Consider the following 144,179-nt stretch of genomic DNA (forward strand, 5'->3'; position numbering starts at 1 on the left):
TTGTTTGCTTTTTCTCATGTTTTTTTTTCCCCTTTGGGTCTGATTTTTCCTGTACAACATGACAAATGTGGAAATATGTTTAAAAGGATTGCACATAATCTATCTAAAACTATTAGCACACATCATATGTAATGGGGAGAAACTAGAAATATTCCCAATAAGATCAGGAGTGCAACAAGGTTGCCCACTATCACCATTACTATTCAATGTCATTTTAGAAATGTTAGCTTTAGTAATAAGAGAAGATAAAGAAATTGAAGAAAATAGAGTAGGTAATAAGGAAACCAGATTATCACTCGAATTCTAAAGAATTGACTAAAATATTACTAGAAATTATTAACAACTTTAGCAAAGTTACAGAATATAAAATCAATCCACATAAATCATAGGCATTTCTATATGTTATGAACAAAGTTCAGCAGTAAGCCATAAAAAGAGAAATCCCATTTAAAATAACTTTAGATAATATAAAATAGAGAGTCTTTGCCAAGACAGAATCAGGAACTATATGAACATAATTACAAAACACTTTTCACATAGTTAAAATTAGATCTAGACAATCAGAAGACTATCAAGTGTTCAAGGTCAAGCTAACATAATAATATAATAAATATCTACTATAATAAAAATGACAATTCTATCTAAATTAATCTACTTATTCATTAGCATGTCAATCAAACTGCCAAGAAATTACTTTATAGAGCTAGAAGAAAAACTTCATCTGGAAGAACAAAAGGTCAAGAATTTTAGGGAATTAATGAAAAAATACAAATGAGGGTAGCCTTGCTGTACCAGATCTAAAACTATATTATAAAGCAGCGGTCAACAAAACCATTTGATACTGGCTAAGGAATAGAGTAGTAGATCAGTAGAATGGGTTAAGTTCACAAGACATGATAGCTAATGACTATAGTGATCTTGTGTTTCATAAATCCTATTTGACAAAAAATTCTGGGAAAATTGGAAAATGGTATGGCTGAAACTAGGCACTGACCCACATCTAACACCTTATACCAACATAAGATTGAAATGGATTCATGATTTAGACATAAAGGGTAATATTATAAGTAAATTAGGAGAACAAGGAATTGTCTACCTCTCAGATTTGTGGAGAAGGAAGGAATTTATAGGCAAAGAGCTAGAGAACATTATGAAATGCAAAATGGATAATTCTGATAATATTAGATTAAAAAGTTTTTTTACAAGCAAAATCAATGTAGCCAAGGTTAGAAGGGAAGCAAAAATCTTCCCTTGAAGAAAAATCCCTTGAGATTGACTAAAATTCATAAGAATATAAGCCATTCTCCAATTGATAAATGGTCAAAGGATATGAATAATTTCCAGATGAAGAAACTAAAGCCATTTTTAATCATATAAAAGATGCTCTAAATCACTATTAATTAGAAAAGTGTAAATTAAGATAATTCTGAAGTACCATTTCACACCTCTCAGATTGACTAAAATGACAGGAAAAAATAATGATAAATATTAGAAGGGATGTGAAAAAAACTGGGACACTAATGCATTGTTAGTAAAGATATGAACTGATCCAATCAGTTTGGAGATCAATTTGAAATTATGTCCAAAAGGCCATAAAACTATGCAAATCTTTTGATCAAGCAGTGTCACTATGGAGTCTGTATCCCAAAGAAACCACAAAAGAGGGAAAAGGACCCCCATGTATAAAAATGTTTGTAGTAGCTCTTTTTTGTAGTGGCAAAGAACTAAAAACTGAGTGGATTCCCATCAGTTGGGGAATAGCTGAATAATTTATGGATATGAATATAATGAAATTTTCATTGTTCTATAAAAAAAAAAATAGCAAGATGATTTCAGAAAGTCCTGGAGAGACTTTCATAAACTAATTCTAAGTGAAGTGAGTAGAACATTGTACACAGCAACAAGAGGATTATGTAATGATCAACTGGGGTGGACTTGGCTCTTTTCAATAATGAGATGATTCATTCCAATTCCATTAGATTTGTGATGAAGAGAACCATCTGCATACAGAGAGAGGACTATGGGGACTGAGTGTGGCCCACAACATAGTATTTTCTTCCTTTTTTAGTTGTTATTTGATTGCTTTTTTCTCTTTCTTTCTCATTTTTTCTTTTGATCTTATTTTTCTTGTGTAGCATGATATGTAGAAATATGTATAGAAAAATTGCAAAAAAAAAAAAAAGGATTGCACATATCTAAACTATCAAACTGCTTGCTAATTTGGGGAGAGGGAGGTAAGGGAGGGAGGAAATATGAAATCTTACAAAAATGAATGTTGAAAACTATTTTTACATAGATTTGGGAAAATACAATTGAGAAAAGAAAATAAAAGAATTTTGAAGGCATAGATTGGAACCAGATTGTGGAAAATCTTGAATTCCAGAATAAGAAGTTAGGATTTGGTCCAGTAGGCAATAAGGAAACATTGAAAGATAAGTTTTGACCAGGGAAGTAGAATGAGCACAAATGTGCTTTAGGAAGATTAATCTCACAGCAAATTGGGTCAGATAGGGAAGAAATTGATTAAGATGCTATTATAATGGTATAGATATAAGTTGGCAAATGCCTGAATCAGAGTGGTCCAATCCTCCTTTTAAAAAACCAGCAAGGATAATGAAGCTCAGGGAGATAATAATTTACCTAAGGTTACATTGTTGTTGTTGTCCTTCATTTCTGAAGATGTCACTATGTTAGAATTGAGTTAGAGTGTGTCCAACTGTTGCTGATCAAACTAATATGAACTTGGAATGCTCTGCCACAGGTCAAACACAAATAGTCCATATGAACATTTGGGTTACCTTTTCTAATTTTGTGTATTTCATGTTTCTTTTTGGCTAATTCGATTCTGTTTTGCTCATAAAGCATAACACCTTCTCTGGTGAGGGCACACTGTGCTGTGCAGTCTTTTGCCAATGTCTCCCATGTCATACAGTTGATTCCAAAGTTAAGAGAAACCTTAAGAGTATTCTTGCATTATTTTTTTCTGACCACCTTATGAGCACTTGTCCTGTATGAATTCTCCATAAAATAATTTCTTTTGGCAAGCATACATTTGGCATTTGAACAATGTGGTCAGTCCAAAGGAGTTATGCTCTCTGCAATAGAGCTGGAATACTTGGCAGTTGAGTTTTGAGGAAGAACCTCAGTGTCTGATATCTTATCTTGCCAGGTGATCTTCACAATCTTCCCAAGACAATTCAAATGGAAGTGATTCAGTTTCCTCTCTTGGCATTAGTATATTGCCCAAGTTTACAAGCATACAACAATGAGATCACTATGATGGCTCTGTAGACCTTCAGTTTGGTAATCAGTCCAATACTTCTCTCCTACACTTTCCTTCAGAGCCTTGCAAACACTAAGCTAGCTCTGGAATGCCTGTGTCAATCTCATTATCAATATGGACATCCCTGGAAAGTATATTGCCAAAGTACATCAACTTATCTACAGCATTCAAAACTTCACTATTTACTGTAACTGATGATTCTACAAATAGATGGCATGGTGGTGGCTGATGGAAGACCTGTGTTTTCTTGATGCAAATTGTTAGGCCAAAATTAGCAAAAGCAGCAGAGAATTGATCCATACGTTGTTGCATCTCTGCTTCAGAAGCTGCATTGAGTACACAATCATCTGTAAATAAAAAATCCTGCCCAGCCTTCTTTCCACTTTGTTTTTGGCTTGTAACCTTTTCAAGTTGATGAATTTACCATCAGTATGGTAACTTGACTTTAATTCCATGTTTGTCCTCATTGAAAGCATTTGACAACATAACTGAAATATATTAATAGGCATTAGAGCAAGCACACCACCTTGTTTCACTCCATTGGTGACTGGGAAAGCTCAAGAAAATTGCCCGTTGTCCAGAACCCGAGCAAGCATGCCATCATGACATTGACGCACTATAATGACGAACTTCTCCTAGCAATTGAATTTTGACATTATTTTCTATAAATTTTCGTGACTCTCAGCCTTGATCAGATATACAAATGTTGTTTAAACTTCTGTTTTGCTCCTGGAATTGTTCCTAGTGTTGTCGGGCAGTAAATACCATATTGACTGATCCTTGGCTCCTTCTGAAGCCATCCTGGCTCTCAGATAGATGATCTTTTTTTAGGTGTAGGATCAGCCTGTTAAAGAGGAGTCTGACACAAATTTTGCCAGCAATGACTAAGAATGAAACGCTCCTGAGATTGTTACAGGATAATCTATTCTCTTTACCTTTATAAAGGTACTAAAAATTAGAGGAAAAATTAGAAACAAATGTTCCTGACTTCAATGTTCTTTCCACCACACTATGATAAACCCTTCTATATGACCGATGTATGAGCAAAGTACAATGGGGTTGGGTGGGGAGTGAGTATTAAGTCAGGGCACTAGAAAGACACCCTTAAATAAAGCTGCAAAGGGGTAAGGCAGGAGGAAACAAGCAGGCTCAGGGATTATACTGTAGGTTCTCTGTCTCTCTGTTTCTATCTTCATATATATGTATATGTATATATACACATATATAGCATATATAATACATATATATAGTGTGTGTGTATGTATGTCTATACATGTACATAAATACATTATATTCATATATATACCTATATATGGATAACATACATATTTTACAGGAATAGAAGCTAAATTTTTACCATCCAAATTATAACTGACAAAATTTTTTTTGAGATTTTGAGTCTAGCTTATAGATAATGGTAAGACCATTGATAGAAATAGGGAAGCTTAAAAATAATGGATATTTTTAGAAATTGTGGTTAGATAGCAATCAATAGATAGCACCTCTAACTTACCAGGTAATAGAAGCATTAGCTTTAAAAAAGAAACCTTAAAAAAAATTTTTTTTTTGGCAAGTGAACACTGTCATCACTTGATCTACCAATCATGTCTAAAGTGACCCCTTCCCCCAGGACAGGAAGAATAGACCACCCTATTGAGTCATCCATAGGAAGTTATAGAAAATCACTTCCATCAATTTCATCAAAACTGCTAAAATAAAACTTTAAAATTGTTATAGGACAATGAAAAAATATATTTGTACTGCCTATGTTTTCCCTCAGATTTTGTACTCCTAGAGCAGTCCTATGTGGATATTAAAAATGGAGCAAAGAAATAGGTGATTTAATATTTACCATATATTTCTTTATGATGGTTTATTTTCTGAATCCCTAGATATTAAAATTCAAAACCTCTCAGGATTCATCCATAAGGAGTCTCACCAACATAGATGCAGCCATAAATAAGAACTCATTATGAAGAATTTAATTTCTCATAATGGATTTTTTCCCAGCAAAGATCTCCCAGAAAATTAACTGAGAACACATGACTTACTGTTTGTTGGTCCCTGAATGATTAAACATGTGTACTAATTTTATGGCTCATTGATTCCTCCTTGCCCATTAGAATTTGTCAAGCAAAAAATATCTTTAAAAAAAAAACTCTCTAGACAAATGGCAGCATCTTTGATTTCTCAGGAGGATTAAATTACTGCAAAGGACTATTATCCCAGTTGTTTTGTTGTTTTAAAAAATACATTGAAACAAACACCAGATAATTTGCAGCATTGGGAAAAAATATACCACTTTATCCCTAATTGGTTTCATTTTTTAATAACCATGAGCTATTGTTTTACATACTGTTTTAAGTAATTCATTATATTTGCCCAAAATGACAACAGATGACATCAATTATTTGTTGAAACTTTTAGAACATATAGATATGTGTACATTCATACACATACACCCAGTGACTATCTCTAGGATCAAATGTAAAATCCTCTGGTATTCAAAGATCTTTATAAACTATCCACTCTGATCCATCATTCTAGTCTTCTCAATCTTAAATCTCCCCACTCCCTATATACACGCATAATGTTCCATCCAGTAACACTGGCCTTTTTGCTTTTCTTCAAACAAGACCCTCCTGGAAGTCTTCCCTTTTTTATCTCCACTTCCTGGCTTCATTGGCTTCCTTCAAGTTCCAGTCAAAATCTCACCTTCTACAGAAAATTTTTTCTCATTCTCCTTAATTCTAATGCTTTCCCTCTATTATTATTTTAAATTTATCCTAGAAATTTGTTTTACATACTTGTTGGCATATCATTTTTCCCATTAAACTGTGGACTTCTCCTTCAGAGTGGGAACTCTTTTTTTATCCTTATTTGTATTCCCATTTGTATTGCCACTTGTATTGTATTGTCATTTCCTGGCACACAGTAGGCACTTAATAAATGCTTATTGGCTGATACACATTTATACAAGATGACCCAAAAGCTTCAGGGCAATTCTAAACTTTAATAGCTTTACTAGTATAAAAGACACTAGAACTCATGTGTGTATATACATATGTAAAATAATAATAATAACTACCATTATATGTGCAAGGCAGATGGGTGACATAGTGGATAGAACCCTGGATTTGGAGTCAGGAAGAATACTCTTCCTGCATTAAAATCTGATTTCAGAATCTTAGTAGCTATATGATCCTGTGCAAGTCACTCAACTCTGTTTACCTCAAATATAAATTGAGGTAGAAAAGGAAATATCAAGCCACTCAAGTATCTTTCACACACACACACACACACACACACACACACACACACACACACACACTGGAGTCACAGAGAGTTGAACATGCCAGAAATGACTAAAAAATAATATACTCTGTGCTAAGCATACAATTTTTAGTCATTTGAATTTCATATCAGAAGAGGAAACTGAGGCAGAGTTTAAATGATAGGTGGTAAGTGTGTGTGGTGGAATTTGAACTGAGGTTTTCTTCATTTTAGACCCAGAACTCTATCCATTGCACTATTTAGGTAACAATAAATCATGAACTGACAGCCTTACTAGGTAAATCTGGGGGAGGCATTGTATGTCTACTGATCCTGGGCTCACTGAGATCTCCAAACAAGACAAAGGTGGTGACTATACATCATTGTCATAAAGGATCAATGACCCAGAAAGACAGAAAGCAATAATCATTTTACTGTGCTTCCTAACTTCTATACTGATCTCTCTGATTTGAAACCTCTGCTTTGATCTCCTGGCATTTTAGTTCCTTGTACACTGGCATTGCCAAGGATTTCTGGTTTTTGACCTGGCTTGGTTTCTGCTTTACACTCACTTGAACCCTGCTTTGTATTGTTAATACTTTTTTCCAAAGGAGGGAATTGTTTGAGGGACTTAGGGAACACAAGCAATGGGAAGAAAAGGAATGTGTGGATCCCAGAAATTTAGGGATTTAGGAAGTTGTTCCTAAATTGAGTTTTCAAAGAAATTAGGGATTCAAAAGAAATGGAAGTGAGGAGAGAGAGAGAGCATTCCAGGCATGGAGGGAAAAAAGGCAAAAAGAGAATCAGGTACCGGGAACAAGAAGACAATAAGATTAATTAAAGTATTGTCTCAACAGCAGTTTAGGTTCAATTGAAGTTATATGACATGAGGATTCAGTCGACACAGTTTTATATGTTCTTGAATCATTCAGAAGGACTGAAATACCTTCAAAGAAGGACTGTGGTGGGAGTAGATATTTCTAGTAAATGGGAATTAACAGAGCTAGGACTTATGGAGCAAAAGACAAGGGATTCCAGAGGGAAGAAAGAAAAAAAGATTTAAATTTGTCTAAGGTACTAAGAAGGGAAACAGAAGGAGTATGAATGTGAAAAAAGAATCATGAGGAAGTCAAAGAACAAGCTTAGCCAGAGTAAGGAACTAGATGAGGTTGAAGAAAATGGCATTTCACTAAATACAGATTTTCCAAATTCAAGATTTCAAAGATAGAACAGCTCTGAGTAATAGATAAATGTATGGAATGCCTGCTCTGGTAGATGAATGAATTTACAAGAGTAGAAATTTGGGGTGAGATAAAGCATGAATACAGATAACTAGGTAGAAATAAGGGGCACCCCACTCTTATGTGCTTCCAGAATAGATATCTTAGATTCCTGGCACTTTGAAAGTGCACATCCATTCAAAAGCAGAAATGTAAGAGCCTCTACTACTGTTTTCTTTTTTCTAGTCAGTCACAGGAGAATAATTAGTTCAAAGCAAAGACATTTAATAGGATCATCAATGGATATTCAGAGTATCTCTAGATCCCTTGAGATGGCACCTCATCACATGGAGACTATAAAGACGTTACTCCTTCCACAAGAATCATAATGATGTATAAAGCAACAGCTTTGGAGAAACAGACTGTGGAACATTTTAAAACTGGTTTTAGTCCGTTAACCACATGACTGAAGCACTTTGCCTAGCTGAAGAGGTATTTAAAAGTTCCTGTCAAGTTGAATTAATATATTTTTGCCTCAGCACTAGTAGGGGAGACTGTCAATTAGGAAAAGGAATGGAGCCTGACTTGGTGAGTTCAAAAGGTCCAGAGAACTCCTGAGTATTGTGCTATTCAAGATTTGATTTACAGCTATTGCTATATAATTGTGCCAAGGTAAAAAGGGAGTAGAGCCTCCTTCAGCATCCTGGAATTCAGAGCCAGTGAAGCATTGATGCCATAAGGAACAAGGAAATGATTTTTAGAACCCCAATCCAGAGGTAGCTGAGAGGCAGACTCATTGTCAGTCATGCCATATCTGGTCATGAAATCAGTGGGATTAATGCTTTGATTGATGCCCTTCATTATGGAAGAGAACCAAAATGACACCATTATATTAGAGTCGTTACAATGTGTCCATCTACAGTTGATCAGGCCACAGCTTGTGCACAGTCAACATGAGCATTTGGGGTGGTTCTCTAAATTTGTGTATCATTTCTGATGGATGTGACTCTTTCCAACAATGAGATTGTTGAGGCCAGTTACAATGATCTTGTAATGAAGAGAGCCATCCACACCCAGACAGAAGACTGGGGACTGAGTGTGGATCACAACATAGCATTTTCCCTTTTTTTATTGCTATTTGCTTGCATTTTGTTTTCTTTCTCATTATTTTTCCTTTTTGATCTGATTTTTCTTGTAAGGCAAGATTATTATATAAATATGTATGCATATATTGGATTTAACATATATTTTAACATGTTTAATATATTTTGGATTACTTGCTATCTAGGGGAGAGAGCGGAGAGAAGGAGGGGAAAATTTGGAACACAAGGTTTTGTAAGGGTCAATGTTGAAAAATTATCCATGCATATATTTTGAAAATAAAAGGCTTTACAGGACCAGGAGATCATCATATACTTTAACAACAATACTATGTGATAATCAATTCTGATAGACATGGCCATCTTCAGCAATGAGATGAGTCAAATCAGTTTCTATAGAGCAGTAATGAATTGAACCAGCTACTCCCAGAGAAAGAACTCTGGGAGATGACTATGAACCACTACATAGAATTCCCAATCCCTCTATTTTTGTCCACCTACATTTTTGATTTCCTTCACAGGCTAATAGTACACTATTTCAAAGTCTGATTCTTTTTGTACAGCAAAATAACTGTTTGGACATGTATACTTATATTGTATTTAATTTATACTTTAACATATTTAACATGTATTGGTCAACCTGCCATCTTGGGGAGAGGGTGAGGGGAAAGAGGGGAAAAGGTTTGGCAATTGTCAGTGCTGTAAAGTTACCCATGCATATAACTTGTAAATAAAAAGTTATAATAAATATAAAAAAAGAAAATATTCAGTCTATGATTATATCAAAATCTTTAAAAAATAAAATAAAATAAAAGGCTTTAACAAATAACATAAATTTGTGTATCATGTGATTCTTTTGAGCCACATCAATTCTGCTTTACTCCTAGAACACGTGCCATCTTTGATGAGAACATGCCATGCTGGACAGTCCTGTGCCAGCATCTCGCATGTCTCACAATCAGTACTAAAGTTCTCTAAAGACATCTTGACAGTGATGTTGTATCTCTTTTTCTGATCACCATGTGAGAGCTTACCCTATGTGAGTTCTTCATAAAACAGCCTTTTAAGAAAACATATGTTTGACATTCAAATAACATGGCCAGCTTTTGGAATTGCTCTCTGCCTTGGTGTTTAGACTAATACTATGTAGAAACGAACTGTTGAACCTACTCCTTTAGAGGTCAAGATAGTAATAGGAAGGATATGCCTAAAAGATTTGGGGGCAAAAAAAAAATAGATAAATAGATAGCTATATATATATATATATATTCTTACTGTGTGGGACAATAGTGACCACTAAACAATTAAGAGACTCTCGAGGTAAGAAAAAGCAGAAAGGGATTTCTTAAGATCTCGAGAGAAAGGGCAACTCCCAACAGATAAGGTCTCAGTAGAGGAGTGCAAAGAACAAACTGCAAAACACAAGATGGAACAAACCCTGAATGCATTAAGTCCCCACCACCCCACCCCAGCCTTTTCATCTATTGCTTGGGGGGAGACCAGGCTTACATTCTAAATGTGGAAATCTATCCCAGAAACAAAAGAATGTTAATAAATAAAAACTCATTAATTTTCCCTAGAGAACTCTTATACAAGCAGATATTCTTGGATGAGAGAATTCTGTTACCTGAATTCCCAAAATCATTATAGCTTTTAAAAGAAGCACTTAAATGATAATTAGGAGGGGATGAGAAACAGGAGGGAAAATGTTCATCCAATACAATCGAACAGCTGCAGTTTTTTAGCTATAGCACAACTTGTTATTACAAAGTTTCATGTCACAATTAGGGCATAGTTTAAAGCCACATTCCCATGAGAAGTCTTCATTCAGTTTATTCTATACATTGCTATATCTTTGAAGGAAATATCTTTTTATAAAAGCTAAATAATATTAAGTGGTAAAATGGAACTGGTGTACCTGTCATTTTTTCCTAAAATGGTAGAATCTTAAGCAATAGCAAAAGAGACACTCACAAGCCCTTCAGGATACCCTTAAACTTTAAGGGAGTAGATGAATCTTGCCAAGTTCTCATAAGAAGACACTCAAACAGGATAATAGATCTGGAAGTAGAAAGGACTTCAGGGGAGACATTTAACCTAACCCTATTATTTTACAAATGATCAAATCAGGGCTTTAGGAAGGATGTATGACTTGCTTAAAATTACACAACATGTCAATAAAAGTTGTGTCCCTCAAAAAACTAAGACATATTTTCCCACAAATGCAAGAGGATTCCAAAGTTCTTCGTCACCTCTAGTGGGAAGAATAGGCAAGCACAGTAATTGTGCATGAGGGACACACACATATATAACGGGGCATTCCACATTTTTGATTCAGTAGGACCACTGATGTCTTCGAATGATGTCATCACTCTGGCCTAATTGAATCTGCTCCTAACAGAACATGTAATCTCCTCGGTATATTACTCCCTTGGTTGCTTAGAGAGATCTAGGCATAAAGTTTTAAATGAATGTGACTTCTTTTGTCTTATGGGGTCTCCACTAGTAGGTCGTTCTGCTGGTGCCTCTGATCCAAAGAAGCCTTAGCAAAAGATTGAAATCTATGTTCCCCACACCTATCTTCTGACGCTTTGATGCTACCACTGATCATTTCAATTTGAGTTGGCCAGAGCAGAAAGACCAGAATTTCTATTTGATAAGAACAAACTGTCAGCTCTTTAGTAACAACTACAACTTCCATCTAACAAAAGTCAGCACCCCCAGGCTAGGATTAAATCTTTTCTTTGAAAATCAAAAGTCTTCCTAACAGATAGTTATTTAATTTAGGATTAAGCACTCTCAAGATCCTCTCTAAATGATCAAAAGTAAACTAAGGAGGCTAAGTCTTTGCTCTATACTCGCCCACATTTCTTCTTTTAGAATGCAAATTTGTCAATAGGAAACCAAGCCAGCCAGAGCTTTGGTCTCCTTATTTTCGTTGGTATAAAAATCTCTACTCTCCCTTTAATTAAAATTCAAGTCAGAAAGTGTTGAAATGCAAAGAAAAGTTCTTAACTTCTCAGAAAAGTTAGAAAAGCACTTCTAATAGGGAGATAACAAAAGGCTTCACAGAATAAGTGGTACCCTAATTGGACCATTAAAGGAAGGAAGAGATTTCAATTGGCTGTTATAAAAGGGGAGATAATTCCAAATACTAAAATAAGTCAGTGGGGGAGAAGAAGTGGGAGAATAGAAGGGAAGACAGGAAAATAGGAAGAAATAGGTGAGAGCTATGTAGTATAACCTAGTTGAAATTTAAAGCTATAAAGAGCAAATAGTATTAGAAAAGGTTGAAAAGGTAGGTTGGAATCAAATAATATAATATCGTGGATGCTAGGGCAAGCAATTTGTAACTTATTTAACTGACAAGCTATTGATACAAGAAACTATCAGGACAGCAGTAAGGTGCTAGACTTTACATCTTAATCCTCACTTATCCTTCTCCCAGAATTGTCTGTTCACTTGTTTAGGTCAGTTTTTGTCATTTTGACACTGGGGTTTATTTTGAGAATGGTATCCCTTAAGGGGGAAATGTTTGATTTCCTCTAAGACCTGAGTCCTAGTCAACTTTTTATGTTGATAGGACTTAGAGTATTATGATGGCCCAGTTAATCAGCACTTTAAATCCTCTAGTTCTTCCTCTCTACCCTATCTCAACTATCCATAAAGGTGATCATATCCTAGAATGGGACATCACTCCGTAACTATATCAGGTTTGAAACTTTGAACACTAAAATCCCCTGATCATAATAGTTTAGTGGAAAGAGTCCTAACTATGAAAGCAGGGAGGACTTGGAATTGCTTGACTCTACTTAACAGGAAATATTTTTTCTTTAACAAAAACACATATTTAACCTATATTGGATTACTTGCTGTTTGAGGGAGAGGGAAAAGAGGGAGAAAAATTTGGAACACAAGTTTTCGCAAAGGTGAATATTGAAAACTAACTTTACATGTGTTTGGGAAAATGAGATGCTATTTAAAAAACAAAAACAAAAAGAAGTGAAAACTAGAGGACAGCTTGATGGCATAGTGAATAGGGCATCTGACCTGGAGTCAGGAAGATTCATCTGGCCTCAGACACTTACTATCTATTTGAATCCTGGACAATCCACTTTACCCTGTTTGCCTCAGTTTCCTCACATGTAAAATGAGCTGAAAAGGAAATGGGCAACCATTTCAGTATCGTTGCCAAGAAAACTCCAAATGAGGTTTCACAGAGGTGAATGTGACTGAAATGACTGAACAACAAGCAATAAATATGATTCTATGTATCTCGGCAGCTTGGTAGGTTTGATACAGTATGTTTTGCAAGGGCAACCTTGAGAGTGGAAGCAACATGGCTTAATAGATAAAGGACTTGGCACTGTATCAAGAAAACTTCAGTTAAAATTTCAGTTTCCAATGTTACCCATAATGACCTTGGATGAGGCACTTCACCACTGAGTATCTCCAGTAAGTCTCTGGTACTTCTCTACTAAATCACAGACTGAAATGTGTCTCAGTAGAGAGACTTGCCACAGATCCATCATCCTTTCTGTGTACCTAACCTCACATTATGACCAACAGTCGAGTCTCCTACTCTAGTTGAAGAGGGATACCACTGGTATCAAATCAGGTTGTTCTTGAGGTATTTATCAATATGCGTTCTGATTCCAGGACTCTCATGAACAACTTAAGCGATCTTTGTCAAGTCACTTCAATACTGAATTTTCTCACCTCTAAACTAAGATAGTTGTACTAGATGTTATCTCAGGTTATCTTAAAACTGGCAAGCTCAAAGATCTTTTTTGTATTCTAAGATCCTTGCAGAGGAAGCTGAATCAGCAAAGAGCAAAGTAATTTAGCGAAGATCATAGAACAAGCCCAGAGGCACAATTCAGATCTCAGTTGATGATGTTGACACCCAATCCCTTTGGTATTCAGGTCACTAGGTGACATTGCTTCTCTGTTTTCATCTGTAACCCACCCAGCCCTTAGGACAGTGTACAATTCTGTGTTAAATCTTATACTCCAGGATGGGTGATTGGCCTCCTTGAGCTTCCTTGGGCACAGGCTGCTTGATGTTTTATGATCTGTTTAACAAATAGTTACGAGTCTTGCCTATATAGAACTATGGGATCACTAGCTAGAAGAGACCTTACACACCAATGGGCTCATCTCTTCAATTTACGGAATAGGAAACAAATCCAGCAAAAATCACATAGCTAGTAATTAATAGAGCTGAGGTTTCAATCCAGTTCCTTTGATTCCATAACAATTTTTTTTAATATTTCACTAAATTCAGTGAATTGTTTTGCTTTGCTTTTCTTATAAGCAGATGATGTAACCACTTGTGTTGTGGGATTTCAGGGGTACCATAGGTTTTCTTAATCTCCAAATACAGAAACTTTAGAATCAAAAGGGATCTCAGGAAAAAAAATTATGAGATAATGAACTCCCCCTGAGTAGAAGTCAGTCTGAAGATAAATGAGCATCTGTCAGGGTGATGCTGTTTGAGTGGTCTAGATTAGTGGCTATAAGAGAGTTGTTAAGAATCCCCTTTAAATCAGATGCAGGTTTTAGGAGTGAAAGAATTCACTCATTCCCAAATTATTAGTTGCAAAATGAAAGTTTGTTCTTAGAAATCAGTTTACCAAGAGACTGACTTCTATAGTGACAGATCTATGGAAAATGGAGTTTTGCACTGAGAATGCAGTTGTCAGTGGACAGAAGGTCCTGGCAGCAAAGGGAGCTACCAAGGTCCATGTGCAAAAGACCTTCCTTGAAGGAAGCCATTATATTGGATGTTTTGATGGGGGCTGGGACAGCCCTAGCAGATCAGACCCAGTGGGGACTAGTGGGTGGAGTCCCAAATTGGCTCATCTACAAACTGGGTTTCAGCTTGAGCAGGAATTTGAATAGAATTGAATAGAAGGAATAGGGCTGGAATTCTTTGCTAATGACTGAACCAACCCCGCCTAGATAACAGAATGAAACTGTCTTGATTCCCTCCAGTGGCATTCCTCACAGAGGCAGAGTTGAAGGAGATTTTCTCTTTCAAGGACTTTGAGTTTCGGGGTCCCTTCTTCATTGGATGCCTACACTAACAAGTTGGACTAGATGATTTAGAAAGTCCTTTCCACTTACAAGTTTCTATGATTGACTCTAGAATTATACATATCAGTTCAATCTTGGGAGCCTGATCCAGAGAGTTCATTATTTCTCTTTTGATCATCTTCCCACCCAGATGATTTTCTCCAAAATAGAACTTAAGCCTGGCTCATGTCTATTTTTCCCCAAATGGGGGTAACCAGAGTCCAACTTCTACAAAATCAATGTACTATATGGCTATCATGTATTGTTCTATTTTACTTATAATAGAAATTGTAAATTAGTTAGGGACTTTCCTGATCCACCATACCTCATTTTTCAAAAGAATGAAAGCAAAAACAAAAAAATAGGCCCACAAAGAGTGAGTAGGAAATGAAGTATCAGGAACTCAACCCATGTCTCCTGAAACTTTAGCTTTGTAATCTATGATTACATAGTATCTTAGGCAGGAAGTGCTGAAGGAGCTAAAAGCATTGATAAAAAAAAAAAAAATCATGTAATGCAGTGGAATACACAAGTTGCTTGGCCAGGATTCAAGTCTCAGCTCTGTTATTTGTTCACCTTTATGACTCTGGCCAACTGACAATAATCACATGGTTGTAATTTCTTTGTCTTTAAATTGAAGAGACAAACAGAGAGGTCATGATTAGCTGAAAAAAATGGATTTTCATCTCCCAAAGTAGTTGAATTATTTGAATGCACATTGAATAGTTCCATGAGGCTGGGACCAATTTTCATTTTTTACATAATTAAAACTTTGAATAGTTTTAAGTTGAATACATGTGGCCAAATCAAGACAAGCTGTTTACACTAATCAGTACCTACCTGTACTACCTATTTCATAAGATTGTACCGGGGAATGCCCTCCTTTAATCTTAAACCACCACATGGCTTGTTAACTCCTAAGATTTCCCTTTTAAAATGCAAATATTTTTAACTAGTACATTATCTTTTTAGTTTAAAAATTAAACATTTTTAAATGCCTTTTTTTGTGATAGATACTGTACTAAGCACATTGAAGACATACCTAGAAGACAAAATCACAGTATCTGCCCTCAAGAAGTTTATGTTCTACTAGTAGAAGCAATGTATATTCATAAATAAAAACAAAGTTCAACGTAAATACAAAGCCTTTCATTAGTACCTTCCTTCTGTTGAGTATCCCCAATTTATCTGTATATCTCTTGTTTCTCAGTTGTTTGCATGTTTTATCCTCATTAGACTAGAAGCTTCTTCTCAAGAATTGACTTTTGTCTTTCTTTGTGTTCTCAATGCTTTATTCTCAGTTTTATTTATATCTTCAGTGCCTGCCTGTTTAAAAAATGCATGTTGACTAAGTGACTGGGGAAGGGAGAAGGACATTGGCAACTGGGTAGAGCAGGAAAGACCTAATTAGTTCCTAAGCTAATCTTTAAGGGAGAAAACTGGAGCAGAAGCTATACTTTCTTTATTTTTTCCTTCAATACTAGCAAAACAAACTGATACAAATCAACACAGAGATGTACACATATCTCTGTAATTATTACATGTAAATATAATAGAATATCAGAACTATTAACCAAAAACCTAGGTGATACAGTTGATAGGGTGCTAGACCTGTTGACAAGACCACAGTTCAAATATGGCTTCAGATATTTATTAACTGTGTGACATTTAATAGCATTTCCAGAGTTGTTGCGAGAATAAAATGAGCTGATATTTGTAAAATGCTTTGCAAATCTTAAAATGCTATAGAAATAGAAATAATGGTAATAATTAACTAATAAAATTATTATTAACTTCAGAGAGTCCCAGACCATTTTTTTTGTTCATTCTATCTTAAACAAAGTATATCTTAGATATACTTTGGGTTTTTCAGGCATATATATGCATTAAGAGAAACAAAGTGATAACCATGGTATTGCATTTGTACTCCAAAGAAAATAGTACTTGGCATCTTTTTTTAAACAACTGTATCCTTCCATGATACAATTAAGAGAATCCATGCTCTGAAGTAAGATGGGATAGGGACTGGAACTGTAATATAATTGGTAAACTAATAAATGGAGAAAGTTCCTCTACCAAAGCAAGTTGGCACATTCTCTGCAATTACAGTCTTAGAGGATTGCTTAGAGCACTGAGAAATTAAGCAAATTACCTCTAATCACATAGCCAGTGTGATTAGAGAAAAGGAAACCAGAGTGTTAGAGAAGGCACATGATCACAAGTCATTCTGGTTTGGGGGAGTAGCTCTGTATTATGGATGCTTTGCTGCTCTCTCTAAGCTAAATGACCTGGATTCAAATCCCTTAATAGATGTTTATCACCATGTGATCTTGGGCAAATTAGTCTCCCACGACCGGTTTCCTCATTTTTGAAAGGTGGAAATGTGTGTAGGGGAGAAAGGTGGCAAGGATTTGAACTAGACTGCCCCTGCCTTAGGAGCCTTAAACCTCTAGATCTGTTTTTCCTCTTTTGGTACTATGTGGTACCTATGGTAACTATGGTTATGATAGATTATGGACATCATATAATAAACTTTTATGATTTACACAACATTTTCCTTCCAACAACTCTATGAGGTAGGTAATACAAGTTATTTTGCAGATGAGGAATAAGAAAACTGAGACTTATTAAGGTGCACCCACTTTCCCAGGATCATATAATAAATAGCCTCACTGTGGTGCTCAGACTTTTCCATTATTACACACCAATTCTGAGCAAGTCAGGCAAAGTTAGACTGCTATGGAACAGAAGAACAAGATTAAAGAAGAAGACCTGATCCCTGAGGAGTCAGCAAATAGTTCTGTGTGCCACACTTTGGTATAACTAAAATAACTCCATGAACACATTAGTTCTTGGTCCACTCCTGCTAAGCCACTTCACTGAAGTTGGCTCACCTCTACAATCCTCTCATTTATCTCACAACTCCAGGCAGTGCAGGGCTACAATACAGGTTGAGACAGAGCAAGGTAGGGTGGGGATGGGAACATCTTAAGGGTTAAACCACAGTTGTTCTATGTCCATTAGAATTCTAGTTGGTCCTAGGCAAGATTTTAAAGGAAGTCAAATTGTTCTTATTGTTTTCTTCCTTCCTTTTATAGATAAGAGTACTGGAATGATCTCCCAGTACATCTAATCCAACCATCTCATTTTACTGATGAGGAAATTGAGATCTGGAGAAGTTGAATGATGTACAAGGTCACAAAGTAAATATCTGACTTGGGTTTTGACCCAAGTCTTCTGACTCCAAACCACCATTTATTTCCCCTCTCCACAATCCTGCTTTTATGTTCTGATTCTCTCCTATCTCATGATGATTGTAATTCCACACCTTCTAAGTGTCCATTTCTCCAAAGCCAACTCTAGCCTTGAAGGCCAATAATTTTTCCCTAACAATCTTCCAAAGTCCATAGTCCAAAAATACATCTCTACCAAGGGTCTCATCTCCTTAATGAGACACATTCTCAACCTCTCTTCACTCTTCATACTTCTTAATTTTTCTCAAGGAAAATAACAGTTCTATAATGGTGAAGGAAGTGAGAAAACGAGAATGCCTCAAAAAGAAAGTTGCCTTGTTGGGGAAGAGTAAGAAATAAAATTGGATAATGTGTACTCAAGTAGGGATGGATTTTGGAAACCTTAATTGTATATAGAGCACTTCTCTATGTGTGAGATGTGATCTGTTAATTAATAAACATTTTTAAGTCCCTACTATGTGCCCAGCACTGTGCCAAACCCTGAGGACGCAAAGAAGGGCAAAGGACAATCTCTGTTTTCAAGAAGCTTGAAGTCCAATCTGGAGGGGAGGGAGACAACAAAGATGCAATTATGTACAAACAAGATATATCCAGTATAAATTGGCAGTGATGAATAGCAGGGAGGCACTGACATCAAAGGGGAATAGGGTTCCCCTTCTTATAGAAGGTGCAATTTTAGCTGAAATTTGAAGGTAATCATGGAAGCCAGGAGGCAGAAATCAGAAGGGAACACCTAGTAAAATTGTCCCAAGTCTATATATATGGAATTTTTTAAAGAGATGAGTGCCACTGGATATCAGAGTATATGGAAAGAGAAAGGTAAAGGAAAACTAGAGCTTACAATCTAGCAGAAAGTTTGACATGCACTCAAATAATTATGATATCCTATCATACATGATAAGTACATAAGAGAAATGGCAGATGCTAATGGAGGTCCAAGAGAAGTAAAGTCAACAGGTAGGTATCTCCACATAAAGTTCCCTGGGAAAAAAGTAGCATTTGAAGTAGCTTTTAATGAACCAGGATAAGATTTTCTAGATGTAGTCAACACAAAAATAGCAATGTTCCAGGCTTAAGCAAGTCAAAAGAGATTAGTCCCATTTCCTTGGAATATTGAGTATGGGAAATAGATGGGACCAAAAACATCTTAGAGACCAGGACCATTAAATGTTTGTGGTCATTGTCTTTGTAGCCTTATCATGTAAAACAGTGGCCTGACACATAGTAGAAATTCAATAGAAGTTTGCTGAATTCTTGTTTGTTCTTCAGATAAGGAACATTGTTTGCCCAGTATGGATCCAGAAACACATTTAGAGGTCTGAGGTAGGAAGGACCCTTGGACACTACCTTGTCCTACATTCTTATTTACAGAGGAGGAAACTGAGGTCTAGGGAGAATAAATGACTTGTTTTATTAAAGGCAGCAAGCATTAGAGTACAGATCTGACCATTCTTCTGCCCTTGGTGTCAACTCTTTCTATAGGTATTCCAAGTCTTTATTATACTAAGTATGGTCAGGTACAATCGCCATCTTTAAAGATGGGATTTCTACTTACTTCTCATTGGTCTTATGCTACAGGTTAATAATGTCTGATTTTGTAACATCACTTCACTGTAAGTCATTGTGGGTTTTACTTAGAAAGCAGAATTATTGTTAACTCATCCAGTTTCATTCCTTTTTCTTTACAGTCTTTGCAATAGGAAAGGTTCCACATCATGTACATGACCAGTGCCATAGTTAGAGAAGCAGCAGTTTAAGGCAGAGCCAACCTGAATCTAACCCTCCAGGGAAGGTAAAAGTCAGGGGAATGCAGTTTCCCTCTTTAAAATAACTAGTTTAATGTGCATGAGGGAAGCATAAATAAAAAGGAGAATTACTCATATTAAATGGATTTTTATTGAGGCCATGATAAGTAGTGTAAAGGGTTTATCTGCTATGACATTTCTCCTGAGTCATTGGCCAAACATGGTTGCCACTATATTTGGTGATGGCTGCTAAGACTGTTTTCTCCAAGATCAAAATACTACTGAGCTTTTTAGAGTTTATCTAGGCCAATTCCCTTGCTTTATAAATGAAAAAAACAAAGGAGGTGAAGAATTTCAGGGACATGCCTAAGATTAGCATAACTAATAATAATAATAATATTTATATGGAACTTTAATGTTTGCAAAGCACTGTACATGTGCTGTCACATTTGCTCTTTGCAATAGCCCTAAAAGGTATAGGGCTTTCATTATCCACAATTTATAGAAAAAATTGAATCTTCGAGAAGTTAATTAATTTGTCCAGGGTCTCATTGCTAATAAATAGCAGAAGTTGAATTTGAAGCCATGTTTCCTGAGTAGGAGTCCAGCATTCTTTTCACTGCACTAAAGCACTCCTCTTGCTTTTGTTGTTTGTCCTTCATTCTTGAAGAGGATCACAACCTCAGGGAAGGGATGCCATAACATGCAAGTGAGTTGGATTGAAGAGTAGACAGGTATTAGCTCAAATAAGCTTGTTCTTCCTCAGAAAGCAGTGAGTTTTCATGAAAAGAATATGTATGGCCTGAAAATCAGGAAAATGGGCCCTCAGTCACCTTGACTCTCTTTTCATAACTATAAAAATAGAAAGTTTATACAAGGTGCTTTTCAAGATCTCTTAAAGCTCTAATATCCTATTATTTTACTTAATCTATTACCCTAATTTCTCCAATAGGCAGGTATTATGGAATTGTGCAACAAAAGTTACAAAACTGTTCCTACCCAGCTGTTTCACTACTAAGACTGTACCGCAGAGATGTTATTAACAAGAGGGAAAGACCTATCCATTAAAAAAATAAACAAATAGATAAAAAGAGATTCTATCTGGGAGACTTGTAAAAACAAAGAAACAGAAAATGAGCTGTCTCCAATGATTGCGGAATATCTAAAACATTATGAACATGTGAATATATTCTTCATTCTTTTATGGCTTCATATAAATTTTCTTTGTCTTTGAATTTTTCACATTCATCTTTTTTTATGCCACAATTTAATGTACATTCTTAACCCCAGTATTAATTAAAAGAATAGGATTACAGAATTATATCTTTAAAACTAGAAGGAACATCAAAAGTCATATCGTCCAAACTTCTCATTTTACAGATAAGGAAGCTGAGATCCAGAGATCATAAATAAAATGCTAAGGGCTATATCATTGTGTTTTATGAAATGAAAATATGAAAAATTTCAAAGCAAAATGTGAAGTGATAAAGAGGAAAAGAGAGAAAAAAGGAATAGCTGATGGCATAATGTCTAGAGTGCTAAATCTGGAAACAGGAACCTGCTAGTTGTGTGATAACCCTTAGCATGTCACTTTATCTGTCTGCCTCAGTTTCCTCATCTGTACAATAGAAATAAGAGCCCCTACCTCCCAAAATTGTTATGAGAATAAAATGATATTCATAAAGCATTTTGTAAACCTCAAAGCACTATGTAAATACTAAATTAAAAATATGTGCTCATGGGGCAGCTAGTTGGTACAGTGGATAGAGCACCAGCTCTGAAGTTAGGAGGACCTGAGTTCAAATGTGACCTCATACACTGAATACTTCCTAGCTGTGTGACCCTGGGCAAATCACTTAATCCCAATTGTCTTAGCAAAAAATAAAATAAAATTTTAAAAAATGTGCTCATTGACTATCACTATATAGTTAGAGAGCAATTGAGGGAACAGAATCACAGCTATGCATGGGGAAAAAATATCAAAAGGGATTACAAAAAATAGGAAGCTTTGGAGATAATTATTTAATAGTTTACAGATACATGTATACTTGTTTATAATTTCTTAGCTTTTTATCCTTTTTGTTCATTTTTCTGACTTCTTATATTGTTTTTGTAGTTGAATAACTTGAATTTGTTAGTAAAAGTCAAAATAAAATTTAGAGGAGAAAGAGAGGAGCAGGAGAAGAAAAACAAGAACAAGAAGAAGAAAGAGGAGGGGAAGAAAGAGGAAAAGAAGGAGGAAGAAGAGCAAGAGAGAAGGAGGAGGAGGAAGGCAGGCAGGTAGGAAGGAATATATGGTAATAAATGTTGAGCTTAAGAAATTAAAAAATAACATACAATTTAGCAGATACGATACAAGGCAAAATATAATCAATTCAAAAGAGTAGCCTAAAAGAGGCTTTCAGATAGGGAGTGATCTCTTCTAGTTAGACAAACTGGAAAACTTTAGAGGGGAGAGCTCACAATAGAGCTCAGCCAGGAAGAGAAAAATTTCAGCAGATAGAGATATTCATAAAAAAGAATCTTTGGTGGAAAAGATATTTACATACAGTACAGTGGTAAAGAGTATAAGCTCTGGGTTTGGAAAACTTAGGTACAAATCCTATCTCTGATGATTACTAGCTGTGAATAAGTTATTTAGCCTCATCTTCCTCTTGAATAAAAAGGAGTTAGACTAGATAATCCTGAAATATTTTCTACTTTAGAGTTATGGTTTTACTATCCATAAGACAGAATGGGATCCTGTCTAGGCAAAACACAAAATACAAGAGAGAATTGTGTGTTAAAAATGAGGCTAGGAAGATAGGCTGTCTCTAGCTTGTGGTGGGCCTTGAATTCCAGCATTAGAAACTTTTATTTTATTGCTCAGGGATTATGATCTACTAATATTTTTGAGTGACCCAATCAGATGTGGATATTAGGAAGATAACTTTGGCAGCTGTGCCAAGGACTAACTGAAGAAGAGAGAGATTGATGGTTATTATAATAGGCCAGGAACAGAATAGATGATCTGAATTTAAACAAAAGTAAAAAGATGGATTTTAAATATATTGTAGAGGGGAGATAGAGTGTGAGATTGACAGCCGGTGAGAGAAAAGGAAAAGTCAGAGATAACAGGTTTAGCAATTGGATGGATTAAAAATGATGGTGCCATCAGAAGAAACAGGAAAGATAGGAAAATGGGAAGATTCAAGTTAGTAGCAAAAGCAGTCTTTGGCCACATCGTTTCACCAAGAACACAGCTATTTCCAGTAAACTTCACTCATCAATTACTCTTTCACTTCCTACCACCTGCTCACACACACATATATAAGCAAATAAATAAAATCTTTTATTCAATGAGATTTAATGGGAAGAACTTTGTATTAGGAGTCAGGGGGTCTGTGTTAAAGACCAACCCTACTCCTTTCTACTTGCATGAGGTAGCAGAATTACTACCTGCCTGTTGAAATCTTTCCCTTCTAGTCTGAGATCTATCCTGACCTCCTTCTGCTTGCCAAGTTAAAAGAGATTCCTCCTTGCTTTAATTTTTCTTTAGGTAATCTACAATGTTATTTACCTCCTTTGAATAGCAGAATTCTCATTCCTAAAATGGAGATATTAGACTGAATGATCCTTAAGGTCCCTTTCAGCTCTGAATTCTCTGATCCCATGATTATAATTGGAAAATTAAACTTAGGAAAAAATAGTAAAACAGTGTTTTTAGTTAAGACTTGAAAGTAGGGAAAGGTGGGTGACTAAATCTTGATTATTTCAATATTGTGATTGGAACAAGCATTTATCTTAATTTTCTTAACTTTGAAGAGTTCTAATATCTGAAAAATTCTAGTTTAAAGTTGCACAAGATAGACACATATGGTGAACATAAATACCATGTAGTCTATGATATATGTTCAGTGAAGACCAAATTTAAGAAATAGGAGAAAGAGTCTCATTGAGGAGATGCATGATTAGATAAGGAGATGGATGGGCTGATGAGAGCAAAGGACAACCCAACACTCCACTCTTACCCACAAAAATGTAAAAATACCTAGAAAAAGGTCTTTATAATTTTGGATGGATTTTTTTGTAAGTATCTGAAGAAGCACATGAATAAGGAATTATACAGGGTAACAAGGCAAATGGGATGCAAACTACATCAAAGCAGTTTACAAATATTACCTCATTTCATTCTCTCAACAAATCTAGGAGGTAAATGCTATCATTATTCCCATTTTACAGATGGAGAAATTGAGGTAGAAAAAGATCTGCAGGGTCACTTAGCTGGTATGTGTCTGAGACAAGCTTTGAATTCTGGTCCTAGCACTCTATCCACTGTACCATTAACTATTCCAAGATCAAGATGGCATAGCCATTAAAATATTAGCCTACTCAGCCCTTTTTGTAGTGGCAAGAAATTGGAAAATGAGTGGATGTCCATCAGTTGGAATATGGTTGAATACGTTATAGTATATGAATGTTAAGGAATATTATTGTTCTGTAAGAAATGAACACCAGGATGATTTCCAAGAGTCCTGGGGAGACTTCATGAACTGATGCTGAGTGAAATGAGTAGAACCAGGAGATCATTGTTCACAGCAACAGCAAGATTATACGATGATCAATTCTGATGGACTTGCCTTCTCAGTAATGAGGTGATTCAGGCCAATGGCTTTGTGATGAAGAGAGCCATCTACACCCAGAGAGAAGGACTGTGGGGACTGAGTGTGGATCACAACATAGTATTTTCACCTTTTTTGTTATTGTTTGCTTGCATTTTGTTTTCTTTCTCAATTTTTTCTTTTTGACCTGATTTTTCTTGTGCAATATGCTATTTGTGGAAATATGTATAGAAGAATTATACATTTAAAATCTAGTGGATTACTTGCTGTCTAGGGGAAAGTGGAAGGGAAGGAAGGGGAAAAATTTGGAACACAAAATGTTGCAAGAGTGAATGCCAAAAATTATCTATGCATATGTTTTGAAAATAAAAACTTTTAATTACAAAGAACATAAAAAAGAAAGAATTAACTTACTACAATAAAGCAGTAAATTGAACCATGCTTTGACTTCAAAGTATTGTCTCTTCCCTTAGAATGTAAGCTCCTTGAGAACAGGGAGCTCTTTCTTTTTTCATTGTATTCCACAGAATGAACATATTTTTTAATCTATTTACTAATTCATCCCAGATGGACTTGAATTCTTCAGTCAAATCAAGCCAACAAGACTTTATGAAAAGCTTACTAAATGCAATTCTGATGCAAAGAAAGGTAAACAACAGTCCTCAATCTCAAGGAGTTCATAATCTAATGGGGTAGAGGATAAGCAAATAGCTCTGTAAAAACAAGCTCTATCCAGGATAAATTGGAACTATTTTCAAAGGAAGGCACTAAGATAAAGGAATAATGGGAAAAGGCTTCCTGCACAAGGAAGAACTTTAGCTGAGACTTGAAAGAGGCCAGGAAAGCCATGAGATTGAGTAAAGGGAGAATATTCTAGGAATAAAACTGTGGTTACAAAGTGGGTACAAAGACATGAAGGTGGGAAATGGAATATCTTGTTTGAGGAATATCCAGAGGTGTCAAATCCTGTCAATCCACTGCAGCCCCCCAAAACTACTTAATACAGGAAAACCAGATTAAAATAAAAATGGAATATTTAACAAAACAAATAAAAAATACATGAAACATAAATAATATTACTTTTTAAAAAATGTATTTACTTAAAACTTAAATGCAAAATAAGGAAAAAAAAAACAAAATAGAAAAAGAAAGACAGAAAAAAAAAAACACCACACAATACCCAGTAGAACATCAGGGAGGAGTCAAAGTTTTTAATAATAAAATTCCATTTCAAGAAAGCGCATATAATAATAGAAGACATTGTATTCATGATTCTCTTTGTTTCCATGTAGGCTTTCTTTTAATAACATTACATTTTAAAACTAAGTCAATATGTTGCCCCTAAGGATCTTTCTATGCAGAAGGATCTATTTGAATTTCTACTTGAATTTAACTTTACTGATCAAGGCCATTGTTCTTTAAGTTCAAAAATGTAGCTTATTAGAAAGAATATTTGAATCAGGAATCCTGCGATCAAAACATTAACTCTGAATCTTCTTAGTTTTATCACCTGAGAAAGATATATTACCTTTTTTAAAAAATGAGTTTCTTCATTAGTAAAGTGGCTGTAGGATGCTTGAACTTCATAAGAGTGGTCAAAAGATAGAGTATTATAAATCTTATTGGGCTCTATAAATATAAGCTATTTGTATTGTTATTGTTGTTCTGACAGGTCCTAGTTTTTCTAGTATGCCAGCATATAATCCAGGTGATGACTGTTCTAAGTTCAACAGGAAGTAACTATTTTGGAATCACTCATCCTCTGAATGTAATTCATTAGATTCTGGATATTCCAGTAAATTCAGTTCAGGAAACACTCAATTTTCAGGTGTCTCCAAAAATGAGAAGGCAATAAGTTCAAGTTGATTCAAGTCAAAAAATATTTCTTATTACCAAAGGAATAGCTATGACAAATTTACTAACTGCCTACTCCCACAGCAGTTATTAGTCAAGTGTAAATGAAATTTCTTTCTTTCGAAAGCAACCAAGACCCTGGTATCTGAGTCATTATCAGGGAAGGTTGCTATGTGATACATTTTAAATCCCCATAGTTGATCAGACTTCTTAGTGTAATCTTTAAAATGGAAATATTGTTGTGGGGTTTTTCCCATGAAAGTATTACAGAAATCATGTAACTCACAGATTAGGGGTGTGTGTGTGTGTGTGTGTGTGTGTGTGTTTCTCCTCTGACCACACATCACTATCTTATATATTAATTTTTTGATGTATAAAAAGCAAGCAACATTTCGGAAGACTGGAATTCCCCAGTCTTCTTATCAGATTTTGGAAGCCCTTGATGAACATTAAGTGACTATCACTAAGAACATCAAATATGTGTCGTTATGGTTCTTAAGTAGCTTATTGAGGGTTACCCAGTGAAAGAAACGAGAGAAAAGAAGCAAGAAATCACTCATGTGGGGATTAGGCTACATCAACTCGTGTATTTTGCTTACTCTCTAGGGCGTAAGATTTGCTGTGAATGAATTTCTAAAAAGAAAATAAAACTGAAAAGTTTATCATGCTTGGGGTACTTTGGAAATGCTGTTCACTCTTCGAGAAAACTGGGAGGGATGGTTTAGTATTATTTGTAGAGCCCAGAAGTGAAGTCTCTGGGATGGGTGGGTGGATGAAAATTGCCTCCAGCTAGCCTATGATCTCCCCCTTCTTATTACTCCACCTCCGAATCCCAGTCCCTTTAGATAAGCCCCTTTGACATTCCTGCTACAACCCACACACGGAGCTTGCTGCTGGGAACACACAAAAAGGAAACGATTCCCGTCCTCAGTCTACCGACAGGGACTCATATAGAATAAACAGGAACTAAACCTGTATTTTCATGGGTATAGGGCAGGGGTTCTTAAACTTTTTCCACTCCGAGAAGTTTTCACTCGACTGGGGTGTATAAGGTATACACAAACATTTACTGATAATAAATCATTAATTTCGTGACCCTCACGTTCAGTTACGCATCCCTTCTCAACTCACTGTTTAAGAAGCTTTGGTATAGGGAACTTCCAGGTGAGAAACTTCCCTTACACCAATGCAACGTGATTGTCTTTGAGTGTCTAGAATAGATCACAGAAAGGTGAAATGATTTGCCTTGGATTGTACAGCCAGTGTGTATCAAAGGCAGGATTTGAACCCAGGCGTAAGGTTCGAAGAGTTACTTGCTATGCCTAGGTTATGTTGCCTCTCTGCAACTTATTGCAAATCATTTCACTTGTCTGCCTCAGTTTCCTTCCATGCAAAACGAGAATACTAGGATTGATGCAAAGATAAAACGAGATAATATCCCTGTAAAGTGCCTTTCAAATCTTAAAGCTTTATATACGTATCATCATCATCATCATCACCTGCTAGTTGTTATACATAATCGATTTGGTCGAATCTGGAGACTCTGCTGTTTAAAAGCCATAATGGTGTTGGCAAGGGGGCAAGCTTCTCACCCCGCAGATGAATTAGGGGCCGGACACTGCCAGCCTGGCAGCTAGGAGACACTTAATGACAGACCAGACCGTCCATAAATACTTATTAAGCAGCTATATGTGCCAGGTATATATGAGCTGCATCCAACAGTCTCACTTTATAAAGCAAAGGGACAGAGATGATGGAGACGGCAAGCCGGTGCAGTGGATTTGGGTTCAGTCCCCAGGCAGGCCTCAGTTTCCCCCCCATAGAAGGGGGAGTTGGGGCAGACCAGCGAACTGCCGGCCCTAGAATCTGCGGCCGCAGCGCAGCGGGGAGGATGACAGCGAGGATGGCACGGAGGGGCGGGGCCCGCGGGCCCGGGGTGCGGGCTGCAAGCACCTGGACCGCCCCGCGAGAGCGAGACCCCGCCCCTCGGAGCGGATTGGCCGGACCGCGCCGTGATTGGCGGGCGGCTCGGGGAGCAGGAAGCGGCCGCGGCGCTGACAGGGGCAGGAAGTGGGAGGCGGCGGCTCTCGGAGGAGGCGGCGGCGGAGGCGGAGGCGGCGGCGGTGGGACTGGGACCGACTGGGACGGAGCCGGGCCGCCCTCAGAGTTTCCCGGTGCTCGGGGCCCGCGTGGAGGAAGAGATGGACTGGTCCGGCCCGAACTCCCAGGTGAGAGCTGCGGCCGCGGCCGGGCTTGAAGCCGAGGCGGCCCGCGGAGCCTGGGGTCGATGCTGCGATGCGCGGAGGACACTGGCGACCCTGCTTCTCCGCATCCTCTATCTCTCCCCTCCCATCCCCCTCAGCTTGCGGGTGAGGGGTCGGAGAGAACACAGGGGCTGACGCGGCGGGGCCGGGGTTCGAATTCCGCCGTCCTCGTTACCAAGTCGCTTAACCCTTCTGGGCCTCAGTTTCCCCACCTGTAAAACGAGGCAGTCAGTCTAAGTGCCCACCGAGGTCCCTTCTAACTCCGCATCTGTAATCCTCTGATCCTCTCTGTGAGTTCTTCAGAAAGCCACTTCTTTGGGTCTCCGTTTTCTCATCTGTAAAATGAGCCGATTTGGACCCCTCTAAGATCTAGATCTGGGGTTCTCCAGCTTAAGCAGAAAAACGGGAGAGGTGGGGTGACTTGTCCTGAGTCACCTAGTAGCGGTGTCACATGGTGGGAACAGGGAGCTGCAGAAGTGAGGGGAGGTCTGAGAAGGGGATGCTGAGCAAGTGCAGTCTTGGGTCAGTAAATGAAGAAGGGGCTGGAGTGGAAGGAGAATGGGGCTGTGAGGGTGGGAAGAAAGACTAAAGGAGTTTCAGGGTAATAGGGGTGCCGATTTTAGGGCCGCATTAATAGAGGCATAACGTTCACACTTAAGGAGGGCAGATGATTGAGTATAGGTTGTAAATATATAGATCTTGGACGGTGGTCATCTAATTTATTTTCCGCTTTTTATAGAAAAGTGAAATAACTTATTCAGGGTCACAATAAAAGTGGTGCATCATGGGAGAAAAGGGGAAAGGGGAAATGGGGATATGTGGAAAGGAGAATGAAAGGGAAGTGGCTAAGTAGATGGTAGAGAAAGAAAGAAAAGGGGATATGGGGAAGAATGAAGAAGAAACAAAAAATAAGAGATAGGGCAGCAGGGGCAGGCTTTATTAAATATTAATTTATTAAATTAATCTTGGAAGAGGAGTTGAAATAACTTGTCTGTCCCCAGTCAGAGAGGTAAAAACCAGCAGAGCTGGACTTTGACCCAAGTTGACTTGAACTGACTTCCTTCCATTGCACCTGTTTTATGCTTTGGTTAGATCACATCTGAAATATCAAGACAAGGGCTGTTTTTCACATTTTGGGGGAGGACATTGACCAAGTGGGACATTGCAGAATAAGGCCCACAGAGGACTCGTCACTATGCTGTACAATAATTTCTTCCAAAAACCAACAATGTTTAATCAGAAAACTTGAGAGGAAGGAATACCCTTTTTAAGTATTGAAAGAGCTGTCAGATGGAAAAAGCTAGATTTCTTACTTGGACCCTGGAAGAACTAAATAAAATTAAAGTTGTAGAAAGGCAGATTCAGACTTGATAATAAAGAGGGTTTTGTTTTGTTTTGTTTTTTATCACTTTGATGCTGCCCCAAAAATGTAATGGGCTGTATTGGGAAATGATGAATTTCCCATTGCTGAAAACAGTCAAATAGACCCTGAATGACGCTTTTTCAAAGTTGTGAAAGGAATTTCTATTCAAGTAGAGGTGTGACTAGCGGGTCTCTGAGGTGCCTTGCAACAAGTTTCTATGATTCTGATTGATAAGAAAAAAAAAAGATATTAAAGAATGACTAAAAGCTTGATAATTCTGGTATTGAAGAGGCTTGGAGAAGTCTAGAGAAGGGACAGTTAGAAAGCTTAGATAGGTAATTTAGTTAGGGAAAGACAAAAAAATTTAGGGGATGGAGGCAGGTGAATGGGGAGGGAAATAAAATGATAGGAAAGGGGGAGAATATTGAAGCAGGGAATGATTGTGGGGGGGTGGGAGCTAAAGTGATAGGTAAGCATTGGTTGAGAAAATCTGAGGACCACAGTGTTCCTGGTTCTGCTCCTATGCACCAAGATGCCACTAAATAATACTTTTTTTTTTTTTTTTTTCTTTTCCTTTAGACCTGGTAGAAATGCTGACCCTTCCTTGGGGGTTGGGCTGAGTGGGAGGAAAAGATTAAAGGAGACAAGGCTTCCTTATAGGAGGTGTTTGGTTACACGCTCTTAGTGGACCAATTCACCTTGACCTTGAATCTTTTGAAATAGCTCTAATTGATTCCACTCCCCTGGGAGAGGCTATTTTTTCCCTTTACTTTGCTTTGGTTTGTTTTTTCCCAGTGCTGGTTTAGAGTCCTTTCACCTTTGCTTGTTTATTTGTCCTGTGTCTTCTGGTTTTTTTTTTTTTTTTACCCTTTCTCAGGTAGTTATTTTGAAGATGGATTCAGATGAGGAAAAAAAAACATGTAGGTAAATGTAAAGATGTGAATGTATCTACTATTTCAGTGAGAGGAAATCAACCAACTAGTCCAGATTTAGAGGCAGAGAAAGGGTTCTCCAAAGGAAATGTTCCATCTTCAAATAAAAGTTTGATGATAATGGTGATAATTCTCTTTCTTTAGATCTCTAGGATGCTGAGGAAATGTTGTTCCTCTTATTTTTTTTTCTGAAAAGGTGTGAAAAAATTATTTTCTTTTTGTAATTACTTGGGAACTGGAAGAGAGGCATGGAAAATCAGGCATGTAACTATAGTTGTTTTGATCAAAACAGCATTGAATCTTTTAATAGCCACTTGTTAGGGCCTTTGGGAGTCTAGTTCTCTCTATCAAAGCAGATAGAAATGATGGTTCAGTGTTGAATTAATGCCCAGCATAACAACCATATTTATCTACCTCTTAGAAGAATAGTTTGTGTTTTGACCATGCCATCTTTACTTAGTGAGAGAGAAGTTGGGTAGGCTTACAACTCCAAGGTCCATTTAATTCTAAATTATTTTTATCATTGTAGTATCTTATACTTCTTTTTCTCTCCTTTGACAATATTATTGATTCAGTTCAACTTATAAGCATTAGGCACATTGTGCTAGTTTCTGGTATTACCATGACAGAAACAAAAGTTTTTATCTTCAAACTCCTATATTCTATTGAGAGAAATATGTATATAGAAAAGTATAGAATACCTACTTAGTAATTTCTAGGGAAAACACTTGGGAAGAGCAAAATAGGCTTTTTGAAGGAGAGGCCATTTGAGGTGAGCTTTGTATGATATTAAGGATTCTAAGAGGCATAAGTCAGGAAGAAGTATATTCCAAATCTAGGGGACACAGCCTATCAAAAGCAGGAAGATGGCAGAAGGATAGAATGCCAGGTATAGCAAACAGTAAACAAGATAGCTAGCTTGTCCAGAATGTATTGGGCTATCTACATAGGGACAGAGGCTCAGATCCATGAGGAAAGGATCTGAGCCTGGAACAGTGGGCTAGAGTCATATTGTAAAGAAGGGCTTTAGAAGTGTAACTTATTTTGGAGGCTAGAGGAAATCACAAGAGCTATTTGCTGGGGAGTGAAAGGACCAGGACTGTACTTAAGGAGTATCACTTTGGCAATTATGTGGAAGGTAGTTTCTTTCTTGAGGTCCACTGTTACATCACCAACTACCTCTTGGAGATTTTTAATCTAGATGTTCCATGGATATGGACATCCCTGCAAAATAGACCAAAACAGAATACATAGCCTTTTCTTTAAAACCAACCAAATAGTTGTCTTTCTGTCAAGGGTGTATCCACAGCTTTGGCATTATCTTTGATGCTTCCATTTTCCTTCACCTCAAATATCCATTCAATTAACACCTTTTCACTTGTCTATCTCCACATTTCTTGATCTGACCTCTCCTCTCTACTCACTAGTATAATAGCCTAGTTGCTCTCCCTGCTTTAAACTTCTCACTTCTCCAATCTATCCTCCACACATTTACTCTAAAATACATGTAAGACTATGTCTTTTCCCTGCTAAGTAAATTCCAGGAGCTATACATCATCTCTAAAATAAAATATAAAATACAAATCTTATGCTTGGCATTTAAAGTGTTTTACAATTTGAATTGTTGAGTTGGATGGATACAACTTTCCAGTGTTATTACTAACTTTCCTACACTTTAGAAAACAGCCAAACTGCCCTTCTTTCCATTTCTCACATAGAATATTATATCAGCTATCACTGTTGCTTTTTATTGGCTCACCCCCATCTTAAAACGAATCCTTCTTTACTCTACCTCTCAGAAAATTTCTTTCCTTTGAGAATAAGCTCAGATATCCCAATCAATATGAAGACTTCTTTGATGCCTTACTTCCTATTGTCAGATTCTGAAAATTACTTTGCATTTATTTTGTATGTATCCTGCATATGCTTATTTTTGTATGTATTTATTACATATTGTATATTTATGTATATTTTGTATGTCATCTCCCCAGTAAAACTGTGTGGTCCTTGAATTGAGGGACTGTTTCGATTTTGATTTTTGAATCTGTAGCCCCTCACATTTGGTAAGTAATTAATCGATATGCTGAAGAGAAAAAAAAATTGAATCAGACAATCCAATTAAGAGGTTATCTTTATTTATTTAAATATTTTCTAATTAGATATAAATATTTTAATTAAAATTTTTCATTTTTAAAAATAATTTTTTAAAAAATTGAGTTTGAAATTCTTCCCTTCTACCCCCCTCCCTTTCTTGAGAAGGCAAGTGATTTGATATTGATTGTATATGTGAGATCATGTAAAATGTATTTCCATATTAGCCATATTGCAAAAACAAAAGAACATAAAGACAATTTTTAAAAATTAGGTGTCAGTCAGCATTGAGTGTTCATCACCTCTCTCTGGAGATAGGTAGTATCTTTCATTCTGGGTTTTTTGGAATTATCTTGCATCATTGTCTTGATCAGAGTAGCCAAGTCTTTCCCAATTCATATTTGTTACAGTATTGCTATTACTATGTGCAGTCTTCTTCTGATTCTGCTCACTTCACTTTGTATTTATTCATGTAAGTCTCCTCAGGTTTTTCTGAAACTTTCTTGCTCGTCATTTCTTATACCACAGTAGTGTGCTATTACAATCATATACTACAACTTGTTCAGCCATTTCCAAGACAGACATCCCCTCAATTTCCAGTGCTTTAAAAATGTTTGTACAAATAGCTCTTTTTTTCTTTTCTTTGATCTCTCTGCGGGGTAGATACAGACCTACCTATGGTATTATTAGGTTAAAGGTACACATAGTTTTATAGTCCTTTGGGAATAGTTGTTCTCTAGAATGGTTAGACTAGTTTACAACTCTACCAGCAGTGTCTTTGTCTCTATTTTTCCTCATCCCTTCCAGCATTTGTCTTTCTTTTGTCCTGTTAACCAATCTGAAGGGAGTAAGGTAGTATCTCAGAGTTTAAAATCATTTGAACCATGTCTAAATCATTTATCCATTTTGATCTTATCTTGATATACTTATGAGATGTTGGTCTGTGTCTAGTTTCTGCCAAACCGCTTTCCAATTTTCCTGGGAATTTTTGTTAAATGGTGAGTTCTAACCCCAAAGTTTGGATCTTTAGGTTTATCAAATGCTAGATTAGTGTGGTCTTTACTACTATATACTGAATGCCTAATCTTTTCCACTGATTAACTACTCTATTTCTTAACTAGTACCAAATTATTTTGATGTTTACCCCTTTGTAACATAGTTTGAAACCTGAAACTTTTAGACTCCCTTCTTTCACATTTTTTTCCATTAAGCCCTTTGATGAATTTTGTTGCCAGTTTTTCTAACATTATAAAATAATTCTTTGGTAGTTTGATTGGTATGGCACTGAATAAATAAATTAACACTGGGAGAATTTTCATTATTATTACATTGGTTCAGATTAAAGTATCCCCAAGTATTTAGATCTATCTTTATTTGTGTGAAGCATGTTTTATAATTGTGTTCATATAATCCCTGGCCTCAAATAGTTTATATGGTCTGCAGTTATGGAATTTCTCTATCTCCTCTTACTGGGTTTTGTTAGTATTATATAGAAATGCTGATGATTTATATTAGTTTATTTTGTATCTTATAACTTTGCTAAAATTGTTACTTGTTTCAATTAGTTTTTCAGTTGATTCTCTAAGTATATCATCATATCATCTGCAGAGTGATAGTTTTGTTTACTCATTCCCTATTTTATTCCATTTCTTTTTTTAATTGCTATAGGTAGCATTTTTAAAAGAATATTGAATAATAGTGATAATGTGCATTCTTTTTTCATTCTTAATCCTTTGGGAATGCTTCACAAGTTTATCATTTTAAGAAAGCCTTCTTTGATTCCTACACTTTCTAATGTTTTTGTTTTTGTTTTGCTGAGGCAATTGGGGTTAAGTGACTAGCCCAGGGTCACACAGCTTTCTAGTATTTTAAAATAGGAATGGATATTTTATTTTGTCAAAAGTCTTTTCAGTATCAATTGGTATATGATTTTTGTAGTTTTTATCATTGATATGGTCAGTTATGCTAATGGTTTTCCTAATATTGAACCTGTCCTTTAATCCTGGTATAAATCACACTTGGTCATAGTGTGTGATCTTTGTGACATTGCTGTAAACTCTTTGCTAGTATTTTACTTAAAATTTATGTGTTGATATTCATTAGGGAATTTGGTCTATAGTTTTTTTTCTTTGTATTTGATGTCTCTGGTTTAGGTATCAAAACTAAATTTTGTCATAAAAAGAAAGTTATAAGATTTCCTTGCCTAGTTTTTCAAATAATTTATATGATATTGGGATTAATTGTTCCTTAAATGTTTGATATAATTCACTTGTGAATTCATCTGGTTCTGAAGATTTTTTCTTAGAGTGTTCATTGATGAGCTGTTTAATTTCCATTTTTTCTAAGATAGGGTTATTTCAGTATCCTAATTTCCCTTTATGCTAATCTGGACAACTTTTATTTTTGTAAATATTCATCCATTTCATCAAGTTTATCAGTTTTGCTTGCATAAAATTAGCCAAAATAGCTCCTAATAATTGCTTTAATTTCATTTTCATGAGTGGTATATTCACCTGCAAGACATTTGGTTTTCTTCTATCTTTTTAAAAATAAACTCACTAATGGTTTATCTTTTATTGTGGGTTCCCCCCTCCCCAATAAAAACCAGCTCCTAGTTTCATTTATAAGTTAAGTAGTTTTTTTGAAAATTTTATTAATATTGCCTTTGATTTTTCAAGAATTCCATTTTGATTTTTAATTGAAGATTTGAAATTTGTTCTTTTCTGTTTGTTTTGGTTTTTTTTAGTTGCATGACCAATTCATTGATCTTTTCTTGCTTTCTATTAATGTACTCATTGAGAGATAAACATTTTCCCCAACTACTACTTTGGCTACAATCCACAGCTTTTAGAATGTTGTTTCTTTGTTGCCATTCTCTTTAATGAAATTATTGATTATTTCTATGATTTGTTTCTTTACCCACTTATTTTTTAGGATTATATTTAGTTTCCAATTAGCTTTTAATCTGTTTTCTATAGCTCTTTATTAAATGTAATTTGTATTGCCTTATAGTATAAGGAGAGTACATCTAATATTTCTGCTTTTCTGCATTTGATTGTGTGTGAGACCTTTTACCCTAAACAAAGATGCCCTGCACAGCTTTTTTTTTTTTTTTAAAGGCATACTCCTTTCTGTTCCCAGTCATTTTTCTCCAGAGGTCTATCATATCTGACTTTTCTGCATTTCTATTCATATACTCCAACTCTTTGTTATTTATTTTATAGTTAGATTCATATAGTTCTAAGAGGAAAAATTAAAATTCTCCACTAACATAATTTTTCTCTTTCCTCTTGTAATTCATTTGTCTTTTCCTTTAAAAATTTGGATGCCTTGCCATTTGGTGCATATATGTTTAGTACTGATATTACTTTATTTTCTATGGTTCCATATCCTTACTAACATTTGTCATTTCTCTTTGTTGCTATATTAGTCCATCCGAGAGGTATGAGGTAGTATCCCAGAATTTTAAAATTAATTTGCATTTCTTTAATCAATCAATAGTGATTATTATATATAGCATTTTTTCATAGAACTATAGTTAACTTTGATTTCTTTTTCTGAAAACTGCCTGTTTATATCCCTTGACCATTTATCAACTAGGGAATAGCTCTTATTTTTTATAAATTTGGCTTAGTTCCTTACCTATTTGAGAAATGAGGCATTTCTCATATACCCTTGGTGCAATTCCCCTACCCCCACCCTGCCCTCAGTTTCCTGTTTTCCTTCTAATTTTGACTCGTTTTTTAATATAAAAACTTTAAAAATTCACGTAATCAAAATTGTCAGTTTTACTTCTTGTAATCCCCTTTATCTCCTATTTAGATATAAATTCTTCCCTTGTCCATAGATCTGACAGGTATATTTTTCCATTTTCTCCTTAATTTACTCGTGATATCACCTTATATGTCTAGATCATTTTTCCATTTGACCTTATTTTCATGAAATATGTTCATATTTCATATAGTATGAGATGTTGGTCTATGTCTAATTTCAACCAAGCTGTTTTCTAGTTTTTCCAGCAATTTTTGTCAGATAGTGATTTCTTGTCCCAAAATCCTGGATCTTTGGGGTTATTGAACACTAGTGTATTGTGTACCTATTCCACTGATCTACCACCACTCTATTTCTTAACTAGTACATTGGTATGCTGATTCCCACTTTGTAATACAGTTTGAGCTATAGTACTGCTAAGCCATCTTTCTTCATGTTTTCTCCCTCCTCCACACCCCCCACCCCTTCAATATTCTTGACCTTTAATTCTTCCAGACTACTTATCTCTTTTAATTAAGTCTGTTTTTGCTTTTACTTTGTCTGAGATCATGATTGATACCCCTGCTTTTTTAACTTTAGCTGAAGCTATTATAATAGATTCTGACTTACCCCTCCTCCCCTTTTTAAATTCTGTGGTTTTAGAAAACATATTGATGGATTCTCATTTCTAATCCATTCTGTAATTCATTTTTGTTTTATGGGTGAGCTCATCATATTCACATTCATAGTTATTATTATTACCTGTGCATTTTCCTTCATTCTATTTTCTTCTGTTTCGCTTCTTTTTAACCTGGCCCTCCTCTAAGGTCTGAGTTGCTTCTGACCACTGCCTTCTTTTATCTGCCTGACTTTTATCATGACTACCAACATCTCCTTTCTCTTCACCCCAGTCCCCTTCTATTTCCCTATTGGGTAAGTTAGATACCTATTATTAATTAATTGTGTATGTGTATACACACACACACACACACACACACACACACACATACACAAACACATGTACCTTTTCCCCCCTTTTCTCAAACATTGAGGTTCAAACATTGTCTGCCCTGCCCCTCACCATTTTTCATTCCACTTTTTCTTTTGTCTTTCTTTTATGTGAGATAATGTTTCCCATTCTTTCTCTCCTTTCCTCCTTCTTCCAGGACATCCATCTTTCTCACTTATCTTTTTTTTAAAAAAATGTCATCCTGATATAATTGACTAACTTCTATACTCTCTTTCTATGTCGAATTCATTTGTAGGCCTAATATTGTAGGCCTTCTTCTTAGAAGGTACATGTATTATCTTCCTAAATAGAAAGGTTTAACCATATTGAGTCCCTTTTTATTTCTTTTTCATGCTTACTTTTTTATCAAATTTTTTTTTTTTTTTAGCTTTCCCTCCAATCAGGAATCCTTGAAAGTCCCCTATTTCATTATATGTTCATTTTTTTTCCCTTGAAGGAATGTACTCAGTTTTGCCAGCTAGGTTATTCTTGGATTATAATTTCAGCTCCTTTGCCTTCTAGAATATCATATTCCAAACCCTCTGTTCTTTTAATATGATATCTGCTAAATCTTGTGTGATCTTGACTGTGGCTTTGCTATATTTGAATGGTTTCTTTCTTGTTTCTTGAAGTATTTTCTCTTTAGCCTGGGAGTTCTAGATTTTTACTATAATATTCCTGGGAGTTTTCATTTTGAGATCTTTTTCAGGTGGTTATTGGGATATTCTTTCTATTTCTACTTTATCTTTTGGTTCTAGAATATTAGGGCACTCTCCTTTGGTAATTTCTTGAAATTATCTTTGATCATGGCTTTCAGGTAATTTGATAATTCTTCAGGTTTTTTTCAATGTGTTTTCTTCATATCTGTGAGCTTGTTTCCTTTGTTTTTTGATAATTGTATATTAATAAAATTGGTTTCCTTTGTAATGCTTTATGTCTTATTGTATCCATTTAAAAAACATTCTTCTCAAAGGGATGCATACCCTCACCAGATTCTGCACAAGGGGACCATGATACAGAAAAGGTTAAGGATCCCTGTTCCAAACTCAGTCTTACCAGCTTATTTCATGGTATTCTCTCCTTGTGTTCCAGACAAATTGGTCAAATTTTTGTTCCATAAATAAATTGTGCATTTTTCTTCCTCTTGCTTTTCTCATATTGTTTCCCAATCTTGGAATATTCTCCTCCCTGTTTTTGCCTGTTAAATTTCTATTTTTCCTTTAAAGTTGTCTCCTTTGCTGCCTTTTTTAATCCTTCTTTGCCAATAAAAACTTTCCTAACCCCCCACCTTTGATCTGATATAAAACTTTTTATTTATTAGCTCTCTAACAATATTTGTCTTACAGTAGAATTTTTTTCTTAGAATTCCTGAGTCATATGATCTCAGAATTGAAAAAGACCTTGAAATTTAGGGCAGTCTTTACCTGTACAACAGGTTGCCTTATACAGCATTCTGACCAGTATTCATCCACTCTCTTATAGAGTTCCAGTAATAAGATACTTACTGGCCTGTTTCATACTTGCCTGAAGCTCTGCCTAATGTTCTAGTATTATGAGAATTGACACTGCCCAATCTGTGGAAATTATTCTACACTGCCTATCATTGACCATAGAATGTCCTCTTAAAGTTTTAAGCATTCTGGTGCAAAGTTTTGCAAATCTCTAACAGATTTTAGTTATCCTGCAACATTCAATTGTATTAAAAGTACTCTTAAGAATGAAAAAATGATAGAAGATATTGTGCTTATCCCTAAGTAGCCTATCAGTGTAGGAGAGGCAAGACATGAATGTATGAAGAAACTGGAGAGCAATTGTAAAGCATTCATTAACAAGAGAGTGATTTGCAGGTAATATTCTGATATGGACTTGGGCTCATTTATTTTCTATAGTGAGAATGAAAGATCATTTGTTTTCACCAAAGGCTTTTATATGATCATTCTTAGTCAAATGTTAAACTCATCAGAAGTTGTCTGTCTCCTTCCATACTTGTGATTAGGAATGAGGTTTTTGTGGCAAAAATATTTCTTATAATACCAATAGAGACATATCTTTACCTAACAATTTTAGGTTTCATTTTCTCTGTGTTTCAATAAGGATATGTCATGTACAAATATAGTATAAATATTAACTAAGTCCAATAATTACAATGCAGCATAAAGTATGGTAAGGGCATGAGAAAAATGCAAAGTTTTGTTCAAGGTCCCTGGAAGGAAAAATTTATTTATCACTGAGAGGGTCAGGCAAAGATTTGAGCTAGAACTTGAAAGATGGAGAGAATAACTACAGGGGACATTTATGTAGTATTGTAAAGTTTGCAAAGCCTCCTCATATAATATTTCATTTGATGCTCATGCCAGTCCTGTGAGGTAGGTACTACACTTGTTATTATCTCCATTTTACAGATGAGGTTCAGATAAGTTCAATGACTTGCCTATTGTCACAAATCTTTTGATCTTCAGAGACAAGGTATATACCCAGGTCTCTCATGACTCCCAAGTCCAGCACTCTTTCCACTGTACCACATTCTTTTGTCAGATTTAGTGATAAGAATTCAGGGAATGCTGGATAAGTGCTGTTCTAGGTATATTTGATCAAAGGATATCCTAGAATAAAGGATATCCTAGAATAAAGGATGATTAGAAGTCCAATGTAATGTATTTGGAAGGGAGTAGTATGAGATAAAGATGAAAAGGAAGGTAGGCAGCAAACTGATGGAACTTGAATACTAAGTTAAGGAATTTTAATTTAATTTAGTAGTAAGGAATCATTGAAGGATTTTGAGCAGTGAAATAATGACATCAGACTTATCCAATGGAATGGTCATTTTGACTATGGAAGAATGAATTACATTAGAGATAGAAGGTGGGAAGATCATTTATGTGTTGTAATTGCCCAGATACACAGGCCTCTACTAGAATGGCAACAATGGTTTTAAAAAAAAGTAAAAGATTCAGATTTCAGGGGTAGAAATGATAAGATCTGGTAAATAATTGGGTATGGGAAATAAGAAAAAGAGAATATCCAAGGATAACATTGAAGCTTCAGTAAATAGAAGTACCATTCACTCAATCCTTGAAATTTGTTTTACCTGGATATGACATCTTATCTCTACCTTTTAGTACTTATCTGCCAGTTCACAGGTCATTCTTCCTTTCTCAAAGAAAGGTATCTGACTCTCAGCATTTCTTTCTACCTGAACTTGTTCACTTATAATTATGGACTATGATATACATTTTGATATTTCCTTTCTTCTCAACTCCCATTTTCTATATCTTACCTCAAGCATACCTAGGAATGGTCATACCCTTGATCACCTTCATTTATAAGTTCCAGTTTCATGATAAAGAATTCTGAAATCCTGTATCTGACCACAACTTCTTATTCTTCCATCACTCTCTGTTCTTCATTCTTTGTCCTTATTATAATCCCTTATCCTTCCATAATTCAATGCTCTCCCAAGTCATCACTCCCAACTCTAACTTCGTTTAGTTCAGATGGTTCAGCTATATACTAACATTGTTCTTATATTCCTTATTCCATTTTATTATTGCTGTTCTTGCTTTGACAAATTCCTCTTGACAATTGTCCTTATCATCTACTTCCTCCATTTTAACTCAAGTAAATGCTGGTTACAGGGTATATCACAAATTGATTTTATCTAATCTCTTCCAGGCCCTCACTGTCATAAAGCAATCTTTTCATACTTCCTTAGTTGATCAGTGTAGCACTAATCACAAAGACTATCCTAAACCTCGTTAACCCCTTTTACCTTTTCTTTGTCTCAAAAAGCCCTGCTTCATATTTTACTGAGAAAATGAAGAGTATCTGCCATAGTCTCACATTTCTCCTCTTTTGTACATCTCAAAGCTTTTTGACAGGATCTCATACTGTCTTTTACTAGAGTCTCTGGTGAAGATATAGTTCTCCTCCCCAAAACCAATCCCATAACTTATATTTTTGATTTCATTTCCTTTCTATCTCATCCAACAGCTTGCTCTAACATCCTTTCACCAATCTACAAGATCTCATCTTATCTACTGACTTTTTCCTTGTTGTTTACAAACATGCCTAGATCTTCCCCAGCCTTAAAATAACTTCACTTGACCCTACTATCCTTCTTGTTATTCTGTAGCTCCACTATCCCTTTTCTAGCCCAAATCCTATTACAAGCCAGTTTAGTTATTGCTTCTGTTTCCTCTTCTTTCACTGCTTAACTTCTTGAAGTTTTGCTTTTAACCTCATCACTGATCTCAAATTGCTTTCATCAAAATTACTGATAAACTCTTAATTACCAAGTTCTATGTCTTTTTCTTACTTCTCATTTTCTTAACATATTCAGCCTTGACATAATTTATCACCCTATATTTCTGGATGTTCTTTCTTAATTCAGAGTCATTAGCATCATTTTGTAATGATTTACACAAATTATGGTTTTATAGTAATGAATGAGAAAGTATTTAGTAAACACTTATTGTGTGTCAGTCACTGGGGAATGTTGGCAGAATTAAGAAATATGAAGGATACATTCCCCAGGATACATATCTAATACTTCAAAATGCTAACTAGTTGAGTAACATAGTTGTGATGACCGTGCTAGCAGTCAGGATACCTTAGAATCAGCCAGAGTCGGGATAATCAAAAGTCCTTAGTCTTTATTCTTGGTCTTTAGGGGTAGAAGTGAAGGGGATGAAAGTAGGATCTCTACAACCGCCTTCTTCCTCGTCCACCACCAAAAGTGACTCTGGCTAGTCTTACTCCACCCCCTAGTTCCTCCTATAATCCTCTGTATACACCAAATCATTGAGCCAGCACAGGATGGTAGGAAGGGCCATTTTCCAAGCATATGCCCATAGAGTATTGTCCAGTTGGTAGTTAGCCTCAAGTGCTTGGCTGTTCTGACCTCAGTGCATCAACTCAAGAGTTTCAGCCCTCTACACATAGTTATCATGTTTGTTTGCTCAATTGATTATTGTGATTATTTGTGATTATATCACAAAGAAAATGATGATTTTATAACTTTTTGCATTGTAAATCTTCAGTGCAGGAATCACAGTCATGGCTCCCATTGGTCTTCAGGATTTGGCCATCGAAATATCTCTGTACAGGAAAACAGAGAACCAGCAAAGGAAAAAGAAGCTTTGCCTCTTATAGAGGACTCAAGTAACTGTGACATTGTGAAAGCTACCCAGTAAGTCCTCTATGATCATATGTTCTTGGGATAAATTTCATTGATATCCTACTATATATACTATGCTGTCCAGTACAATTCAAAACATTGTTTTGCTGCTTTCACCTTTATGAAGGATAACAATAACATTTAAGAAAATATAAAAGAAGGTTGCATTTAAAATAACAAAGAACATTTAGTATTTGGGAATACATTTATTTAGATATTCATCCAATGTTTTAAAAGTTGACCCTAATCTTAATAACAATGATACTTATTATACCAACAAATAGCTTTGCATGTTGTAAGTATTCAATCAATACTTGTTGATTGATCTAAAAAGTTTAAGGTACATTTAATGTTCATTTATAGGACAAGTCAACAAATTGGAAATGATAGTACTAAATAAGTTAATTTGTATATTGAATGTACTATCAATCAAAGAAAGTACTAATGCATTTCTTTATATGAATGAATTAAAATGCTAATGGAAATTTATAAGGAAAAAAAGATAAATTGATGGAAGTGGTTATCAAAAAATTTTTTCTGGTATTGACCACAAATTAAAAATGAGTGAAATTAATATAGATTTTAGATGTAGAAGAACCAAATAGGTCTTTGAAAATTAGAGAATAGTCTCAACCATAGAAGCCTGTCAGAATCTCTCTGCAACATTATCCAATTGGTCTCTGTCAATTCTTGAAGGTTATAGATTTAATTCAATGCCAGGTGTCTCAGATAACAGGCAATAGGGCCTTTGAGCTTTCAGGAGAAAAGAATTGACAGTAAAAAAGCACACTTAAAGTAAGAACACATGGAAGACTTGGCAAAATAAAGACAGGTAAAGGTTGACTGAGAAAAATAAACAGTTAAGGAAGAGAACTCCTTCAATGAACTTGACTACAATGGAAATTGTGTAAAAATCTCCTGAAAATGGCGTTGAATAAAGATTTGGAAAAGCCACTAGGATGATAATATTATAACTCCAGGGTGGTTCAGAAGAGCAGTCAAAGACTTAAGGAAAAATATCACAGAATCATAAAACTTGAGAATTATGAGGAATCTCAATGGTCATGTCCAATCCATATGTGAAAGGAAGTTCTATTATTACATAACCAAAATCAGTTTTCTGGTCTCAACTGGAAGACTTCCAAGTTGGAAAAACCTATTAGTTCTTTAGGCAATGCATAATATTTTTAGACTGCTTTAATTGTTGAAAAGTTTTTTCTTGGTAGTGAGTCTGAAATTGTTTCTTAGCAGATTTGTGATAGGCAGTTTTCATGTATTGTTGTGACCAAAAAAATTGATTACTTGATGACTAGCCTTTTGGTAATTGTCTTCTAGGCCTTGCATTCCACTAGCACAGCCTTTGATCACAGAATCACAGTACTGGAAGAGACCCCAAGTCCATCCAATTTAACTAGCACTTGGTCAAAAATGTCTTCCACTATATTCCTGACAAGTGATCATCCAGCCGCTTTCCAAGCAGATCCCTCCCTCACTGCCTAAGGCATCCTATTTCCACCCAGGAAAGCTTTAGTTAGGCAATTTCTCCTTTCTAAAAGCTGAAATTTGCCAGCCCCACCTGCTGCTTCGAACTCTGCTCTCTATGATTTAGCTAGGACATTTTTTCCCTATTCCACATCACAATCTCCCAGGCACTGCGATAGCTATCTAGAGGTATTAAAGTAGAACTTTAATAAAATATTTAAAACTAATTATAGGAAAAAACAGAAGCATTTCTTTTTTAGCAAAATTCATCAAGTTGTTTAAATGATGGAGAATGGAGTCTTGTTATATACCACTATCCATTTTCGATTTTTCATTCTTCTTATCACATAAAATCATAGACAGTTTCTGGTTGACTGTGACCTAGAAGATTTGCTAACCTAGCATTATTTGTTCTGAATCAGGATATGGAGTAAATCAACATAAACTTCATATTAGAATTCATTATCTTACATTATTCAAAATTGTCATCTTATCTTGATTTATAATTGACACATTATTCAGCTGTAATATAGACTAATAAGAATACAAACCTTTTAAAAGGAGACATTTTAGTATTTAAATGTTTTTAAATAATGCTCAGTGGCATAGATTTTAATATTTCCTTATTTTAGATATGGGATTTTTGAGCGCTGCAAGGAATTGATAGAAGCTGGATATGATGTCAGACAACCAGACAAAGAAAATGTGTCTCTTTTACACTGGGCTGCTATAAACAACAGACTGGATCTTGTAAAGTAAGACTGGCCAATTGTGTTTCATAAATGGCTCTGTTTTTATTGATGATGATTTTCTTTTTCCATTTTCTATTTTCCTTATGTGAATTTTCTCCTTTTTTTTGAAGCGTAAATTTGAATGAGAACCCATTTTTAATTCTCTTTGAATTACTTGGTGCCTTAGAAATTCTCATGTCTTTACCACCATTTCTTTGAAAATGTGAATTTTAACAGATCGTTAGTCAAATCAATGTGAATATAAAGACAAAATTTGAGTACAAAAAATATTAAATCTTTAAAGAAAAGGAGAAGGGGGAATGCCTTTCATGATAAATTGAAAACTTTAATCTCGTTTAGTTGTGATCTTACAATGTTTTACATTTGGGAGGTATGATCAGAAGGTGATTGGGAGAATTTTGAGCTGCCCTTTAAATAAAAATTTTAAAATATACGTACCCACAATCCTTTTTACTTCTTCAATGTACGTATTTTCTATTCTGGCATTCATCAATATAAGTTTAGGATAGGTTCTCATTAGAATAGGTACTCAATTAAAAAGATTAAGTAAATTTCTTCAAAAAAAATTGTTATTTCTATCACATACACATCCTACTCTTGAATAAGTATCTGGAAATGACTATGTGCTTTTATTGTTTTTTAAAATTGATATTATTTATTATTACCCTCACCTTTTATATCCAAATAGTTGACAAGTCTTTTCTACCAATATAATGACTTTTATAACCTTTTTCTCTACATTCACACCACATTTATCTGTCAATTTTTTATCACCTTTCATCAGATTATTGCATAGTAGCTTATTACTCTCCATGTTTCTGGTCTTTTACCGTTCCAACCCATTCTTGACATGGTTTGTATTCTAAAATATAGTTCTGATTATCCTCCCATACTGAAAAAAGTCCAGTGTATCCTAAGGACTCTTTTTTTTTGTTGTTCCCAGGGGGAATTGGCAATGACATTTAAAGCTCTTTACAATCCGATTCCAGCCAGATTCCAGGTTTACTGTATAGTACTCTCCTTTACCCACTTCTAATCACCACCAAACCTACTTCCTATTCTGCACATCATATTCTGTCTTCCGTAACTGTGAGGTGTAATAACAAAGTAATATAAGTTGTTTCCTTGTGTTACATTAAAAATAAGTCAATCTTACTTTAATAAACTATCATGTAAAGTATCAAATTTATTTCAGAAAGATTTATTTGATCTAATTTTAAGAAAAGATTTTTTATAATTTGCTTCCAGATGAGAGCACTCAAAACTTTTCTGAAAGACTTTCCAGCTTTGTCTAACTTTAAAAGCAGAATAGCTGAGAAATTGAATTCACTATTAAAACTGATATGATTTTTTTATTCTGTTACCATGTTAAGATTGCATACATATAATGAAATATTTTAGGATGAAACTTTGAAGGTTTATGTGGCTAGTGAGAATGTGCAGAAAACAGTATTCAAATATGTAGGAGAAAAGTTATATCTGAAGTTTACTTGTAACCAAGGTCATTAGTTGTTAGCCAAGAACATTTGATTAAGAGTAGGCATAAGATTCTAGGAAGAATCTCTTTCAGACTTCCATAAAACTGAAAATGTATTTTCTGGTTCATCTGTGAAGGCCAAAATATCTTCTCAACTCTTATATTTGCAGATCTTCTCCTGAACAAATAGTATCTATGTTTGCTAGTGTTTATTACAAATCTAACTAGTGTAATATTTCTTCTTATGAATTTTGGGTTTTAATAGATTTCTGTTTTTCTGCACAGGTTTTATATTTCAAAAGGTGCTGTTGTAGATCAGTTGGGTGGGGACTTAAATTCAACACCACTTCACTGGGCCATCAGGTAAGAGTTTTCTAATGATGAGCTCAGACTTACATTGTTTTTTAAGCTTTGCAAGCTCTTTGCTCACAACAAATTTGTGAGTTGAGAATTGCAAGTATTATCTTTATCTTATAGTTTAAAACCTTTAGTCTCACAAAGGTAAAGCCCATCCCCAGGGTTATCCACTGAGCTATAATTGCTGAGATTTGAACCCAAGTTACATGTAACCATGCTGCCTCGGTTACAGAGCTCTATCCAAGAATCTATTGATGATTTTTTTCACATTATACTTAAGTTCTTTTGGAAGTACTGGTTCCTCTGTTATAATGTAGCGTTCAGTTATGATTCTGACTCAAATGCAAGTCATTAAACTTTATTTCCATAATTAAGATCAAAGTTTTGAATAATTAATCATGAGAGATTGAATGAAATAGTGTACAGAAAGCCTATGAGACCCTGGGGTCAGTTTTTGCCTCAGATACATACTTTCTATGTCAGCCTGGGTTTGTCCTTATCTTAAATGTCTTAATATGTTAAGCAATTATCTTAGACAGTCTTGCATTGGGGAAGCAAGTTTTCTCCTCAGAATTTCCTGTACCAGTGAGAGCCTTGACTAACTCCTATCTCTATAATGAATCATATAGATCAGTGGTTCTCAAAGTATGGTCTAGAGAATCCTGGGGATCTCTGAAACCCTTTTAGAGGGTCTACAAATTCAAAAATAGGTTTTATTTCCAATATGGTAAATGTCTATAAATATAATCCAGATAAACAAAAATGCTTTGGAGAGATTCTCAATAATTTTTAAGAGGATAAAGATACTGAAAACAAAAGCTTGAGAACCACTGATATAGATGAACTGTTATGGACCTCACTCAGAGTAGTCACAGAATGTATGTCCATTTGAAAACTTTAATCAATGGATTCAAAAACACAGTTTGGTCTACAAGACTGAATTTGTCCCAAATGGTTCAGCTGTGTTGATACTTATCAAAGAACAAATAGGCCAATATAAAATGCCAACAGTTAAAGTAGAGCCCACTAGTACCCACCCAGTATTTATTCTATCATTTAAAAGTCACTTTTCTGCCCTTTTTGGTTTCCTTTTACTATCTCATTATCCATGAAAGATAACCTTTAAATGCAGATTGCTTTGAAGCCAAAGTAGTATAAGAGGAATGTGTTTTTTTCCCATTTCAAAAAACTTGAAAATATTGGGTCATATATATGTAGCATCTGCATATATGTGCAAGAAGTGGCCAGTATTGGCAAATCTCAGCTTCTTTTTTTCTGCTGGGCTATTAAGCATCTGGTTCATCAAGTGTGAGAGGCCACAGTTCAGTAGTGTTACTTCTCAACTCTGCAATGTTAATAGATCTTCTGAAGTCCTTGTGTTTGTTTCATTGTGTCATACAGATGATCCCAGATTCTCAAAGGCCACATGGGCAGAGCATAAGTTCTGACAGTTCTCTTTCCATGTTTACGAGTTTTTGAAGTATGAATGTGAGAAGAAGAAACTGTGTGTCTGCCACTTGTGAATTTATTGCTGTTGTTATTCACTAGTTTTTGAGTCCCATCTAACTCTTTGTGCTCCTATTTGGGATTTTCTTGGCAAAAATACTGGAATGGTTTGCCATTTCCCTTTCTAGTTCATTTTACAGGTGAAGAAATAGAGACAAAATTAAGTGACTTGATTAGGGTCACAGAGAGTAAGTGTCTGAGGCTACATTTGAACTTAGAAGATGTGTTGGGCCCAGCCCTCTATCTACCGATTCATCTAGCTTCCCCACTCATGGGCTAAGTTTAGAGACCTTATCACCAGATTGGTTACAGGGTAATAAAGATTTTGTCAATGACAACTCTTGAAGAAAATCTACTGAATCAAAGAGGAGTTGCAATTTATATGATTTGGAGGTGTACTGACATAGGTCATTGAAAGTAATGGCCATTGAGCCAATGAAGTATATCAACATTTACAACTACTTTCTTTTTAAGCTTTTCTCTTTTCTTACAAAATAGGTTCATTTTAATCTAAAGAAGCTCCAAGCTTGAAATAGAAAGAAGTTGGCAAAAAGACTGAGTCAGAAAATAATTCCCATTCAGATACTTAGATAATCTACACTGATAAAATATGTGTACATATTCTTGAAAAAAATATGCCTTACAATATTGCTGTCTATTAAATTAAAACATCTATTCAGCCAGTGTTTAAATAATATTTTTCACTTGAAAAATAGGTATAAGGAAGTATAAGAAGTAATTTCCGTTATAGTTGTTGACATAAATCATTTTTCTGTGGAACTGGCTCCATGCTCCTTTAGGATGTGGAGGCCAGCATGTTAACTATATTGAATCATTGAATCACAGATTCTCAGAGTTAAAAGAGAATTTGTAACATTTAGTATACTCTGTCCAAAATGGGATCTCTTCCCCTTCATCCTTCACTTAAAGATCTTTATTAATAGGGAGCTCACTATATTCTAAGGTGTAGTCCCTTATGTTCTCAGACAGCTCCAAAATTTTTCTGAATATCAAACCAAATTGTCCCTGGACCTTTTACCTATTGGTGTTGCTTCTTCCCTCATGGGCCAGAAAAGGCAAGTTTTAATTAAACAGTGCTATTAAGCCATCTGGTTCATCAAGTGACAGACATTTAAATACAGGTATGAAAACAAACTGGTATATTGGAAACCAGTTTATCTGTTTCTAAACCAAATTCATCATGGCTCAGATAAGGTGATTCAAATTAACTTCTGCTTTTTTTTTCTCCATATTATTAAATTTAACAGCATTTTTCTTGTTTTCTTTTTTTAGACAAGGACATTTACCTATGGTAATATTGTTACTACAATGTGGTGCAGATCCCACTCTCATTGATGGAGAAGGATTTAGTGGTATCCACCTGGCAGTGTTATTTCAACATATGTCTGTCATAGCATATCTTATCTCAAAGGGTCAGGTATGTTTTTTGAAATCTTCCTTATGTTTCATCTGTTATAAATTGGAAAGATTCTAGTTATTAATCAACAGAATTTAAGGCTCTACCAAAAAAGACCTAATCTCATGTCTCACCTGCATGTTGAGGTGACCCAGAGTTCTTAAAGTCATGAGAACAATCAAAATCCTGGCAGTTTCTAAAAAGGCGGGAAAGCCTTTGAAAAATGGTCCCTATGACAGACTATATGTGTTCCCTGATGAGCAGTTTAGCCAAATATAAAAAGACTCATTATTAGAAGGGTGGTTGTTAATGTTTTGAACTTTATGGTCATGGTGATACATAAAACATAAAAATTCCAAATGGCCCAAAATTCTGATTTCATAAAATGAAGCAAAATAGAAATTAAACATTACACAATTCTTACAAAGGATTTTTGTTTACTGCATAATGTATGGGTAGAATGCTAGAGAAATAAATCATATCTGCTTTAATATTCTTGCTATCAATGTAGTTGATTAGATATAAAGTAGTTGTAGCAGATGAAAGGACAGTTCACAGTTTCTCATCAGAGAAGTAATAGAGATGTTAGAATTGATTTTATCATATCCCTAGAGGCAATAGGAACCATTTTATAAGCACTTTGGTTATACTTCCAAGGAGGATAAGCAAGTGGACTCTTATGAAAATATATAGAGTTTATGGGCCCAAACCTATTGCAGAAAATAAACTAGAAAAATTCTATGAAGAATTTTTTGAAATCGTTCAAATCAAGTCCAATACTATCCAATGATTTTTGATATCAGAGTGAAGGTCGACACAAGAGAGGAAAGATGAAAGGCCTATGGTAAAAGTGAAAAAGACAAAAGATTTGTTATGTTACAAAGAAGCTTCTTTGCCTGTTTAACTTGAATACTTTTTTTCAAGATGAGTGTTGGAAGGTGTTGGCTATAGTGAGCAGTGAACAATATCACAACAATTGAAAAATATATCTTAATGGATAGAAATTAATTAGTTAACATCATGAGAGTATCACTCTTGTGAGCACTCAGATCATTGGCAAGGAGCAAAAGTTGAAATCAAGACAAAAGTTAAAATAAAGGATGATAATGAGAAAATAATAATACATATAACAATTGTAGCACTGATCTGACCTTTTAAGTGAGTTTCTGACTGAAAAATGAAAGGCCAAAAGAAGATTTCTTAGATGAGTTTAAGTGATATAAAATAGTTGTAACCCCAAGAAGACTGAAAGACTCTGGTGATCACATTTTTTAAAAATGTGAACACTTAGCCAAATCAACTTTAGATTAGTGTAAAAGCTTATTTGCCCCAGTGGAGAAAGATGAGATGATAAGTTGAGGAACAGTATCAACTCACAAAATAGAAAAGAGCAATTCAGAGGAAAATAGCCAACAGGAAACCTTGGTGTAAGACTGCAAGGCCACACTGTCTTGAGATTTTTGATAAATGAAAGTAGGACAATAAATAGACATAACATGACAGTAGAAGTACCACATTTGGACTATACCGTCTCAACAGTCGATTGAAAAAGTGATAATGACACAAGATAAAGTTAGAAAAAATGAATGAACTTGACCTTGATATGGAGAAGAGCTCTCTGTTGAATGTGGCACAAGTTTAAAGACATCTGGAATTTGATTTTTAGAATATCTCAAAGTTGATAATATTCCAAAAGAAAGGAATACCATGCCATATTATGGTATTGATGATAGTGCTACTTTATTTCATTGATTTCTTTATGCATGGTGAAGTTCTCCAGATGTTCTTGTTTTCAGTATGCTGATTTTATCAAACTTTAGAACATCGCAGGACCTTAGAAAGTTTTGTAATGAACAGTGTTTATTGCTCAGGCTTGAACATGCATGTGAATGGACATTAAATAGAGCTCTTCCATCAATATGTATATTTAGAACAAGTAATCTTGATGGACAATGAGTTTGGCCTAGTTGAATAAAAGGAAGAGAGTGGATTAGATTGCTTTTTGGCAAACTGCAAAGCTCCTTTCCTGACCCCAAGCTTCCAATGAAAGTAGACAACCATATTTTTATACTAATATTTTCCCACTATTGCATTATTACGGCAAGACATGGAATACAGCTACTTCTGAAGAATTAAAAATAAATATCACATGGAAAGTAATGGAGAAATGCATGGTAGGTATGCAAAAGTAAAAATATAACTAATAAGGAACTCTAAAGGAGCAGAAGACATTATCAAGAAAAAGAGAAGATGGATTGATGGATTAGTCTTGTGGTCTCTAACACATAGAGTGATACCCTTGTTGTAAACTGATGGGATAACTTGGACAAAAATCATATAAATTGTAGTAGGCATGGATAGGTTATAATCTGCTTATAAGGAGGTAAGAAGACCAATTGAGGATTATTATTAAAAACAAGTGACCAAATAGGACATCTGCATTTGTGCTTATGGACTTATTTTCTAATTTTTATAAAATCCTTTGGATAACAATCAGTTTATACATCAAGTTTACACTTTATGAAAACATGAGAAGGCAGATTTTTTCTGTAGCAGCCTTCATCTTTATAATCACATTACTTCCTGGGAGAATTTGGAGATAATAAATCTGCCTATTTGTTTGCTGATTACCAAAAAATTAGAAAAAAGGCATTTAACTTCATGGAATACAATGCAGCTTAAAAGGCTTTCTTTAGAAAATATGCTTTAGAAAAAAATGGATGTTAAAATCATATATGTCTCTACAATGGGTGCAATCTCAGTGATTATTTTGTTCTGTGATCTGTTGAGTACCATCATCAAGTAAGGCATAAAATTAGGATTTAGTATAGAATATATACTCACCAAGATGATCTAAATATAAGAAAGATTTCCTTTCAATGGTGATGTTTTTCCAAATATTCCTGTTTGCAGAACATAGTACTCTGGCTGCATCAAGTCCTTCAAGGCCATCTTAATGAGCTCCACTATCTTTCTAAAGATGTTGGTCATTCATACTGGAAAACTAAAGGGTTTGAAAAACACAATGAAGAAATTGCCACATGCAGTTTAATTGTTGATGCAGTTCATTTAGTTAATTCATCATCATCATCATCGTTATTAGATAGATATAAAATCTTAGATTAGTGCTACTAATGAACTAATGGTTTCACAGTTAAATAAGAGGTCAGGTTATATCATGTTTTTAGAAATTTTACAGCCTTTCCAAAATTACTTCCTCCTATAAAAAGCCTATCTTTTTTTTTTAAGACACCAATATTTTTTTACTGATACCTCATGGCTGTGAATTATAGAGCACTAAACTCAGAAGAAACAGAAATTTTGGTCACCATAATAGAGCAGGGCTTTTTAAACTTTCCATTCATGACCCCTTTTCTCTTGAAAAAATTTTATTCTCAGGTATATAGTTACATAAAATAAATATATACCTCAAATTTTACTGATAATAAATAATAATTTTGTAGCTCCCACATTCAATTATGAGACCCTTTGTGGCATCACAAACCACTCTTTAAGAATCTGGGAAAGAGAGAAGGCATGAGATTGTGGATCTATTGTGTAAGGAAGAAGGGATAACCTGTGAAGGTCTGTGTATCTCAGTAGTAGCCATGAAATGTTTAAACACCCACACATGCATACACATAAGTACTCTTGTATGTAGTATGTTGGGTAGCTACCTCAGAGAGGATTTACCAAGAATCATGAATGAGAACCTCTTGTTGATGGATTGTGATCTAAGTGATAGAAAAAGTATATGCTTCAATGAGGCATAAGAATCCATTGAAGTATGGAAGTTTTTGTTGAACCTTAAAATATCTATACTTAGCATAGATGTTGAGCACCCTATTTCTATCTACTCTATTCAGGCATAAAGTAAAGACTATTTGGTGCTCTGCAGCATTTAACTAGATGTAAGTCTATGATAGTTTCCCATGTGAACCCAATAATTTCCTTCATATCTTTAAACTATATCTTCAAAACCTGGGTTTTTCTTTCAATGACATTTAAAAAAAAATTAGGCTAGCTCATGAATTAACACATCTCCTGTGTAGTAGATAAAAGACTTATTTGAATTCACATTTCTCACATATATTCAAAAATACTTCTGTAAAAACTGACTTGCCTGATGGGGCATCCATTTGTAGCTCAATATAATAGTTTAAATTATAGGGTACTGGAAGTAGGGGTTTTACTGTCAGTTATATATGCTCAAGATATGCTTTTCTGGTGGGAAAACAATTTGCATACCAGTAGACCTAGACTGAAAGCATGTTTGCACAAATGCTATCAAAATGATTGCAGTTGATTTAAACAAGTACTTTCCATCAGGCTGAGCTAATTGCAGTAGAATAATTATAACCTCTTGAGTCATAAATTAGAAAGGAGTAGGAGTAATAAATTCTTCCATATCCTTCCCTTTGGTTATCTTCATATAAGATGTCTTAGAAGGCTTAGTGCAATTTTAAACTATTGAAGCTCAGAATTTTGGGAATACCCTGTAGATCACAGTACTTCAAAACACACACAGCCTTTATTAATTTAAGGCAGTATTTGCTGACTGTTGCAAATGATTGAATATAGCATTTTTCAGAGTCACAGAACCTCAGATTTGGAAGGAGTCCTCAGAGGCCATCATATAGCTTTGAAATATTGAAATTTATTTGAAAAATTCCCTTCCTGAACAGGTACTTCATCTTTAACCACCTCATAATTAGTCCTTCTGCCTCTATCTGAAGACCTCACAAGAAGAAGAACACAATACATCTCCTATTAATAGATTTGGGCCATAGACGATGCTACCATTTATAAAACTATAATCCAGTGTATGAAAAAAATAAATTATTTGCTAAGATTTAAGGAGCTAGTCTCAGTATTCATGGTTGATGAGACCTGTGCAACCTTGAAATATTGGAGTATATTTCAAAAGTAATATTGAGCATCTCTTCTCTTCTTTTTGAAATAGAGTATAGACACAACAGACTTAAATGGGCAAACACCACTCATGCTATCAGCTCACAAAGTACTTGGGTAAGTTAAGAGCTTTATTGAGTTGTGCTCGTTCTAATTCTAGATTCTTTCACATACATGCATTTTATTTGATTTGTGTAGCTTTAAAATTTGAAAATGAACTTCTAATAAAAGGATAACAGTAAAACTATGACTAGACTTTTTGATGTAGTTGCATTTTGGAATACCACTACAATGTTTTCTGAAAACATTAACTTGTTATGATGAAGAGTCTAATTTAATGATGATTAAAACATTCAAGTAGGTTACATATTCAGTAGTGCAGGCTCATTAACTTGACTTGTGTTTCTTAATTTAGGGATGTGGGGGTATTTTGTGTGTGTGTTTTTAATGGCTGCAGCCTGAAATCTAAATGATAAAATTCAGCTTTGCAAACAAAAGATACAAAATCTATAAATATTTTTTTGAGGCCCTTCTGAATGTATTGTGTATACTGCATTAATATTAAGTATAATTTGATTTGGGGAAAATCCCTTTTTAATATACAATTTCATGAAGCACTTAAAATTTAAATTCTTCTATAAATTTTATCAACACAAATATGTAGGATTAAAAACCACGTGATGACTGATGTTTTCTCTGTGCAAAAGCTCCATTTCTTAACTGGTAGTAGAGTTAGTGTTTCCAACAGTCTGTCCTTCCATGGATTATCTGTCAACTGTGACTGATGTTCTGGAAACCAAATTAGAGACAAAATGCCCAATTTCTCATATAATGCTAATCATTTTATTTTTAAAAAATTTATTGATGCCTTTTTAAAACTCCCGTCATGCTATTGAGACTTCATCCTTTATTTGAGCTCTCTTTCATATCAAAGATAATCAAGCAAAGCTAAAGACCTGGTCTGACAACCATATTCCATATGCATCGTGCCTCCATTGGCTCCCAAGATAGGGGGAGTGTTTTATCATCTGTTCTTCAAGGCCAAAATTTGGTCATAATGCTACCCACTTCACTTTTTATATTTTCATTGATTTTTATATTACCTTTGATTTCCCCAAATTTTCTTCTTATTGCAAAGAGATATTTCCTATGAAAAAGGATATAAATGAAAAAAATGCCTATGTTAGCAATATACAGTGCAGCATATAGTACTCCACAATCAGTCTCTAAGCTTTATAAATAAAGGGAGTTATTTTTAATTAATTTTAAATATCAAACATTTGTTGTTCTTATCTTCTCTTTGTTTTGTCCATGAAGCATAGTTTAAAATGTCGTCATTTCCCTAAAAACTAGAAAATACTCAGTTATTTCAGAATTGGGCTTTCTGGAACTTCCATAATAGGAAAGAACAAATTGATGATGATTGTATAAAAATATTTGGTTTTCTAATTTATTGAATTAGATGATTTATATGATTCTCTCCAGTTTTGTACTTAATCCATTGAATTCTGGCTCATCACTTTAATATATATTAAGATTAAGAGCTTCAAATGAAGATTTCTTCATTTGTTCTGTTTTAAAGGAGGCTAAATGCAAGCTATTATATATACATCAGCTTTAAGGGAAGTCATAGGAATTGCACTTTATTTACCACAAAGATAATTTTTTTAAACATTTGGTACAGGCCATAATTTCTGAAAAAGATATGATATTTGCCCTTCAGAGTTATAGTGTTTGAGCTCTGCCAAGTGACCTACCAAGATAGAATTTGGAATCATATGATATACAACTCTATTTTCCTACAATCTTCAGAAAAATTCCTTGCCTATAATAAGTGTCTAATAAATATTTCTGGATTTGAGTTTCACAAATTTCATTAGGTGAATTCATGAATTTGCACTAATGCACAACTAGTCCATTTTATTCTTTCTTGTATTGTTCAGTCTTACTTGATATCTTTTTTACCATTTTTTCTTTCCTCATTTCCCCAGCTAAACAGGCAACTCCTTAAAGACACTGTCACATTTATGAATCAATTAATCAACTAATTAATTACCAATTAGTATATTTTATTTTAAATAATATAAACTATATTTATAAGTAATTATTAAGTTTTGATAAATGCACAAGCAATGTGGCATAAAAGATACAGGAGACCGCTAGGTGGCACCATAGTGCAGAGAGTGCAGAGGGCCTGGAGAGCCGTCAGGAAGACCTGAATTCAAATACAGATTTAGACATTTACTGGCTTTGTGACCTCAGACAAGTCACTAAACTATAGTCTGCCTGAGTTCCCTCAACTGTAAAATGGGAATGATAATAGTTGCTACCTTTCAGGCTTGTCATAAGCATCAAATAAGATGATAATAATAAAGGGCTAAGCACAATATCCAGGTAGATGGCAGGTGCTCTATAGATGCTAGCAATGATAATGGTGATGTTTTAGTGTTAGGAAGATCTGGTTTCAAATCCCACCTCTGACCCTCTGACTCTGAGCAAGTCACTGCACGTCTCAGCACCTTAGGCAGCTCCCTAGGACCTTATAAATAAATTTAGATTGGTAGAGAGAGTTCCCTATATACATGAAATCCTCTCTCCTTCGTATATGTGTGTGTTTATTAAACAGATACCATTGAGGTATGTGTTCCACATCACTTCGCACAAGATGTTTTAGATGTCTGAGAAATACTTCCCTGTGCATTAGTAGAAAAGATGTAAGTAATTCCCCAGTATAAATTATCTCCCGCTAAAGACATTGTGTTATTTTATCTTTTTTTTTCATATGCAGACCAGAACCCACTGGATTTCTTTTGAAGTTTAATCCTTCCATCAATGTAGTAGATAAAGTTCACCAAAACACTCCACTCCATTGGGCAATTGCAGCAGGAAATGTTAGTGCCGTTGACAAACTTTTACAAGCTGGTTCAAGTCTGGATATTAGAAATATCAAGGTATGAATAAGTATTTGTTCCCCATTAATTGTATCTTTAGCTAGAAAAGTGATAAATCAGTAGGGATATGTAATGAGAAACTTCTGTCTCCCAGAATAAATAAGAATGGTGGACATTTTCTTTTGAAAAAAAAAATTTTTTTTGATTGTGATGATTCAGAGAAATGCACAATATGCATGATGTTTAAAAATGTAACTAGTTTTCCTGTTCTCTTTTTTTTTTCCAGGGAGAAACACCACTTGATTTGGCTCAAAAAAACAGACATCGGCTGATTATCCACATGCTAACAGTAGAAGCTAAAATAAGAGCAAACAAAAACTTAAGACTTTGCAGGTGGCTACAGAAATGTGAGGTATTTCAGAGTCCATTTGTTGAACATAGTAATTGAAGTTTAAAGTTATTAGGGGAAAAAATCCAAGGAGAAATAGTGTCAAGTCATATTTTTCTTGGTAATTACAAGATGTTATAGTTTTCCTTGGGAAAATTACTGAGGACTAGCAATTGACATAAAAAACTCAAAGATTACCTGTCATTCAACTTCTGTATTTTGTTTTGTTATAAATTTAAAATGAATTGTTGAGCCCTGAAAAAGCTAAGATTTGGCTCATTGGTTTAAGAGCTACAGTTTCCCATTATACTAACTGATTGACAAAAATCTAAATTATAGCAATCAAATTCAAATTATGCTTTCTGTTAAGAAAAGGTAAAGCAGAGAATACCAAATATCTCTTTTAAGCTAATATTTTCAAACAAAAGAGTTCATCTTCAAAATATAGCCATCTAGTGTACAGTAATAATAATTGGCACTTTACATTTTCTAAGTGGTTTATAACTATGGAATTCTGCAAGAGGGTTTTAAAAATACTATTATCTTACATTTAGATAAACCAAGTCAAAGGAAATAAGAGGGCTCATCTTAGCCTTTGCTCTATGAATGGTAGATTTAGAATTAGAATTTAGAAACCTAGATTTTACCATTGTTCTCATGTTCAGACTATACTGATTATGAATTTTTAAGTATCCCAAAGAACCTTTCTTTTCAGCCAGAGCTCATTCAGTTTATATCGTAACACTTATTGCAATTGAAAGAGAAGAATCATGGTGGAGTGGTGCTGGTCTCCAAGTCAGGAGGGTCAGGATTTAAGGTCTAAGGACCAAGATTTATATCTCTGACATATGCCAGTAACAGGACCTTGGTGTAGTCACTTTACCTGTCAGGCAATGCTCAATGAACTAAGCTACTCTTAAGGCACAGAGCAGGTGTTCTACTTTAGAAGATGTTTCTTGAAGTATTCTTAATACCAATGAAATCACAGATTTGGGCTAAACAAAAAACTTATAGCCTTGGAAGGGACTTTAAAGATATAGTCAGTGTGGCTGAGATTTCCTAATCCCAGGACCCTGACTAGGCTGTTAGCCACTATGGGACAAAATGAGTTTCTCCCTTTTGAAGTTATAGAGGTTCCATCTGCTTTATGGATTAGGGTCCAAAGTGGATTCTCAATGTACAGGTGATATGCAGATTTGCTCAGCTCTGTTTAGACTGCCTCAGAATCCACAAAAATGATATTTCTTTGGCTTTGACTGAACTCAATGGACCTGGTTCCTAAGAAACATCAAGCAGGGCCTAGGATTATCAGTCCATGGGAGTGATCAATTTAATTTTTATTGGAGTATTTGCTTGGACTGAGCTTAATTTCTTGGAGAATCTAAACTAGAATGATTTTCCCATCTAATTTTATGTTTTCAGAAGTGTATTTTCTCTATTTATAATTGTGTGTATTATATGTTTTTGTATATATCCACTTGCATATATAAGTGAGAGTGTGTGTATGTGTGTATATTTATATGTGTGTGTACATATACACACACGTGTTTATTATCATTATTGGTGTGTTTATGGCAAACTATACTTGCATGAAATGTTAGGTTGACTTTATATTTAGATTTACAAGTTTTATACTTGAAGTTATTGCCACTTGTCTTCAGTTAGATTATATTGCTGCAAGAAGAATAGTAGCCCTACATGTCTGAACAATCAGACTTAAATGTAGATGTAGCTAATATAGGAAGGTTAGCATGCTTTTCTAGACAACCTTTTTTAAAATTAGTTTTATATTAAAACATCTGAATATAGGCATATTACTAAATATTTTTAAAAGATGTTGGTTTTGCAAAGCATGTTTTGAAGAAAGCAATGTTTAATAAGAACATAATTTACTAATCCTTAAATGTTGGGAAATTATTTCAAATTATTCCATTTTGTTTGATCCACTAATTCTTTAGGATTAGGTCATTTAGGTTTTTTTTGGTCTGTTTTTTAATGGCCCTTTATTACACATAATTTTTATTGTATCATGATCCAAAAAGAATTCATTTACTATTTCTGTCTTCCTGCATTTGATTGTAAGGTTTTTACCCTGATCAGCTCATATTTTACAAACATTTTTTGGGGTTAAAAAAAAAGTCCCATTGTAACTCACTCTCTTTAATAATTACAAGTCCTTCCAGGGGAAGCTCCATGCTACTAGGGGTTTCAGACTACCTTAACATTAGAAGTCTTATTGCTCTTTCCAGTTATGACTACAGATAGATCCAAACTGACCTGCTTGTTCTTCAGTACCCTTAACAGTGCCTTTATGTGGTAGATCCTGTTTCTGGAATGTATTCCTTCCTCAAATCTGCCTCTTAGAACCATTCTTCTAGGCTCTGCTCATGTTTAGTTTATGAGAAGTCTTTTTTTTTTTTTTTTAATTTCCCTACTTAGTGAGGCTTTTGTTTTTCTTCTTTTCTTCAGATAACTATGTATGTGCTTTTCTGTTCACAAGTTGTTTATGCCTAGGAGAAACAAGTTCCTTGAGGACAGGCATTGTTGTTTTAAGTCTCCAGAACTGAATACAATATCTTGTACATTTCTTGTTTTTCTGGATATGTGATTTCATAAATGTAGGAACTCCCTGCATATAAACCTCTTTCAGTGATGTAGAAAGCAGCTCCTCTGTAACTTCTGTCTTCCCCCCCAGGCTCTGTGAAATTGAGTGACCTGCTCACAATCACATAACTCATCTCTTTTAGAGCCAGGGCCAAGCCCACATCTTCCTCACTCTTAGTTTACCACACTATAGGGCCCATTTGTCTTGCATGAAGTAAGTGCTTAATAAATGCTTACTGGATTGGATTTGAATTGTTCCTACTACTGCTGTCTCTAATAACCAGTGCCTAAGTAATTCCCAGATTTCACATCCCTTATCCTTTTACTTTTTCCCCTTCATGTATATTGAAACAGAGAGATTAGAGTTATATGATAGATTTCTGTATGAAATACTTAAATGAAAAATTAGTATTATATAAACCATGACAGATCCCAAAACTTTTTTTCTTCCTACAAATAAAGGTTTTATTACTTAGTTATGTATCTGGTGAGAATTGTGAAAATGCTTTCCTTCATCTAACTTTTGATTTCCTTAGGTGGGTCTGGAGTAAATTGTGTTCCTCTTAGCAATCATCATTCTTATCTTACACTTTCTATCATAAACAATTATTTGAAAGAGTTTATAGCCACACAAAACTAACTTATCTTGAAGTGGTTTTCTAAAACAGCTAATATTGTTTCCAGAAAAAATACATTTTAAGCAACATCTAAACAAACAAAAAAACAAACACACACACACACACACACACACACACACACACACACGGATTTGACATAGTTACAGTGGTTGTGCCATAACTCAGAAATTTCTCAGGTATGTTTCTCTAAGTTCATGACTTAGCAATCAATCTACAGGAAATTTTTTGTATTACTGCTGTTGTTAAAGTAATTATTATTGACATGGGTCCTATAATAAGTATAATAATTAGAACATGTTTTACCTATAATATTTTAATTATGCATATTTTAATAGCTTTTCCTGCTGTTGGCACTTTCCACAATTACGATGTGGGCAATAGGATACATAATGGACCTCAATTCAGATTCATGGCTTTTAAAAGGAAGTCTTCTTGTTGCAGTATTTTTTGTTACATCTTTATTTCCAAGGTATGTCTACTTTTTCTTGAATTGCAATCAAAATGGCTGTGCATTCATTGCTTAGTTTGGATACAGACCAGCAGAGCTAAAGTGGGGCAGTAATAGCTTTGCTCCCCAGTGCTGATTGTCAGAGGACTCTGGCAACACTTGTATTCCTTTGGCAGACAGAAACAGCTAATTATACTTAGTTAGCAAGAATGCCACACTTCTTCCCCCAGTGACCGCCTTGTAACTACCTTCTTCACTTTGCCCCTTCCCTCAGTATTTGCCTCCCCAGTGGTGTCTTAGAGTCTCTTGTCTCCTGGGTACCTTGTGTCCTGATGATTTTCCTCAAGGCTTCTCTTTCCTCACCTCCTTCATCTGAACTTATCTTAATAAATAATGTATTTTTTTAAATTTTTAATTTAATTCATTTTTTCTTCATATCTGTCTATAGTCCTTCCTAGATCCCTTTCCCTTCTTCCCTACTTAAGAAAGCAAAAACAAATTCCTGCACTGGCCATGACAGACAGAAAGAAAGAAAAAGAGTTTCATTCTTCATTCTGAATTTAAGGGATCACTTTGACGTGTATATGTGTGTGTGTGTGTGTCTTTTGCCCCAGGTTCCAGAATGAGTAGTTATGGTTCTGCTGCTTGTCTGGCTTTTCCTATCTATATGAACGTTGATAATCAAGGGGGCCAATTCTGGGGGCCAATGAGATGTGAACTTATGTTGTATTTGTCATTGGGGAAGCAAGAGTGGCAAAATCAACTGACCTAGAACCTGCTGTTTTTCCAGGCAGTAAGCTACCCTTGTCATTATTTAAAGAAAATGATCTGTTGCATGCACCTTTCTCTGCCTTCTTCTCCTCCCCTTTGCCAAAGCATGGTTGCTTTGTTGTTTTAAAGAAATCAAAAACTGTGTACAAAAGGCTTAAAGCTTTTTCTTTTAACATGAGTGTGACTTACCCACTTGACAAAAACGAGTAAGAATCTTCATGTCACTTGGGAAATTTTCAACATATTAGGTTCATTCATAATTACTTATAGAAGTAACTGCAACATGAAAATGTTTAAAGTCTATTCCATGTATGGTCAGAGAAGTAAGAAAAATAGAAATAAAGAATGTTTGTTATGTACTTGAACATATATTTATGTAAGTATACTATTTTTATATAATATACATACTATGGAATTTAAATAGAGTAATTTTGTAAAAAAAAAAAAAATTGACATTATACATAAAACACACGAAAGCATTTAGACATTTGGATACATAAGAAATCACAGAATTGGAACAGACCCCAAAGATCATCAAGGCTATTTCCCTTATTTTATAGATTTAAAGAAACTAAGGCTCAAAAAATTGAATTGACATATATCTATATATACATATATAAGTCAATGGACTTGTAACAGTGACAGAGACTCAAATAATTTGTTTTGTCAGTGAAATAGCAGGACAAGCCACTGGTTATGCCCTTTCATCGAAATTTAGAAATAGATGATTATACCTAAAACATTCCATATATTTTAACTTTATAATTCTTTAAAAAAACAAATCTAGCTAACTTAGTAAAAATGTGTGAGAGTTTTAGGGTATGAGCTAAAAAAATGATTCCTCTAAGAATTAAAAATATATTCCTTTGTGCAAATGAAAGGCAGAAAATAGAAGTAAATATTGACACTTTATGGCATTTTCCATAACCAATTTTACCTTTATACTCACCACCTAAAACAATGTCTGGCATGTAGGGGGCAATTAATAAATTTTTGTTGATTAGTTGATCATGCCCTCTAGAAATAGCTTTTCCTTTTTTTTTTCCAGGTTCCTGGTGGGGCACAAGAACCTCAAGTATTTGCCAGGCATTATTTTGCTGAGCTCCATTTTTTGGATATCCCTGACGTGGTTCATCTTATTTTTGCCTGATATCCTTTGTGTGAATTAAGTTACATTTCTTATTTTCATCCAGTGCCAGGTTAATGTCTTTGCCTTCAAAAAGAAGTAGTCTTTTTCTGAATTGAGTGTCAGATAAAATTCAGGAAAGGAAGTTAAAATTCATATCCCTTTAAAGCAGAAGTCCTTATCTGAATGCTTTGAAAAAAATATTTTGATAAGTATATTTCCACAGAATTGGTTTCCTTTGTAATCCAAGGGATTTAATTTTATTCATTTAAAAATAGTATATAATAAAGGGTTTGTAGGCATCACCAGGCCACCAAGGTGACCTACAATACAAAAAAAATTCAAGGGTACCTGCTTTAAAGATTCTAACTGAAAGGGTTTCATGCAAGAAAAATATGTTTTTACCTTTTGAAGAAGACTCACCAAATGCTATGAGAGCAGAAGGTACTTCGTTACTATTATTTAGAAGTTGCATGAGATGTTACTTTAAGTTGCACATAAATATGGTTAATTTCTTTAATACATCCCTTGAATAATTTGATCACTTCACTTGACCAGGAATTTTATAGAACAGGGATTCTTCAAAGAACAAATCTTCTGGGAGTAAAACCCTCATTAACAAAATCAAAGTGGTGGGGAAAGGTTTGGGAGATGTTCTTGTCTCATCATTTTTTTAACAGTGGCAAAAACAGCTAAAAAAAATGTCTTCCTTAGAAACAGAATTCTTGTGCAACTGAAAGACCAGACAGACCTGCCTGAACACAGATGTCAGTTATGGAGGGAGAAGAAATGAAAAGGAAAAAGCATTTATTAGGTGACTGCTATGTGCTAGGTTCTATGCTGTGATTTACAATTATTGTCTCTTTTGATCTTCACAACAACTTTAGATGGTAGATAGATAGGTACTGTAACTGCCCTTTTTGCAGTTGAGGAAACTGAGGCAAACAAGTCTAGGATCACACAACTAGTAAGTGCCTGAAGCCAGATTTAAATTCAGTTCTTCCTGACAACTAGCTGTCTCTGAAAGGTCTTTGAAACACCTAGTCATATAGGAGAGGGAAGGGTACCACTCAAGTGACAGCCAGATACTGCAACCACATGACAGGCAACAATCAGAAGAGAAATGAGAGTTTATCTCCATTTAAGCTGCAAAGACTTGAGGAATTGTAACTTCCAATGCTAGAGTGGAAGGGACAAAAACTGGATCTTTCTGGAACTCAGGGGAAGAGATTAGGGTCTTGAAATACATCCCTGTGTTATTTCTAATTATAGTCATGAAATTTCTGACAATGGAATATGTCCCTGGAGTGCATCTTCTTTGTTAACAAATAAAGGCATAACATTGTGCCCACAAATGAGTTCAGTTTACTTAGACCAAAGACACTTAAACACTGTTAACTCTGAATATAATGCAAAATTGAGAAAATCTATTGGTGGATAGGCAGCCCTGGTAAGCGATCATTGCTGAAAAGATGGAACTTGGTCCACAGTTGTTCCTAAACATTAAAATGAAAAGCTTGCTATTTGTGAGAGGCTCTGGGTAAATCACTAGGTGGCACACTTCTTCTTCAAATAAATGGGATTTTTTTTTTTTTTAAACAATGAAGCTGACCTGCATATGCCCTTTGGAAGTTTTCTTCTTGGGTTGTATTTTCCATAATTGTATTATCCTGTTAGAGTTGTCCAATATCTGTTCAAATTCAAATTCTTCATGTGGGTGTTATTTGTTTGAATTTTTACATATTTTTTCACTTACATATGAAACAATTTTTAACATTGTTTTAAATTTTGAGTTCCAAATTCTCTTTCCCCTTCACTATCCTCCCTCCTTGAGAGGGCAAGCAATTTGATATAGATTATACAAGTGCAATCATGTAAAACTTATTTCTATATTAGTCATGTTGCAAAAGAAAACACTGGACCTCCTCCAAGAAGAACAAAAAACAAGAAGAAATTTTTAAAAATATTTTTTGATCTGAATTTAAACTTCATCATTTCTTTCTCTAGAGTTAGATAGCATTTTTTATCATAAGTCCTTTGGAATTGTTTAAGATTATTGTATTGCTGAGAATAGCTAATCCAATCGTAGTTGATCATCATACAATATTGCTGTTACTGTGTATATTGTTTTGGTTCTGTTTACTTCACTTTGTATCAGTTCATATAAGTTTTTCCCAGGTTCTTATGAATCCAGAGGATGTTCTTTTTAATGCATATGCAGACTCTGGAAAGTCACTTGTCAGAACAATATTTTGTGGTATATATCTGGGTAGTATCTTTTTTTCATTAATTCAACAAATATTCATTAAGCTTTTAGTACATCCAGAGTATGGTGACATTAATATTATGCTACCTAAAGTTTCGCACAAAGGTGGTTCAGACATTTTTGCCCTTGAGCAGTTCATAATCTAGGCAATAAAATAGGGAACAATTAGGTGAAAGATGGAGGGGTATTAACGATAAGTTCAGTAGAGATAACAGTATAGAAACCTTCATGAAAGATATTAGACTTAAGCTGGCCTTGAAGAGTGATGCAGAATCCAGTTTGACAGTAACAGAGGATAAAAAGAAAGGTTCAGTCATCAGATGTTTCATCTCCCAAGCTATGTTACTTCAGTTTACCTTCAGTGATTCTTTTGTTAGGCTTTTGTGACTGACAGGAAAATTCAATTAATCTTGTTCTCACAGGATCATCTTAAAGTTACCCAAGCAGTAGAACGGGTACTTCCCAGGAAGCCATATGTGGATGTATCTTATTTAAGTTATACTTCGAAGTAAATCTGGTTTTACAGGGAAAAAATTGAGAGGTGATTCTGCTCTTCACAGTGACTCACCCTAGATTTTCTTTAAATAGTGAGTGGTCTTATTTAAAATATGATTTAATTTGCAAAAAAACATCAGTTTATGCATAATGTTTATCTTTTCTCCCTCCGCCCCTCCCCACACACCCATTTCAGCCAAGTAGATTAGCTCTTAAGTAAAGAGAAGAATAAGATGAGTATTTGAAGGTCAGAAGCTGCAGCTCCTAATACCATTTTTGCCAAGTCTAAATGTAGCGAGTTTATAAAAATTGAAGTATTTAAGCCTCCTGGGCATTGTTTCTAAATTGGCTTTTATTTTATAGCAGCAACTGAGCCCAGAAGCCAGCAACCTCCCCTTGCCCTTCCTTCTAATACCCTCATCTCTCTGGGAAGAGTGTGAAGATGTTGTACTCTATGAGGGCCTGACAGAGGTCACACATGGGTTATACGAAGACCTATCTATACACATCATGGGGAGTGGTTAGTTGGTTCTGGGCACGTTAGGAGCTGCTCCACTTAGACCTCTGGCCCAATGGCTTTGATGTTGCCCTAGCCTGTCATCATTTCCACACCCATGTACTAGGGGCAGTGGGAGTAAACACACTTTGTAAGTCAGGATGAGTTAGTATTTAAAACCCAAATTGCACATCTTTGGCCTGTATTAGATGGCTTACTGTCTTGGGGAGGGCAAAGGTGAGGGAGGGAGGGAGAGGAGACGCTAATTCCAGATGGTGATCTTGTCAGTGCACCTGTTCCTTCATTGGTGCCGCTCATGGCCCATCCATGTTTCATTATGTGTACATCTTAGTCCTGTCAATTTTTCAGATTATCTGCCCAATGTGGGAGGTCTTCCCCTAAATTTTCATTTAATTCTTTTCTTGAAACTGTATTTGTTTTGTTGCATTTTGTCAGCACAACACTTGCATCTAGGATTAAACAGGGTATGGACATGAGACTAGATTGCCTTTAGGGAACTGAGAAGTTACCTTAGTGACTTCAGAATTCTCCCTGAAATATAGCCCATCATTTTAATACCAATATACTTGTGTGCTTGTGTGGCTATGAGTCATGGAATGATTTATTTCTGAAAACATCAAAGGAATGTCACTCAGAGGGCAGTGGAGAAGCACTTTATGGGTGTATGTCGGCCAAAATGAGTTGGAGAGTATAACTCATATAATCCTTAAAAACAACTACAGGCAAGCTACAATGAAGGGTGCTAAACATTTCCTGTACTTATTAAGTTCAGCTGCAATTGTGGCCTCTGGATTTTATGATGTGTTTTTCATAATTCAGTTTCTAACCCTAGCCCCCTAGAATGTCATTTTCAGTGCGTTGTCCTAAGATTAGAAACTTTAGAAACTGTGACAGTCATTTTTTTTCAGAAAACTGACTTTTGTTGATCATATTCAAAATTAGTATTACAGTCACTGTCATTTAGTTATAATGATATAGAACTTTGACCTAAAAAATGTGTGTCCTACCCCTACCAATCCCCATCATGCCCCATCCATACTTTACCTCACCCTTTGTGCTACTTGTTCATGCCCTTTAAATCCTCCCTACTTGGGTTCTCCAGGTAGTTGAGGGCCTTCTTCTTTATCTCTTAGCATTAAGAGATACCAGTGTAGTGTGGTAAGGCCTTCCTAGCTGTTATCCCTCCCTCAGCTTGCAAGGCAATTTATTTTCCTTAATGTACTAAAGCCTATTTACACTCAGCTATTTGACTCTCCATTGTAATAGCATTACAAGGATTAGTAAATATGAATTGTACCATCATCTAACAAAAAATAAAATTTTAAAGCTTATCTAACACACATAGAAACTGGTTGTATTTGAAATTTTTTGCAAAGAATATGCTTCTTTAGATTAATTACAGAAGCTGTCTTAAAATAGTTTTAGTATAATTATCAATACAAATAGATTTTCCTTGCTTACTTCCTCTCCCCTCTCTCTAACTTCTTCCCCTGTAGTGTCTAAATTAGAGATTTATATCTTCTTTTTCTTTTTTTTCCCTGAGGCAATTGGGATTAAGTGACTTGCCCAGGGTCACACAGCTAAAAAGTGGTAAGTGTCTGAGATCAAATTTGAACTCAGGTCCTCCTGATTTTAGGACTAGTGCTCTATCCACTGTGCCACTTAGCTATCCCTTGGTCTTCTTTTCTTTAGAGATTTTATAGTCTCTTGAAAGTTCCATGATAAAATGTAGATATTTCTAGATAAAGTAATACCTTAAGCTATTCTTAGCTATACTTCCAAAGTATGTGTTGGGCAGGGGACTGTTAACTACTAGTTGTTTAGCTACTGAATCTGAATAGCTACGTGATGGGATAGACCCTGGAGGTAGGAATATGATATGGAAATAAGAAATGGGAGGGTGTTAACACCAAGCTCATCCCGATCACTCCCATTTGGCTGGATAGAATGTGAAATATTGTGTTCCTTGACCTGACTTTTACATTTAACTGGCATCCCTCTTCAGGTTTCTTTCTTTCTCAGTGTGATTGGTCTCCTCTACTTTTTCTACAAAACCTGGGTCACCGATCCTGGCTACTCCAAAATTTCAGAAGAAGAAAGGAAAACGGTAAAGTCTTTAAGTAGTTCCAATGCTCTCTACTTTGGTTTGAAATTTAGCTGTGCAATTTTTCCACTTTGTTTCATTCTCTTTTTATTATCAATATCCAAACTTTTATTAATGGATAGTACCTGAGTTTTCCATTTATTTTCATAATATAGTTGGTTTTTAAATTTTTCTTTCACTTTTGATCTGTTTCTAATCAGATGCACATCCAGTTCCACTAGGAAACAATTGTTCCCATAATTGAAGCAGCTCAATAGCATAGTTAGTAGAAGTACTTCATGGTTAATAGAGTATGGCACTCAAGTCAGGGAGATTTGAGTTTGAATCCTTCCTCAGACATTTATTAATATAGGACCTTAGGTAAGTCACTTAATTCCACTGGGCCTCAGTTTACTCTACTATAAAAGGAGGGGATTGGATTTGATAAAGTTCTCTTCCAGCTCAAAATCAGTGATCAATGGTTTTTTAATATTTTAAGACTTTTACTATGGTAGTATTTTCCTCTTCACTTAGGCAGGACTGCAACCAAAATAAATATATATAATTCCAGAATCTTTGTTATTGGCTCTGAGAGAATAACAAATGTGAAGTTGCCAGTGAAGTGCCCTTTTTATGATCTTACAAAAAGTGTTCTTTTAGCAAGTTGGTGAAATTACTTCTGATCTTTGTTGGGAAGTCTAAACAAAATCTAGAGCAATTATGACTTATGGTACCACCTTCTCTCTTAAAATCTGACTTGTTCAATAGTCAGAGGGAACAAATTGTCATAGTATTGGTATTACAAATCTATATGCTTCCAGATTTATGAAATACAATAGAAAATGTCTCAAAAAGTTATAAAATTTCCAATGTGTAATGGTTTGGTAGCAACTCTTTCAAATTATTTTCTATCTGTAGCCTGTGCAGTGGTTCTTAGCCATACATAATTAGATAAAAAAACAAAATCATAATGTCTTTTCTTCCTTCCTTTTTTCCTTCCTTCCTTTCTTTCTTTTTCTTTTTTTTTCTTTTCTTTCTTTCTTTCTTTTTTTCTGCTTCTCAGAATATCATTGCCCTTGCAGAAGCTGGTTGCCTGGATTTCAGAACATTTTGCACAACTTGTCTTGTAAGTGAACCTTTTCTGTGTCTTCTTTTTCTCAATAAAAGTAAATTACTGAGAAGGCATTACCAAGGGATAATGTCTGTCTTCCATTTGGAACATTTGTAATATTCCTATGTTTCTTTATTTTTACTGAATTCTGATTTTTAAGTAATGTCAAAAAGGATCATCTGCCATGGGAAAGTTTTATGAATAATGTGTAATCTATATACAGCCTACCTGTCCTAGGAAAAACACTGGGATTTGAAACCAGAAGACCTGTGTTTGAGTCTTAATTCAGCTGTTTTAATACCTGGCTGACTGTGGTCATTTAATCTCTCTGGAGTTTAGCTTGTTCATCTTCCAAATAAGTGGATTTGACTTAGTTGGTCTTTGAAATCTTTTCCAATGTTAAGTCCTATGAACTTTCAATTATCCACTTCAAAAATTATCAATGATTTTGTTTGTCCCTAGTAAGTTTCCCCCTGCCATGTATTCTACTGTTTACTATGACTTGCTCAAGAAATAAAAACTATTCTTAATATAACTTAATCGAAACAGAATCATAATAGTAAATCTACTGACCCAAATTCTAGGGGATTTTCTAGAGTCAAATTGAAATGATTTATTGATTATCTCCTTTTATATTATCCATACCAATATATCTCTTCATTAAAAAATAATTGAATGAATATTCAGTGTCTTAATTTGAAAAGCATACTACTTCTTTTGAAGTCACTCAGAATGATAGAATATTAGAGCTGGAAGACAACATTGAACCTTCTAGAGGAGAAGGAACTTGTCTCATGTCAAGCAGAAAGACTGTGACAAATATTTACCAAACCTACAGAGGCTTTATCTAGGGCTTTTTCCATCACAAGAAGTTAATGCGCAGCATGAGTGCTTAAGTTTCAGTTTTTCACTGAGGTCTCTTGCCCTCCCAATTAGGTGAAGAAACCATTAAGGTCCCTCCATTGTCATCTCTGTAATTCCTGTGTGGCTCGGTATGACCAGCACTGTCTATGGACTGGACGCTGTATAGGTGAGATTGCATGTCCACATCTGCCCGGACACATGGGCACACATGTATACACATTTAATTAAAAACAGCAAACTAATCCTCTGTGATTGGCGTGTGGAAGTTAAAGAGATCTGTTTTGTTAGTCCTTTCTTGTTAAAGGGGATTATCTCTTGGAAAGTAGGAATGGGGAGTCCACACAGCTTTAAAAAGGGCCCAGCAGCCCCAGGCAGCTTCTCTATTTGCTTTCTTCTTGTCCTGGAGGTGGGAGAATCAGAGGCGGCTGGTAGACCAGGTCTACTTTCCTTGAATACCTGCTTGTACATTTCAGCCCCTCTATTGTTTCCCTGTGTGCAAAATTTTGCCACCAAGTGAGATGTCTCAGGAGAAGTACCTCGTTATTGCAATCTGACAATTGACTCTTTTTTTCCTCTTTGTTTATTATACATCTATTGATCCCTTTTCCTAAAGTTTATATTCTCCATTCTATTGGTCAGGGTTACTGTTGTTGTTCATTTTAAACATATTTAACGTGTATAAAAAGGTTATTAGAGGGAGGGGCAGAGGTAGCTAGGTGGTGAGAGAATCAGCCCTGAAATCAGGAGGCCTGTGAGTTCAAATTCAGCTTCAGAAACTTTTGTGATCCTAAGCAAGTCACTTAACTCCAATTGCCTCACCACACCAAAAAAGGGAGGGGACAGAATAAGATTCTATACTTCCCTAAGAAAAGCTAAGAGCAAGATTACATGATTGTGTTTTTGTCTTAATTATTGTTTAATGGGATGACTTTATATGTATTTCACTTCATGAAAAGCCTTTGTTAGTAAATTGTTAATTATCTTAAAATTGAAAAAAAAAAGAAGAATTATTCAGTATTTCTTTTTGTTTTTGAATTCAGGTTTTGGAAATCATCACTATTATATATTCTTCTTACTTTTCCTTGCCATAGTCTGTGACTGGATGTTATATGCAACTTTTCTCTGTAAGTATGCTTGGTTGGCTGGTTTGAATTTTTTCCACACGCATTGATTCATCTACCCATACCCATGATGCCATAGCCTCTCTGACTAGTTTTGTACCATTCTGTCTAGTTGCTGGTAAAGCACACAACTTTCCTCAGAAGCTTTTCTGTTGAAGTATAAAATGAATATAAAGTGCTTTGAGTCAAATTTAAGGTACTATGTAAATGTGAACTATATATTATATAAATATGAGCGGTTATTATTGTTATTGTCATTCAAAAATGACTGTCTGTAGAACTTCCTAAATTACAGAAGTCATATGAAATAAAGGTATTGTTTATCAGTTTTCGTTCATAACTTAATGATTGAATGATGAATGTGCTTTTTGAATTGACTAATGGCACCAAGCTAAGAGATATTTGCCAGTAAACTTAGAAGAGATGAGAATATTAAGTGTTATTAATCAAATTGGAAAAATGATTTGAAATACAAGTTCAGGGAAGGCAAGCCAACTGGGAAAGGGATTCCAGATGAGAAATAATCTTCTTGGTGCAAGTATATTGGTAAAAAATGATAATTTAAAAAAAAATCAGCTAAGCCTAAACTAGCTGATAGTTTTGGGGAAAAAAAATCTGATCTACACATAGGAATATAGATGTGGGAACTTAGGATGAGAAGAACCAGAAAATAGGAGCCTGTGAGAAAAAAAAAAGTGAACCATCTAGCCTGGAAGAACACTATAAGAATTTAATAAATTTTGAAAGAACAGTGGCCTTTTACAAGTATTCTAAGAAGTTCTCCATTTTTTCTGTAGACTGATCAAAAGAAATTCATTTAAATTAAATCAGAATGAATTTAGTTTATAGGTTTTTAAACAATTTCTTGACTATTTCTCATGGGTAAAAATTTCTGTCTTTTGTATGAGTTATTTGCAATCTCATAAGAAATTTAGTGATGAACACAGCTCTCAGTTCCTTATGACACTTCTAGTCCTAAAACCAATTCTTTGAAGTAATTCTTCTTGTGACAGCCCTATAACTAAAAACAGTTGCCAACATAGTTAGCTGCCAAGCTGCCAAGCTTCCAGAAACTTGTTCTTTTAAAACCTAGTGGGTTATGCCCGGGCATTTAAGAAAGCAAATGCTTATTCTAGTGTTCTAGCTCATTTGGAGAGTTTTCCTTTTTTAGACCTGATTGCAAAGCATATTCCTGGAAAGACCTTTCTGTATTAGCCCTCAGAGAAATGACTTCTATTTGTCACTTGGACTTCAGTTTGATAGAGAGGAACCATATCACACTCATGTCTTTCCTCTTTATTCCTTTCACTAAAAATAATCATTATCTGATGACTGTGTCCTGCATAAGGATGTATTAATAGGGATTAGTAGGATTGTAGGCAACTTCCAGTTACTATCACTTATTATTTTGCCAAGAGTACTGGATCTGCAATGAGAGGCCCTGGATTTGACTGCTATTTGACTACCCAGATGATTTTGGAGAAGTCACTTCTCTTGTCTGGAGATACAAAATAAGCAGATTATAAGGGGTCATCTCAAAGATTCCCTTCTAGCTCTAAATTCATTGAGTCAGTGTTTTTATATTAACTGGTTTTTTACTTTTTTCTTTATTCTTCTACTAGAATTTTTTTTGTTGACTTATTTTTTTTTTGTACTTTTGAACTCTGCTTTATTGTACTTTGTATTTTACATTGGACACATTTTAAAAGGCTACTACATAATAGCTATCTTCTGTTTTTTTTTTTTTTCTTAATACACCTGCACAATAAACAAGAGGATGCTTTTTTTAATTGATAGCTTGGAAAATAAAAATTCACATTATTTAATTTTTGTAAGGTAGATCCTGTTGCTTATCTCTTATGTTTAATATTCATTCCTTATTTAGCATTTACTTATTGCAACTGCTGTATATGCAGAAGGGTAATATTGTGAATAGACTTTAAGATAAAAGAAATAAGCAAACTGGGAGAATAAGAAGGTGAAGAAATACTAGAGACCTCTGTGAGGACCTCCCAGAACAAGTATGGGAGAAGTGAGAATATAAGAGAAGTTTGGGGTGAAAGAAGACAATTGTAGAGTTCCAGATCTTAAAGGTATAGCAATATCAGCTCATAGCAAGGTCTGAGTAGTCTCCATTGTGTTTGCTAGAGATGGAGGAGAAGTTTATGAATTTGTAGATGTATAAGCTCTCGGAAATCAGGAGTTAGAATAGTTATTGATATGGATGATAAAGTTGCTGAAGGTGAAAAAGAAAAAGTATAAAGGAAGACCAAGCTATATGCAGAAAACACTGGAGAAGGAGGAAGGGTGTTGTGGAAGCTGACAATTGACTTTAGAGAGGTTACTTGTTCTGTTTTGTTTATATGAACCTTAAAAGAGAAGAAATTATTGAAAAAGAGAAAATGTTCTGGAAATGGCAATACAAAAAGGAGTTATGCAAATTCCTTTGTCTGAACTAAGATTTGGGTAAGTGGAGGAACAAGGCAAGGATAATGAAGTTTCACTTGATGCCCTGAGGTCAGGGGACCTCAGATGCCTGCTAATCCAACTCCCTCATTTTAGGAAGGAACAAATTGAGGCCCAGGAAGAGTAAGGTCACACATGGAATAAGCACAAGAGACAAGATTTGAACACAGGTTCTTTTAAGTCCAGAATGAGTGCTTTACTGCTATATCATAGTACCAAAAGAAACAATTGATGAAAGGTCAGAGATACAGAGAATCTCCCCCCCCCCCATAAAAAACACAATGTAAGGGTTTGGGATGGGGGGCAGAGCTAAGTGTGATGAAGATGAGAATCTGATAGGAAGTAGATGGTAGAATTTTGAAAAGATGGTAGGTCCCCTCCCATGAGACTGTAAAACTCTAAGGGCAGGAGCTATGTTTCATTTTGCTGTTTTTTCTTTTGTGCCAAGTATGGTGCCTTGGAAAGGGAATGTTTTCCATAGGAGGGAGAGGAAGTGACCCATCCCAGTGCTCCAGGTGTGTTTCCGGGTGCTTGTGAAACCCAGTTGATGAAAGGGGTCTGCCTGCACATAAGGGTCAGGCCCGTCAGGTGACCACAAGCCTCTGTTAAAGGGGGATGATGGAATAGACCCAGGATCTGTGAATATAAGATTGTGATGTTATGGGAAGAGCATTGATTTAGAGTCAAAACACTGGAAGTCTCTGTGATTTTAAGCAAATCACTGAGCTCTGGGCTTCAGTTTACTCCTATATAGAATGGGAGTTTGGATTGAATGACCTCTGGGTTGCCTTTCAACTCTAGATCCACTGACCTATGATCCTGCAGTTGAACTGATCTTCTGCTCTCAGCCACAAGGCCTGACGAGCCCAAGGAAAAGCAGAAGGAAGGAGCCATTTGGGTCCAAAGGACCCTGAAAAAACCTCTCAGCTCCCTCCATCTGTGATAGTTAAAGCTAAACTTACTCAGGCCCAGTGTAACCACCAATTACTCGGTCTGAATATCACCGCAAAGGCCCAACATTAAGACCTAACGAGGGGGCAGTGACACACCACCTCCTTTCTCTCCCCATGGCATAAGGGCATAAGCATCTAACACACTTGAGGGGAGGAGAGCAGGCCAAAGTTCCTTAACAATTTACCTGCTATTTCCCCCCCACCCTTACACTCCTCAGCCCTATGCTCTCTTCTCTAGTCCATCAGCTGGCTAGCCAGTGACTCACACTTCCTGTGGGTTAAATAAAGCCTTTGCTTAGATCATCGCTACTCCCAGAACCCACCTGTTGGGAATTAACGTGATTTTATTTAAAAGGCCTTCTAAAGGGAGCAGCCAGGTGTCAAAATAAGTGGATGCCCATTCTTGCTTGCTCAATGTCAGCTGTTCTCTCCACCTGCTGTTGGAAATTGTAGTAATTACTTTGTGACATCAGGTGCGTACCAAGTATCTTCCTTCACCATCCTAATGAGGAGCTTTATAGAGAGTATAAATTACTTTAACTTGTTACCTTGGTTGTCACTCTGTGATGATTACTCACAGAATGTGCTGGCATGTATTCAAGAGAGATGGGTGGGAGTCTAAGAGCATAAAAAAAAAAAAAAGCCTGGATTTAGGAAATTTACCTCAGGACTAAATTGAACAGATGGTTGATAGTAAAGACAGCACAGATTTGCTCGGCATCTTGGGAATTTATAAATGCTCCTTTGAGGAAAAAAAATCTAAAACTATCAAACTGTCAGAGGCATTTATGAAACCCCATTGTGCAGCTCTGCAAAATTCTAATTTTAAAAACCATTCACCCTTTCTCCGTGGTCGTGGTGATTATAATAGTTATTTAATTTCCCTTCCTTTCTTCTCTTTCATCATCAAGGGCCACTTCATTTCTCTCTCCATCTTCAGGTGATTCCTTTAGGTTACCCTAGGTTTGGAGTCTCAGGAATCAAGAGAGCCTATAGAAAGAGTCCCATTGACTTGCTGTAAGGATTCCAGAGAGAGTTTTCCTGATTTGGTGTTTCTGAGCCTTTCTGATAAGCATGGGAAGGATGAAGAGGCTCTATTTTCATTGATTATCTATCCTAAGGAGACAGGACACAGCTGGCAGATGAGTAATAGTATAGTCTCATTTGTGTTCACCACTTTGATGCTGCAGCTACCCAGCAGTACAGTAAGATGGAAAGGATGACCTATTTGCAATAGGCCATGAAACAAGAGCCAGAGAATCCTGGCTCTTCAGCTTAAATTTTCTGTGACTCAGACAAATTCCTTTAACTCCATCCCCTTAAGTCTTTACCTGTGAAATGAGGTAGGATTAGAGGAGGCTTTTTAAACCTGGGATACACACAACCCTGGAGGGGGGAAATCTCATCGAGGCGTCATTTTTTTTTGTAAAAAAGTAATGTCTTTTTTTCATGTAATCCACATAGTAAACTCTAGAATTGATTTCATATTTTATGTTGGTAAGTGCAAGAGGCTTATCGAAAACCAAAGTGCTGGGAGCCTTAGATCAGATGATCTCTAAGATCTCTTCCAGCTCTAAATGGATGCTCCTGAGTTGAGCCTCCCTGCACAAGAAACCTCTTCACTTGTCTGTTGAAAGAATGTACAATGTGCACTTTTTGCAACTTATGGATTAACTGGAGCTTTTTGAAGAAAAAGAATGGTCCTCCACCACAGACATTGTGTGTATGTTTGTGTATGTGCCTGTGTGTGTGTGCATGCTATATCAACAACAATACAGGCTAAATGTTTTTTAGCTATAGTCATTTTCAGCTGGCAAGTCCTCAAGTGAATAACTTTCTCCCAGTGTATTTTATTCTAGCTGAATCTGCTAGAGTTTTTAATTTAACAGTACATTTTTTCTGTCTTTTTGTTGTTGTTGTTGTTGTTGTCAATCCATAGCCCATGGTAACCCTGAGAAAACATCTCATCTTACTGCCAGGTCTACTGTTCATACCACATATTTCTATAGTTCTCTGAGTTGTACACATATGCTGCATCTTCTTCTAGAAGATCTGTAATGGTTTTATCCTTTTAGAGAGGGAGCACTCATCTGCTCTGTTTGTTTCTTTTCTAATTAGTTCCTTTTTGTGAATCCACAGATTGGTCCAATCATTGCACAACAACGTACAGTCAAGATGGAGCATGGACCTACCTCAGTCAGATTGTGTCCTGTTCTCCTTGGGTTCTATACATCTTCATGCTGGTGTCTTTCCATGTATCATGGTCTACTTTTTTGTTATTAAATCAGTTCTATCAGGTATTTTTTTAAACATCTTAAAATGTTTGGGGGCACCATTTTCTACCCAAGTTTTTATTCTCTCATTTCTCTTATTTACTTTCATAAAACATTGCTGCATTTCATGTTCTCTAATATGAAAAGTGTGTTACTGTGGTGGTGGTTGGGGAAGAGGTGAGAGTGAAATAATAGCTAATGGATATAGTGAAAATACCTCCAAAGATAATGGTGGCTGTTGCAGACCTCAGGTGGTTGGGTCTTTAATCCCAACCATGCTTCCCTCTGTTTCCTATGAATTTGGCATTTGCCTATCACTTCTGGGAGCCCCTTGTGTTGAATGAGTATATGAGAGTTATCTGGGCCAGTTCAAAACCTTCATTATGTTCACTGAAACCTTCTTTAACTCACTGGGACTTTGTTCTTGTCTTCTGCTTTTAAAATAAGGGAGCAGATAAGAAGGAAAGCTGATAAGAGATATTTAGTTCACAGGATCACTTCTGGGGACAGCGTGTGGTGGGGTAGATCAGTCCAGTCTTTCACATTGCCAAGAGTAGGCAGGGAGAAGGTCCCTGCAGGAGCTGCAGGGGTTCTGAGCTCAGTTCTGTGTTTTTCTAGAACTTATACGTAAGACATCATGTATATCATAAGAGATTGAGACTTCTCACTGCAGTTATGGTAGCAGAAAAGTTAGCTCATACATTGCAGGAATTACACTGGGATCCCCTTGTTTCTAGTGTCTAGTGCTAAGGATGGCCATCAAACAAGATAGTTCTTGCTCCAGGAATTCTACTAGAGATTTTCAAGGACACAAGATTTGTTTTTTAAGTGTTTTCTATTTAATGTTTAACTAACTAGGAAATCATATTATCTTCTTTTCCTGGATTATTCAGGGTCTTAGACCTGATTTGGTAACATTTTTAACTATCTGACTTTGGGCAACTCACATCCTTTCTGTGAACCTTGATATCTCTCAAACAAGGATGCTAGATCATCTCAAAAAGACCTTCTACTTCTAATATTGTAGAATTCTATGCAATTCATCCTAGTAAATTGAGGTTTGACTATAGTAAACCCAATGTCATAAGGTTAATTAAAGTTATACCGTTTTATTTGTACCTTCCTGGTGTGATAATAAGTCTTTTAAGGTATAAACACTTTCCAGAAACTTCGTTTATAAATACCACCAAAAAAAAAAAAAAAAACCTGACTTTGTTCATAAAGGCAGATCCTAAACTTTAAAATAATATATTTTAACATAGACCATAGATAAATTTTCTTAATCTTCAAATGAAATGCTGATTTTACTGGTATTTCTTATTCATTTTATTTAGATTTTATTCATAGTTAGAATTATTAACTTTATATTTGAACAAATGACTATTAAGGTCTTTTCCAATTCTAAATTTATGTTTTACCTTAGAAGATAATAGAGCAGTTTAAAAGAGCCAAGTGTGTCTTTTCATATTTGACTTTAAATTAAGTTTTAAATTTTTACTCCTATCTTCTTAACCTTCACTTCAGAATATATTTCTCCTCTTTCCAATTGGCCTCTTCCTATTAAAGAATTTAAATAAAGAAGGAAAGGCTGAAGTTCAGCAAGGTTGACATATAGGTTAACCTATATGTCAACCAAATGTGACAGTCCATGCCAGGTTGTACACCCATAGTCCTCTACCTCTTCAAAGAATGGAGAGATGGGTTCCCTTGCCCTCTTCCTCCTGTGCTCCCTGCCCAGGTCTGGAGATCCCAATGGGACTGGGTGCCTAGAGTGCATGCCCAGAGGGGAGATGGGAGCAGCTGCAGGCGGGACATCAATGAGAAGTTCAACAAACAGCTGAGGCTCCAGCAGCTCCAAGAGGAGGCCAGGCTCGGGTCAGCGGCTGGCCAGAGGGCACTGCCCAGCAGATGGCACTATCTCCGAGCAGGACCTGGACGGGAAAGCTTGGTTCCCTAAGAATATGGAGGACTTCCTTGCCAATTATCAGGCTATTGATGGCTTCCCTGCTGATAGTTCCTCTTCTTCCTCTGAGCAAAAAGAGAAACAGGCTGATGTGGATGCAAAAGCTTTCCCCAAATCTATGGATTAAAAAGCCACATGGAACAAGGAAGAGAAACACAAAAGTGAAAAAAGGAAGCCTGAGCCAGGATGGTTTCCTGTCAAGGAAGGCAAAAATGCAAGTGCACATGTGACTGGCTCATAGCTCGTGCCCAAACATGGCATCATTGTGAGAGACCCACAGACAGGAGAATATAAAGTTAAGCTTTATAAAAATAAGCAAGGAACTCTTAAAGGAGATGGAATCTGCTGTTATTTGAAGAGGGAATCTGTGGATCTAGCGTTAAAGACTTCTGGATGATGATGAAATCAGAGGCTACAAATTGCATGTGGAAATGGCAACCTTTCAGCTAAAGGGAGGCTACGATGCTAGCAAAAAGAAGAAATGCAAAGACTACAGAAAAAAGCTGTCTCAGCAACAAAAACAGCTGGATTTGTGCCCATGCAGAAAGCCAACACTACTAGAATGCAATATGAGTGGGTGGTTATCATCAAGAGCATGTTCCACCCGAAGGATTTCAAGGCTGACCCACTGGTACCAAATGAGATCCAGGAAGACCTGCAAACAAAGTGTGAAAATTTTGGGCATATCAAAAAGGTCCTTCTCTTTGACCAGCACCCAGATGGAGTAGCTGCCGTGTCCTCCAAGGAACAGAAGCTGATCTGTGTATACAAGCACTCCTTGGGGGTGGTTTAGTGGTTGTCAGTGAAACATGGAAGTATTGGGAGGTATGACTGATTTTCAAGTGGAGGAGAAATCAAGAGAGAGGGAAGAAAAACTGAAAGGTTGGGAGTCTTTTTAGAGCATCATAAGAAAGAAATGGATTCCTCTGATCCAAATTCTGCTTCCAGAACTGTGGGCCTGGGAAAAGAGAAACTATCCCTAGCAGATATGACCTCACCTGGAGCAAAGGAGGAAGCTGATAATGGGGAAAGTAGTAGAGGAGGGATCCAGTCTAAGGACAATAACTTGGGCCATGGTGATACTCAAGACCAAGCATGCCGTTAAACCCTTAAACATGTTTTTGCAGGACAATGTTTAGATTTCTTTCTTTGTGCTTCAGGGTGATAATTGGTAGGATTTCTATGAATATATGCATATTAATCAGATGACACCCATTTAGTGCTTTAAAGTGTTCATTAAAAGCTGTATTTAATGAGGAACTAAAATTACTGGGCTGACCTAATGAAACATCCCAAGTCCCTGGTGCCAGTGAACTGAATTTGTTCATGTTAGATCCTGGCTTGTAGTCTCTAAAGGTGTCTATGTGTGAAATATCTTGTAGTCTAACTTCAAAATTTGTGATCATAAAACTAAAAATATTTTGATAATATTTAAACTGAATTTAAGGTGTAAGTTGAATTTTAAATACAACTATTAAATGTTTTTTGTTTTTAAACAAAGAAATGATGAAATTGATGGTTTCAGAGCAAGCTAGGAAGACTTGTATGAACTGATACAGAATGAAGTGATCAGAACCAATAGAATAATTTATACAGGAAAAACAATATTGTAAAGGCAAATGACTGAAAGACTTATAAGAACTCTGATCATCATAATTCCAACCATGATTCCAGAGAATCTACTATGAAACATCTACTCATCTCTTGAATAAGAGGTTGCAGAATGAGACATATATTTTTTGGACATGACCTTTACAGGAATTTGTTTTGCTTGACTGCATATTTGTTATACGGTTTTGCTTTGTTTTGTTTTTAGTGGGAGAGGGGAAGTGGGATAGAGAGAATAGATTTTTGTTAATTGAAAAAAAAAAGAAAAATAGCCAGATCAGACAAATTATATACAAAGAAATCTATTGGATTTAATATATATTTTTCAAAATATTGAGGGTTTGAATTTTCAATATATTTCGAAGAAGTAAATGAAATGATTGGAAGAAATCATGGATGGTATTTCTTCAGCATTTCATCTTTTAATAGACTTTGAGCTTATCAGTGTGGGGATTCTCTTCAGTTTTGAAGATTACAACCTGACTTAATTTTCTTTCACATCCTTCTGTAATCCCTCATCAAGGAACCCAGTGATAACACTGGGGTCTTTCTTATATATCTCTTGACACTAATTACCCTTCACTTTCTTTTTTGATTGGTCCCCTCTTTTTGGTAATATACCTCTCTGATAACAGTCTTCATGCTATTTCTGCAGAATTCTTCATTGATGATGTGTTAAAGAGTGTCATCACACAAAAATGGTGACGGAGAGGGCATTAGCAACAACTGACCTAAATAGTTATGTGTTCATCTGTGTAAAATTATTGAGATTAACTTATGCACATACAAAGAGTGTCCTTGATGAAAATATAAAAAGGAAAGACATAGGCTCTTGGAGACAGTTTTCTACAACAGACCACATCTCTGTAGTCACATAATTGATTGAAAGGTATGGGGAATACATGAACCTACTGTATTTATTATTATGACCAAAAAAAAAAAAAAGAGTCAGCAAAGAACAAAAATAAAAAACTTTAAAGAAAGTGTTATGGAACGATGGTGTCTTAAAGTAGAATAGTACTAGTTTAATAGATAATAGATCAAAAAAGAGAGGCTGCAATGTATATAGGTTGTAGGCTTCATTTTCTGGTGGGACAGCTAAACTCCACTTCATTTGGGAAGACTCTTGAAAAACTCTGGATGTCCTTTAACATGTTGTCAGGAATAAATCATTTTCCATTAATTTTGCTACACTTTCAGATTGCGGTTTTGGGCTTGACGTCACATGAGAGAATCACCCTAGTGAAGCAGAGCAAGCACATGAAACAGAATTTTTCACTCAGGAAGACGCCATACAAGTAAGCAGGATCTTCTGTCTCAGAATTGACCCTGGGCAGCTGCCTCTTGGAAGTGCTCCAGTCAGCTGCCCTGACTCCCACCTCCCCATACTGCCCCTCTCGAGGGGGCCCCATCTCCAAGCTCATTTAACTGCTTGCCAGAACACTATAGTCAGAGATAGTCCTCAAATGGCTACTGTGGCCAGAGCTGCTCTCTACAGCCATTGGATTGCCCTGCTTGACATAAGCCATAAACTGCTTTTGAGATGATGCTCAAGCAGGCAGGGTTTCCCTACAGACCTCACAGTCACAAGGTTGCTTGCTGCTTGTGTGGGACATCAGGAGGTAGATTAGTATTCTGTGAGGAAGCCAAGCCATGAGGCCCTCTGTGGAAAAAGAGCAGTCATCGGCTTGCCAAGACTTTTAATCTGGCCACTCACCTCCATGTTCCTTTCTCTAGATGCTTAATTTACCCATCTGTGTCCAAAGGAAAATTGCACTTCGATTTTATGCTGCTTTTTTGTTTTGAAATCCAGAGCCATAAGCATACAAAAAATTCTGCAGTTTATTCCCAGATGGAGACAGGGGTATTTACAGAAAAGCCTTAAATCTTTGGTATGTGAAGCTCGGCCTCTGAAGCTTATCTGGGCTCCAGCTCCACCCGTCAGCTCGAGGAATGCTGCTGAGCTGACCCCGAGCCCCCTCGGCGAATGTTCCCAGCGTATCTCCACGAGAAGTCTATTTTAAAGCCCATCACAGTACAAGATAAAAGTATTAGGCCTTCTCCCAAGAAAGTCGGGGGCTAGGACTTTGCCAGAGAGAAAGGAAAGATCGGCTTCTTTGGAGAAAGAAGGCTTTGAGAGGTGGTGGGGAAAATAACAAAGGGCAGTTTCAACAATGCTTCAGTTATTTGATGAGGAAAATAGCAAATACAGTGCCACATTTTGGTAGCCAGAAGTACGTGGCAGGGAAGGGCAAGAAGAGGCTCCTGCCTTCCTGCCAAGAATGACTCAGCCAGGGGTCACTTAATCAGCTACTTGTGTCTAACAGGGCTGCACGGGACACAGGTGGCCTGGCAGTAGTTTAGTGTCTGACTCTAAAGTCTTTACATTTTCTCTTACCAGTATTAGAAATAATAATCGTAACAAGAACTAACATTTATATGGATCTTAAAGGTCTGTAAAGGGCTTAACATATTTTACTGTTCTTAGTTCTCATAACATCCCTGAAAATTGGTGCCTCTAGTGTGCCTAGGATTGTGCTCTTATATCCATTATATAGGTGATGAAACTGAGGCAGACTGATTAAAGGACTTGTCCATGGTTACCTAACTAATAATATTATTCTTCCCATTTTACAGATAAGGAAACTGAGACAGAGAGAGGTTAAGTGTTTTGCCAAGGGCCATATAGTAAGTTTCAAAGGCAGGATTTGAACTCAGGGTCTCCTTCCTCTAGGTTCAGCACTCTAGGTCCAGAGCTGCCAAACACTCTGGAAGGAAAAGGCTTCTTAATGATACCATGCCAGATAGGTACAGAGCAATTACTTTGTACAGGGGTCTAGGCTGGAGACTTGAGATCCAGAGACAGCATATATCCCCTCTTCGTGTCCGGTTTATAAAAAACAATGGTAGGACAGGACAGTGTGGTTATCTTAAAGAACAAGGCAGCTTATGCCAAGTGTGATGGAAGTATTGCATCCAGTGGGGGCTAGAGATGAACAGGGCTGCACGCCATCATTAAATGCTTGCTCTGTGCCGAGTATCGTGCGAGGTACCAAGGATTCAGAAACAGAGACCACCGTCCCCTCTCTCCCCTCAAGGAGCTCTACTCTGGGGGACACCACAGATGCCCAAGTTGGCACATACAAAAGTAGATGGGAGCTAGGGAAAGTACCAGCAGCAGGGGCTGGGAAAGGCTGAGGTAGGAGGCAGAGCCTTCCTGGCATAGGGCACAGCCATGAGGGCATGGGCCAGTGTGTAAGCTGCAGCCAACAGGATAAAGAAGAGCTAATCACCAGTGGCAGGAGTACTTGGGCAGGCTTTGTAGAGAAGGACTTGAACAGGGCCTTGAAGGAAAGGGAAATTTCAGAAGGCTTTTCCAAGATGGAGTGAATAAATGGACAGGTAGGATAATGCTTAGGAAACAATGAGCGGTACTATCTTTCTGGGTAAGATATCTTTCAGTGGGGCAATGGTAGAAAAGTCAGGACCCAGTTATAGAGAGCTATAAATAAAACCCGTAGAAGGAGGTTAGACTTTTGGGCAATGAGGAGCCATGTTGACTGGAACAGTGATATATATAATCCAGTGGCTCATTTTATGGTAGAATGAATTAGAGGTAAGAGAGGAGCAAGGACATCAGAAAGAATACTACAATTATAATAGTCCAAATGTGAGGTGGTTACTTGGACCAGCATAATAGCATTTTAAATGGAAAAGAAGTGACATTTTGATGGTAGTGATAAACCCTTAGAAAAAGTGGAACTTAGAAACAATAAAAAGCCAGGGTAGCATAACTGAGAAAAAAACAAGGAAAAGAATCAGACCAAAGATGGACCTGAGCCATCTATTAAGTAAGAGTTAGAACTGATCCAAGGCACTCACTAAATCCTGTTTCTCTCTTTTCTCGAGCAGCCATGGATTCACTCAGAACCTTGCTGACTTCTTTCAGTGTGGATGTTTTGGCTTGTTCAAGCCTAGTGCTGTGGATTGGACTTCTCAATACACTGTGGTATTTCATCCAGCCAAAGAGAAAGTTTTACGCTCTGTATGAAGAAAAACAACACTAAATTCTGAATTATATATCTGACTTTTTTTTGTTGGGCTGGGGCACAGAAACAAGTGAAATTCAGAAGTTTATCAAAGCTGAAGCTAACCCTCAAATGAAAATATTTTTTCCTAGGTCTTCATATATTAGACAAAATGGGGGCCTTTCAGACAGCTAACTTTATTGCACTTTGTAGTTTCAACAAGATAAACTTTTCCTGAATTATCTCAGCAAGTTACTTAAACTCTTTTGATACTTTTTTCACCAGAGAAATGCCACTGTTAATTTTTTTTTTTAATTTTGAAGATTATATTCATTGATTGTGGATAAAATATATTATATTTTCACATTGTATTGGCTATTTTGAAATAGTTTTATTCTTAAAACTAGTCATTTTTGGTAAATTATTTTTCTTTATATTGCATCTATAAATCTGTATAAAAATATTTGAATGGATATATCTGTTTTGCTTTCACACTTAATAAATTGGGTCTTTTATACAGATAGGTTCATTCAGTGATTCTCCCAGCACCTCTAGAATTTTATTTGAAAAAGGCATACATATTTTAAAGAAACAAGTTAGATTCACAATCCTAGAGGTAAACCAAAGATTTCATGCTAGGCAGACTCACAGGATTCATTTCAGTTGCCTGTTAGAAAATACAAATAGAAACACGAGACAACCATTGAATATAGTTAACATGGAAATATAGATTTGAAGCTAAAAGGAACTTTTGAGATCAACTCATTTTCCCTTTCATTTACACATGATCAGCCACAGACTCAAGGTAAATAGTTACTTGACCAAAGTCTCACAAATAATAAGGAGCTGGAAGTTGAATCCAGGACCTTTGACCTCATGTGCATTCTTTTCTTTCTGCCTTGCTGTAAAATCAGTCAGATTCTAAGTCCCAGTTTCCCTTTTTGTGTAAGAAAACATTTGAGGTTAGGCAAAATGCATCTTCCTTTTAAAGGAAAATCTTTGTGGCTCCATAGAAATATGACTAGGCCTGGTCGTTCACTTTACAAAGGAATTTTTCATGACAAGATATATCAGAGGGTACCTTTCAATACCAGAGTTCTAAGAACATTTACCCAAAACTTCAGGAATACATCTGTTGCAAAAAAGTAAGTCTTGTTTGTATACTGAATTGAAAACTTAACACGATTTCTGGGCTTGTTATTGGTCTGTGTTGAAAGTGTTTAATGAAAGAAAGGGGCTCTTATGAATCCTTGCTAATTCTACCCTTGGAAGGAACTTTGGAGGTCATGTAGTATGTTGTTCCTCTGCTCATTTTACAGTTGAGAAAACTGAGACACAGCCCACTGGAGTGACTTGCCCAACACCCCCCAGGTTGTAAGTGGCCATGCAAGAGTCAAGCTCCACACCCTAGATGCCAAATTCAGCACTCCATACTTTGCATTCTTTTGGCTGGGTAAGAACCAGCTCATAGCATCAGATTTACCCAGTTAATCCCGGCAAAAGTGGAGAGGTACAATTTCCACAGTCCTTTCTCTTTGGGCTTGGGGAATCTAAGGCAATAACAAATGGGATAGAACCAGCCATCATTTCAAAATAAGGTGTTGCTGTTTTCTTTCAGAATTCCCAGCAGTATTTTAACTGCCTTTAAGAATAACTTTAAAATGTTAAACTTAATTAAAGAAGGAGAAAGCATATGTACAACACTAAATTAATTTGGTTGATTTATTTTTATGGAAGCCATGTTTCTGCCACATCTGTACTCGCCGTCATACAAACTTGTGGTTACAAGGGCAGCTGAATTTATGAAACCCCTCGAGCTCTTTTTGCATTTCTTTTCCAAAACATAATCACAAAACAACCATGTTTCTAGTTTAGGATCAATGTGTTGTGCTCTCTTGTCCATGTCTGGATTAAAGAGAGACTTAGATTCAAATTCCTCTTCTGGCTTAATCATCTGACCACTTCAATTCTCAAGTTTTCTCATCTGTAAAACTGAAATGGTGATACAGAAGTACTAATTTGACAACTTTGTGAGGGTTAAATGAGGTAATAAATATTTATTGAGCTGAATTGGGATAATTATAACTAACATAGAGCTATAAAGTTTACAGAGTGCTTTACATATATTGTAATGTTTATAAAATTCTTGGTCTACTTTAAATGCCCTATATAAATGTCAGTTGTTAATATTACTACTTTACAACTTTGAAAACCACATTTCCAAGTCAAATTGTTTAAATCATAATAATAAAATAGCTAGCATTTATGTAGTGATTTAAGGTTAGCAAAGTACTTTAAAATATGTGATTTTACTTTACAATATTCTTGGGTGGTAAATGCCATCATTTTTTCTGATTTATAAGTGGGGAAACTGAGGCATTGAGCAGTTAATTGACTTGCCCAGGGTCACATAGCTCATAAATATCTGAAGCCAGTTAAGACTTCCAGACTTCATGTCCAGCAGCCTGTCTGCTGTGCCATCTTACCACTTTAAGGTTCTCTCAAATTTTCACATATCTGTATGAGATTTTATACTGCCTAAGATGAATTAGCCTACAAACATTGGAAGAGTTCTGTTAATCTTCTCATAGTGCCTTGTACATAGTATAACGCTCATTAAATATTTGTCGGGTCAATAGGATACAGGAAAAAGGAAAAGTCATGGAGAAATGAAGTCTTTTTCTTAAATCCATCGGGTTTTATGTGGTCATTGACAAAGATATGGTTTTTCAAAGTGGCTACAAGCTGTTCAGGATGAAAAAGTTGAGGAAGTTAAGATTATTATGGAATATATCATGATGAATATGGAGTCTGAGCTCTAAGTTTGGAGTCTTAAATCAATTTCTCTGGGTCTCAGCTTCCTCAGAAGTGATTTCCACCTCTAAATCCGATATTAGATATATGATAGTGATCCAGGATTATACACTAACCAGATTATGGTAAAGACAACAATCTATCATGGGAAAATGCAGGGGGAGTCAGGCCTGGATATTGCTAACCTATCTTCAGGTATATCCTCAGGCTACTGACCTGTGAACAATAGCATTTGCTATCCCAAAGGCCAGAGCAGCCCAGTATCTGATGTTGATGTTGGGATGATATCCTAAACCTCAAACTTACACATGAATATCAAAGAGATCTATCTAGTCTAAGCCCTTTGTATTCCAAATGAGAAAACAGGCCCAGAGAGGCTAAGTAATTGCACAGGTAAGAAAGTAGCAAAGCTGGGACTGAAGCCAGATTCTCTGACCCTATGAATATCACTCTATTCACTCTCTCCTGTTGTTTTGCTGACTAAGCTTTCTATCCTGAACAGAAAGCTTGTTGCCACCAGCTAGAAACTGTAATATTCTTAATGTTCATGATACCAAATTTGAATCTCTTTATTGCACTACTGCTTATCAGAATCCCTGGGATAAAGGTTGGGATGAGATATTTACCTTGTGCTTTATTATTAATATTCAGGTTTGTTTTTGCTGAGAGCCTACTATGTGCTGAGGGGGTTACAGTGAGTAGTAATAATAGATCCTGGTCCTCAAGCTTAACCTATAAAGAAAGAAATAAAATAATTCCAGTAGCTCATTATTAACTCTAACATCAAATAGTCTATCAGTTTTATGTAATAATTTTTAAATTTCTATTTTTGTGTAATTTTTGTATATAAGTAAATCTGTAGAAAGACTCAAAAATTTTTTGCTAAGTGGGATCAGAGGTGTCTATTAGAGTTGGAAGTGACCTTAAAGATCATAGAGTTCAATCCCTTCATTATATAAATAAACTGAGTCTGAGAAAGACTATGTGAATTACCTGAAGTTATATAACTAGTAAGTATTGGAGGACTTGAATACTTGGGTCTTCCTTACTCTATCTACTATACCTGAATGGTGCAACTTTCTTGCAGAGGTAGGTATTCAATCAAAAAAGTTTGAAGACTACTGGCCCATTCCATTACTCCCAAAGGCTCTTTTTACTTTCCCTTAAAAGGCCAGCCCTCCATGTAGGTGGAGCTGGGCAGTTGCCTATATGAATATATATAATATAATATATATATATATATTATATATATATATTAACTTGTTTTAACAAGAATTGTAAAATATATAAATATATATATAAATATATATTTATATATTTTACAATTCTTGTTAAAACAAGAATTATCTAGCAGGGTAGTATATTAATTTGTTATTAGCCATTACCACTTTGGCAAGAAAAGAGTTTAGTAGATAGTTATTAGCAAAGAGAAGGACTTAAAGTATGACATAGGATAGGGAAGTTATGATTTGAAAGGTAGGGAGACTTAGAATCTGGGGTATTTCTCAGGTAGACTAGATTGGTCAAGTAAGGCTTAATGAATATAGGAGCTGAGATAAACTTAAAAGAGTGGGTAGGATTCAGATAAATAGAAAGAAGCAAGGAAGGCCTTAGGTAAATGGAACAACATCAAACAGCTTCAATATCAAAGCAGACCCTTCCCTTCAATATACTCAAGTCAGATTCAGGGTTGGAAGTGCAACCTCTTAAGGATGTTATAGCATATTTTAGCACATAATTTCTACTATAGTATATCCAAAGTTTGTATAGAAACAAGATGTTAGGCAGTTAGATGGTGCAGGGGAGAGAGCACCAAGCTTGGAGTCAGGAGAATCCAGATTCAAATCCAGCCTCAAATACTTAATACTTATTATCTGTATGATCCTGGGCAAGTCATTTAACCCCAATTGCTTCTCAAAAAAAAAAAGAAGAAAAAAGAAAGAAAGAAGATGTTAGCCATTTTTTGTAAAGGTAACACCTGGCTTCTTTCATACAGATTTAACTGTAAATCCTGTAGACTTGGTCCACAGCATTATGCCTCCTGCTCTATAACTTGACTCTATCCATTAATCATCTTCATATTCATCTTTCAGTCAATATTTATTATCTACTCCATTGGTCACTCCCCACAATGGCTGCACCAGTGCTATTCTCCTTAGATCCTTAAATCTCTCCCTCTATCCATTTTTCACCTCCTATTTAACTTAAAAACTAAAAATAACAATGGTAGTTCTATCTGCAAGCTTATCTCAACAAATCCCTTCCCCAATATTCTTAGAGGCCTAAGATAAGAAATGCCCCGTTCCCTTCTACTTGTGCCCTATATCCCATTCCTTCCTAACTCAAGGAGGATTTGATTCCATGTTCATTTTCCTTCTCCAGCATGTTTAATGTTTTCTTCTACACTAGATCCCTCTACTTTTAAACAGAATCTATTCTCTCCTATCTCGAAAAAATAAAAATAAAAGATCTTTTACCTTGATCCAACTCCTATCCTACAGGAACATGAATCAATTCATGGTTTCTATTCAGGATTCTGTCACTCACTCTATATATGTGGACTTGGCTGTTATTTCACTTCTCTGTCTACTTCCCCATTTGTAAAATGAGTAGGTTGGACCAAATGACTTCTCTAATATCCCTACCAGTTCCAGCATTTCATGATTTATTATCCATTTCTCTCCTTTTCCCTGCCAAATTCCAATTAAGCTACTCTCAACAGTCACCAGTATTCCTGACTCCTGGCAAAATCGAATAGCCTTTTGACCAGTTCCTATTCTCTTGGAGAATTGATTCTTTTCCTTAATTTCTCTCACTCTCTGTGACACTACTTTCCTGGCCTTTTTCTTACTTTCCTAATTGCCCTTCCATTGCCTCTTTAAATGTGAACATATCTTGAAATTTAGTCATTAATCTTCTATTCCTCTGTGCTCTCATTTTAAACAACTTACATAAACTATGAGTTCTCAAGTGTATAGCTTCAGTCCTTTACTAGCTCCCTGGATTATATCCAGCTGTCCACAGAACAATATTCAGGATTTTAAATCTTTATTTTAATTTTTTATTTTCACTGTCACCACGTCTATTTTAAATCACTCAAACGGCTCTTCTTTTAGGTCAGTGTAATACTAGCATTTCCCATCTTCCCCATCCTGGACTGAAAATTTGGGATTCTTATTTTTGATGTTTATTTTTTACTCCCATATCTAGTTTACTGTAACAACCTCTTAAGTGGCTAATACTATTCCACTCCATCTGTACACAAATGTTAAATTACTTTCCTTAAAACATCATTTTGTTCTGCCTAAGAATTTATAATCACCACTTATTGCTCAATAGATCATTTTGTAGCTCCTGAGCTTTATTCAGTAGGCCAGCTGGCTCCATCTTAATACTGCTTCACTATGTGGCGTCTCTATTCCAGAAAGGTCAGTATTTATTCACAACACACTTTTACTTTTGCCTTTTCTATTCTTCCCATATGTAACCATTGGGGGAAAAAAGAAGGAGAACTGCCCAGCAGTACCAAATTTTAAGCTATGTTACAAAGCAAAAATCATCAAAACAATCTGTGCTAAGAAATAATGGTGCATCAATAGAATAAATTAGATATACACCGTAATAAATTACCATAGTAAGTCAGTGTTTGATAAACCCCAAGACTCAAGCTTTGGGGGCAAAAACCCACCATTTAACAAGAATTGATGAGAAAACCAGAAAGCAGTCCATTGATTTTTTTTCCATTGATTCTCTTGATATTCTTGATCTTTTGTTCTTCTTAATGAGTTTTATTATTATTTGTTATAGCTCTATAAAGTAATTCTTTGGTTAAGTTAGATTGGTATGACATCTTTCTGGCATTTAAAATCCCTCACAGCCTGATCCTGACCCACCTTGCAGCCTTACTTACCAAATTCTTTTTTGCTGTTCTCACACAACAATAAATATCCAATCTCTATATCTACACTGACTACAACCTATGCCTAGAATGTATTTCTTCCTTATCTCTACTTCTTAGAATCCTTTGTCTTCAAGATTCAGCTCAAATGCCACTTTCTACATAAATCCTTCCTTGATCACCCCACTTCCACCTTCCATGTATCCAATTTGTATTGATTTATATATTGTTTACTTCAAGAGAATGTACTCTTGAGAGCAGGAAGTTTTTCATATTTGTGTTTGTGTCTCTAGCTCAGAGCATAAGGCCTGATATACAATGGCACTTAATAATTTATTATTGTTTTTCATAGATTCTTATAAAATTTACATATAGGAAGAATTATGAGATTTTATAATGACCAAAACATGGCAAAAAACTGAGGAGTTTTGTTGCTGGGAGGTATATAAAATAGAAACAGAAATAGAGCTCTTTCCTGTTTTATCTAGTTTCATTTGCTGATCAATCTAGGAGAAGCTTGGGAGTGAGGCTTCCATGAAGTAGAATTTTGAGAACAGAACCCACCAAAAGTGTTTTGGAGACATAGAAAAACAATCAATAACTTAAAAGGAATTTTTAAACCTAAGTCAAATTATTGTCTGGGACCTAGGGTTGCAGGTTTGCCTAGGAGATTGGATGCTCATCAGAAGAATAATAGTCTGGAGTATTCTATTTATTTTTTCCTCTACTCATTATGATTTTAACTGCACACTAAAAGTCAGCCTGCCCTTGTCAAGTAGAAGCTTTCTAGCTTTCTCATCTCAATAGAAGTAAACAGAGCAGCAAATGGCCCTGAAGACTTCAAACCAGGTAAATAACATAAACTAGCTTGAAGACCATGAGACTTGTGGGAATATTCAGGGAAGACAAATCAACAATCGAATACTAAATGCACAGTAGAGAACAGAGCAACATCACCGGAGGACTTTGGAAGCTCTGTAGCATTAAAGGTGTGAGTTGTTCTGGCCACATTGGTTCCGAATGTGTGTGTATGTATAGGTATGTGTGTCCTCCATGTGTACACCCTAACTAAATGGGTTTCTAGTATATTCCTTTCATGCATGTTTCCTTGACACACACATTTTTTCTGTGTGTATGTGCATTTGCATGTGTGCATGTATGTGTGTTTGTATGCCCTCTTATTGATGGTAACTTTTGGAAGATTCCTGTCACTTGATTTGTTACTATCTCATAGATTTTCTTTTGCTCTAATTAACTCAGAAACATAAACTGAAAATCAGAAAATAGTGGTAATTACTTTGATCTTTTCATTAAGAACATCATAATTTGGTTCAAATGAGGAATGAGTGAAGAAAAATGAAGTTTAATGAAAGTGTAGAACCAAAAAATGGAGAATGAAAATGTTGGGTGTAAATAATTGGTTTTTAGCTCCAATTTGATGTTGGATTGTATAAAGCATTTTCCACAGAATCTCACATGCAACAGGTAATTAAATATTATTGGCCCCAATCAGTGAGGAAAATGAGTTTCAGCATAGTTAAATTATTTGCCCAGGTTTACTGAGTAAAGAACTCCAAAGACTTTAAGTGATGTTTAAATGTTAGCTATTATTCCTGTTCTCACAAAACTATGAAGTATGAGAACTTGGACTCACATACAGATCTTTGGATTCTAAGTACTCTTTCCATTATAACATACTGCCAATGATATTAAAGCGAGAAAGAGCCTTAAAGATAACTTGGTCCAAAGCCTTCATTTTATAGATGAATAAACTAAGAAAGGATGTAGTCAAGGTCATATTATTACATGGTAATTGGACCAGAACTGTAATTCACATTTTTTTCTATGATCATTCCCCTCTCTCCCTTTTCCTCTCTTCTCCCTCTGCCCTTTCCTCTTTCTGACTCTCTCTTTCCCCCTTCCTTTCCCTCATTTTCTCCTTCTCTCCCTTCCTCTTCCTCCCTTCTTCTCCTTCCCACTTCCCCCTTCTTTCTGTCTCTCTAGCTCTGTCTCTCCCTTTCCTCTTTCTCTATCTTGCACTCTTTTTCTCTCTAATTCTCTCTTCACTTTTTTCATTGATTTTCTTGATAGTCTTGAAATTTTGTTTTGAATGAATTTTATTATTTTTCCTAGCTCTATAAAGTAGTTTTTATAAGTTTGATTAGTATAATTTCCCTCACATACACAAATACATATCTTTGGGTAGTAGAAAAGAAGAAAGAATTTCACAATTCTATGGACATCAATTTGATTTCAGCTCTAATAATTTGAAATAAAAGACATTTAAAGGAGAGAATAAGTTAGGGAATAAAGAGACAGACTTTTAAAATAGTTTGTGAAGTAAACAGTATCTACAATTTATTATCATTTGAGTTTTCAAGAAACATGCAGGATTAAAAAGCTAATAGATGAGATTAATATTTCCTTTCCACCAACAGCATGCCTTTAACTTTCTGCTTAAAAACGGAATCTGTATTTTCTCTCTTCCCTCTTCCCCTGATCTTCTCTTCATCCTTATGTGAATTTTTCTCCAAGCTGGCAGGCTAGGAAAATAATCTGAATCTTCTACTGTTTTTCCTTAGTTGACCATTTTCTTCACTTATCCCACCTGTTTTTCTTTAATTTAATTCAACAAGCATTTATTAAATGCCTACTATGTGCAAGGAAATCATTTTATTAGCCCTGTAACTTCTAAACTCCCCATTCACTTCCCATGGTTGTGATTGCCAGACACCTAAGACTGACTATAAGGGAGATGTGGTACTACATTTTCTTGAAAAATAATTCCCCATTAAAAAGTCAATTTAAAAAAATGTACCAGGACATCCTCTGGCACCAGTTAAACATTTATTTATCACTCCAAAAAGCTGCTCAAGAATTAAGTTATTTGTAACATAATAGGCTGAAATCAATTTTCTTCCAAAGATTTTCCTAGCATCACTTAGTGCAACAGCTGTTCTGAAAAGAAATCTTGTCCAGTTTCAAAGACTATTACTGGGAAAAGGTGTCATCTCTGTGTGGTTGCTCATCAAAACTTTGTGCCAGGAAAAGTCGTCCCCAAATGCTCAGAATTCATCATCCTTCACTCTTTTCTCTCCACTTGTTTTGTATGACCTCCAAACCCAATGCCTGTGGGGCCAAAGTTTTTGGCATAACAAACTGAAAGAAAGGAGATGAAAATGTGGGAAAAAGAGAAAACATCCAAGTCACTGAAATTATATTATTTCATTCTAATTCAATAAGCTTATTTTATCTGTTAGTTATAATACAGTTTACATGATAAACATTTTTCTGAAAAACTTTGTGAATACTGGTTAGTATTGTATAGTTTTATTCCCAGTAAATGCTAAGATTCCCAGATTCTATTCCTCATGAATGCTGATGGTCTTGGAATCTATAAATAAAACCTCCACAAATGCTGAGAACCCTGCTTACTTCTTTACAATTACTCGGGCAAGATAAAACCTCCGGGGGCTACAATAATGTGAATTGTCTCCCCCAATCAACTGGGTTTTTGATCTTATTTGTTTCTTTTATGGGGGTTAGAGTAAATTTTCTTAAAATTAACCCTACTTGTTTTATCTTTAAAATAAATGTTTTCTTGAAATTGGATCTATCTGTATATCCACTTAAAAGTTTAAGCTGAATGTGTAACTGGCAAGCTCTTGTCTACTTTGCAGCAAGAAAACTCAGTTTAGGTTGCTTGCCAAGAGGAAATCATGGTACCCAATCCCACCAATAGCTATAACTTATTCAGTTGTGTGGACAAGCATTGACATTCACAAAGCAAAACTACTGGCCTAAAAGCCTAAATTCTATGGGGTATTTCACTTTTGGAGTGAAACAAATCGGACCAGCTCCAGCTCTGAGAGCCAGTACTTTCTGAATCCAACTATCTATATCCTATGCTTTCAACTTGGAATTAGGTGTAGGTGATACCCAGAGGGCAATGTAAATGGGCAGTACAGCCCACGTTCTCTGTAACTAGAAGACAACATTATCGTGAATGATTTATGCTGGGGAAATGATATAGGAAACATAAAAGGCCATCTATGAGCAAAAAGGAGATGGCCTGGCTAGGTAGTGAGAATTACACATAAGTTAGTCCTAGTGATTCACTGATATTTATTAAATAATCAAAGAACCAGAGGAAGACTTCTCTGAAGAAAGCAATTTTCTCTGAAAGCAGAGGACCTGGATTCAAATCCTGCCTCTAATCTCTAACTTGTGTACCCTATGGGATCACTTCACCTCTGTAAGTCTCAGTTTCTTCTGTAAAATGAGAGGAGCGGTAGATTAAGTAGTTTTTAAGATCCCTTGTGTTTCAAACTTTATGATTCTATGAAGATTTAGAGAAATATATAGATACATATTGGGAAGAAATAGATGTACTGGAATCAAGGAAGGAGATGAGAAGGAGATTTCATTATAAACTGATCAATTTATATATGTTTCAGAGCATTTTTAATGCTAATTACTAGAATCTGAAAATATATAATCTTCATTGGTGCTTTGACCTACTTTAGTCATGTCATCCCCATAACAATTAATCGCCTTCCTACCAACACTCACAAAGCATGGGCTTGGGACTTCACCCTAGGCTGAGTTCTGGGTAAGGGATTAAATAGACTAAAACTATATTGAATTTGGCATATCCTCTCCCCTTAACCTTCATCAAAGAACCCAAATTCTATGCGTGTTCAGAAGGTTTCCCTGAGAGAATGGCAGAAAAAGTTCCTTAGCACAAAGATGCCCATGATACGATTTGGCATTCCTCTCCCTTCACTCACCTTTGCAATAAAGTTCTCCATCTTTGTCAGTGACATTTGTAGATTCTAAGCTTTTCCCACAGATAGCACAGCGGAAGCAAGTCTTGTGCCATGGCTGAGGGGTAGAAGGAAAAATGCTTAAGTAAATAATGTTTTCCAAACTGCAAGATAGTGATCAAAGCCATATGAAAAGCTACAACAAATCCTTTGAACATATAGATGGCTACTGACTCGATGGGCTCAGAAGAAAAATTCAGTTGGATCCAGTTAAATTTAGAAATGAGCGATGAATAAAAGTATTGCTTGGTTTTATCCAGAAGGGCTAACTTGGATTGGGTTTTAGAAAATCCAAGGAACAACCTAACAGTATATTGCAAGAATATGACACTGAGTTGGAATTTCAAATTAAGATTATATTGATGATGAAAGAAAAAGATCCAGTAATCCAAGTAATTCAATCCAATGAAGTATTTCTGCTTTAATAATTTGGATATTTCAGCCAAAAGTGATTTTGTTGATTTATCCCAAGTCTTCACAGCAATTTAAACAACACTTCATAGAGTCTCTCAGTTCCATTCCTGACTCTCTAGATTTTTCCATCTCATACCAGTAGCAGATTTCTTACTCTGAAGATGCCTTTTTTCAGCCCTCTCCTCTGATTGGTGACTCTCTGACTTGGACCATTATTTTATAAAGTACCAAAGACACGCTCATTTCACTCTCAGATCCATTCCTCCCTCACATATATTTCCTCTCCATCACCATTAGCAAAAAGTCTGTAGCTCCATCTATCCATCTCTTTCCAGGGATGTATGTATTATTTTATGTATTATTTTCCTCCAATCAGGAAATGACTAAACAAGCTGTTGTAGAGGATGATAAGGAATATTATTGGACTAGAAGTAATAATCAGCAGGATAAGTTCAGAAAAACCTGGAAAGATATACATGAGCTGATGCAAAGTGAAGTGAACAGAATCAGGAGAACACTGGATATATTGACAGTAACATTGTATGAAGAAGAACTATGTGTGACTTAGCCATTCTCAACAATTCAATAATCCAAGACAAAACCAAAGACTAATAATGAAACATACTCTCCACCTCCAGAAAAAGAACTAATATTAATTGAATTCAGACTGAGATATACAATTTTTGACTTTCCTTTTTTTTTTAATTTGACTCTTCTTGTACAAAATGACTACAATGAAAAGTTTTACATGATTGCATATGGATATGCTATATCTGATTGCAGCTTTCCCAACAATAGCCTCTCCTAGGTCTCCACTAAGGGTAGCATAAGGGAGAAGAGTCCCAGCATCTCAATCTTCCCCATCATATTGTGCTGTACTCAAATCTGCTCACCCTGCAAGATTTTGTCTTGTGAGTTCTGTTGCTCTGGGCTGGCACACTTTGCTTGCCCCAAACACCAGAATTATTTGTTATAACCATTCTCCTGGGTATTTCTTTTCTCTTTTTGATGACTAACTCTAAAATTATATTAGAGGTAAGAATCATTATATTATAAAAGCTTTTCTTCCCCTCCCACAAAATACAAAAACATGCTAACTCAATTTCCTACTCCAGGGAATATCTCAGAATGGTAATCACTGGCAATGGGTAATATGAATTTCTTTCATTGTTTCATGCTTTCTTCAATTTGAGATGCAAGCAAAAAATGGTTGCCACCAAAAAAAGAGAGAAAGTATTCCTTACTTTGCCACCACCCATTATTCTTTCAGCAGCATAGACTGATTTACCACAGCGAGGGCACTTCTCCACTTCGCCAAACTTTGGGGTAAATTTGGAAGGGTTGCTGGTAGTTGATCGAGCTGTCTTTGGGGATCTAATGAAAAAAAAAACAACTGGTTAGTAGTTTACACAACTTCATTTTACCAAGGACAGTTAATTGCCTGAGACAGATCTTATAGTAGAAAGAGTAGTGGTCTAGATCTTAAGCTTGGTTTGGTCACTTTCTCTCTTTCCCTATCTGGGCCTTAGGTATGTCTTGTAAAAAAAAAAAAAATGATGGAGATGAATGAAATGGTTTTTAAGGTCCTTTCCAGCTCTAATATTCTTGGGACCCTAATACTGTATGTATAGTGATTTGAAGCATTCTCTCTTCCTCTCTAAAGAGATATTTGAAAACTTTATTATAGGGTGAGGATGGACTGATGACACGTTCAAAAACAACAGTGTGGAATTTCTCTTTACAATTCAATCTACCATATTTTACACAAAAGATGGACCTTCGTGGGAGACCAGAAACAAAGCAAATAGCTAATAAAACAATAGGATTTTAAGGTCAATCAACAAGCATTTATTATTAAACTCATTTGATGTAGAGTTGGAAAGAACCTTTCCAATATTTGTGTACAGTTCTTTACAGCTAAGCAGGATATTTACAAATGTTAACTATTCCATCCTCACTACAACCTTATCAAGCAGGTAAAGGAAGGATTATAATTCCCATTTCACAGATGAGAAAACTGAGGTTCAAAGATTTCAAGTACCTAAGGACAAATCCAAGAACTAAGATTAGAGACTAGGTATTCTGACTCATTCTATGACACCATCACAATAACAAAACTAAGAACACAACAGGAACCTTCTTAATGCAATCATTTCCCCTTTAAGTAGATATTCCATCTGGAATTGAATAATGAGGTCAGTTAATAAAAAAAGACTTCTCATAAGTTTCAGGATTTTATATTTTTTTGTTGTCATTACTGCTTTCCCTTCTTAAAATTTTAGACTAGACTGTTGAAGGGATATAGATTTAGGCAGCTAGGTAGAAGGATGGTTAAAGCCCTAGAAACAAATAGACCCGAGTTTAAATCCTTCCTGGTATTCATTTAACCTCTGTTTGCCTTAATTTCCTCATTTATAAAATGGGGTCAAAGACTTGCTATGAGAATCAAAATGGACACACACACATACATTTTAGATATATATTTAAAAAAATATATATATATATATAAATGTGTGTATGTATAAATACAGACATGTATGTTCATAGATATGTAAGTCTGTATATATGTGTGTATAATGCTTTGAAAACCTTAAAATACTATATAAACATTAACTATTATTGTCATTGTTGTGGTTAATATATACAATATGTCCAATATATGTTATACAATACAACATGTACAATATACAATAATATATATCTTCAAGTGATTTGATATTTATTCATTTGTTCAAGTGCCATACACAGTGTCAAATTTTGAAGACAGTGCAAAGATTTTTATTTAATTAATTTATTTAATTTGGATTCCTACTATCCCAGAGCTTATGGCTTAGATATTATATGCTAACACATGACATTAATTATATTAGTGTGATTGATATTTAATATCTCAAAGGTTAAAAGGGGGGGATGCTGTGAAGGTCTCTAAGCCTCCAAACCCCATGAAGTCCATGCATTTCATGTTCTTCATCAACATGCAAACTAGGAGTCCTTGTATAAGAATAATTGCCTGTTGGAATGGCAGATAATTTAAAAAGTCTTTAGAAAAATGGAACATTGTTAAGGAAAAAAAAAAAAAAAACTTGGTCATATTGACTATTTTCATTATAGGCCCGTCAACACTAGTCCATTCTTCCACTTCCAGAAAATGTCGCTATGGAAACTAAATGAAGTTCTCTAATAATTGGGTATTAGAACATCAACAAACTAGAGAAAGAGGTGACAGGATTTCAACATACTGTTGGAACTGCAGTCCAAGATGTTCCCCCGTATCAGTACTAAGGCAGCCGGCACCTTGTCCAAATCCAATTCCTTTGGGGCCGTATTTCCTCCCATAGCACGATTTACAATAGATCTCAGATTCATGAGCTGCTACTGTTGTACTGTCCAGAGATTTCCTGCAAGCCACTGAAAGAGAAAATTTAGTATTAGGAGTCTGACTTGTCTCAGAATAACATAATCCTCCTAAGCAGTCTCTTTCAAAATAAGTTCATCATCAAATTTGCATCAGTGATTGAGAGGTGGTACAATGGAGAGAATGCCAGTTCTGGGATAAGGAACATCTGAGTTCAAATATAGTCTCAAACATTTATTAGCTATGTGACTCTAAGCAAGTCACATAACCTCTGTCTGCCTCAGTTTCCTCATCTATAAAATGGGGAAAAGAATAGCACCTCTCTGGCAAGGTGATTATAAGGACCAAGTAAGATATTTGTTAAGTTCTTTGCTTAAAGCACTATATAAAAGTTACCTTTTATTTGTTTTCGCAGATTAATAATAAGCAGTATATTTCCCATTTGACAATCATTTTAATTTGTATTTTTTACATTGTCATCATTTCCAGGTATTTCCTTTTGTCCCCCCAAATTGAATCCTTTCGTGTAACAAAGGAAAACAGTTCAGCAAAACTACCGTATTGGGCAATATTTGTTCCCTCCCTACTTTTCTGCAGAAGGAAGGGTATATGTTTCATTAACTATTCTCCAAGATGAAGATTTGTCATTCTATTTGACTTCCTTTTAGTGTCCTTTCTGTTTACATTATTATAATCATTGCACAGAGTATGCTACTGATTGTGTCTCTTTTTAGGTAAATTCATTTAAGTCCTGTCATGTCTCTCATTTCTCCAAAGTTATTATTTCTTACAGCACAAACACATTCCATTACATTTACATAGCACGCATTTGGCCAAGTGACAGGTTGGCATTTTGGTTTCAGGTCTTTGCTATCACATAAGTGCATTACGAATATTTCATTATATGTGGAATCTTTTATTCTGTCTTCTTTGAGGAAGGTGCCAATTGGATGCTAGTATTGTGATTGCTTCATCAGAATGAAAGATTTAGTCATTTTTTCTTGCATGGTTCCAGTTGTCAGTCAGAACAGTTAGACCAATTTGCAACTCTAACTAAAGTGTGCCTGTATTGCCATAACCCATACAACTGGGATTGCTTGTATTTTTGTCAGACTGAATTGGATCTTTCCCAATTTGTGGGGTTCAAAGTAAAATTTCAGAGTTACTTTAGTTTACATTTTTCTTAGTAGTAGTAATTTAAAACCTTTTTATCATATCTTCATGGAGAATTCACAGTTATTTTTAAAACTATTTATATCTTTTAGCAGTTTAACTACTGGGGAATGGTTCTCGGTAATCAATGATAATGATGATGATCTTTGCCTGAGGCTTTAAGATTTGCAAGTGTTATGTATCTCTCTCTCTCTCTTTCTCTCCATATATATATATGTATATATGTACTATATGTACTATATATATTATATATGTCCTTACAAGGGAGCCAAGGGAAATTGATACTATTATTATTATATCCATTTTACAGAAGAGAAACTGAGACAAATACAGATTTTGATTTGCCTATGGTCATACACTTACAAGTTAATTCTAGGTATTTTCTTTGTATTCTATTACTGGAATGCTCTTCCTCTTCCATTCCAATCACTGACCATTCTCACTTCCTTTAAGTCCCAATTTAAATACCACTTTCTGTAGGAAGCTTTCCCTAACCTTCTTAATTTTAGTGCTTTGTATATATTTGTTTGCACTTTGTCCCTGCCATTAGATTGTAAACTTCTTGAGGGCAGAGTATATTTTGCCTCTTTTTTGTGTCCCCCTGTGCCTCAGCACAATGCCTGGTATATAATAGGCACTTAATAAATGTCTGTTGACTGATTGTCCAGATCTAAACTCATGTTTTCCTGTTCCTAGTCCATACATCTTTGACAACAGACTGATAATGAAATCTGATACTAAAACTTTATTTTCATTATCTTTCAAATGTTCATTGAGTGATCTAAATTTTAATTCAAAATTCCTTTATTCTTTTTATAAACTAATTCCTTACTAATCGAATGACATGATCTTGAGTAGATAATTTCCTTCTGAGAACAACCACAATAAAAACCTCTCAAAATGAATATTTCAGTCATGTGAAACATCACTGGGACTATGATGATAACACTAAAAATAAGACCAAGTCTAAAAATGTGAGTTCCCCCCCCAAGTATATAACTATGTGAATAAAATATTTGATATTGTCTATTCTTATCCAAATTCTTGTTATCATGAAGTTACATTTTAAATCTATCAGATCTTTTTGAGTGAAAAAAGATGGAGCATTATGTGCAAAAGAAACCCCAAGAATAGCTTAGTTCAAGTGCCATCTCTAATATATGGGTTTTATGATCTTATATAATCATACGTGAGCCTATGTAAGTCACAGGCAACACTCTAAGGCTATTACTTGCAGAGAAGATACCAAATGGAAGAAGGAGAGCTTTATCAGGGGCTCCTTTATGCAAGGAAATCAGAGACCTGGTCCAAACAACAAAATCTCTAGATTATAATAATGAAAATAATATCAAAAGGCACTTTAATGAAAACATTAAAAAGGAAAAAGCAGGTTTTTTAAAACAAGTAAATAGCACATTGCAGTTTTATGGTCACAAATTGTCTGTAGAGTACACAAAGTATAGAGAATAAAAAGTACCTTGATTATAAGACTATTGGATGTGTTGAAGGGCAGCTAGGTAGCACAGTGCTTAGAGCACCGAGCCTAGAGTGGAGGAAGCCTGAGTTCAAATGTGACCTCAGACACTTACTAGCTATATGAACCTGAACAAGTCACTTAAGCCTGTTTGCTGAAGAAGGAAACACAAACCATTCCAGTTTCGTTGTCAAGAAAAACCCAAACAAGGGTCACAAGTCATCAGTTACGGAACAACAGAAACATTTGATTACTTCCTCCCCTTCCTCAAATTTATTTGAGAGTTCAAAACACATTCTTAAAAGGTCTTTTCCCCAAGGATTCTCTCAGATCAGAAATCCTTTACTGATACAACCAAAATTATAAATTTGTTCAATGATTGTGTATAAAATCCAAATTGAGAAGGAATTCCATAGCTATAGTAAGGTTGCCCAAATATTCCTGTTTTCAGACTACATTGTTTATTTCATATAGAACCATGATATTCTAGAGCCCCCTAAAAGAGACCTCTACTCACTCAAAAGGAATTAGCCTACGAATAACTTCCATGGTCAGTAGGAGGGTTGGAGGTGGGAGGATAGAGTTGGCAGTGGGGAGAAGAGGAGCAAAAAACAAAGGGAAGTAAAAAAAAAAAAAATTTGGCCATATATGAATAGATTTAGTCTGCCAGTATTCATCTCTTGGACAACTCATACAGATGGACAACGAGCTCAGTCTAAATTCAATTAGGAAGAGAAGGGCAGGCAGGCTCATTTGGAGAAATTTCTCAGAACTTTAGGGGATGCCAAGTGGCTTGCTTTGCTAAACAACTGCTAACACCTTATCTTCAGCTCCAATCTCTGCAGGAGATACTTAGCTACCAAGGATTCTGTATCATTAATTAATAACAAACATTTATTAAGAGATTACTATGTGGCAAAAACATACTGCTCCTTAAAAGCCTTTTTTTTAAAAATCAGACTAAAAATAAATTTATGTCATTTTATGATACTTTTTTTTTTTTTTTTGTAGAAAGATTTCTTGCATCAAGTGTTTTTCCCCACGTCTAAACTCAGGTTTTCCTGCCTCCTAGTCCATACATCTTTGATTTTTTGAGTGTGAATTTGCAAAATCTATCATGGTCTCATTAGAATTGTTGAAACCTGGATTATCATCATACAACTGTTTCTGTGTAACATGAGATGATTTTTCACAATGTCATCCAAAACTAAAAGCATTGGTAATCTGCCATCACCTGAGACTGAACATTTATTCCCTAGTTTTATAATGGTAAATATATTTACTGAGGAAGGTAAAGGATAAGAGAAGCTATGGGAGGGGAAATACAATGCTCTTATTTCTGGCACCAAGTATCTTTCTTGCTAAAACAAATGGAACTAAAGCCCTTGAAATGTTATTAAAATAGCTCCCAGATATGGAATAACTTAACAGCCCATGAGAAGCACAAAAATTTACTAGAGCTGGCCTTCTAAATTTGAAACAAAGACTACCAAGGTGGGGAGACTCTGTAGCTAAAGAGCAATTGGAAAACAGGGTTTCCTTCATCCCATTAGGGTTGGTTTATGACCAGGTTTACACCGATGGGGCAAGTAAATGATAACATTCGCACAGGAAATATTCTGGCTTTGTCATTACTCTAAATTGCTGCCTGTGAGAATAACCTGATCAGCTAATAATACCAAAAGAATCCTAGGGACCAGTGTCCAAAGTGGAATCACTTGCTGGATTAACAGATTACCCCAGCACCTGCTCACACCAGAGTAATTTAAATTAAAGATGAAAATCCTCAGATAGTCACAACTAATAAATGAGAATTTAAAACAAAATAAATAAAAAAAAAGAAAAAGACTTATTTTTAGTGGATAGTGTAGATTTGCTAATGGTTTAGTTTTAGGACAGTTAAAGATTTCCTAAAGTTATGCTATATGTCCCTTAAATCTATTACTTTCACAGAAATCCACATTTCAACAGCTCTTCTGAGATTGTGAGGAAATCAGAGAGTGGGAAAGGACCTTAGAGAGTGTCTTGAAGGGCTTGGAAGCAGAAAGCCAATTGTCTACCAAATAAAGTTTACAAGACAGAGTGGAGGTTGGAACTGGCACCGTATCAGTGTTGGAAGTTATCTGTAAAATAACCTTCAGTATCTTCCCCATCTTACACTCTTAAAGTGTTGCCTAAAACACGGGAAGGTTAAGGGAATTATATCCAGGGTCATACATCCAAAAGAGGAACTTGAACCCAAGTGTTCCAGTCTCAAATGCCAACTCTCTTTTTACTGTAACAGGCTGATAAAGGTCTCAAGAGCTCAAAAGACATTTGAGATTAGCTCCTCTAAATGCCTCATTTTTCAGATAAGAAAAATAAGGCCTGGGGAAAGTGGTAGGAGACTTGGTCCAAAGTTGTAGAATTATTAAGTACATAGGCCATCCAGAATTTGAATTCAAGTCTTCTGACTTTAAAGACTGTGTTCATTCTTGGTCAGCTAGATGATAGTGACTAGAACAACTTGGTCTCAAGATCACTTATTGGTGATCTTAGACAAGCTACTTAACCACTATTTGCCTGTTTCCTCAACTGTAAAATGGGGATAGTAGCAACCCCCATCTTACAGAGTTGTTACAAAGATAAAATTGAGATAATATTTGTAAAGCCTCTCACATAGTAGGAGATATATAAATGCTTATTCCATTTTCCCCCTTTTTCTTTGCTACATTGGGCTATAGGCTTTAAATTGTTTAGCCTGCTGTCCAAGACCCTCTATAATCTAGCTAGGCAAAAAGAACTCTAAGCACCTTCCCCCCATTTAATATGTCAATGATAAAGACATATATAGTAAGCAGTTAATAAATGCTTTTTCAATGACTCCAATTCACTCATTCATTCACTCATTTATTCATTGTATCCAATGTAGATTTGGAAGTACCAGCTGAACCCAGAGGTCTACTACCGGACTTACTGCATTGGAAACAAGGCTTGTGGAAACTTCTCCCATTGCATTGGATTTCCTCTGCATGGTAGACTGTTTTTCCACAGGCCCCACAACTTGCTCCTCCACCCCAGTTTGGCATCTTCAAGGTTCTTAGTAGAGTCTAAAAGCAACCTACAAGAACACACCAAAAATTATTTTCAGCATTAGGACTGAAACAACACTTCTGTAAGATCATTTTTATCCATATGAGTCTGTCTCACCAAATAAATCTCAACTCTTAACAAAAGATTGAATTCATAGTATCATAAATTTAAAGACAGTAATAATTTATCTTTTTCTTTGATAAGAAGACTAAGACTCAGATAATTTAGTTGATTTTCCTACCATCACATAGATAATAAATATCAGAAAAGGGATTTGACCCCAGGTTCTGCTACTACAAAATCCAATGGTTTTTTTTTCCCACTAACCCATTCAAGTCAAAATTGAAATGTTATCATATGAAATGAGGCTGTATCAGTTCTGTTTGACCCTAGAAGGTGAGATTAGATAGACTGGGACCAAAGGGTTAACATTATTAGAGAAACCTATTTCAATTCAGCACATTGAAGAATTTTCTAACTAGAACTGTCCAACAATTCAGTTATTGCAGTAGATAGAGCATTGGGTCTGGATAAGACTTATTTCCTAAATTCTAATCTGGCTCCAGACACTTATTAGTAGCTATATGACTCTGTGCAAGTCACTTAATTTTATTTGACTCAAATTTCCTCACCTAAAAAATGAACTACAAAAGGAAATGGAAACCATTCCAGCATCTTCGCTAAGAAAATTCTAAATGCAGTCACAAAAAGTTGGACACAACTGAACAACAAGCTCCTTTCAAAGATTTTTAAGCAAAGGCTAAAAAGTTCCTTGTCACTAAAAGTCTTCAGGCTTCAGGTGCTGGTTTAGCTAAATGATTTCTGACATCTTTCAAACTCAAGATTCTATAATTCAAAATAAACTACATCATAGTTATCTTTTCCCTCTAATTTATCTGGGTAAAAAAAATTTGAAGACAGTTAAATGGTACAGCAGATAGCCCACCAGCCCTCAAGTCAGGAGGTCCTGACTTCAAATCTAGCCTTAGACACTTACTTGGGGAAGGTACTTCACCTCAAGTTCTCTTGCCAAAAAAAAAATTATTTTTAAAATTTCTGATGTATTAAATCTGACATAGAAAAATGACTTCCTTACTTCACAGTGATTGGGCTAGAACGACATAGTGAATCCCCAGTCACCTGGGGCAAATTTTTTCAATCTCCTCACCTGTTAAACAGAAATGATCATCTCTGTCTTGCTTAACTCACAGGTTGCTGTGAGAATGAAAGGAGACAGTGAAGTGAAAGGGATAAAATGCTATTCAGCTGGGAAGGTTTTTGAAATATGACATGCGGGATCTGCTTATCTGGAAAGATTACCAAAGTGTTGTTGGAATCCATACTGGAGTATTAGGTTTAGCAGATGACATGAGTTGAGGAGAGTGTTATTTAAAAAGCATTTTCTCTCTCTTAAACAATATATTACATATTCCATTCTTCCAGACTAGAATGAAACTAATAGATTCTTGATACAGACTCTGAAATAGTCCTTGTGAGTGAAGGATATTCTGGCCTCCTTTGTTTTGCCCAGTATTGATTCTTGCTAGTTAGCATGAAACATGATAATATTCATAATAATATACTTGAAATGAGAATTGGATCTGTGAGTTCATTTGTAAAGGCAGCACTCTAGTGAGGAAACTATCATCAAGGCTTCCCTCTAACTTGCATTCTTTTTTTGCTGAGGCAATTGGGGTTGAGTGACTTGTCCAGGATCACGCAGCTAGGCAATGTCTGAGGTCAAATTTGAACTCAGGTCCTCCTGACTTCAGGGCTGGTGCTCTATCCACTGCCCCTCTAACTTGCATTCTTAGAGAACTGCCTAGAGCCATGAAAGGTTAAACACTAGTTCCTAGTGTCAAGGAACTAGTCAGTATCAGAAAGGGGCCAGGAGATAGGTTGGCCTGGTTTTGATGCTAACTTTTTCTGCTGGCATTGGTGTCAAACTTAAAGAAAAGCAGATCCTCCTCAGCCACGTATTAACTTTGAAAACATCAAATAGACACTATCTGTGTTGTACAGTGGCTTTATTTAATCTGTTTAACTTTTCCCAATTCATTTTCATTTGGTTTCGTGGCACTTGGGGGGTTTGCCAACATATATTTGTATCCCACTGTGCTGCTTTTTGATAATAATTCCATGAGTTCTAATTTTAATATTATGGTATTTTATATGCAATATTTTATTTGGCACATATTAGGATTCTTTAAGGAAGCAAATATCAAAGTGTATATATAGGTAGGTAGATAGGTATTATGTAAATTATATATATATGCATATATACGCATACAAAGTTTTTGATTTATACAAATATTAAAGTCTTTCTATATATTTCTACTTAGTATATAACTGACATTTGTACTGTGTGCGTGTGTGTGTGTGTGTGTGTGTGTGTGTGTGTGTGTGTACAGAGAGAGAAAGAAAGAGAGACAGACAGACAGGCAGGCAGGCAGGAAGGCAGGCAGAGCCAGAGACAGAGAGACAGACTCAGAGACAAAGATAAAGATAAAGAGCCAGAGCCAGAGGGGAGAGGGGAAAGGGGAGAAGAGACAGAGAGATGGAAAGAGACAGAACCAAAGCCAGACAGAGCCAGAGAGAAAAGACAGAGAGACAGAGAGTCAGAGAGAGAGAGAGAGAGAGAGAGAGAGAGAGAGAGAGAGAGAGAGAGAGAGAAAGCCCAGAAAGTAAATTGCCTCAAGGTCATCCAGCTAATAAGCTACATTGCCAGAAGTCAATCCCAAGTCTTTTGATCCCTGAACTAGAGGGCTCTTTGCACTACACCAGGTTCCTGGAATGTCAGTTTGTCATTTGCATGGTATATTATCAGACCACTCTGAGCCTTTGGCTCTGAACTTTCCCTTCTTGGAAGGAAATCACTTGCCTAGAATAGTTAATGAGTATCATCGAACACTCCTAGGTCAACTTGTCCAGATCATATTGCACAAAGTCAGGGCATTGCCACAGCAGATGCTTAATAAATATTTCTTCAATTCAATTCAAAGCTGAAGTTGCTGTAACTAAGAGAGAAATACAAGTCCCACCCACCCTTTCCTCACTGACCCAAAAATAAGAAGGAAATGATCTTCTAAAAATAATACCAAAGACAAATGGATGACTTGGATACTTATACAAAGTGTGAGGATCTATCTGTCTCAACCTTTTCAACAGGCAGAGGTAGTTTCCTTTCATAAAAACCTTTTAAAAATTATCTAAATGTCATCCTCAAAAGGGGAATAATCCTGTTTCTACTGAAAATTGTCTACCCATGGCCAACTATTTCCCTCTTCCATGTATATTATTTATATCTATATTGCCACTTATTTATTTTGGATTCAGAGGAAATGATAAATTTAGAGATGGAAAGGGATTTAGGGCTTATCTGGTCCAATCTTCTCATATGAAAGATGAGAAACTGAGGCTCAGAGGGGATGAATTGATTTGCCCAAAGTCATATAAATAGCTAGAAACAGAGTCAATCTCTAAACGACCCAGCTTTCCCAAATCCCTTTAAAATGCTTGTTTTGCTATAACATGTTGTTTTCTAATTCATTTTGAGCATACATCTGTCAGCTTTCACCTTTATACCAAAGATTCAACCTTCTATCATGAAAGATGACAAACTACTCAGGAGAATAGAAAAAACAATATATTCTTGTTCATGCTTATTTTACCCGTAACTTTCGGCATAAGGTAAAATGAAGGAGAAATGAAATTGATTTCATCCAGGAATGACAGTGGAATTGATGAGATTAATGATGTGGAAATTTACAAACTGACCCTAGATAGGATTTCTTATTTCAGATTTACAGTATGAATTTTACTTCCACATCCTAGAAGATAATGGACTATGGATCTGCCTCTTGGGGACTATGATTGGCACCGTGCTTTTCAAAATGAGCAGAACGTTCCCCATCATGTACTGTACAACATCCAAAATTATTCCAAAAGGATGCCAATTTCTGATATCTATGCATGAGGAGTAGCAAAAATTGGGAGTCTTCAAACATTCTCCTGAACAGGTGTTAGTGTCCGTGTGGGCAGATGGGAATGTATCCACAGGGACTAAAAACAGTCAATAGCGATCATTTCTTATTCTGAAGCCAGAAAGTCTGAAGCACGTTAGTGTAGGGGGCAGAATACTCAGTCGGGAGTCAGGGAACTTGAGTTCTAGTTGTGTCTCTGCCCCTGAGTCAATATGTGACTTTAGGCAAGACTTTTAACCAGTTTGGATCCTTTTCCTCATATAAAGTATCCCAAATACTTTATTCCCAAATACTCCCAAATAAAACTGTAAAAAACTGCTCTGCCTACCTCATTCAGGATTATCATAAGGGCTTCAAAAGGACAATATGTTCAAGCAACTTGAAAGGTATAATTGCTATATTAATGCAAGGAATTCACATGAGTATCATTTCGGGAGTGAATTAAATAACTGTGATTTATTTAGAAGGGCATTTAGGGTCCTGGAATGCACACATGGACCTTTAGCCTGTTGCATTTTTAAAAATTCCTGCATCTCAACATTCCCCCCAACTGGGCTCTGAATGTTAGAATTTCCAGGCCAAGTTCTGATGAAAACACCATTTGTTTATCAGTGAGGCACGGCTAACGTAGATCACCAAATATAGGTCAGTTTGCTGTTGAGTTTCATTTGTCACCCTTATCACCAACACCCTCACACCCTGAGGCCCCTCTGGGTTTGTTTTAGAGATGTCTGCATTGTCATCAACAGAATCTTGGGTCATGATGAAAATAGGAATCTGAACAGGGAGTATGGAGAACTGGGGAAAAAAAGTGAGATCTATCACATAGAGAAGAGACAGAATGTCCCCAAGATTCCTAGTTGAATTTGCTTTGGTGTCCTTGCTCAGTTCTAGTCCAAATGAGAGCAAACCTTTTCACAGGACCAATTTCTTAACCCATAGTTAGGCCATTAAGCATGTCATAGGTGGGGATATTTTAGCTTTGGAATAATGCTGCATTGAATTAATTTGGATTAGAATTTAAATGAGTAGGAAGTATTTAAATCTTAAATATTAAGATTCTCTGTTTCAGAAAACCAGAAAGAATAAGTAAATCAGAAAGAGAAAGTAAAATATTCAGAGGCTTCCACTTGAAAACATTTAAAGAAAGCAAGTAAAATAGCTATTTAATGATTATATTTCTCCTGGATCAGGATTTAATAGGCAATCATTTATGTAATAGATATAGTAGACTAAGGTAAAGCATAGTAGCCAAAGTTGTCCATGACAGTCAATGTTTATTCTTGATCACCTTTGATCCAGTGTCATCTCTTCTACATGAACTCAGGGGAAGATTTTAAGCAATACCAAAAATAATGACATCCCAAGGACATGCACCAGATTTAAGAAACACTGTGTTTCAATCAACAGACAAGTAGGAAAGTCAAGGAGATTCATTTTACATGGATCCTTGAGTCAGTGGAAGAGGTAATGTAATGGAAAAGATCGCTGGATTGTGAGTCAGAGAACCGAGTTTGAATACTGGCTCAGATTTCAGAGGATCATCAAGTTCTGTTCCTCATTACCTCTGTCACCTTGGACAAGCCGTTTCCCTTGATTTCCTCTTTTATAGAATTAGGTTTAGAAGACTTCAAAGCACTTGAAAAAAATATCATCCTTGGACCTCAGATTCAAGGGACTGAACTTTACTCCCCATTTCTATGACTAACTTGCTGTATATAAAATACAAGCCAAATCATTTTCCTTCTCTAAGTCTGGAAAATGAGGGTGTCAGATTAGACATTGTCTAAAGGCTTTAAATAGAAGTCCACAAATTACTGAAACTATAGAATAGGAGATATTCCCACTAATGAAATTTCCTAAACTGTTGATTCATGGACTAGAAGGATAAATAAGTACAAGAGCCTCAAAAATGTCACACTGCTAACACTTTTACCTTGAAGCTTCAAGTCAATTCTCTAAGAACAAACAAATGTCGTCTTTCTGCCAAGTATGGATATTCTAGTTTGGGACACCAGAACTGGTCTGATGTCACACACATATATCCCCTGATTCCTGTAAAGGTGGGCCTGATATCACCCACTATAGAAGACAGAGAATCAAGTAGACATAGACTTGCTCCTACTGGAGCCCTGCTGGGGTTGGACAAAGGATGCTGCTATGTAGCACCTCCTAAATTACCTTATATTTATGTATAAATGTGCAATGGAATCAGAAAGGCTCTACTCATGAGTTCAAACCTAACTTCAGACACTTAATAGTTATGTAATATCCCTATTTGCCTTAATTGGACAACTAGTTTAGAGCACTAGACCTGGAATCAGAAAGACTTATCATCCTGAGTTCAATACAGCCTCAGATATTTATTCATTATGTGACCCTGGGCAAGAAACAACCCTGTTTGCCTCAATTTCCACATCTGTAAAATGATCTGCAGAAGGAAATGGCAAACTATTCCAGTATCTTTTCCAAGAAAATCACAAATGAGGTCATGAAGAGTTGGACACAACTCATCAACAAAATATATTTTATATATAAATAAAGCAATATTGAACAGTAAAAATAGGCCCAGCCTTAAAGTCAAGAAGACCTGAGTTTAAATTCTATTTTTCCACAACTAGTTGTGATCCTAGAAATAGCCATTTGACTTCTCAATACTCTAGACAAACTTTTAAAATCCTGAATTTGCATAGAAGATGTTGAAACATACTAGTAGAAGATTTTCTCATGGAGAAAATCCTTATATTGATGAAATAATAGAATTAGCCCAAATTGCTATGTGTGCATAAAAAGAATTTATCTGGGAACTTGTTGCTTTGCTGAGAAGCACTCCCACTCTTTGAGATCAAGAATTCGAATTTATCTGTATTTGTTTTCATCTTTCTATTCTTAGTATCTGTTATATGGATGGTCCTTAATAAAGGTTTGTTGATTAGTTGGCTGGAAATAAATTTCTCTTTTTCACAAAAAGAAACTCTAATTTCCAGCAACATTATTACTGAAACAGTTTCCCTGTTTAGTAATATTTAATGTTTCAGTAAATTATCCCATATCTTCTGCTTTATCATTCCTTCCACATTTACTCGCTACTCCATAGATATGTCCTAAGGATTTACTTGAGCACAACAAGATTAAGTGATATGGCCAAAGTCAATCACCTAAAAATATACAAAGGTGAGAATTGATTCTAAGGCTTCTTGATTCTGAGTGGAGCACTCTATCCACTAAACCATTCTGATGCCTTCTCTCTCAGCTTATCAGATAAATTGAGAACTGTGATGTAGACCTGAGTAAGTATCATCTCTCTTTTACAGAACTCTCTCTTTGTCTCTGTTTCTGTCTCTGTCTCTCTGTCTCTCTTTCTCTCTCTCTCTCTCTCTCTCTCTCTCTCTCTCTCTCTCTCTCTCTCTCTCTCTCTCTCTCTTTCTCTTTTTCTCTGTCTCTCTTTCCTCTCTCTCTCTCCGATAAAGTTGATAAAGGGCTGGACCTGGAGTAAGGAAGAACTGAAGTCGTTTTCTGTCTCAGACACTTACTAGCTATGTATTCTTGAATAAGACATTTAACTTTTATTTTCCTAAATTTTTTCAACTATAAAATGGGGATAACAGCAGCACCCACCTCACAAAAATTTTGTAAGGATCAAATGAAATATTTGTTAAATGCTTAGCATAATGCATGATTCAAAGTAGGTGCTTTACAAATACTTATGCCGAGATCTATGGACCACGTCTTCTTAGAATAATGTTTTTAAATGCATAATTAAAAAAAAATACAAATGAAATCAATTATGTTGAAATATAGCTATCAAATTAATTTTTAAAAAACCAAGTATATGGTTTCAGGTTAAAAAATCCCTGGAAAGAATACTGTATTAAAGCTTGGATCATGTTCAAATTCTGACCTTGCTACTGAGCAGCTGTGAGGTCTTGGACAAATAAATCACTTAATGCCTGAAGAATTTCTTCTCTCTCTCTCTCAGAAATCTTTTTTTTTTTTTTTTTTTTTTTTTTTTTTTTTTTTGTTTCTCCAAACCCAAAAGAGGAAGTTGAGTGTCACAGTTGATAGAAAGCTGGATCTGGAACTGAATTCCAAATCCTGGACTATTTATTTGCATGTACCTTATTACCAGCATCCCCTTTGAAGGGCCACCTGAGAAAGTTAGTAACTTGACAAACTGGGGCAAAAAGTAAAGTGATTGGATTCACTCAAGGTCAACAGCTAATAAGCAGTAGGGGTAAAATTTGTGACTTTTCCTTCCCTACTACTTGGGACATTTCACTCTATGGGGACACCCTGTAGTAGTTAGGGAATTAGAATTCATTCCATTATAAAAATAAGTGGCAGAAACCAATCAGTGACCTTCTTTCACCCATGCATCTCTCTCTCTCTCTCTCTCTCTCTCTCTCTCTTTGTCTCTCTCTCTCTCTCTGTCTCTCTCTGTCTGTCTGTCTGTCTCTCTCTCTCTCTCTGTCTCTGTCTCTCTCATCAGCTGCTATGCAGCCCCCAAAGTTACTAGTTTTTAAGGGACTTTTGGAAAATCCCACTGAAGTTCACAAGGCTTCTAAACCCCATTCCAAGACATCTAACCACCACCACAATCCTCCCCCCGAGACTGCTCTAAGCCTTGACTGTTTTGGAACTTGTGACCTGAAACAGCCCCATATTTCAAGAGCAGAACCATTTCTGTATACCCCCTGCTGATCACCTAATCACAATCCAATAGCCAAAACTTTTCCCCACACCCCCATGCTCCTCATTCATTACAAAAGAATGTAAATTCTGCTCTATGTCTACTTACCTCCCTGGGTGGTCTCTGTGTGTTCAGCTAAAGCAGAGAATCCCAGGATCCTCTTTAAATACTCAAGGCACTCAATCACCAGCCTTGGCCCCCCATGCTGGGGAGGGGTGAGAGGGGAGGGAAGCACAGGAGTGAGGGGATGAACAAGCGATGAGTAACCAACTGCTATCAGCTTGCTGAAAATAACTTGTGAGCAAAGCCCTGAATTTTGCACCCCCCCACCCCTACACCAGCTGCGGATCTAGGAAAGAACAATGTCATCCCTAAAGTTTTATACCACTCCTTGCTTTAGTACTCCAAATCCAGGTGATGAACATGGCAGTATCAGGGGTTTGTGGAGAGAGGGTTGAAGTAAGAATGATAACACAATATAATTTAATGATTCAATCCATATTTTTAAAAGTTTCCTCCCTTCTTCCCACCCCTCTGACCTTTCCAGAAAATCTACACAAACTACCTACAAATAAATCATGACCCATATCCAAGAGCACTCTGGAAATCTCAGGCCCTGTTCTCATGTTAGGATTAAGAAGTAAGAGCTAAAAATAAGCACTATCGACGTTGGAAGAGGTAGTTTGATAATTTCAATGAAGTTCCCAAAATGTGGGTCAGCTAATCAGAGTCCTACAAGTCAGTGACTATATAGTTGTAGAATGTTACGCTTGAAAGGACCTTAGCGGTCACGTAGTCCAACTACCTCATCATATGCACATGGAGAAATCAGTCAAGAGAGGGAAAATGATCTATTCTTTGATTAGTGACAGAGAAGACTAGAACTCAAACCTTATGATTTCTTCTACTGCCCTTTCAACTTTATCCTATATGACCTTTCCAGTGTATATATGCTATATGTGCCCATGCCCACATATATTCAATACATGTATAGTTATATATGTATATACACTTATATTCTAATACACAAAAAGCTTGATGCACACTTTGATATTAATTTTCCCTTAAAATTAACATGACAATATTGAAAATTCATAATGAATACATAATGATGTACAACACATGTTTAACACAAGATACATGCACCCATTCCAGAAGAATATAAATTCTTTGAGGGCAAGGAATGTTTTATTTTAATCTTTCTATCACCAGCACCTAAGTGAGTGCCTAGTATATAGTAGGTGATGATAGATAGATGATAGATGATAGATAGATAGAAATAAATATACACACATATTCGATTGAATTGATATAGGGTTAGAGGCTAGAGGCTAATCCTAGATCTCCTTTAGAAAAAAAAAAAAAAAAAAAACTAAAGTGAAAATTTTCCCTCTGGCCCTTGGCAATATGAAAGGATTTAAGCTTTATTTAAGTATTTTACTTTGTTCGCCCCTTTTAAGATACTCCCAATTGTATCACCTGAGATATAAGCCCTTAAGGTCCACAAGATAATATAGTATATAGGTTACTTGGTTTAGAACCAAGAAATTCTTGGTCCAAATCCCACCTTTCTCACTTCCTACGTCTGTGACCATGAGCAGCCCACTTAACCTGAGACTCAGTTAAAAAATGGGAATGATATCAATGTTATATGACAATCAATTCTGAGGAACATGACTCTTTCCAACAATGTCTCCTGATGCCCAGGAAGATAAGACTCTTTCATGATTTAATCTAACCACAACAATCACGAGGTAAATTCCTTTCTTTCTAAAGCAAAAATCTTTGTTTATATGTATGAGCCAATCCCCTCCCTATTTTCTGGGAGCTTGTGCCATCTCTCCTTCTCTCTCCTCTCTTTCCATCTTCTCTTGTTTACTCTCTTTTTCTCTCCTCATCTCTTCTCTTTAAAAGGTATTGTCACTGTAATTAAATATATTCTTAAACATAATGGAAAAACTTTTGTTAAATTTTAGAATAATTGGAGATATTAAATAGATTCGTAGAAACAATTTACTCATTCATATTATTAAAATAACTAAGGCGATAAATTTCGCTCTGGCCTTTGGCAATGTGAAAGGATTTAAGCTTTTATCTATTAGACTCTAATAGAGCTGTTAAAGATAAGCAGAATTCTAGCTTTTTAAGAATAGACAAGTGGGATAGCTAGTTGGTACAGTGGATAGAGCATCAGCTCTGAAATCGGGAGGACCTGAGTTAAATCCATCCTCAAATACTTAATACTTCCTAGCTGTGCGAGTTACTTAATCCCAATTGCTTCAGGGGGGAAAAAAGAATAAATGGAAGAAAGATTATGTTAAATGCCAACTACATCCAAGTTTTTTTTTTTTTATTATTTTTTGTATCATGGGTTTTTAACAGTCTAATTAAATTCCTTTTAATTATGTTTTTAAATAATTGAAGAAAATGCTGAATTTCAATCAGTAAAAATAAAATTAGTAAAAATAATTTTTTAAAAAAAGATCTAATTTGTTCCAATTCATATTCATAGATACCCTAAGATATATCTATGAACATAAGGCTTAAAATCCCTATTCTAAAGCTACCTCAAGAACAATAAGAAATTGAACCATATGAAACCAAAAAATATATAAAATGGATGAATGAAAAGAATTTATAATAGAAGGAGGGGGAAGTAGAGGAGGAGGAAGAGATGAAAAAAGAAGAAGAGGAGGAAGAGAGGAAGAGGAGGAAGAGAAGAATTATACTATACCATCCTTACTGGTCTCACTTTGAGCCAAGACTGGGTGAGAAGTGAGATAACATCTGTCTCTTGGCTCTGTTGGCCTACTCTTAGCCACTTGGTGGAATGTAAACAGTAGACAATAACTAGCTCATAAACAATGAAGATCTTTGCTCTGAGCCATGGCTAAATAAGAAATATGGCCGATGTAACCATCCAGCTTGGTACCTCTCCCCATATTCAAGCCTTTTGAGCCCATGATTAACAAGCTGTACATGATTGCTTGTAATGACTGTGTATTTAAAATCAGCTGGAGTCAGGAATTCAGGTTAAGGGAAAAATCTTCAATCTTTATTGAAGTGAAGAGGTGAATAAGGATTGCGATAGCAATATGGGCAAGAAAGATTGAGATAGCAATATGGGCAGCTGCGACAGAAAGCCAGCTAACAGAGGGGGATCTGAGCTGAAAGGTCGTTGCAATGGCAAAAGCAAGCAGTCTCTCCTTCCCCTTCTTTTTCCACTCCCCTGCCTCCACCCACCAAAATCGTCATTTCCTATACAACACATCAGGACTTGCACAAAGACTGGGCGAGGGCCATTCTTTCTCCAAGCTTATATATTAATAGAGTATGGTCCAATTACTATTTAGCTTCATGTGCTTGGGACCTCAGTGCATCAACTCAAGCCTCAGCCCATTACAATTGCTCAACTCAATACTTGCCCTAAGACTGCAGAGAGGTGGACGGACTCAGAACTTACTATCACCCAGACTTGATAGATGTCATACTCCAGGCTGAGGACTGAAAGCAATGCATAATTTGTTATCCTCTTTCTATTCCCACCCTAAAATCTACATCAAGAAGAAATAACCATAAGAGAATCTCATATTCTCTTCATCTTTCAGTGAATAATATAAAGAAAATGCCTCTTCATAAAATATTTTCAAAAAAATATCTATTCTCTTCCAGTGCTTTTATAAAAAAATATTCTTAATGCACTTGTAAATTGTTTTCATAAAATTATATATATATAAACATATATATATAGCATGTATATAAATATATATGAATGTATATATATATATGAGAAACTAGCCCATCTATTGGCAGTTATTGATATTTTCTCAATTGTCTCTTTTTTGTCAATACTTTAATTTTCTTTTGAGCTCATATACCTTAAAAACTAGTCCCTGAACTCCATCAAAACTGTTACCTCTAGTATATACAATTTTTGTATTTGCTTAGTTTAATCCAACAATTTTTCCCATATATATTAAAAAATTTCTACTTTCAGAAGCACATCTAGCTTTGAGATGTTCAAGTTCAAATGTGGCATATAAACTTTGACATAGATATATATTTATAGATCTTTCCCATTTGTCTGTCAATTGTTCTTTTTCCAATTTCTTCCTTATATATGTTCAGGATGACTTTGCTTACTCAAGTATCATCAAATTTTATTTAAATTTGTTTTTTTCCAGAGTGACTTCTTGCTCTTTATGAGATTATTCTACTTGTAATCTTCCATTATGCATTTCTCTCTTATTTTACAAATAAGCTTATATTCTATATTTGTTTCACCCATGGCTCTCATATGATAGATAAGTTGGAAAGTTTGCAATTTATCCTAAAATAAATAAAGAGCCATTGGAGATTTACAAGCAGGGAAAAAGTATGGAGTGATATTCTTTTAAAAGTTTTTTTTGAAGAGGGAAAGGGACCCACATTTGCAAAAATGTTTGCAGCAGTTCTATTTGTGATGGCAAAGAAACAGAAAAATAAGTAGATGCCCATCAATTGGGGAAAGGATGGTATATGAAAATAATGGAATATTATTGTTCTATAAGAAATGATGAACAGGCTGATTTAAGAGAAACCTGGAAAGAATTATATGAACTGATGCTGAGTGAAGTGAGTAGAACTAGGAAAACATCATATACAACACAGCAAGATTGTGTGATGTTCAACTATGATAGACTTAGCTCTTTTCAGCAATTCCATGATCCAAGGCAATTCCAATAATCTTTGGATGGAAAATGCTATACTCATCTAGAAAAAGAAGTTCCATATTAATGCTACCTATTTATAGTTAGCTATTTATTTATTTAATTCATTTATTTGCTGGGGCAATTGGAATTAAGTGACTTGCCCAGGGTCACACACTCAGAAAGTATTAGTGTCTGAAGTCACATTTGAATTCAGATCCTCCTAACTTCAGGGCTGTGCTCTATCCACTATGCCATCTAGCTGCCCAGCTTAACTATTTATAAATGCTATTTATAAAATTTTATAAACATTTATAAGTACTAATGTAATCATTATGTTACTAGTCATTGCATAGAAATCTAATATTTAGGTTGCCAACCATGAAATTAATCCCTGTCACCATCACTACATAGGAAAAAAAGGTTATTGCATAGGACTTCAGGAAGTTTTTAAAAAGTGAAAATTTCATGAATCACCACAGCCATAATATCAGTTATCTAGAGTTAGAAAGGACCTTAGAAGCCACCATGAAACCTGAGATTTAGAAAAATGTCATGATTTGCCAAATTTTCTGCAGGTTGTCATTAGTAGAGCCAGACCTGGAAATCAGGACCTGTGAATAAGAGTGGAACACTTTCTTGTGAATTGGTTCCCAATACTTACCTAGGCTCATGTTCTAATAAGTCATTGAATTTTGTCACTGGACCATACCTGAAGCCCTTCCTGCTTGGAAAAATTTTCCTATCTTGTGCTCTCAAGAACAGCCTCCAAGATCCAGATTCACTTTCAAAATCCACTGAGGCATCAGGGTAGGGCTTTTGCCAAGGATTACTATGTTATAATAATGTCACCAAACACCTTTTCCTTTGCTTAAGTATCTTCTGTTCCTCCAGATAAATAATTGAGAGTTAAAATACCAAACATTTCAAACTTGTATTCCTTCCAGCCCAGACCCCTTTCTATATTAGAGCTATGTTTCCTTTTTTTTTTATTCCTATCAAAGAAAATAAATTGAATTAGTACTATTGAGTGATCAGATTTATGACAATATTTTTATTAGTTATATCAAACAGCTATTTGGTAAATAGTTGCTCAATAATAAAGAACCTTCTCTATCAACTAACTGTCCTCATTTTGCACAAGAAGCCTGAATCTTATATACTCTTGAAGAGATTCCGCCAAAAAGTTCTGGGCATGATCTCATACTACATGATTTGCATTAAAGATACAAAGTGAAAAACAGAATGTTTTGTGAATGAAAAGGGAAAACAAGTCAACTATCGAATTTGTGATGTTTAATCATAGCAGCTTCAGGAACTTCTAAGTTGAGATAAGAAAATGCTCCAAATGACAAAAGTTCAAACAATTTTAAGTTTACGTGAACAGACTTAATTTTGTTCAAGCACTGAAAAGTCAGCATTTTTTTTGATAAACTATTGATACACAAGACTATTTTGTTTTGAACATGAAGCAGTAGTTTTTAAATGCAGAGGTCTCATGAATTTTAGTTATGTCTTATGTATGGTTCAGCTCAATTAGCTATGAGATACCAATATTTTGTTTCAACAGTGTTATTTCCACATGCTACAGAAGCTCACTTGATACTGTGATGCTGGTATTTGAATGTGGTGGCTCCTTGATGATGAAACAAATTTGTTGTAAACATCTTTGTAACTAGATGGCAAAATGGATTGAACACAGAACACTGAATCAAGAAGAGCTGAGTTGAAATCCAGCCTCAGATTCTAGCTGTGTGACACTGGCTCATCTTATCAGTTATTGTTGTTGTTGTTATAGTTATTATTGTTACCTCTTACAGTTTTTTTTCTTTGATATCTTTACAATTTCTTCTTTAAATACTTTCCAAATGTCTATGTGTGTGTGAATCTCTTGTCAAGTTTTTTTAAAAGTCATTTTCCCCCTTCCACTGCTTTTCATAGAGAGAATAGTCCACATGCCATACTGATATCCTCATTTGTGATGAGACTATTGCAAAGAGAACCTCCACCAAGTATGGATAAATTGTGATCTGAATCATTGGATGGAACACCCTCATTAGCAAGATCAAAGATCCACTCACATTTTGGAGAATCAAAACACCTTAAGAATATCTGGTTCTGATTATGTCGTTTTGGGAGTGGTTGTGAGGGGACAAGGATGATAGAAAAATATGTCTTCTTGCCAATTTCTCTGCTAATAAGAAAGAAAAAAGTACAGAAGCCAAGAAAGAAAAGGATGGATAGAAGCAAAGGAAAGGATTTCCAAAAAAGTGAAAGCTAATGTCTCCATAATGATGAAATCAATCTGATAAATGAGTTCAGTCAAAAGATTAGATCAAACAGGAAGCAGACTAGCAATCTTTAGATGCAAAGTTTTAAACTTCCATCTCCATGAACCAAATGCAGGGTATGAAACAGGCTACAAAATAACATACACAAAGAATTGAAATTCAAAGATCTGTTCAACTTAACATGTGTATGTTAAAATGTTACGAATTCAGAGGAAACAACAACCACTTTCTTAAGCTGAAGCTATAAATATTCACACACCATGAAATAATTGTTTAGTTGGATTCATAAGAATAGTTTCTATTTATAAAATACTTTGGCAGATATTTGATTTATCCAAAAATGTTTCACCAAACTCTAAAGGAGGCCCATTTCTATTTCCTTAGCTTGGAAATTTGAGCAATCAGAGCAATCTCAATAATGTCACTGAAAATCAGTCTTTGAGTTTGAGTGGGATTCCTTGTCTATTTCTCTCCAGCCTCCAAAGACCTACTGGAAATGAAAATGCTTTTAGAATACTAAGCACTGGGGATCTATCTTCAAGGAATGAGCCTTAAAAATGTAATTTTATCCAATTTCCCTACCTTCTCAAAGTTCCTTTTCCCCATGAGTCAGTGTAGCTTTCTGGGCAGGGTATATCTAGTAAGATTTAAGTTACCTTCTTCTAAAAAATACTTTGTAATTTCCCTGTAGTAAAGATTATCTTGTATACTGAGTATAAGCAGCCTGGTCTCTTCAGGCCAACACTTTACAGCTTCTGTTGATGGGCAGCAAACTTCTTTGTAAACTGCAACTTAAGCAGCTGCTAATAAGCAGGATCATTAGCTCTTTAGTAACTGCTCTGGTCCATTAAGCAGCAGATGGATGAGGGGTAAACTGCACAGAGTGACCGTATTTTTTAATCCAAAACCAAGAATATGTGCTGTAGCAAAAGATAGATTTCTTTTTAAGTCTTGTTAAAAGTGCATTTTTCTTTTGTTGAAATTAGTACATTTCCCAGAAAATTTAGTATGCTTTGCATCATGCAGAACAGAATTCTGGGATGCAATTTTCATTGTTATGGATTTTGAAAATGAACTTTACTCACCCTTTGATTTCATTATATGAGAGTTGGAGGAAACTTTAGAATCCATGTAGTCCCATTTTACAGATAAAAATATCCAGAACTCAGGAGGTAAGTAATTTCTGCTAACTATTAAAGCTTCTGTCTATCTCTAACTATCACCTTCTAACTACCAGAGGTAAGATTTGAATCAAGATCTGCCTCTTGAGTCAATGATCCTTCTAATATCATGCCACTTGTTCATATGTAAAAGTAACAAGAACAAAAACACTAACAACAATTACCTCCAAGATTTCATAAAAGTTCAAGTGTAATGAATCAAGTTATTATGATTTCTTCTTGGATATGACTGGATGGCTCCCTAAGAATCCATAAGAACTTTCTTGATGCTTAGCTTAGAAAAGCAGATACAGATTCATGAGGAATGATTCTGGGGTTAGTTAAGGAAGTTAGAGAAGACAGAAAATCTTTGATTTGAAGTTGTGGTCTGTGAGTGACTGCAAGGAAGTAGCAGGCCATCAAGAGTTTCAATAGAATTGAATCTTGGGACTAGATTTATTGCAATCATTATTTACAGAACACTGGTTAAAAATTGTTGTGATGCATAATGTAGGTTCATTGATTGCATACATTTATGAAAATTTATTTCTATAAAAATAAAATATACATGCCAACATTCCTCCTCCAAGATTCTGTAATCTCACCAATGTAGGTACTATTCCCCCAAATTGAGAATGCTAGCAAATTATATTAAGGTAAAATGTTGGAAAAGTGACAGCTAGATTTTTAAAAGACATCAAAAAAAATTGAGCTTTTGTTTCAGAGAGAAAATTAGAGTCATTAAAAAAAACTATGTGATTTCCTAACATACCCTCTGCTCCTTCTATTTAATTCTAGGTTCATCTCATTGTCCCTTTGTCATCTGTCCAAAATATATTCATAAACTGATGGGCATTATGGCTTATCCATTCCATATAGCTTTGGAAGTTCCTTTAGTACTCTAGACATGGGGCCATCTTAACTTGGAATATCCTTTCATCCATGTAGCCTCTTTCTTTCATTGGCAAGCTCCTCCATTTTGGGGAGGGACACAGGCCAGCCATGCTTCATTTCCCTTCTGGTTCAGCATCTGACTCTCAGAACTTTGCCACCAAGCTTTAGCTGCCCTCTCACCTTGATATGTTCCCCCCTTTCCCCACAGCTCTTCAGGTTCCTTTTGAGTTACCTAACAAATATGCTTTCTACCCTTACATATAGTATAAGGTCCTTGAGAGTAGGAACTGTCTTTTTCCTTGCTTATATTCATATTCTCAGTTCTTAGCACAGCATCTGACACATAGTAAGTGCTTAATAAATGTTTCTTTGTTTGCCTTCAAGTTCATGTCATAAACTAGACAAGAAGCTTTCTTCATTCACTTGATGTTTTCTGTTTATTTCCAGTTTATAAATACATATATTTATACACATAGACATTCTTGTGTGTCTACACATTCATACATGCATGTGTGTATATTTTGCCAACCTTAAAGTGCCATGTAAATGCTATCATCATATTATCAATCATTATCATCACCATCATATCAGCCACCAGGTAATAATGGGTTTTGGTCTCAGTGTCCACGATAACTATCTTGAAGAGTTATTAGAATATTTATCAATAGTGTTAGTACCCAAAATGAAAAAAATAACCAATCCTTTAATTTTTTAGTAATAAATACATATACAGATTGAAATAAAATCCATGGTTTCATCAATGTGATATTCTCTCTATGAATATAGGCTGCAATGCTCTCTTTCTTAGTCTTTTTTTTTTTTCTTTTTGCTGAGGCAAGTGGAGTTAAGTGACTTGCCCAGGGTCACACAGTGTTAAGTATCTGAGACCAGAGTTGAACTCAGGTCCTCCTGACTTCAAGGCTGGTGCTCTATCCACTGCACCATCTAGCTGCCCCTCTTTCTTAGGGGCAACTTTAAGAGCTGCCATGACTGAAAGTTCATCCAAACTTTAGTTACAAACTCATGATGTGATCTCTGAATTTAAGCAGGCAGTAGTCAGACAAAAGACATGCAGTATACTAGAACTCTATAGATAACACTCACAACACGTGTATATGTATATCTGTATATGTAATACATACTAATTAGTTTGTTGATTAGTATTTCAATATTTTTCAACAAAATATTTATTAAGCATTTAAACAACCTACAAGGATTTATACTAAGTGCTGGAGATACAAAGATTAAGAAATGACTAAGTGACTGCTTTCAAGGAGCATAAATACTCTTAGAGAGAGGGAGGGGTGGGGAAGGAATGAAATATGATATTTGTACAGATAATAGAATGCAAAAGAGAATGAAAATGGGACAAGTGAGAGATCCAGAAAAAGTACTGCAGAAAAATTAGGGGGACAAAGAATTAGTTGTTGTCCTTTATTCTTGAAGGGAACCAAAATGGCATCAATATGTTAGAGTCTAGGTAGAGTATATCCAGACCACTATAAATTTAGAAGGCTCTACCACAGGGGGGACAAAATAGTACTTTGAGTTGGGAAGGATGAAGGAAGGCTTAATGGAAGAAATGGTATTTAAGTTCAGTTTTGAAGAAAGATAAAGGTTCCAAAGGGCATATAGAAGGAAGAAGTACATTCCAGGTCTATGTGAATGTATTGGAGGTAGAAGAGCACATTTGAAATTTGGGTAATACAATGGGGAATGTGTGAAGTTTGGAATAAAGCTGGAAAGACAGACTGATGACAATTTATATAGGGCTCTGAATGCCAGGCTAAGTAAGAAATTTGCATTTCAGTCTACAAGAGCTGGATAGCACCTAGTTATGTTGGTGGTTATGTCAAGAATGGATTTAAATAGGAGTGAATATTCACATAGTGCTTATCTGATATGTAAGTGCACATATACTATTGTGTAATAAGAGAGGGGAAAAATGTATAATCTCCTAGCAAAGATGGCAATACGGAATGTTTCATCCTAAAGCACTTTCCTCTCTAAAATGATGTCATCAGTTAAAAAAAAAACTGTGCCAAATGAAGCAAAAGAGCAACAAACAAAATAGAATTAAAACAAACTAAATAAACAAACAAAATGAATTAAAAGAAACTAATCCCTATAGGCTGGTAGTGGAATAATTCAAGGACCATATTGACCTTAATCAGCCCTGATTTGAGCCAGTACTAGGGGGAAGAAATGTCTAGGACTAAATCCCTCAGCAACCATAATTATTCAGTTTAATTCATTTTGAAATTGTGACCATTGATGGCTGCAATCAATCCAAGTACTGGAAATAAAAAAGGATGCTTATTAGTCAAGAACAGTTAAACAAATTATAATAAAATGGTGAAACAATATTCTCATGATATAATAAATGAAAAATATGAAAAACTCAGAAAAGTCTGGGAAGATTGAGGAAAGAAAAGAGAATCAAAAGAACACTTTAGATGATGTCCTCATTATATCAATCAAACAAGCAATCAACAATCATTTGTTAGACACTTATTATGGGTCAGATATTGTGCTTGGTGCTAAAACTACTGAGACAAAAATGAAACTGACCCTGTTCTTAAGGATCTCACAGTCTAACAGGAAAGACAAATCAAACATAACTAAGTATTATATATAAAAGAAATGTAAAAAAACATCAAAATACATCAGAACCCTGAATAATGAAATGGTTAATCTTGATTTGAGAAGTCAAGGTGAAATTTATATATTCTTCTACTCAATAGAAAGGTGAGGGACTATAGATGGTATGTGGTCCATAGGTCAGACACAAAAAGTCTTTTGAATATTTGGGATGGAGATATCCCTAGATTTGCACATCTCGTGTTTCCTTTGTGCTACTTCAATTCTGTTTTGCTCATAGAAAACAGCACCTTTTTTAATAAGAGTTAATCAATGCTTGGTGATCTTGTGCCAGCATTTTCATATTTCACAATTGTTACAAAAGTTCTTTAGAGAGATTTTGAGAGTATCCTCCTACTGCTTTTTCTGACCTCTGATTATTTGCCTTGTGTGAGTTTCCCATAAAATAGTTTTTTAGATAAATGTACCGTATTCATAACAATGAAGATGAAGATGATACTTTAGCTTGGAGAGAACAGGACACATAACAATGAAGATGAAGATGATACTTTAGCTTGGAGAGAACAGACATGAGAGAGGATACTTTTCTGTCTACTTCTACTGGATTTAATGAATTCTGAGATTCCTGCAGACATTTTGCAGATGAGAAAGCTGAAGCAAATAGGGTCAAATGACTTGCTCAGGATCATACAGCTAAAAAACGTCTGAGGTCATATTTACACTCAGGTCTTCCTGACACTGGACCAAGTGTTCTAGTCATTGTACCACCTAGCTGCTCAATTCTCATACTCCTATCAACCTATTGTGCCAATGAGTTGTCAATTCTAATCCTCTGACTACAGAAAGATTATAAAATTCATTGGAGTCTAAGAAAAATCTATCTCACAGTGATTGACATAAAACTCCCTAATTTCTCAATAATTTGAAATTAATTACTATTCAGGAAGAAAATTAATTTGGTCACACAAGATAAATGCTGTCCCAAAATTTTATCTTTTTTTAAAATAAGGCAACACCATACTTTCAATAATAAATGGAAACAATTTCATTGAGCTTTATCCTAAACTCCACTTTTCCCATCCTGCCTCTCCTCTAGTTCCTCCATATGTCTTTGCCGTTACGGAGACCATGATGTATATGCCCCTTAATTGAAGAAGTTTTAAAGAATTTCAGAGATAGTAAGGAGAGGGATTTCTTTGAATTGCCTTTAAACAAAAAATCCAGAAAGCCATTTGCCAGTCTGTTAATATTTCAAGTCAAGTTTGCTGCCAGAATTTTGAAAGTCTGGAGTACACACACAGCAGCTGAACTCAGCCCTAAGTGCTTGTCCCTTTTCAAATGTACTGTGTGGAATTCAATCACTAGCAGCTGTAAACATATGACCCAACCTTCATAAGTTTCTATGAAGAAAACCCATCTAAAAATCTTTCTTGATAATGTTATATACTACACATAGTCTTGGTACCTAAACCCTGCTACACTAAGAAGATATGGAGTCCCTGTTCTTAGAGTCCTAAACCTAGAAGATTATTGTTAAATACCTACGCACTGGGGCATGGGTGGATCCATAGCAAAGATTGACTCTCCAATTTCTGGACTGCTTCTCTAATCTGCTTGAGCACACATGGTGCTTCTCTTGGCTAACACCCCAGGAAAAGGATTTAGAGTTTATTGATGCTATTATTGTAAGAGGCTGTAATCTAAATGGAGTTAAAGGTTGGGATTCCAGTCTCTGTCTTTTGAACTTTTTATATCTTGACTTTTCCTTGTAAGATCTCTATTCCTTTTTGGCTTCGTGGATGGAAAGTATGACATGAGATCAAGAAAAGATTCAACTAAAGTCATAGGGTCAAGAAAACACAAAACCTAAATTGATTGGAGTTTAAATAATAGAGAGTTGTATATATTTAATTTTCTGAGGAACTGAAGATTTAGTAGGTGAAAATCCTTTTGTTTCCACCCTTGTAGATAATCTTTCCCAAATATCCAATCTGCTTCTATTAATTACTGGAGACTTTTGGGTAACTTGATATCTATATATCAATTCTATTGGTGTTGTAATCAGAATAATCAGGTCCTCTTATGAGGCACTAAAATTAAGACAATACTGAATCTGAGAATAATGTATATCAAATAGAATACTGGAATTAAAATTGTGGATTCAAATCTTGCCTCAGATTCTAGCTATGGCCTGGGTAAATCATTGAACCTCTACAGAAAAGTTCCTCTTTGTCTTCTTCTGTAAAGTGAAGGGCTTAACATCACTTCCAACTCTACAATTCTATGTTTATATCTGCAAAACAATTAGCAAGAATAATTAAAATTGGAAGCCACCAATGAAAGTTTGATCTCAGAGGGATCAAGTGGAAACAGTGGGCCAGTCCTACGCTGCTACAAATCCCATTGCCTTGCTTCTGAATACAAACATTATGGTATCCTAAGATTTTTCCTGCTATGGATCCCCATGTTTTTACATTTTTCTAAAAAGTAGATTTATGGGAGTATTTTATGTAACTTTTTCTGTGTTTCAAAGTCACTAATTATTGCTCACCATTCCCTACTATTAATGTAGCAATAGATGCTATAGATCAAATTGAATACATATAGAAACTTGGTATCACTTGGAAGCTGTCTCTGTAACCTTAGCTTAAATAGTGCCTCTCTAATTTGGAACTATGCTCAAAAAGTTATCAAACTGTGCATACCCTTTGATCCAGCAGTGTTACTACTGGGCCTGTATCCCAAAGAGATCTTAAAGAAGGGAAAGGGACCTGTATGTGCAAGAATGTTTGTGGCAACCCTTTTTGTAGTGGCCAGAAACTGGAAACTGAGTGGATGCCCATCAATTGGAGAATGGCTAAATAAATTGTGGTATATGAATATTATGGAACATTATTATTCTGTAAGAAATGACCAACAGGATGATTTCAGAAAGGCCTGGAGAGACTTAAATGAACTGATGCTGAGTGAAATGAGTAGGATCAGGAGATCATTATATACTTCAACAACAATACTATATGATGATCAATTCTGATGGATGTGGTCCTCTTCAACAATGAGATGAACCAAATCAGTTCCAATAGAGCAGTAATGAATTGAACCAGCTATGCCCAGCGAAAGAACTCTGGGAGATGACTATGAACCACAACATAGAATTCCCAATCCCTCTATTTTGGTCCACCTGCATTTTTGATTTCCTTCACAGGTTAATTGTACACTATTTCAAAGTCTGATTTTTTTTTGTACAGCAAAATAACTGTTTGGACATGTATACATATATTGTATTTAACTTATACTTTAGCATATTTAACTTGTATTGGTCAACCTGCCATGTGGGGGAAGGGGTGGGGGGGGAAGGAGGGGAAAAATTGGAACAAAAGGTTTTGCAATTGTCAATGTTGAAAAATTACCCATGCATATAACTTGTAAATAAAAAGCTATAATAAAAAAAAAGTACCTCTCACTGGAACTTTGGATTCTGTTGCTGAATCAGAAAATTTGGAGACTGATAGCTAACCAATGTTTTTGAAGGAGTCTATGGAATCACAGAGAAACAATTGTTATTCCTAAGAAGACTGACAGGTCTTTGAATAGAAGTCTGCCAGAGTTTTGGACCATCATCTTTGAGAGATATTGTAAAAGCATTCAACATGAAGACATGTTGAGAAGTCCTGAAGGGAATTGAGAGACTTTAATCCTCAGGTAAACTCAATTGCCTTATCTCTCTGAAGAGAGATGAATTGTTGGACCATTATTTCAGTGTTTTGGAGAAGTCAGCTGTTGCAGCTGTTTGTGAGAGACTTTAGTTGAAAATTGTCTTTTCCCCTCCCTTCCAGAGCCAGATGTGATTCTGGCTATAACCTTTTTCCCATCCTCTAAATTAAATAAATATTTACCTATGTCTTTGTATTATTTGTTCATGTCAACACTTAAATGAATCTTGGGCATATTTCCCAAAAGGCAGAATTACAAGCCCTATTTGGACAAACATTTACAGCAGCACCTTTGTTGTAGCAAAGCATTGAAAACAATGTGAGTTGTCTATCTACTGAAAAAAAAAAAAGCTAAAGGAATTATGGTATATGAATGCAATAGAATTTTACTGTGCCATAAAAATAATAAAAGGAATATATGTAGAGAAATCTGAGAAGATCTATATGAACTTATGCATAGTAAAATAAGAACTAATAGATTAGTTTATACAGTGACTACAGCATTGCAAAGAAAAGCAGATTTTAAAGACTTAAGAACTCTGATCATTGTAATGATTAATTTCAGAGAGGTGATGGACTAGAGGTGTAGATTGAGATATATATTTTCATGTATGGTCAATGCATACATTTGTATTACTTGAATATGCTTGTTACAGGGTAGAATTTTTATTTATGGGGATGGGGAAAGATGAGAAGTAAGGAAAATGTTTTAAAAAAAGAAAAGAAAAGCATATCAATAAAATATTTTAAAATGGACAGAAGAAACCAGAAAGCTTTAAAGAAAGACAGAGATAAGCAGAACAGATATGAAAATACTGTATTAAATTTGATAAGTACTTTATTTAAATTTTTTTATATTTCAAACTTTCAAATTACATTTAATTACAATTTGTAACATTTATCTTTTTAAAATTATGAGCTCCAAATTTTTTCCCTCTCCCTTCGTCCATATCAGGAAGGCAAGCAATTTGATATAGATTATACATGTGCAGTCATCCAAAACATATTTCCATATTAGTCATGTTGTGAAAAAAACAAAACAGGCAAAAAACTCAAGAAAAATACAATTAAAAAAATATGTTTCAATTCATATTCAAACTCTACAAGTTCTTTCTCTGGGTGTGGATAGCCTTTTTTGGTATAAGTCCTTTGGTTGAGAAATACATTTTCAGAAATTTCAAATGAAATAGAGATGCACTGTTTTATATGCCATCCTTTTTCCTCCTACTGATTCTGGTTTTTTGATATTTGAAAAGCTCATAAAATTAAAAAAAGAAAATGTAAACAATTACATCAATAGAAACATTAACATTTCTCTGAAATTATGAGTTCAGAGGTTGAGAGTGAGGGAAAAGAGGAAGCTTATGAAAGGTTTTTTATATATACATCTATAGTATACATACTGGGGTAGAGTTGTTTTCAGTTTTTCAGTATTATGTGAAGAGTCACATAGATATTGGGAATAGTTTGCCATTTCCTTCTCCAACTCCTTTTACAGATGAGGAAACTGAGGCAAAGAGAGTTAAGTGAATTGTCTGGGATCATATAGTTAGTAAGTGTCTGAGGTCAGATTTTAACTCAGGAAGATGAGTCTTCCTGACTCCACATCTGGTACCTTGTGCCACCTAGTTGCCCTTTGGGATAAAGTCTCATATCTAATCAGTGAGAAAGATTTTGCACTTTACTTATCTGGAGAAAGAGTAACATGTCAATAGCATGCTTAAGGAAAGGGGTTGGACGTATTATTCCTGAAAGCACCTGGAAGGTCTTTTTCATTCATAGCTTTCATCACATTTACCCACCTCTCCCTTTATGTTGGATTAACACATGCCTGCTACACTATTATGAATCCAAGGCATCAACTTTTCATACTTCAGTATTGAAAATCCAACAGATTTAATAAATTATGATTTCATCAATATATCAACTTCATTAATCTAGTAGATAACTTTACACAGACTCAAACAAAATTCAGCATAGAGGAGCCAATTGTCAGATTATCAATCTCTCCATTTTTCCAGGTTAGCTAAACTGGTTCTCAGATAACAGAATGAGTTTGTTACTAGGGCCTTTACATAAAACATTTTAGCTTAGTAAGATTTTCCAGAGCTTGCATTCCATAGAGATAACCTTTGATAACCCAAAGTCACTTCCATTCTACAATGAGTAAGAGTTTAATGAAGTATCAGCTTAGCATTAAATGAGAGAATTTTAGATCTGGAAAGGTTCTGTCCCCTATCATCACATCCTATGCCTCTCTCTCTCTCTCTCTCTGTCTCTGTCTCTGTCTCTGTCTTTCTCTTCTCTCTCTCTCTGTCTCTGTCTCTCTGTCTCTTCTCTCTCTCTCTCTCTCTCTCTCTTCTCTCTCTCTCTCTCTCTGTATATATATATATATATATATATATATATATATATATATATATATATATATATATATATATATATATGCTTTCACTAAAACTGTTCCATTCACTTGTTGGTATCAACTTGCACTCAATCCTTATCTCCATTAAGTTGTAGTTATTAAAGTCATATCCATCTTTCAAATAAATACCATAGGTTCATGTCCTCTATGAAATTTGTATTGATTCAGAAGAAAAATGTGAGTTTAGGAAATGTATAATGGTTAACAAGTGTTGTCTGAGAATAGCATGTAGATTCAAGACCTCTATCTCACTCTCGGAAGTGATGTATCTTTCCTTGGTTTTCTCATAGTAATTCTTATCTCTCCTGTGCACCTGTCATTGTTATACTCTGATTATGTATATGTATTGTCTCTCCCACTGGACCATATGATTGTTGATGACAGGGATCAGGTGTAATTCAGTATTTAACACCTTAAAATATATCTGGAAGAAAAATATATATCTGGAAGGCATCTCAAAAATGTAGATATTAATAATTACTTTCAATGATAGTTGAAGCAACTAATCTGATTTCTTCATTTACAGATGAGAAAAAAATGGAAAGTTAGGTGATTTAAAATCACATGAAGAGCTAATAATAGAGTATTAAAAAAAACAAACCCAGGGCACCTAATTAATTAGAAGAGGAAGAAAGAATATGAACTCTGTTTGGCATTTAAAGCTCTGACCCTGAGCTTTCTGTTTCCATACTCTAAGGTGCTGCTAGACTATCTTGCTATTCTTCAAATATGACATCCCATCTCATGTCCCTAGGCCTTTGAGCTGGCTGTCCCTCATGTCATGAAATGAGGAATCCTAAGAAGCAGAGATGAGGAGGGAATTAATTTTTAAGCAACAGTGCTCTGGGGAGAGCGACTATTTCTTTCAGGAGCAGAAATTCTGCCACAGGACAGGGTGCTCTTAATTTCATGGCTGTAGGTAAAGAAAAGAAATAAGTCACGAGTCTTAAGTCCTTCTTTTGTCCTTGTAGATGCTGTCATTTCTGCTGCTACAGTGACTAGAGATGCTTTAATGCCTTCTTCATTGAATTCCAGCAAAGATGAGTAAAAAAACCTTTGATGGGTACAAAGTTTTGAGTGTGAATAGTCCAAAACAGTTAGCTTTGTGCTCATGAAAGACATCAGACATTCCCAGAGTGCATTAGGTATGAACTACATCATAAGACTTTCCTATCTTGATTTTGGGGAATAATAATTGTTTGTTAAAAATTATCATCAGGTCATTGCTTCTATGTATGTACTTGTGTTATGTATATGTGCTTGTGCATGCATATCTATATACCTAAATCTGTGTGAAATGGTGGTTATCTTTAGTACATGGTGGAGAGAAAGAAAGGAAGACATATAACAAAATGAAACAAAAATATAAACAAAATTAATTAAATTAAAAAATGTTGATTGCTTCTGACTTTGTCGAGGCTATAAATCTTTCATAGATAATCCAGTTTTTCATCTTTTTACCATCAGCATTAGGAGGCATAAAGATCATTTTCAATTCCATACATTGTATGAATTTACATAAATATCTACTTGGAACTCTATTTTACAGAATCCCCAAAATAGCTCTTTCTTCATTATAATTTGCATCACTTTGTTTAATTTGTATTCATCCAGTTAAATCAATTATAACCAAATTAATTATATTGAAAAACAGCACTGACTTAGCTCAAAGCATGACTTCTTACAAAAAGATTTTCCTACTTTCTCCAGTTTCTAGAATCTATTCTCACCAAATTACCGTATATTTATTAAATCTTGTATATTTAGATACATGAAATACATATTTTTCTCCCAATGCCTTGAGGATAAGAACTGTTTTCATATATATATGCAATAATTCTGATCTGGTATATAGTAAGCACTTAATAAAAGCTTGATTATTTTCTTTAAGATCAAATACAAATTCCGCTGTTTTCCATTTAAAGTCCTTTAATTATTAGTCCTTTACAACTTTATTACACATTACTTTCTTTCATGTATTTTATAATTTTATAATCCAGCCAAACTGATCTCCTTGCTCTTCCCTTAACTCAATATTTCACCTCCTACCCCTGTGTCCTTTGTGCCTATAATTCATTCTCCCACCTGCCTTCTTCAAAATAGCTCAAGCTCTACCTCCTCGAAGCCTTTTCTGATTTTCCAGTGCTGCCTCCTCCCCCAAATCAGCTCATATTTGTATAGATTTTGTACACACTTACATTTAATAGACCATGAGTTTCTTGAAAGCAGGGACTATTTTATTTGCTTTTTTGGTATCATTAATACTTAATCAAGTGCTATTATGTATCTGGCATATAGTAGAGGTGTGATAAATGTTTATTAACTGACTGGGATTATTCCACCTCTCTCATCTCAATATGTAGTACAATTGGCGACACAAAGTACATTCTTATTCCATGATTGACTTCATAGGGAATCTCGTGTGATTTGTTAGAGTTGATTTCATTCCTTTCATTGCTAAACATAATTGAGTTTTTGGGCTTAAAAAGTTGGGGATTCAGAAAAAAAATGTGGATTTAGGGAAATTTAAAATGGCTAACAAGTGTTGTCTGAGACTTAGCCTGTAGATTCAAGAACCATTACTTAAAAGACACATTTAGCAAGGAATGGAGTGTACATATGAGGGCCCATTAAAATCAACCCTGTCCACAGTTTTGCAAATTTGATCAAGGGGGATTTAAGCTGAAAAGGCAGGGGAAGAGAATGAGACTCCCAGAATAGAATAGTAGATTGATAGATGAACTTGGAGTGAGGACATGAAATCAGTCAAATATTCAAAGTATAGTTACAAAAGATGAACTTCTAATGCAAGAGTTCTCATTCAATTTGATGTCACTCTTTGGCAGTCCAGTGATACTTTTTCAGAATGTTTTTAAATAATTGAAAGAAATGCTAAATTTCAATAAAAGTTTAGTGAAATAAAGAGGTATTTTTTTCCCTATCTTTATTAATGGGCCCTATAGAATCTAGAACTGTGTTCCAATTCAAAAGGACACATTTTCTCTCCTAGGTATCATTGAAATGTGATTGACTTAAGTGTTGAAGTTGACTCAATAGGATGAGGTTAGGAAAAAGGGGCATCAGATCAATAATATATAATAAGATATGCGAGCAAATTTAGGAACTTAATGAATGAGCATGGTGAATAACATTTGGTGAAGGATCAGTGAATTAAGAAACAGAAGCAATACAGACAGGCAGGAAGAAAAATCAAATGAAAATTTAGAGAAATGGATTACAAATTTGGCATGGAGGCTTGTATCCTATTATGAGGGACCTTAACTATCTGGATATCTGACAGAGCTTTCGATCTTGACAGAGCCAAAAAGTAGAGAAATTAGTGACCTGCCGTAATGATACTTTTATACTTCAAAAAATGTATTTGAGACAAGGAGAAATACTGTGGTGATCCAACTCTCATCAACAGGGATCTACATCCTAAAAGAGAAATCTACTGCATCATTTACAGAAATTATCAACATCATCTACATCCCGAAAGAAAAATAATGGGCATCTTGGGGGCAATTGACCACTTGATCATAGAGTTCAAAAGGAAGCAAAGGAAATACTGATGTCATCTGATATACATTCCAGATTTGGTAAGAGCAGATTTCATTTAGTTCAGAAAGAAGATTGGTAGAATGCAATGGCCTTATGTTCTACAGGACATAGTGATGTTGGATAAATGAGATATTATTATAATTAGAATGAAGCATTATATATAGCATTTGCTTAAAAAATATTTGGTTGAATTAAATGAAACATAGAGACTAAGTATATGTTTAAAAAAAAGTCACACACATTGTCTTCTAGTCTTTCAAATATACATAAAATATACATAACAAATCAAAGATTTACCAATATTTCCCAAATATTAAATTTTTATTTACTAGAATCCTATATTTGCCATGAGCATTTAGTTCATTCATATCATAAACTTAAATGAATTTAAATTGAGTTTTGAGACATAAAAATTAAAACAAATTCTTTAATACTTGATTGTTATTTTTTTTCTCCTCTAGAACAATGGCATTTTAATTTCCACCTTATCTTTTTAGGCTCCAGATCAGAAAGCTATCAGGAAGTGAAGAACATTGTAATAATCTAAAATCAAGCTATACTTCTTTTATATCATTAACAGGATTATTACCAGAATACTTATCTACTTAAGTTTCTAAAATCTTATTATCTTCCACTTGCAAGAACATTAATCACTTGAAAAGACTAAATTAGAATTCATATTATGGGATTATTCACAATATTTGGAGCTGGGATGGGGGGGTTGGGAGGGACTTCTAAATCCTTTGCTTTATAGGTGAAGACATGGAAACCTAGAAAAGTTAACCAATTTGCTCAAGGCTGCATAGGAAGTATCAGAAGCAGGATTTGAGCCTAAGGGAACTTATTTTAAAATTGTTTTATTTCTCAGAGAATACCGCTTCCATTTTCAATTACTTCCTGCCATATACCCTCCCCCGCCCCCTTCCACTCTTCTGATCACAGCTCTCCACATTTTATATTTTCAATGGCATTATAAAGTGCTTCACTAACCACTTTATATTTATTTTCACATAGGTAAACGATTTACATTCTGGGCAAGAATGTTGTTACCAACTTTGGGAGATGTGCCAGCTAAGTCTATATACCCAAAGTGAATAGGATAGTGGCTTCCTCCAGGATGCCTTCTCATATTCACCTTCTAAAGCCCTATATTATTCATTTGGATGCCTTCTGATATTGCTATTTTTGAACTATTAGTTTCTATTAAATCATTTACTATGTTTATGCTGTTTCTAACTAGAGAAGTAGCATAAAATAATTGAGAGAAATTAGCATGATATGGGTTCAATTCATGTCTCTGATAAATATTGGCTCAGTTTTTATTCATAATTTTGCTACAGTGATTATGTTACTAATATGTTGATATATATTAGTAATACATTTATATAGTACTTTAAAGTTTTTGATCTCATTTGATCCTCACAATGATCTTAGGAAGTAGATACTATTCCCATTTTACAGATGGAAAATTGAGGTTGAAATGTTAAGTGATTTGCTCAGGTTTCCATAATAAGCAAGTTTTTGAGATAGGATTTGAATTCAAGCCAGTCAGTCCATCCATAAATATTTATTAAGTGGCTATTATCTTCCAAGCATCTGAAGATACAAAGAAAAATAAAGTACTGGCTATGTTAGCTTTAGCAATAAGAAAAGAAAATAAACAGAAGGAATTAGAGTAGGCAATGAGGAAAACAAAACTATCACTCTTTGTAGATGAAATGACATACTTAGAGAATACTGGAAAATCAACTAAAAACTATTAGAAACAATAACTTTAGCAAAGTTGCAGGATATAAAATAAAACCACAGAAATCATCAACATTTCTGTAACCAACAAAGTTCAGCAGTAAGAGATAGAAATAAGTATCGACTATCAAGGAGTTAGTTCACAGTTTAATTAATGGGGGAGACAACCTGAAAACAAGCATGTGCAAACAAACTATATGTACACTAAGTCAGAAATTACCACAGGGGAGGCACTAGAAGAGGGATTCCGATGGAAGGTGGGATTTCAGCTGGGATCTTTAGGAAACCAAGTCAGACTGGAGGCAGAAAGAGAGAAAACATTCTAGGAATGGGAAACAACAGAAAAAGGAGATGGAGCATCTTCTTCTAAGGAACAGCAGGGAGATTGGTCAGTGTCACTGGATTGAAAAGTACATGGTTGTGTGGCAGATTTTCCTGTCTCAAACTTGCTTCAGTCTTTGGTTTCCCAAAATTTTAAGACTATTAGCTTCAATGAAGGTTGCTGTTAATAGTGTCTGACTCTTCCCAACACTGTGAACTATTCTGTTCACAGGATTTTCTTGGCAAAGATTCTGGCGGTTTGCCATTTCCTTCTTCAGTGGATAAAGGCAAAGAGAGGCACCCAGGGTTTACTAGCACATAGATAATAAATGTCTGAGGCTGAATTTGAACTGCAGTCTTCCTAATTCCAGCCTCAATGCTCTACCTATTGTACCACCTAGCTGCTCCTGCTGCAGTGGAAGTACTAACTTGCATTAGTTGAAGTAGTTTTCTCCTTAGAAAGTCCCCTACTGATCCCTATCTTCCTAACTTGAATGTGCCATTTATAAAGAGAGGGACTATCTAATACACCTGTATCTTTGTGCACCTCCCAGCAATTGATGTGACTAGACTATTGTACTAATACTTACTGTGCTCAGTAAGCTTTTGTTCACAGGATTTAGGGGTGGAAGCAGTGGCAAAGCTAAAATTCAGCTTCCTAGGCCTTCTGAGTCCAAATTCAGGGTTCTCTCCTTTATGTCATACTGCCTCAGCTTGCATGTAGTGATTGATATACTAGGGGCTATCTGCAATAAGAATAAAGTTTGTAAAAATCACCTTTTATTCAAATGCTGCCCCTAACCTTTACTAATTATGTGACTATGGGGAAGTCATTCAATCTTGCTGAGCTTTAATTTTCTTATTTGTGAATTGGGATTTTAGTTATTTTCAGTTATTTGAGGGTCAAATGAGATATTATAGATAAAACACAATGTGTTATATAAATTTCAGCTACTATTTAGCTAAACTATCCAAATATCAGCTATTCTGAGTTGATAGAACCCTACAATCTCAAAGTTGGAAAGAATCATAAAATTTAACCATCCAACACAACTTCCTTTATATCCAACAGCTGGTGCATGGCCTTGGCTTTTCCTGGCAAGGCAAATAAAATAATAATGCATCATAAGACTTTTTTCATCTTCATAAAATCTTTTGAGAATGTTCCAATTGAGTACATTTTGGGCAAAAACAAAGGAATAGGCAGACCTATTCAAAGATGACTTACTTTAGTAGGCCATATCTGAATAGTCACATGAGTTCCAGGAATGGAAATGTCAAGAAATAATATTCTACTTAAAAAATTTTATAAGGCTCAACTGAGAATAATATTCAGTCTTGTAAGCTTTTGAGAGGTGTTTCTTTTTTACATTTAAATTACACATGACAAATATAACCACATAGAGATAATTTTTAGTGACTGGTTGAGTATTGATATTATGAATTTCAAAAAAAGAACTTTTCTTCCTTTATTCTTTATTTCCTTGCCTGAAGATGAATGATCTACTCAAAATCACATAGATAGTATGAGGCAGAGATAGAAACTCTGAATCCAAATCCTATTCTCTTTTCACTGCTCCAAAGTGCCTTTCACACAAAGAAATTCACAGGTCGAGAAACATATTCACTAAAAGTGGGCACTAGCATTATAGATAATATCCTCTATGAGCCCAAAGAAGGCTTTCCTCTTGATGAAATTCTGCAAATTCTCCTATTTTCAGATGAAATCATAATTGCATCAAACCTTTGAAAACTATGTCTCATAAAAGAAACGGATAGTATCATGAAGATGGATTTAACCATCCACACTGGGAAAAATGAAGTGGTTGAAAAATACATATAGTTGATGATATATAGCTGCATAGGCAATCTATTAATAGATTTTCATTACTTTTTTCCCCCTGAGGCAATTGGGGTTAAGTGACTTGCCCAGGGTCACACAGCTAGGAAGCATTAAGTGTCTGAGCTAGATTTGAACTCAGTCCTCTTGACTTCAGGGCTGGTGCTCTATCCATTGAGCCACCTAGCTGCCCCACTATTAATAGATTTTCAATAACCCTAGAAGATGAATGAGCTAGATCTGTAATTGGGTAGGAAATTTGGGAAACCAGTTTTTTGTTTTGTCTTGTTTTTTAACAATTTCAAAGTTGTTCTGCTTTACCAAAAAAAAAAAAAACAAACAAAAAAACCCAACAATCAAAAAAACCCCAAACAAAAACCATCTTTTTCTCATGAAATTCTCCCAGTGATGCTATTCTGAATAAAAAATCATGGAGCATCATGATCTTAAGAGTTAAAATGACAAATAACCCAAAGGACAATGGAAAGCCACATTATAGAGATAAAAAGATTGCAGTAGATTACCCAGTATGGCATGTATGCAAGAAGTGGAACAGTATATATTAGGATTATTTTATTGGCAGCCAGAGGAGATGGGTTGATTATAGAGAATGGAAGTCAAGAGACAACTCAAATGGTTCATGACAATTTCACATCAAGTCACTTGAAGGAACTAGGATGTATGAGAACACATGGATAAAAAAGGCATAAAATGAAGATTGGAAGGATTATGGCCTCTCACTGAAGGGAATAACGAGAAGAGATTAAACCTTGGATCTTTCAAAGCGCCATTCAAAAGAAATTTTAAATGTTTGTAGAATAAATATTCTTTATTCTTGGTTTGAACCTAAATAAGAAGGTTCAAAAACTGCTGCAGAATTTGTATGATTACTAAAGTGCAGGCCTTCCACTGCTAAGGGCTTAGGTAGGTATATTCTTAAAAATTTCAGCTTAATTCTTCCCGGAGCCCACAGAGGTTTCCAGAAAGTATTATCTCTTGGGCATGAAGGGAATTAGAGTTTCCTGCTATTCAATTCCACATCCATGTCCAGGAGTAGTATGAACACTTTGCAGAAGTCTTTCCCCTGGGGCATTGAGGAACCAGGATAAAGATTGGAGAACCACCAGCTTCTTCTTTTGCCATATAGTTTATGGCTAATGTACCAGGTGAACAACTTTGTATCTGGTCTCTATTTCATTTCCCCTCCAAAGAATCCATGATCTTCCATCACCTTTCCATTGACTTATTCCTTTCCCTCAGACGCTTTATCATATAGGATAGGAGAACTTTCCAATGCTTACAACTACTCTTCTCGCTGCAGTATTGGGATACAAACTAACACTTTACACCACCTTCCAATCACTGGCACTACAGATCACATCATTAGCAAAACTACTTTCCACAAGGTCCAAATGAAAACATTAAGATGTTTTAGAAAAGTTTTAATTTGAACAATTTATGATTAAAAATACATTATATAAATAATTCCTTCTTTCATAGACTTGATTAAGATTCATTCCTACCTTTACAAAAAGACATTACTGTAAGAACATGGGATCAAAGACATTAAAAAATATAGCTATAGGCCCACCTATTTAGAAATACAATATTATACATTGCACTTCTTGTGCAAAGTGCAGTAGAATGTTGTTCTGATATGCCAATATAATTTAGTTTTCAAGAGTAAATTGTAACTAAGAACAGTTACTCTGTGGAATATCACAGGTACAGAGTATTTCGTTGAAATAATGAATCTTTCCCAGAAGGTAATGTACCTGAGTTCAATATTCTTTCATTAATTTTGTAGTATTAAAGACTGTACTTATACAAATATATATATATATACACACATATATATGTATACATATACACACACATTAAAGTAAGAGTCTGCTCTGCATTAAGCAGTTGTTAAACATATTTACAACTTTTCTGGGGTAGTACCTGTTCTCCAAATAAGCATGTTAAAATTTTTTGTGTTAAGCTCTCTTCCTATTAATTCAAATATTTATTAAGCATCAAGGTTTGGCTGACATCATTAGTGGACATCTTCTGTAGACACTTCAAGCTTTCGCTGTGGGACAAAGAGAGGTCCCAGAGAGGTTTTATGAGCACCATCCAAATCGTCACAAGTTGGAGCCAGTTTAGTCGGTCCTCCTGGTGTTCGAAAGAAGTTTTCAGTCATTAATTGTGATCCTTTGGGTGTCACTGGAACAGGCTAATTGAAAGGAAATGGAAAAGAAAATCAGTCAAGACTAAATATATGTTTAACGGGAACATAAAAATTGGCCTAGTCTAACATTTAACATGTTGAAAATACAGCATATCTAGACACCTGCTATGCAAATCACAACAAGTTGTTCACTTGTGATTTTCATACTAGTTTTCATTGAGGCAAGATGATAAACAATAGCTAGGTTATTCACTGGAGCCTTAAACTCCAATGACAATGTATCTGAGGGGACTCTGTAAAGGAGAAGGATCTCTCTATGTTCACCATGTCTCTTAGATCACCACATGTAGACCTATATGTTTGAAGTGTAGCCAAGAAATGCAAATGATTGTTTGCCATTCTGTCAAAAGGCTGACTAGAACGTATTTTCAAGAAACTATATAGAATAATCTAGTAGGAATATTGTATAAATCTTCTCAAATGTAGCTTTTTTTTAGCCTTTTTGTGAAGAAGACATCCTTTATACCATAAGTAGCTCTTCTCATACTCAAATGGGGAAAAAAAAAATTCAGCAGTTCCCAATGGAGCTAATTCATTTTTCCATTGTATGGTAGATGTTAGGTTATTACCATTTTTTATTTATAACATGATCAAAAGGGGAATCAGAATACTTAGCTGTCATAATAATCCCTAAAATGAGAATGAAAAAATAACTATAAAAGAAAGTCATCTAAGGAAGATGTTCCAACATGAAAATGACATTTAGATCTTATTAGCATAGCAAACAATGACTCATATATCAAATGAAATTAAAATGGCTTAATTAGTCAACAGTCCTACCTGCTGGCCTGTAGTCACAGTGATGGATTGTCCATTCACCTGACCACGTCCTGGCACAGGTGACTCGTGCTTGGTGACCTTCCCTTGCTGCATGCCTGTGGTCTCAGATGGAGCGCTAACAGGCTCTGTTCTTGGAGATGCTGGAACAGAGCCAGCACCAGCATTTGCAGACACCTGCACACCTGGAGATATTAACCCTAAATGTTGCAGGGTAAAGTTTACGATGGCTGAACTCGGGTTTTGGACAGGAATGGAATGGCTTGAAGAAGGAAGGGATGGGCTGTTCACAACAGGTACGGTTCCTACAGAGGTTGGTGAGACCATCAGTTTCAAAGGTGTAACATGAAAAGTGGGAAAATTCACAGCACTGAGGTCAGATGTTGTCACAGGAATAACACCTACAAGGCAAAAGCAGAAAACAAAATATGAAAAGAAGAGGTAAGTGACTGAAAGGTTGATATAGCTCAAGTACATGACAGCCACTCACCTATGAACAAGTTTTTTAGGTTTTTTAATAATTTATTTTTTCCCCAACTACATGTTAAAAAAAAGTTTACATTTTTTTTTCAGATGGAAGTTTTAAAGCAAACACACCTGTAATTGGCGAGTTGTAGATCCTATTATTTGGAGAACAAGCACCTGCATTTTCTTTGTGAGACAAAATGGACTCTGTACTAAGCGACGGGCACTGTGTGAGAGGAATGAGATATCCTGATGG

General features: G+C 35.5%; 3 protein-coding genes across 3 annotated transcripts in view; 1 reads left to right on the plus strand and 2 right to left on the minus strand.

The window, feature by feature from the left end:
- Nucleotides 1–28,522: 28,522 nt before the first annotated feature.
- Nucleotides 28,523–87,240, plus strand: ZDHHC13 (zinc finger DHHC-type palmitoyltransferase 13). The gene is made up of 17 exons (XM_051964079.1): nt 28,523–28,636; nt 42,857–43,005; nt 45,108–45,230; nt 46,990–47,067; nt 49,861–50,005; nt 54,948–55,012; nt 57,684–57,846; nt 58,073–58,198; nt 61,752–61,885; nt 63,684–63,784; nt 69,022–69,146; nt 70,186–70,248; nt 71,170–71,263; nt 72,138–72,221; nt 77,777–77,934; nt 82,682–82,779; nt 85,394–87,240. Exons 1-17 carry the CDS (start codon nt 28,610–28,612, stop codon nt 85,530–85,532), a joined length of 1,872 nt encoding a protein of 623 aa, XP_051820039.1. The 5' UTR covers nt 28,523–28,609; the 3' UTR covers nt 85,533–87,240.
- Nucleotides 87,241–94,550: 7,310 nt separating this feature from the next.
- Nucleotides 94,551–115,432, minus strand: CSRP3 (cysteine and glycine rich protein 3). The gene is made up of 6 exons (XM_051964088.1): nt 115,317–115,432; nt 106,420–106,563; nt 100,701–100,869; nt 98,706–98,835; nt 97,012–97,105; nt 94,551–95,380 (listed from the first exon to the last, which is right to left on the minus strand). Exons 2-6 carry the CDS (start codon nt 106,529–106,531, stop codon nt 95,304–95,306), a joined length of 582 nt encoding a protein of 193 aa, XP_051820048.1. The 5' UTR covers nt 106,532–106,563; nt 115,317–115,432; the 3' UTR covers nt 94,551–95,303.
- Nucleotides 115,433–141,875: 26,443 nt separating this feature from the next.
- E2F8 (E2F transcription factor 8) overlaps nt 141,876–144,179 on the minus strand; it is a 24,478-nt gene continuing 22,174 nt past the window's right edge. The window contains exons 11-13 of the mRNA XM_051964608.1: nt 144,056–144,179; nt 143,462–143,859; nt 141,876–142,666 (exon numbers count right to left, since the gene is read on the minus strand). The exon at nt 144,056–144,179 is cut by the window's right edge and continues 9 nt beyond it. Of these exons, the coding sequence (XP_051820568.1) occupies nt 142,487–142,666; nt 143,462–143,859; nt 144,056–144,179 (702 nt within the window). The 3' untranslated portion in view covers nt 141,876–142,486. The remainder of the gene's footprint in view (nt 142,667–143,461; nt 143,860–144,055) is intronic.

The sequence above is a fragment of the Antechinus flavipes genome, chromosome 6, assembly GCF_016432865.1.
Source record: "Antechinus flavipes isolate AdamAnt ecotype Samford, QLD, Australia chromosome 6, AdamAnt_v2, whole genome shotgun sequence".
NCBI lineage: Eukaryota > Metazoa > Chordata > Mammalia > Dasyuromorphia > Dasyuridae > Antechinus > Antechinus flavipes.

What these genes read in the sequence shown, in the direction of transcription:
- ZDHHC13 (XM_051964079.1), top strand. Translation starts at nt 28,610, where the DNA reads ATGGACTGGTCCGGCCCGAACTCCCAG. An exon ending in CCACTTCACTGGGCCATCAG is followed by an intron (nt 47,068 to 49,860) that starts GTAAGAGTTTTC and finishes TTCTTTTTTTAG; the next exon opens with ACAAGGACATTTACCTATGG. An exon ending in ATCTTATCTCAAAGGGTCAG is followed by an intron (nt 50,006 to 54,947) that starts GTATGTTTTTTG and finishes TTTTTGAAATAG; the next exon opens with AGTATAGACACAACAGACTT.
- CSRP3 (XM_051964088.1), bottom strand. Translation starts at nt 106,531, where the DNA reads ATGCCAAACTGGGGTGGAGGAGCAAGTTGTGGGGCCTGTGGAAAAACA. An exon ending in CAAGCCTTGTTTCCAATGCA is followed by an intron (nt 100,870 to 106,419) that starts GTAAGTCCGGTA and finishes TTTCTCTTTCAG; the next exon opens with TGGCTTGCAGGAAATCTCTG. An exon ending in TGGAGAACTTTATTGCAAAG is followed by an intron (nt 95,381 to 97,011) that starts GTGAGTGAAGGG and finishes CCTTTCTTTCAG; the next exon opens with TTTGTTATGCCAAAAACTTT.